Source organism: Artemia franciscana, unplaced genomic scaffold (assembly GCF_032884065.1).
Source record: "Artemia franciscana unplaced genomic scaffold, ASM3288406v1 Scaffold_1097, whole genome shotgun sequence".
In the NCBI taxonomy this organism is placed as follows: domain Eukaryota; kingdom Metazoa; phylum Arthropoda; class Branchiopoda; order Anostraca; family Artemiidae; genus Artemia; species Artemia franciscana.
Window position 1 is genome coordinate 55813 of NW_027062740.1, and position 106209 is coordinate 162021.

General features: G+C 35.8%; 1 protein-coding gene across 2 annotated transcripts; it reads right to left on the minus strand.

Annotated features, from left to right (window-relative positions):
- Nucleotides 1-13229: 13229 nt before the first annotated feature.
- On the minus strand, nucleotides 13230-96443 carry LOC136042324 (transmembrane 9 superfamily member 2-like). 2 transcript variants are annotated; one of them, XM_065727276.1, is made up of 10 exons: nucleotides 96347-96443; nucleotides 85319-85465; nucleotides 71785-71936; nucleotides 63674-63880; nucleotides 59920-60055; nucleotides 56067-56188; nucleotides 27033-27205; nucleotides 22780-22934; nucleotides 20700-20855; nucleotides 13230-16567 (listed from the first exon to the last, which is right to left on the minus strand). In XM_065727276.1, the coding sequence occupies exons 4-7, from the start codon at nucleotides 63734-63736 to the stop codon at nucleotides 27170-27172; spliced, it is 357 nt and encodes a 118-aa protein (XP_065583348.1). In that variant the 5' UTR covers nucleotides 63737-63880; nucleotides 71785-71936; nucleotides 85319-85465; nucleotides 96347-96443; the 3' UTR covers nucleotides 13230-16567; nucleotides 20700-20855; nucleotides 22780-22934; nucleotides 27033-27169. The 2 variants fall into 2 exon arrangements, 1 of the variants encoding a protein (XP_065583348.1); XR_010621257.1 differs by lacking the exons at nucleotides 13230-16567; nucleotides 20700-20855; nucleotides 22780-22934; nucleotides 27033-27205 and having other exon boundaries at nucleotides 52239-56188; nucleotides 85102-85465.
- Between the last annotated feature and the right edge of the window lie 9766 nt (nucleotides 96444-106209).

Consider the following 106209-nt stretch of genomic DNA (forward strand, 5'->3'; position numbering starts at 1 on the left):
TAAAAAAACTATTATAAAAAACAGTTGAATGCTAAACTTGAGAGTTTAAAATTTGACAATGTGGAAGATGGATGGAATAATTTCAGAAAAACGATTCGTGAAGTTGCTGATGGTGTCTTAGGGAAGAGTGCTAAGACGGCAACTAGAAATATTAGTGCAAAGGCTTTAAGTTTAATAAAGACTAGAAGGGGTTCGTATAAGAATTATCTGAGTGATAGGTTGTATGAAAACAAAAGGAATGCAAAGAAAGTGTAGAAAGCATAGAAATATGAACTAAGGAGACGTGAAGTGGAGGCCATGGATAAAATTGTTGAGGGTCTGGAAGATACGGCTACACGGCATAATAGTAGAATATTATACTGGCATGTTAATAAATTGAAAAGGAGTAGCCAATCCAGACTAGTCACAGTTAAAGATAGAAATGGGACCACAATTAGTGATACGGAAAAAGTTAAAGAAAGATGGGTGGAACATTTTGAGAATGTGCTAAACCGAGGTACAGTTGCAGGAAAAGATATAGATGAAAATGAAAAAGTTTGTGATACCTTGGATGTGAAGGAAAATTTGTGTAGTGAGGAAGAATTAGCGACAGTACTAAAAGGATTAAAAAATAATAAGGCTCCAGGTGCTGATAGTATGATTAATGAGTTTCTTAAATATTGTGGCTCTGAGGTTAGGAATAAGCTACTGAAGATTGTGAACATGATTTTTGAAAAAGGGGAAGTACCAAATGATTTTAGGAAAACCTTAATTAAACCACTGTATAAGAAAGGTGACAAGAGTGAGTGTCGTAATCATTGAGGCATTAGTCTGGTCTCTGTAGGTAGCAAATTGCTGAGTAATATGATACTTTTTAGACTGAGAGATGCTGTGGAAAAAGTTTTAAGGGAAGAACAATACGGTTTTAGAAAATTTAGGGGATGTGTCGACCAAATTTTCACTCTAAGGTTAATAATTGACAAGTCCCTTCGTTGTCCAAACACCCTCGTTCCTCAGTTTTATCGATTATGAGCAAGCTTTCGATTCTGTTGATAGAAGAGCGTTAACAAAGGTCTTATCATTATATGGTATAACAGAAAAATACGCCAAAGTGATTTGCGCTATGTACGAGAATAATACTGCTGCGGTTAATCTAGGAAATGAGGTTAGCAACTGGTTTTGTATTAAATCAGGAGTTAAGTAGGGTCGTGTTCTATCCCCCTTTATATAAATAATTTGGATGGACTTCGTCTTAAGGAGCACAGGAAAGACAATTGGAGACCACGGAATCAAATGGGGAGGAAAAACGCTCCTGGACTTCGATTATGCTAGCAAAATGAATGAATTTTTAGAGGTTTTGCGACTTCAGGGTGCTAAAACAGGCTTGAAAATTAATGTTAAGAAGACTAAGTCACTAAGGCTAGGAATAAGTGAAGATGAACAGGTGACATGAGGTAACAAAAAGATTGATCAGGTTGGGAGCTTCAATTACCTTTGTAGTATTATTAGTAAAGATGGTGGGAGGAGTGAAGATGTTAAAAGTAGAATAGCTAAGGCTCAGGGTTTTTTTTTTCTACAGTAAAAAAAGTTTGGAAGAATAGAAAGATAAGTCTACAAACCAACATTAGAATATTGGAAGCTACAGTGATGACAATGGTCAAATATGGCTCTGAAGCATGGGCGCTCTAAAAAGCAGACGAAAATTTACTAGATGTTTTCCAGAGAAATTGCCAACGGATTGTTCTGGATACCCGGCCGAATGACCGTATTTCAAACAGAAGGTTGTATCAAAAATGTGGTCCAATCCCGCTTTCTAGGGCTATAATGAAAGAAAGGTTGAGATGGTTAGGCCACGTTCTACGGATGACAGATTACCGAAAATTCTACTTTTTGGCCAACCGTCTGGGGCTACATGGAGAGCAGGTCGTTCTTGTCTGGGTTGGTAGGATGTCATGAATAAAGATTTGAAGGAAATGGGAACTTCATGGGAGGGTGCAAAGAGGGAGGCTTTAAATAGATTAGGTTGGAGGAGCAGCGTGCGTAGCTGTGTTGGCCACAGACGGCTTGGTGCTGCAGTGAGTTATTAGTAGTAGTATTATAAAAGAGTAAAGATAACAAGCAGTGCCGATCTTAGAGGTCTATAACAATTTCCTCTGTTCTTTGGAAGTTGCTAGAGCTACTAGCTATTAGGGACACGAATTAGGCTTGTTTTACCATGGACAACCCGTTTAGTTTTAAGAAAGGTTATAGTTTGGTTTCAAGAGAGGTTAAACTATCTGCTTGCTAGTGTCCTGATTGCTACAGAGAGTAATGTTTCCAGTGGTGAGTTCCTCTCCCTGCAGCTCACGATATTTTTTGTCCTTCCAAATTTGATATCTGTTCCCATTTGATGTACAGTGCACAGCACTGAAATCTTGATCACCCAGTTATGTGAATGGTTAAAAACATATAGGCTAGGTTAAGGGTTTTGTGAAAATACCTACCTGGGGTGATAAAATTATTTATAGAGCTGTAATACAAGTTCGGAAAGGAATCAGCCAGGCTAAGGTCACCTCGCCCTCCTTGTATAATATTGGTGTGATTGAACCCCAAAAAGATAAAAATCAGTTTATTTTTAAAAGGTTGGACCTCTCCATGCTCGATTACACCAATGATATTTTAAATTTGTGTAGAATAGTACCGTATATTGAGGAAAATGTTTATGTGCTTAGTAGGGAGCGTACCGAAATTGTTCTGAAGTTTAATGCATTGAAGATCAACGTTCTTGCTTTAGAGCAAATTATTAGCTAATGTTGAATAAGTACAACCAGGAAATAACGATATTCGAGTATCTTCTTGCACAAGATATCTTGGCCTTCCAATTGGAGAAATTGTGAAATTGACAACGGTATTCCTTATCACACATCTAAGCGAGGAACTAAGATTAAGCGTCCATTATTAATTCTGTTACAGCATGCTTATACTTGTCAGTAGATTATTTCTATGTGATGTTATTTTCAAAAGCATGGTCTTTCTGTGCACGTATTTTTCCTCTTTTTGATTCCATTTTGATCCCTTGTGCTTTCTTTTGGGTTACAAATACAATGATTAATTGATGTAATTTATTCTTTCTATTTTCAGTATTAAAAACCATTCCTTTTGGATACCTGTTGCCAATTAAAATATCCTTTATGAAAATTAGTTGAGCCGTCATATATCTTGGTCTTTTTAACTTGGATAGAATGATTTGACATTAAACGCTATTATTTATGGGCATGCACTAATGTAATAGATTTTTTTTTTTGGGTGGGGGGCAGCAATGCTACGCTTTTTTAAGGTAATTATCGTTTGTTTTAGATTACAATCCTCCCAATCCTCGTTACAATCCTAGTTACACCCTCCCAATTTCTTCCTTACAACCTCCTCTCAACTGATTTGGAGAAAACCTGCTTTTTGTTGGTCTTAGATGGTTAACCAAAAAGGACAATTTTTCGCAATCTGTCATTCGTCATTTCCAGAATAAGGTTCATCTATTTCAACCTTTCTGTCATTATAGCCCAAAAAAGCAGGTAAGAGCCAGATTTATTGTACAGCTTACTGTTTGAAACATGGTCAGTCAGACAGGTAACCAATCAATCCATAGACAATTCTTCGGGAAAACTTCTAATAAATCCTCCTCTATTTTTTTTAGTGCCCACGTCTCAGAGCCATACTTGACCACTATCGTCAATGTAACTCCCAATATCCTGATTTTGGTTTGAAAACTTACTGCATTTACTACCTTTACTAATGACGCCGCCTATGCCAGTGAAGCTATCTACTTGATTGATCGTCTTGATACTCAACATCACTTCTTTACCTTCACTTATTCCCAGTCTAAAACAATTTTCCTTTGTGACGCCAATTTTCAAGCCTATTTTTGTGCCACGATCCTTCAACACTTCCAAAAAATCATTCATTTTTCTAATATTTTCATACGACTCCCTCCTCCCCTTGGTCAGGTTCCTGTCGACTTCCATTCTTATCCCCCTGCATTTTCAGATCAACAATTATTAAACCCTTCCCGATTACATACTCCCCCCTTTTACCCCTTGTTATCTCCTCCCCCTCTCCGTATACAGAAGTAATATTTCCTTCCCCCTCACAGTATACTGCCCCATACCCTCCCTACTCTGCCGCAAACCAGCGATTTCTTGACAGACATGAATAACTTTTCCCACCCAGCCCCCCTTTCCCAGCACCTTACGAAACCCCACCCCCAGCCCATTCTTTTATCCCTCGTGCCTACCCTGTAAACGTGACTCAGGTCTGTGACTTTTTGCATTCAATAATTGTCATATAATAAGTCCTCGTGCTTCGTCCATATCCTTGCCAGTCCCATCACATCCAAATCCCCAAAGCAAATCCTTCTCTTACCCTTCTTCTCAAAAGTATATACCCTACCCAGGAAATTCTCAAACCTATCAAGTCTCCCTGTTGCGATTCCCTAATCGGTTTGTTTTCCTAAACTTTTAGTTACTAATGCTGAAAGTCTTAATTTTGAAAAGCTTACTGAACTCGAGGTGGTTTCAGAATCAAATTTGATAGATATTATAGCTGTTACTGAAGTTCAATCCCATGACCCATGGTTCCTACGCCTGACAAATTATTCAGAGTTTATTAAACTCCGTCCTTCAGACCACCCACTCGGGAAAAAAGGTGGCGGAGTTTTGTTTTTTACTAAGAGTCACTTTTACCAAGAGGTTATTCAAGTCCCTAACTTATCCGAGTATGCAGAAATCCTCTGGCTAAGTGTTAGACCAAAGTACTCCCTCGTCCATTTAGTATTTTTGCAATAGCTCGTTACAGGTCTGCGCTTGATTTACGAGTCTTTTAAAATATCGGAATACAGGGAATTGCTCAGAATATGTCTTAGATGCCAAAAGTATCCATCATTCGTTAGCTCACTGCCCATGTGCCCCGAATGAGATGAAGTGCTCTAAATGTTCTGGATGCCATTCCAATACTAAAGACCAGAGGCTCTGAAATGTGCCAATTGCGGCGAAGCTCATGTTTCCTATAGTATGAATTGCCCAGTGATCAAACGGGCTCTAAACTCCGCTCCAAAATGAATCAAGCCACTATTTTAAGTTTTGCTTCTCTCAATATTAACGGCACAAAAGACAAGGACTTGTTAATTAATGAATTATTAGTCCATGACATAGTGTTTTTGCAAGAACATCTTTTGACCAAATCTGTCCACCATTTTTTTTCACAAGAGGCCAAGAAAACTAGAGGCCGCCCTTCCGGTGGCCTAGCATTTTTTTCCGTTCCCCATTAAAGCCCTCTGTGATTCATTGTGATGATAACATCTTAGCGATTCTACCGCGTTTATAAACGTTTACTTACCTTGCGATCGACATTCTATAGCATCGTTCACATCTGTCGCTAAATGTTGCTCCAGTTTAAAGTCTCTGCTCGAAAGTCTACGTTTGAAAGACCTAAATTGGGTTTTAGCTGGTGACCTTAACTGTGACATTCTTACCTCCGATAGATCAATCCTCTTGCTAGAATCACTGCCTAGCATATATCACGTCGCAGTTAAGAGCCTCCCATTCACGTATATTCATAACAGAGGCTGTTCAAAATCGAACCTAGATCACGTGATCTCTTTCAGTTCCAGCTTAATATCATCGATGGTCAGGGTGGACGAAGAGAATATTGATGACTATCACCTTATTCTTACCTGTAATTTTCCTGTGAGCTATCTGGCAAAACACTTTTGGCTCAGCCGAAGTGGCATACGAAGTTGAACTGGGATCGTGCTAATGTCCCACTTTACCTTGCTACGCTAACTGCTTTACTCTCGACCATAAAAGTGCCATATCACCTGCTGCAAACGTCAGTTTCCTCGCCTTCAAGTAGAGTTGACCTAAATTCCTATTATTATCAAATTGTTCATTGCCTTAAATCAGCTTCCAAAGCTGCAGTGCCTGTGGATAAAGTTAGGATTGGTACAAGAAAGTCTAATTGGAACGTTGATCCTGAAGTAAAAGGTGCTAAGCAAAAAGCCAAATTTTGGCTACGTATGTGGATATCATGTGACCGACCATCGTCCGGAGCTGTTTTCTCTGTTAAACAAAAGTGTAAACTTGAATATAAGGCCAGTTTGAAGAGAGCACGCTTGAATGCATGGCCAGGCCCCACCGATAAGGCCTCCTGGAATAAAGTTATTAATAGTGAGAAATGTTCCCCATCAACCCTATCTAGTCTCCAGCTAGCTAATTTTGTTGATCATTATAAGCGTGTGTTCCGTGTATTTAATAGATTCTTCAGTCTTTTTATTATAAGTTGCTTAAACCGCTTTTACCATACCGTCTCCTGCAGGCTTATGTCCATCCTGTAGCAATATCTGAATTTCGCCGGGCTTTAAGAAAAATTAAGCGTTCAAATAGCCTTGATGGTGACGGCCTTTCTTACCGATTTTTGCTTATGATTGTCCTGCTCTACTTAACCATCTACAATTATTTTTCCAGTCTTGCTTAGATCAGTCGGTTGTTCCTGATAGTTTCCTTTGTAGCCGTGTAACGTCTATTCAAAAGCGAGGCAAGGACCCCACGCCATGTGTGAATTATCGTCCCATTACAGTATCGTGTTTCTTAAACAAGTTGCTTGAACATTTGTTACTACCAGATATTGAGTTGAATGGTGATTTTACGCCTTTTCAATTGGGTTTTCGGAAAAGTTTCGGCTGCTCCCATGCACATCATGTTTTAAGCCGACTCATGAATGATGCCGTAAAAACTAAAATGTCTTTATACTGTCTTACTGTTGACTTTCTGGAGCTTTCGACAATATTGTGCACTCTCAGGCTCTATTTTCCCTTGCCTCTTCAGGTGTTAATCCTTCCGTACTAAGTTTATTGTCGTCTTGGTATTCAAAGTCTAAAATTAAAGTTACCTGGAATGGCCAAATATCTGACCCGGTAAAAATTAATAAGGGAGTTCAGCAAGGTGCCGTATTGTCTCCTAGTATATTTAAATGCATGCTTGCCTCGCACCTGCGTCCCCTTAGAAGTTCTGTTTTTTTACGGTAATATTGGTTTGTCTTCTATTGTATATGCAGATGACGATCTTCTTGTTGCCCGGACTCGCCGTGAATTGCTTTCTAATTTTACTATATTAACCAATGAACTATCTAAGATTGGACTGTCAGTTATTGCGTCTAAATGCGAGTTTATTTGTTTTAATAGCCATTATGCGGTCGCTCCATTTGTTGCTAGGACTGCAGTTCTACCATGTTCTTCTTTAGTTAGTTGGCTTGGTCTGTGTTTCGGCCCAACACTTTCCACTACCTGTTCATCCCTAGTGAATCAAGCCGTAAAAAACCTACGCGTCGCTTACGGTAAAATATCCCCAAATAAAAGTCGTTACAACCGGAACGGTTTGTGCATGATTTATAACGCTTATTGTGCCCCTGTGCTTTTGTTTTTATCAGGCATGGCTCATCTGTTTCGTAAGAAAGATCGACATACTCTACGTACGGCTTATTTCAGATATTGCAAATCCCTCCTCTGGCTTCCTAGATGGCACCGAAACAAAAAAAAATAATAGCTCGATTTGGTTTAATTGATGTACCTTCTCGGATTCGGTCTTCCAGTGATGATTTATGGAAAAAGACCATCAACTTTATTCACGTTTATGACCCTCTGCAGCCTTTTTTCCATATTGATACTGGTTAATTAGTCCATGTTGTCTTTTGTTAGTTTGAATTTTGATTTCCTTCGCTGTTTATCGTATTTGCTTTTGTTTATTTATAATACTCCGTACTTTTTGTTTTTTATACTTTACGGGTAATAAGTTCATTCATTCATTACCACCCTCTTCAAAATTCTGGTCTTCTTTCTTTCGGTATGTGGCTGAGTTCTGAAGATTGGTTCGGCATTTATAGTTTACAAAACCTTGATGAGAAAACAGCCACGTTTCATAAAAAGCTAATTGATAAATTTTTCTTTTTTTCTTTTTTTTTTCTTTCATCCCTAAGTGTAAAGTTCGAGACGAATACAAGAAACATTATTGTTAAGGTACTGGGCAGCAATGCTCTTAGTTTCAATTTCAATTTGCTTTTGGTTGCCACAGCTTAATTCTTTTCCTTTTTTTTCTTTCTTTCTTCTTTTTTTCTTTCATCCCTAAGTGTAAAGTTAGAGACGAATACAAGAAACATTATTGTTAAGGTACTGGGCAGCAACGCTCTTAGTTTCAAGTTCATTTTACTCCTGGTTCCCTCAACTTAATTCTTTTCCTTGTTTCTTTCTTTCTTTCTTTCTTTTTTTCATCCTTTTCATATATCTTTTTACGAATAATCCATTTAATCCCAAGCCCTTTAAAACTTGATGAAAACACAGAATTTTCAGTTTCAATACTTAAATTGGTGGAGACTTTACTAATAGATACCAAGGTACTGATATGTATTAACGATACTTTACCAAAAGGCCTTAAGTTCTGAAAATAGATTCTATCCAGTATACTACTATGCTCGGAAGAATTTACGAATAATTCAACAGAATATTACGACCGTTTTAAAGCATAGAGTACTATTGCATTCTGGAACTCTTTAGCCTTTAACTTGGTATATAGGCATAAGAGTGTAGCCTATCTAAAGGCATGTAAGTGTGGTACCGTATTTAGGCGAAATCGGGTTTTCTTTTTATTTGTTGTTTATGTGCCACAATAATTTGTAGTTTATCTATATTATTACATATTAATTTTACTCTAGAGCACATAGTCAAGTTAAGCTAATTTAACTGAGAATAATTTAATATTATCGTCCATAAATGCTTAATCTGTCTTCACAGGCTTCAGACCATGTAAAGACTTTTCCTGTAAATATCATCTAATCTCCGCTCCCCCCAGGGACTGGAAAGAGGATACAGATATTACTCATGAAAAAGTCAAAACTCATACCCTGTAGAAGGTCAGTTCTAAGCAAGTGTAACTTGAAGTTACTTGGTTGAATAGTGACAAGTACTGTGTTTTAGGAAAGGAAAAAGGTTAAATGAAAATAAATGAAAAAGGTTGTAAATTTTATTTCCCGGGTGGCATTAGTCGATACCTCAGGCCTGATAACCTTTTGACTAGAATGGTGTTTGAACTGTTAAAAAGAGTATCGTTCAAACCAAAACACAATAAGTTTCGTTTCAAGTTGACACATCAATATCTTACACAAGGGCCTTCAATTTAAAATAATGGCAGAAAAATAGGGTAAGGTCGGTTAGTTGATCCTACATTAAATGTTGAAGTTTATCCCTTAAGTAAAGCTGTTACTTTTATTTTTATTTCACTAGTTAATTATTTGTTGTCCATAAATAGGTCAAATTTTTTTTAGCTTGTCTCTAGCTCGTACATCTACCTTTTTTTTCGGGTTTCAATAAAAAGTTTCAATAAAAGGAAATTAAGGATGCAGTACCTGATTGTTATCAAGTGAACCGAATCGTACCTAGCTCCTTCAAAATTGCTTTATTTGGCTAATGATCGTCTAATTGTGGAATTTTTGTTCGCTTTTTATTACTCCTAAATGTAGCGTGGATTCATTTTTGTTTTCGGCATCGCTTCAGTCTTGATTAAAAAGCTTTCATTACATAAAATCTTCTTCTTTTTGCTATGTCTAGAATAAGTGTAATTTTATGAAATTAAGCTAAGTTCTGACAATAGTCAAATTTTCGTCATTCAGTGAAAAGAGTATCTTCATCTGGGCTAACTTTTGGTTTGCTTCAGTCGAATTTCGCGTCCCTCGTCTGATGCAGAGAGTATCTTCATATGGGCGAATATTCGGTTTGCTTGAGTGGAGTTTCACATCGTTCATCCGATGCAACGTGTATTCATTTGAGTAAAGTTTAGGGTTGTTTCAGTCGAATTTCACGTCGTTCTTACTATGAAAATTGTCTTCGTATGGGTAAATGTTCGCTTCGCTTCCGTTTCTGGTCAAGTCCAAAAAAATTTTTTTCTGGCTGGTAAGATTACGTTTTAAGATAGTTGAAAGCTTCATTTATAAGCAGTTGTTGTTAAAATTCACGATTGAAGAGGTATTCAAAGTAACTTTTTTCTCGTGAAACATTGCATGGGGAATTTTCAAAATTTCGGATTTAATCAGTTACAAGAAATTTGCAGTGATACGTCTCCTGCTGTTTTCACTTAACAGAATTTGCTACCTTCTGTCAGAACTTGGCTTTGCTGCGTTTCTACTGGTTTTAGGAGTAACTTGAAACACTGCTCTACAATCAACGTGAGGTTTTTCTTATATATTATTCGCCATATCTTCTATAAGCTAAACTATTACTATATTTTGTGGATGTTACTCTACAACGAGTTTTAACACGGTAGACTTGATTAGGGAGTTTTGTATATTTTCTGTGTAATTTTTGAGTTTGGTGGAGTCATGTTGTTGTTTTTTAAGTTTGCATTATTAATAAAAAATGGTATTCGAGTATCTTAAATAATTTTGTTTTTTTCGGAGAAGATATGTGTTCTATGCAAGTTAACATTGTGAGGCTCCAAAGGCATGTGATTAGAATTTTTTGTTAAAAAAGAGCACAAGGGTTGTCTAAAAGAACCACTCGTCTCAAGAAATAACACTAGAAGGGTTATAAGAAATTATAATAAGATAAATTGCAAGCCTGTTGGGAAATTCAGAGCTGCACACAGGGACATTCCACTCCCATTAAATACCTCTGTAGGATCGAACTCTCGGAAAAAGTGTCACTTGAAAATGTGGATTTTGTGTTTTAAATGTTCTCTCCAGGACAAATGCTTTTTCGGCTACCGCCTTAGGTGAGATCTAAATAGATTTGCGGTACTGGTGGTTTTTAGTAGCTGACAATCTTTCATTGTGCGTTCAGAGGTTTTCTATTTACATAGGAATTTGTTACACGATACAGTTCGTATCGTTGTATCGTTTGTCTACGATACAAAAATTTGTATTGGAGTGTTATCGGAATTGTAAAGGAGTGTGAAGACCCTTGCGTCGTGAAGACCGAATTGTCTTGATGAAAGTACGAATCTGTAATAAGCATAAGCTATTTGTTTTTTCTGTAAATGGTAATCTGTGCAGTTTTAAGAATTTTACGCGAAAATGGAGCTTGTGCTTCTATCAGAAGTTAGCGAGATTTGAACCTTGTAAATGGGTTTAACAAGCCTGTATTTCACTCTGCATCTCAGATGCTGATTATGCTCTTACCTGGAACATTTCTAAAAAAAAAATAATCCGACAGAGTGTGTTTCATACTTTTTGCAACAATCCAAATATTTAGGGATTTAAAGAGTTGATCATTTGAAGTTCCGCTTTCACCGCTTAGTTCAAGATAAACAGGGCTGTATATACCAATACATGCTTATGGATATCTGCTTTTTGATAAAAATTAGATATGTTGACAATTTTGAAATCGGAGAACTGGCAACATTTTTAAAGTCAAATTTGCGCTACCAGTAGTAGTGATGACATGTCACTAGTCTTACTAACCACCTTTTTTACTGAGTAAACACCAGTAGCAATGATCACTAGTTTTACCAACTACCTTTATTTTTTATTGCATCAACCGTATGGGAATTTCCTTAACCTTTAGGAATTCATCAGTAGTATTTTAGGCCGTAATAATTCCACAGTATACGCCAGTAGTAATGATCACTAGTTTTTCCAATTAGTAATTTACCTTTACTACTTTTACCATTAGTAGTATTTTAGGCCGTAATAATGCCATAGTAAACGCCAGTAGTAATGATCACCAGGCTTACTAACGAACTTGTTTTTTACTGCCTGAACCGTGTGGAACGCCCCTTAAGGAATTTACTAATGATATTTTGGGCGTCACTTCTACCAGGAGTTCGTTTCAGGAGGCAATTGGCCACAGGATAAGGTTTCTATTAATAATTCTGCCGTACAAACCTCCTGAATAAGGCGATTGGTATGAAGGATTGACGAACTTCTCTGGACGCCTAGACTCTGGCAGTGATCATGATGCAAATTTTTCCAGAGTGAAGCGTATGCTTGTGGAATAGTGAGGTAGCTGCCACGTGAAAACCTTTTAAGAGCAATTTCGAGTAGTCTGTCTCAAAGGTCTTGCAAGGAGTTAAGGTCTTTACCCAAAAGGTAAATTTTATAAACAAGCAGTAATGATCCATGTTGAGTCTAGTTGCTTCTTTTAGTAAGAAACGAGAGACATAGAATGTCTTCAGAGCTACTAGGGTCCCCACTCTTATTTAATAACCCCAATTATATTCCTAAAATTATCGAAAAATTATAAAAAGCTGACCCGACTCGGCATTTTCTTGTGGACTTGTGTGAATTGACTACTAAAAAGCCTTTTTGACAGCCTTCGCATTGGTAAATATCAGCTCCGGAGATTTTCGCTTTCTGTGCAAAGTTTTTCATTTATTTCCCCCTTACCCGAAAATGCACATGAGTATCAAAATTACATGAAAAATACTGAAATACTTGTTTCTGGAAGTTCTGTTTAACGATTTTCCGACGAAATTTCTTTTTTATAAATTTAATTAGTAGATATTGAAGTTCTCAGAATAAAATAAATGTCAGTTTGAGCCAGTTTTCTCCTTTCATTTTATTTATTGAATTTTCTTTGACGCTCCAATAACAAATCGGGAAAAATTTAAAATTAAGATACAAATGCCCAAATGTTATCTTCCTTTGCCAAGTTTTCATTTACTCCACCCCACCTATCTTCTCACAAAAAGCAGAGAGGTGTAAAAATTACTGAAAAACTGCTAATGTTGAAATCACTTGACTATTCTGAAAGCCATCTTTAATGGATTTTAAACAAAGTCTTCTCGGATATTTTTTTTTCAATGAAATTAATTGATAGTATAACTTCACGGAAATTAACTTTCTATGTTTCTTTTATTTTTTATCCTTACCGTTCCCCATCTACCTTTAACCTTAACTGTTGACAGGCTTTGGCTCAACTCGAATCTCGATTCAGATTTTTCTGGATATTGTTCTGGTTATTCTGCCTCACGATTTTAGCCCCTGGACCCTGGCCTTGATTACCGTAAACCAAGCGCATGGGCGGAGTCAATGGGTGGTTTTAGGGGATCTTGTCTCAAACAAAAGTTGTACTGATTACAGGGGTGGAGGGGCAAAAATACCAATTGGGATCCAAATTTTTATCAGTCCCCCCAAACATTATTTCTGAACCCTCCTGTGCCCTAGGATGTTCCTAAATCCTACCCTATCAAAGTACACTGAAAGGAAATCATTAAAATCCAAGCATATATTAATTTAAAATTGAACGCAGGTTACGTTGCATATAAATATATTTTAAGTTTATATAAAAAAGCAGTCCACGTCGTTTAAATATATAAATTGAGATAGCAAAACACTTTATAGTACTGAGTAGAAATATATCAAATATAGTTTCAATACACTAAAAATTTAAAATAGGTAAAAAGTACATTGATGACTGACATAAAAGTCAGCTAGAGAGAATTATTTATGTACGCTTATGGGTGGGTGGGGATGGGAGGAGGGGTTGTATGCAATATTTCACATACTAGTAGTTTCTGCTTACTCCGAATCGCTTTTATTTCAAGAGTTGGGGAGTAGATGACATATTAGTGTTGCTATTCTTCAAAATCCTGAGTAAGAATTTGTTAATATTTGTTTTAGAATTAAAAAATAAGTATAACTAAATCCCTTAGAAAAGGGGTTAATGTAATATCTGCACACGGCAAACTACAACTGCGATATAGATCTACTTACTGGCTGGTACAACTCTGTAATTCTAGGGGGAGGGGGTCTTGTTTAATCAGCTTTTCATTCGGGTACAGGATTTCGAAGACTTTCTAGCTAACATTATTGTACAATCCCTCACTATCGATTGTAAGATTTCCTGAAAGTTGTTTTTAAGGATTCTGGACATTTGCAATTCTAAAAACAGGTTTTTTTTAGAGAATTTAATTGGGAAAACGAGGATTTTTTTATGGTAAGAGGGTACAAAAAAAAACTTTAAAAAACACCAAAACTATGTTTAGATGCAATTTTGTTACGTTTACGAATTTTTGTTTACGAGTAGGGCAAACATTTCGGGGGGAGGGGTTAAACCCCCCTACGTAGATACAACTTTGTATATTCATGAATAAATATAGTTTTAAAAATACTTGGTAACAAAATATTAAAGCAGTAATTAATGCATTAAAAATCAGCTTATTGGTATGCTCAAATATTACCAGTGACAGGTATTTGAAATGTTGCTGATCATTCATGTCAGTCAAGGAGTTTAAAAACACGACACAAGCTAGCGTTAATCACCCATAAACTCTAACACTATCTTTGGTCTTTAGAAATTCTGCACTTACTTGGGACACGCACAATTTAGAAACCTGGAATGTATTGAGTAAGTAGAGCGCTCTCACAAACAAAGCACGTAATTGAAATGAATTCAGATTACTAATCTAAAGGTGATATTTTCTATGTATTATCTACATCTTATCCAAAGCCCCCCAAGTCCAGACAAAAAAATTGTTTCATTGGCTCTCTTTTCGAGAGAATAGTCCAAATAAGAACATAATTTTTAGCAAAAATTTGAACACGTATTTCTTTGTTTGATCGACTCAATTGGAATAATATGGGTGCCTAGTTTCCCCTCTGCTACAGAAAACAGTTCGTAAAAGAATGGATGACCCTTCTGGAGCTTCGGTAACCCCATTTCAGCGGTGATCAAATTCAATCCGGGTCCCCTTAATTTAAAAAAAAGGAATAAGATAACAACTCATCATTACACACGGCTACCTGAGGCACTGCCGCGCAAGTGTGCAGTAGCGTCAATCGAGGCAGGGGGGCATTTTACACCCGAATAGTAAAAGTAATTCAATTCAATTAATTTGTTTCGCTAGTAGTATCCAGTTATTCCGTTAGCTATTGATTGATACATGATAATTCCTTTACGTAAGTTATCATTTTAGCATATCTAATGTATATTTCATTCAAATCTACTAATTAACCTATAAAAGGTTATCTTGTATTTGTATTTCACTCTTTCTTATCGATTGTGACCCCGTGTCTATGGGATCACAACCCTGAGGTTGGGAAGCGATGGCTCAGACATCCAGCAACATTTGTAGAGTTGACTCGAATTTTGTATATTCTCTACCATTCAATTATTCGCGGATCATTCCTGTCATTCTATGGTAAGGCCCATTCATAATGAGATTTTACAAATGCCAAATAGCTCGTGATGTTATGAGCCAGTTAGAATTTTTCAGCTAATAAGATAGTTTCATGAAAAATCTGACAACAGCTACATATCGGTATTGATAAAATTTCAATGCGAATCAGCATTTAAGAAACTTTTTGAACAACAAAAAATTCCCCATCACCCCCCCCCACTGATTCCTTGTTTGCAGCGTCAGTGATTCTAAAATTTACATAATAATGCATATTTTTGCAAAAATTATTGGACTTTTTGAACTTCATTGGACTACAAATATTATTGACTACACGAGCCATTGGACAATTTCATTGGACTACAGGAGCAAAAAGGCATAATGCTGTCATAGAAGGCAAACTCAATTCCAAAACATAGTTTAGTATCTTACAACAACAAATAATGTTGGATGCATCTTCACGTTTTATCAGACGAATATAACGTCTACATCCTACAGCACAGATTAGATATACAATACAGTAATAGAAACTCGATTTATTTTTGGGACACAGTGCGTGGTAGCGATACTAGTGGCTGGAGACAGGAAACTGGCAGTCTGAATCTAAAAGATCGGAGCAATTGGACAAACAAAACAAAATTGCGTTCCCGCCTATGGTGTTGTAGTACGATCTAGGAGGCGCCAAGTTCAGAGCTCTGTACCAAAAGCTTCTCATGGGCAAGATAGGAGTTTTCGTAACTGTATTGTATATCTAAGCTGTGTCCTACAGGTACAAAAAACTGTATTTAAATATTTAATTTTCAATACAATGACATATTTGAAATCATTTTTTTAATGGCGACTTTTACTTCGTTAAATATTCTCAAGGAGCTTGAATAGAATTACAAAACTGTTGTTTGATAATGAAGTCAATTAGAAAAACTAGGAACATTCAAGACCGAGGTTCCCAAACTCTTTTTGTATCAGCACCTTTTAACGTAGCTCAGATAGCCTTGCAGTAGGAGGGTTGGGTATTTTTTTTCTCATGTGAAAAATTGGAACAATGGACTTGAGACCATATTATCTAACCTTAGAGATAGTAGGTATACACAGAGCCTATGTTCGACTTCACATCTTGGCAATCAATAAAAGAAGAATAGATAAAACTGATCGCATAAGTTCCGTAAAAAATTCCTGCTAAAGATTTGCGTCGCTTTCTTCAAATGTCTAAGATTGAAATGGTGAAAGTTTACGAAAAATTAGAAATAGAATTTTCACTCTAAACAATTGCTTAGGCACTATCAAAATTAATAGGAAGATGATTTAAACACAGAAATGCCTCACGTTCCCATTCACATACTTTCAAATTATCTTTCTGGAAGGCGCTCTAGTTGCGGCATTGTTCGACGACGCTCACGACAAAACTTTTTATGAATTGGCCAATCATGTTGCTGACACTCTATATCACAATATCGAGCTCCCTATAAATAAAAAGCAGAATGACAATACATGAAAAACCAAATTAGTAGAGGTCCAGATTAAAAAATAATAAAATAGCAGAAAGAAAGCAAGTAGAAAAATAAAAGTTGAACGACAAAATAAAACACAAAGTAGAATGAAAGACAAAGTAGAACGCTAAAGTAAAAAAAAGTAAAATGCTAATACACAAAAAATCCAAATTACTATAGGTATTAAATTTAAAGAAGATAAAAATTAGAAAAGCAGAGATATAAAGTAGAAAGATAAAAAGTAGAATGACAAAATAAAACACAAAGTAGAATGAAAGACAAAGCAAAATGACAATACACGAAAAATCCAAATTGATAGAGGTTTTGAACTGGAACAAGAGCAAGGTCAACGACTGTATTTTATCTTTCACCAAAGCCCGTCCCTGTAGACCATTGACCACGAGCCCTAGGCCGTAGAACTTAAGCTGAACTATTACGAGGTTCATGAGTAGGACAGATTGTCTTATCTAGGGTCTAAACAATAAGTGCTTCATGATCTGAAAACACTGCTATTTCTTAAGTTAGTTTTCAGTAAAAAGACTTCACAGTATCTATATACGTAAACTAGCAAACTAAAATAATATAAATGTCAGATTTTCAATCACTAAAGAAATTTCCGAGTTTCGAGAATTTTTCAATACAGAGATCAAATTCTTGAGGACTCTGGTGCATAAGAGAAATACGGAATGTCATTTCAAATATTGTTTTTTAAAGACGTTTTCTCACTTTTAGTTATTATGGGCCAACGGTCGTTCTTTATTAGGCTGCGGCTACCGCTTCAACCTTGATAACTAAGTTTTGCATTGACAAATTTAATGCATAAAATAGTAAAATTTGGCAAATGTACTTCTTTAAGCCAATTGAAAAAATATTACACAAGTTGGAGAAAGTGTGCTGTCTTCTTAATCTTATTTTTTTGCTGAATTTACTCGAAAATTTCGATAGGCCCTTTTTAGTCTTCCAGGGTCCTTTTTTAAGTGAACCCCTTCGCACCAAATAAATCCCTCGCCTTTCACAACGTAAAAAGGTCATTAATCAGGTATTTACGCTGGGAGATATGAAAGATTCGAGCTCGTGATCACCGCTGAAATCTCAAGATGTTTTCTATAGTTCATCATGTTATCCAAAAAAAATTCATAAAAACTCTAGCCAAACTTTAGTATTAAATACCTTAGTAAGCACTCAATTTATTATAAAATCAGAGAAATAGACAAAGCACATGGGTCATTTTTTGTTGGCTGGAGGTGAGGGACTCAGAGCAAGTTTTATGGGGAAAAAGTAGTACTTGCCCCGGGCGCAGAAATTCCAGAGGCGCAAAATTTCAAATAAATAATTCAACGGTTGTAATCATTTTATTATTTTTGATTTTTTTTATATATAAAGCAGAGGTCGCAGTTAAAAAATCAATTAATAAATTATTCATTAATTAATAAAATAAATTAAGATTAAAACAATTTAATAATAATCATTCAAATAATTAAATTAAAATAATGAACAATAATATAATTGCGTAATTTAAATAATAGCATATATTTGACAGAAATTTGGCCTGTGGTTTTGGTGACCAAATACAATTTGAGGATGCCTTTTTAATAGAGACGAAGGGGTTGGTAAAAACAAGATGAGGAAATTAGAGACAGTTGAAGAGAAAAACATGAAAGAGTAAAGCAAGGATTGTTAGTTTTCTTAGTTGCTACGTGATGCTTTTGTTCCAAGCTCATTCTTATTGAGATATAAAGATGGATTATATTTCGAAGGATTCATGTTACTTTCAGAATAGGTCGCCCAAACAAGAGAAAAATAAAGTTTCTAGTTGCTCAGTGAGTTGTGAATTCTGAACCATTTTCCAATATGTGTCGAAAATAGTCTAAACATTCTGATAGATAGAAAGGCGCATAAAAATGAATGATTGAAAGGAGGCGGGGAGGGAAATGGGGGTAAAGTTTGTCTTATATGGGAATAAGTGCATGGATGTTCACAAATGGGGGTAGAGTTATTTATAAGAATAACGCAGATAATTCTGCGAACAAAGATTAGAATATTTGAAGCTTCAGTGATGACAGCGTCAAGTATGGTTCTAACGCATGGGTGCTCAGAAAAGCGGAGGATGATTTGTTAAATGTTTTCCAGAAAAATTGCCTACGAGCTGTTTTGAGTACCCAACTAGCTGACCGTATCTCAAACAGAAAAGTACACCTGTACGAAAAGTATGGTTCAATCCTGCTTGCTAGGGCTATAATGAGAGAAAGGTTGAGATGGCTAGGACAATTTCTACGGATGAAGAATGACAGATTGGAAAAGATTGTGTTTTTTTTCCTCCAACCGCCTATGGCTAAACTGATAGCAGGTCTTCCATGGTCGGAGTGGGAGGATGTGGTAAGCAAACATTAAAGGGAAATGAGCACTTCCTAGGTGTGTGTCTTTGAGTATATTGGGATGAAGGAGGAGCGTACGTAGCTTTGTTGGCCTCTGGCGGCTTGGTACTGCAGTGAGTTGTTAGTAAGAGTGGTAGTAGCCGGTTAATAAGGCATTTTAAGATATCTGAAATCAACTAGTCTAAGGAGAATAAAACATTTTGAGACCGTGCTTACTACTGGAGAGGGAGTTCAATCCCCACAGGGCCATCGAGAGCGAAGGCAGGGCCCAAGGAACAGGCTTATCCTCGCCTCCTCTTTAACACCGATTTTTTTACAATACATGAATGTGAGAAGTCACAACAGGGGCTCCGTGTATTCAAAATGAGAAGCTGCATGCAACATTCCCCTTACGCTCTCTTGCAATTATATTTTGGGCTGTTTAAATAGACAAATTAGTTCATTCAAAGCCAAAGGGCCATAACACAGTTACAAAATCAAAAAAAAAAAACAATAAATACACTAGACATTCAAGTATTCAAGTGCTAAATAGTTTTTTTTCTCTTAATTAAGGTTTTACTGGGCAAATGTTCCTATTTGTTCAATTACATGGAAATTTGTCGAATTCAGGATATCTGACAATTTTCTTAAAGTTTCAACGGCACAGATTCCTTTGAATTTTTGCTTTCTGTTCAGTAGAATAAAAAAGTCATTAAAGAACATTTTCATTTTTTAGACTCGGAATTGAAATAAACTTTTGAAAATGGAACTTTGCCTCTTAGTCACAAATCTATCAAGTCAGGAAAAATAGGACGATAAGCCTACGGATCAAAATTAGACTATTGGAAGCTACGTCAAGCACGACTCTTAAATGTACTCTTATATAAGAGTCAAAAACGACTCTTATATACCTGTTTGGGTTACCCGCTGTACAAAATTTTTTTTTTGACTCCACTTTCTAGAACTTAAAAAAAAAAGAAAAAAGATTTCTATGTCATGTTTTTTTAGATGAAGCAAAGATGCCATAAGGAGCAACTCAAAGGAAACTGGAACTTTATGGAAGGGGGTAAACAGCGGTGTTGATGCACGAAAATGGGGAAGGGATAATTTCAACATTTAGGGGATGAAAGATTATTATTCTTCAGTTTTTCCATAAAAAAGGAGATAAAAAAGGCACTTTTCAATAAAAATTCCCAAAAAAGGACATTTTTTAAAAATCTTGGAGGGGGATCCTCCCTTCTCTAATTGACAAAATTACGAGTAAAGAGGGAAGATTGAGAGATGAAGAAGCTCGGCTGTGTTGGCCTGAAGTGACTAGTTGCTACATTGAGTTGTTAGTAGTTGCAGTAGCATAAACGAATTATAAAGATGAAACCCCGTACCCTTAAACATTTCAGGAGGATGTCTTTTGATGAGTAAAAGGTGTTTTTGAATAGCCTACTTATAGATAAAAAGAGTTCTTGCACATAAAAAATATTTTAATACACTTCCTTCTTTATTCCATCACCTTTAGAAAATTCAATTGTAGCCGTAGATAAATTAAAGACATAGCCCTTGCGATACATTCAAATAAAAGGCTTAGTAGGGTATTCAATTAAAATTTTTCCAGCCTGAGTTGCCTTATGCAAAAGCCCCCTCCCCCCCACTCAGATAAAATCCCTGCTTACTTATATTATTTTAAAAGTTTTAGATTTTTAATGGGGTCCAAGATAATAATAATAATAATAATAATAAAAAAAACGACCACTTACTTGGCATCTCCCACAAATAGCAAATTCTCTTGGTTCTTGTTCTATTAAAGAGCATAGAGGGTAACGACACTCGTAGTAGCGAAAATAATCCGTTTCTTCTTGGAGTCGCTCCCCATTAAAAGTGTAAAAATGTAAGGTGGATTTGAAGTCTCCATTCTAAAAGAAAAGAAGAAAATGAATCTCTGTTGTCAATAAATGATTTAACTTTCTTTATCGATATAACCTTATTTTTTAGCTTTTTGAAATTACGATTGCAAGGTGTAGGATCTGAGAATCTTTACACGAGCGTTGAAAAAATAATAATTTCGAATTTTGTTGCGTTTGAAGCGTTCTTTGTCGTGTGATATTTTATAAGTTTTGTATTATCCTAGTGTACCTACTTTTTTTTATTGTATTTCTGTATGAGCTTCTATTTTCCACTTTCTAATTAGGAGGACTTGGCTGTTTAATAGTAAAGCCATGGAGTTAAATTTATTCCTTTCAGCAAAATGATTTGACTAATTTCTTAAATCACAAGAAGATGGCAAACAGTTTATAACTATTACTGTAAAATTAATTATTTGATTCAGTCATGCACCATAAGAAAATAATCAACATAATTCTCTGATATGTTGAATCTCATGTGTGATTTTCACTAAAATCGCTTGAAAATTTGAGAGAAATCAGGCAAATTTTTGCAGGCTTGTAGCTTTCGATGGGTAATATTAAACTTAATAAACTTTATATATTTGAAATCAGCATAAAAGCAAATTCTTTTATTTTTATTTATTTAAGAATTAACGACGCTTCTTGACTACTATGGTCCCTGCGTCGGCCCTGCAGTGCATTCCTTCAGCGTGATTCGATCTCTGGGTCCCGTATTACCAAGCTAAGGTCAAATCCACTGCGCCACCACAGGACAACAAATTCTTTTATCGTATCAATTGTTATCAAAATTCTGTTTTTAGAGTTTTGGTCACTATTGAGGCAAGTCGCTCTCGACTTAGTTTATTACCAACTGCTTTGTATTTCTTCTTATAAGTAACGATTTTTGAATTACCAAGCTTGACCTTTAGCCTAAACTCAGAAACTGTGTGAGAAAGATCCAACTAAAAATATATAAAAATTATGATAAATAAGTGGTGATCCAGCAAAAAGCCTTATCATTAAAAGGAGAAATTAATATTTATTAATATTCAGAGAAGTCCAACAGTAGAAAAGAAGAGGCAACAAAATTAACAGTATCAGAAAGCTTCAGAAATCAGAAAGTAGTCTGCTATGACTACTAATAAACAGGAATTGATTTATTTTCTATGGTTTGTTCATATTCACCTATTGCCAAATGGATTAACTGAACCTAGAGCTGTTTGCTTATTTCGTATTTCCATTTTCTCAGTATCTAAACATACTTCGTAATTGTCTTTAAAACACTGTATTATATATATATAATATATATATATATATATATATATATATATATATATAATAGAGAGAGAGAGAGAGAGAGAGAGAGAGAGAGAAAGAGAGAGAGAGAGAGATTACGGGTAACTTGTTTAGAGTCCAGAACCAGGTATTTTTTCTCAATTGACCCTTATTTTTACGCCCATGATATTTCACAATAGATATTTCACATTCTTGCAAATCTAGCCATATTAATTTTGATTATCTTAACACCTTAATGGCAAACCTGTTTTTTTTTTGTTTTTTTTTTTGTATCCATATTGATTTTCTTTGTTTTAGGGTAAGTGTTTATCTGTCATACGTTATTCAGATTCATGTCCCTACTTTTTAGCTCTTCTCTGCGAAGTGTGCCAAAATCAAAACGTCTTAAAAAACTAAAAAAGTCAGTTGTTTTAACTACGAATACATTTAAAATAACAAACAAGATAAACATTTTATTCTCACAAATATGCCCTAGAACCAGATAAGGGATATATTTTTGAAACGGAAAAATGATCTTTAAGGAGGGGGGATTCGGCTCAACAGGAAAAGTGGAAAAATTATAACATATGAAGTGCTTAAATATTATATAAGTTTATTGAACCATTTTAGAAAAGCACGATAACGAAAACGAAGGGGGATACAAAATCTACCATCCTACCGTATGTGTCTTAGCTTATGCCTCCTCAGCACTCTCTAGAGGTATTTGTTGTGTAGCAGTCCAATATAAGCTTGTCTCTTCTGGCGTCTCTGAATCTTTTTCGCGTATTTGGTGCGCTAGTGGGTCATTCGCCACCATATCTTTGTGACTCTCCACTGAAAATAAAAAATGGGCCAGATTAAAATAAGTGTTACAGCAGCAAGGCTGGTAAAGGTTAATGAAATAAATGAGTGACGCGTGCCCTCCCTCCCTCTTTAGATTGTGAAAATATTTTTTTTGGTGTTTTCAGCGAAATTTTTTTTGGGTGTTTCAATTTAAAAATTGAAAAAAATTGCCACACTAAATTTTGAAAAAATAGGTTTGCCTCCTTCTTAACTTTCGTGAATTAACACCACAAGAAACGAAGCAGTAAAGCCATGGGCGATAATAAGCTGAATTCTAGGGGGGGGGGGCTTACCTGGTTTAATAAGCACTTCCAATGCTGTACAATAGAAATCTCAAAACAAAGATATAAGGCAGCATCATTCAGTCAGAGAGGATGGTGTCCCCCCTCTGCTCCCCCTTATAGGCTCCCGTGCACAAAGCATGCTTTATTAACGAAGAAAATAACATCTTTTCTTATTAAATTTGACCATGTAACAGTATTGTAATAATAGGACAGCCATGGAAAAATGCGAATACTGTCTCTTCTTCTCACTTTGGTGTTATTAATTTCAATCCGAAAGACGTGGCTGAGAGTGGTCTACTTTCAAAATCGTGTGAATAATATACCACGTGCCACACATGGGAAAAGTGACACGGAGTATACCATCAGTGGTAGAACAAGTGGAACTCTAAGGTTCGAAATGTTCGCAATTCTCAGTGATGTAAATAAAGAAGTCAAAGGCGAAGCTAAATAGATACGGAATACATGGAAACACGCGATACACGGAAAATAAAATCTACTAAAGCATCATGATAGAAATTGAAGAAGTAGCTGCTTCGGACTAGGGATATTATTTTACCGATTTTAACAGATATACCATGAATACAGGGAGGAGGTTGGGAGTCAACGACCCCCAAAAAGCTAAAGATGTGTAAAATATATGTGTAGAGAACTGAAACACTTCCAAACTTTTACGTCAACAGGTTTTTCTCTGCAGTCTTTTTCCCTCAAGAAGCAGGCCGATTAATCTCCCTCTATCCCTTGTCTCACTTACCTTGAAGAATCCGGAAGTGCCCAACCCTCCAATTTAAAACTATATGTTACCCAATTTCAAAAGCGAGTGCACCAGTTGAGGTATTCCACGCATAGCTAAAGTATGCCAAATGTGACACAAAGGGTACCAGAGTGGCACGAAGGACGCCCTGTGTGGCATGAAGGGATGAATGTATGGCACAAAGGCTACCAAATTGGACACAAGGGGTACCATACATGATACGAAGAGATACAGTGCGGCGGAAGTTTGAAACACCTGATTTCTCGAAATATTCACCAGGGGACAGAGTGAATAGCCCCTCCTTTTAAAATATTCTGGTAACCCAGTGACAATTTGAATCATACTCACTTAATTAGTAATAGTGATTTCATTATGGATTTGAAAAACATGACTTCAATTGTCAACTTTATACCCAAAGGAAATTTTCTTGTTAAGCTTATGAGAACAAAAAAGAAAAAGAAAATAATAATAAGGTAGTTTGAAGACCATTCAACTCGTAAGAAAATGTAAGGACATTTAATTTTTTAACAACATTCATAAGTTGTTACGTCATTGTAATTTCGAAATCATAGTCTTGTATTTATTTCAAATAACTAACAAGTTCTAAGGAATTCAAAACTGGCAATTGAATATCTGCAGATAGATTGTATAATGATTTTATTTGTTTTTTGAACACCCATCATTCGCATGGTATGATAAGACGGAGTAAAGGGAAAAGAAAAAAGAAAAAAATAGCACATGAATAGGAAACCAATTAATGCACTAACTATAGTCATTACAATGACATGCAACGAAAAAAATTAAACATAAATAGGAAACAAATTTAAATAATAATCCATTAAATATGGTCATGACAAAGATATACATAAATACTTAACATTGCTGAATTAAAACATTGTATCAATTAGTCTGTGAAGAACTGTATTTTCGCTTATGTTTGGTCATTAGTTTAAAAACTTCAAGATTACGGTCTTCGAGTTTAAATTTACTAATCGACGGAGAATTCTAATGCCGAGGTGGCAACCGAAGCAAATATTTAGCGAACCAAAAGAAAACAAAGAGCAATATACAAGAACTGAGAAAGGGCTACGACACTGGTAGCTAATAGTAAGTGGTTGAATCGAAATTTCGCAACAACGATCACTGCATAAAAAGCGGGTATACCTCGTGGGAGATGATCTAAGAGCAGGGATCGGACGTGGCGTAGTAAGGAACCAGGGGCAAATAGTCGGCACTTTTGTTGGGGAAGGGGGGCGAGAAGGGTCCATATTCGGATAGTCAAGGGGCATGGGATACATAATAATTTTTCTCCACATTATTGGGGGCAACTGACTCCCTCCCTCCAACGACACCCTGCTAGGAACCGATGAGATGACCCAGATAAACGATGTGGTCAAAGGTTCAAACAGTGGTATTACCAAATGCTATATAGTACGGTGGCTCACTTTTCAAGAACTATTTCATTCTTATTAGAAATTAAAGGAAATGCAAATTTAAGGTTCCCCATTTGAATTATGACGAAATTAGTACTCATCGTTTGAAGGATATGGCTGAGATTTGAAACGTCACCTTCACGAAAATACTAGAGACAAACTCAATGATGATAGAATCAGAAACGTGGAACACTGGTTTTGAGCATTCAGCACACAGCTGGTGGCCGGTGTTCCCCCCCCCCCCTATGAAAATATTCTCCTGCGGAAAATATCTTCCGCTGAAAATCTTCTCTCAGAAAATACTCCCCCATCCATGGCTCGTTGTTCTCCAGTCACTTTCGGCATATAAAAAATAGAGTGACTCTCAATTTCTGGTCTAATGAGCACCCTCCAAAGTTTCAGCAGTCATGAGGTGGAGGTGTGGATGAGGAAGGGGCAGTCCCCCTTCTATGCAGAATAAGTTATGCTCATTTTGGGGTTTAATGTCGCTCTTTACTTTCACAGTAGCAGCGTAGACCAGGAATATTCCCAGAAATCATAAGGGAGTAGGCCTAGATATCGATTTTACCCTTTTATACGTTTTTTAAAAGTTTCGTTTGTACCCATAATCCCCGAAACCCCCTCAACAAAAAACTAGATTACGGCCCTGGAAATCATAGATCAGTTTTTACCTCCACCCTGTCCTCGTCTCTCCCTTAGTACTAATTTTATATTTATCAGAAGTGTCAATGGCGGTTGTTTATTGCATTAAAATGCACCCTCTAGGGTATCTCCCTCCCTCCCAAACTACAAAACAATCGGAGAATCCATTGTAGAAGTTTAAGTACATTTTTAAGTTTTGTAATTTGTCCATTGCTTAGATAGTATTTTTTACTGTGAAACATGCGTACATTTTTCGTGGGGGAACTTAATGCAGGTGGAGGGATTGTTTACGATAACTTGGTAGGGAGTAAATTTTGGGAATAAATTCCTTTCAGCGAGGATGAATTTTCCAGGGGTATTCACCACGGGAGGGGGGTAAACGTCTAGAACCACACAGCTATTGAAGAGATTAGAAGAAGAAACTGTTCCTTGGCTTGCACCTTTTGGAACAGGAATGAATTTCCTATGTTGAACCAGGGGCAAAAGCAGCTTTAGGCATTATATTCTTGGGGGGAGGGGGCAGGTGTGCCAAATTAGAGTGAAAAAATAAAAGGAATTCAATTACAGAAAAACTGGGGGTAGATGCCCCCTGCACAGGCACAGAACCGTGACTGACACGGGGAATTTTTTTTTCATCTGGATTTAGTTTCAGACGAAAACATAGTCAAGATTACATTTCTCAGAGAGAATGAATGACTGAGAAATTCAGTCCTCGCTTGACCAGATTGTCATTCAGTACAGCTTGTTTTAAACCTACCCCCATGCCTTCTAAGAACGTTAACTAAAGGCAATTAAAATCGCGATATTCCCCTTATAATGTCTTATATTTTGCTTATTATTTGTCTTTTCTGAAATTTCACCCTCACTCCCAAAAAACATCCCAGAATACATGCCAGCACACGAAACTATTTCTTAGTCAGGCTGAATGCAATATTTGATTGTTAGCAAAAAAAAAAAAAAAACAGTAGAACGGAATTACCTCCGCATACACTTTGAATTGCATAACCTTCCCGAAGCCTCCTCTTGAGGTTTGAATGTGAGGCTCCACCAGAATCTGGGCATAATATCAAATTGGACAGTCTACAATCTACGGTAATGCCGTTCTTCTGGATGACTTTAAAGCCGCTGGCAATGCCACCATAGTGCTTCTCTCTAAAAATAAAATAATCACTTTGAATCAACCGAATTGCTTTAGTACGAAAAAAATGGGCTTACCCCATAGAAGGAAGAAAATGAAATCTTAATTTGAGCGCTGATGGAAAAGGAAAATTTCAACAGGAATTTGAACAAATTTTATTTATATAATTACGGACGAGGATTCTTAGAATTTGTAATAAAAAATGGAAAAGGTAAATACACAAGCGAAGTTTAGTTAATGCTGATGAAATAAAACAAAATATGATGGAAATATAATATTTTATTAACAAAATTGTGAAAACCACAACAAAGAATTATGGCAGGGGGGCCACCCAGAGCGCATTGTATTAAATACGTAACCTAATCTAACCAAACTACCAACTAAATGTTTACTTAAAATGTAGCTACTGTATTTTCCCAGTGAGCTAAAGCTAATTGTCTCGTAATAACACCATGAAAAACGGTCTCATGTTCGCGAGTAAATAAAACAAAAAAAGTTTTTTTTAACTGAAAGTAAGGAGCTAGATTTAAAGTTAAAACGAACAGAAATTACTCCGTATATGAAAAGGGCTATTTCCACCTCAACGCCCCGTTCTTTACGCTAAAGTTTGACTCTTTCTCTCAACTCTACTTTGTAAAACATCAAAAAACTAAAATTAAAAGTAGTTATAATAAAGTAGTAGTTAATATATAAAAAAAAAATAAAAGTAGTAGTTAAAAGTACTTAAAAAAACATTAAAAGTAGAGTTTTGCTTTAACTTTAAACTTAAATTTTTGCTTTAGCTTGTCTTTAGTCGTTATGAAAGACATATCGCCAAACCTTTTTTTTTTTTAATTGTTCAGTGGTGGGACAAAAACTTCTGTTTCTTCCAACGACTTATCTAGTCCCAATTTTCGATTTTCAAAGATATGGTAGGCATTAATGACCTGATCCATGTCAAAATCCAAAACCCAACCATCTTCACTATCTTTTTTAATTTTGACACGTTTTGATTCTCACTGTCAAGGTTGATTTTCATTGAATCGCTCACATGCTCGGTGTCGCATGTCTTATAACCGCGTGAGTCTTGGACTCTTTATTTTCGTTTTTGACACGCCACCGATGTTCTTCTAACCACGTGTGTATTCACTCTTTAATTTTCATTTTTGAGTCACTCATATGTTTTGTGTCACATGTCTTCTAACCGCGATTGTCTCTGCTCTTATCTGGTGGTAACAATTTTACGATTTAGTGGTGTTTACTAATCGTCACGCTTATCGTATCTGACATTTCTTGGAATTGTTTAAGTGTTAAACGCGATCCTTTGGGGTGACAGCGATGTTATGTGTTCGCGAATGTTTTCAAATATATTTTAGAATTTTGTTTCTTTAATTGGCTTCTGAAAAATAATTAGTACTGAACGGCATTTTTTTTTTTTGTGTGTGTGTGTGAACCTAGAAATAAACATAAAATATGCCTGGACGTTTAGAGAAAGAGGGAGGGGGCTACCTGCCAGAATTTTTATATAACTCCTAAATAGGTCGTAAAAATGCATTTGGAAAGACTAGTTCTCCCAGTAGAGTAAAAAACATATTTATCAGACTCGTAAATTGGTCATTTTAACCTCAAAAGTGTACAATTTTCCTCACGTGACCAACGAATTGTGTCAATAAGTATTTTGAATACAATTTATATAAAGAAAACTGATAACCTTTGCACATACCACACTGCCATAGTTTCGTCATTAAATGAACCCGCTAAAACTCTGTCACATGCTCCAAAATATATTAACACTAAAGCACATTGGACTATGTTCAAAGTGTGCCTAAAGATGAATTTAACTTTTACCCTGGGATCATATATTTCACTTGTAAGAGCTGAAACACATGCTTAAGTTTTGGTAAAAGACAACTAGGATAACATCTCTAAGAAAAAGATTTGCCGTCTGCTACATATTTAAATATATTACAAGCAGAGGCTATTTCAAGAGGGCTAATAAATGCTAAAAATAATTACTGGAATAATTTTGCAAATAGTCTTTCCGGAGAAACGTGTAAGCCAACTATGCATAAGCTCATAAGGCACATTGGAGGGAAAAGAATATCCCCCAACTTACTCCAGTATGGGCTATTATATGATAACACCCATTATTATAATGACAATGAAAAGGTAAACTTATTTGCCACTCTTTTCTCAAATAAGCTAACATCAAGTAATAACATTTAACTCTTCTCAAATAAGCTAACATCAAGTAATAACAGCTCACCACCCCCAAATCTCAATAAATCCTATATACCAGCCTCGCCCAGACTCAAAATATATAACCTGCTCATTCTCAATTCATGAACTAGATAATTCGATACAACAAATTAAAGCTAAGGCTACAAATAGCTACAATAGCATACATGCTACATGGATAAAGAATCTCGCCCAATCTTATAAACAGGAACTCCTAAATTGCCATAATAATGCATGCCCTACATTCACTTTCCTTAGTGTTTGGAATAAAAACGACATGAAAACTGGCTATAATCAAAACAAGCATGAATCAATTCCCATTTCCAACATATTTTAGACAGAATCATAAGACAAAAAACATAAGTAAGATAAATAGATCTTTTTTTTTAACCACTTAGTAAAAATGTGTATACTGCTGTGTCTTTCAATCCAAAACTCATTCCCTGCAAAAATAGGTTTTGAGCAAAACATTTATATGGAAGTCAGACCCTCTGTGCTGTTATTTTTTTTCTTTTTAGTTTTTTTTGTAGTTTTTACCTTTTTTAGTTTTTTCTTCTTTTGTATTAGTGTGAAATAATTCAGACGTCATATGCGGACAAACACGACGTCACTCGACAGACAGACATAACCCACAAACAACTTATTTATATATATATATATATATATATATATATATATATATATATATATATATATATATATATATATATATATATATTCAGTTTTTTCCTTTTTTTAGTTTTGTCTTTTTTAGTTTTTAGTTTTTTTTTTTGCATTTTTTGCCTTTTTTTAGTTTTTTCAGTTTTTTTTTGTAGTTTTTACCTTTTTTAGTTTTTTTCTTCTTTTGTATTAGTGTGAAATAATTTAGACGTCATATGCGGACAAACACGACGTCACTCGACAGACAGACATAACCCACAAACAACTTATATATATATATATATATATATATATATATATATATATATATATATATATATATATATATATATATATATATATATATATATATATATATATATATATATATATATATATATATATATATATATGTTTTTAACTACGTAAAACTTGCGAATATACAACATTCTTTGCTGTCCCATTGTCTGTGCATATAAATAGATTGTCAGGTTTACCGACTCTTGAACATACAACATATAATGGTCCATGGGAAAACAATCCGTATTCAGATCTATACCTCATAATTCTAATGATTGCCCTTGAGCTTTGTTGATGGTGATTGCTAATCGACGATTCCCTGTGTCACCGTCGTCATTTATATATCCCCCTGTGCCCCCCGGCGTCCCCGTTGTAGTTGTGTCCCTGTGTCCCGGTCGTCATTTATATTCCATGTGTCCCGGTCGTCATTTGTGTCCCGGTGTCCCAGTCTGTGATTTCTCTATGAGTGTCCCGTGCGTCATTTATATTCCTTGTGTCCCGGTGTCCCGGTCGTCATTTGTGTCCCGGTGTCCCGGTCTGTATATACATTCGTTTTTGAATTGTTTTTTTTTTTTTTTAGTTTTTAGTTTTTTACCTTTTTTTAGTTTTTTTAGTTATACCTTATGATTCTAATGATTGCCCTTGAGCTTTGTTGATGGTGATTGCTAATCAAACATTCCCTGTGTCCCCGTCGTCATTTATATATCCCCCTTTGCCCCCCGGCGTCCCCGTTGTAGTTGTGTCCCGGTCGTCATTTATATTCCCTGTGTCCCGGTCGTCATTTGTATCCCAGTGTCCCGGTCTGTATATACATTCGTTTTTGAAATGGTATATGATGAAATAAATTTTTGTATTTTTCCCCTTTTTGTCGTTTTAGTTTTTTTTTTGGTTTTTACTTTTTTCTTTTTTTTCTTTTTATTTTTTTTTAGTTTTGTTTTCCTCCTTTATTTTTCATTTTTTTCCTTTTTTTTCCTTTTTATTTTTTTTTAGTTTTTTAGCTTTTTTAGTTTTTTTTATAAGTTTTTAGTTTTTTTTTCTTTTTAGTTTTTTTGTAGTTTTTACCTTTTTTTTAGCTTTTTTAGTTTTTTTTTTACTTATGTCCTGGTCGTCATTTATACTCCCTGTGTCCCGGTCGTCATTTGTGTCCCGGTGCTTTGTTGATGGTGATTGCTAATCGAACATTCCTTGTGTCCCGGTCGCTTTCTCTTTGAGTGTCCCGGTCGTCATTTATATTCCCTATGTGGCGGTGTCCCGGTCGTCATTTGTGTCCCGATGTCCCGGTTTGTAATTTCATGACGTCAGCCGACACAGAAACATGACGTCACCTGATCCACAGACAGACAGACAACTTATTTTTATATATATAGACTAGCTGTTGGGGTGGCGCTTCGCCCCAACCCAACACCTAGTTGGTGGGGCGCTTCGCGCCCCCCAAGCCCCCCCGCGCGCGTAAGTCGTTACGCGCCATATTAGTTACGCGCCATTGTAGTTGTGTCCCTGTGTCCCACCTGTGAATATAGATAGATTTATATATGTGTTTCAAATTACGTAAAAATTGCGAATATACAACATTCTCGGCTTTCCCATTGTCTGTCCATATACAAAGCCGTATGTACTAATAATTACGTCATATGCAAACGATCTTTTTACAAACAAACAAACATGCATACACACAACTCGTTTTTATATAGATAGATAGATAGATAGATACAATACAAATTAACTACGTAAAACTTGTGAATATACAACAGTCTTCGCTGTCCCATTGTCTGTGCGTATAAATAGATTGTCAGGTTTACCGACCCTCAAAGATGCAACATACAATTGTACATTGGTAAAGCAATCTGTATTAAGATCTATACCGCATTTTTCTAGTGATTGCCCTTGAGCTTTGTTGATGGTGGTTGCAAATGCTAATCGAATTGGGAATTGCAATCTTTTAAACTGAAAAAGCAGATCCGTTGGAGTCATGGGAATGCGAGGAATAAGAACAGCCTCACCCTCATAAGGCCCTGTCAAGATTGTGGCCTCTATTAGGTTTTCCATTGTTTTTTTTTACGGCATGTCGCGTGCCATTGCAAAGCTTTGGTGGGTTGATATTTCTTAAAAGTATTATTGGTACGCCTATTTTTAGTTGTAGCACGTGTGGTGGAAACCCTGAAGGATCTATGGAATTTAAAAATTCAGATGGATAATTAACCGCTTCATTTGGTTCCAAAACTGTGTCGACTGACTTGTAAAGGACTGCCTGGTCTCGAATCTTGGTCAAAACAATATTGTTGATTTCGTGGACGTCTATATTTTTGGGTGCGAGAATCGCTCTTTCACTTAGCCATTTATTATTTTTATAATTTTTTAGAATATTCGGAAATACTTTTTCAATCAATTCATTTTTGGACGTCACTAAATTACAGAAATCAGCAGGTAGTTGTATACGTCCTGAAATTGAGTCTACTGGGAGCTTTCCGTTTCCCATTGCCAGCAATTGATCTGAAAATGTTTGACCAGAGTCATCGTTTTGCAATGGGACACGCATATTTGTAGTTAATTTTAATGTTTTTACGTGTGCCCATAAATTAGAATTTTTCAGGCAAGCATTCATTTCGTCTGCAGGAGTTGATCTAGGTATTATAGGTAATGTTTGCCTAAAATCTCCCGCAAGCAATATTAAGGTGCTGCCAAAGGGTTTCGACTTCCCTCGCAAATCTTTCAAGCATTGATCCAGAGCCTCGAGCGATTTTTTGTGTGCCATTGTGCACTCATCCCAAATAATAAGCTTGCATTGCTGCAATACTTTACCCATCCCAGATGATTTGGAAATATTGCACGTGGGAGTTTCTGTAGAATGCAAGTTCAGGGGCAATTTCAAAGCGGAATGAGCAGTTCTTCCACCAGGCAGCAATGTTGCGGCTATTTCGGACGACGCAATTGCCAACGCTATATCATTTTTTGATCGAATTGATGCCAGAATCAGTTTTATCACAAACGTTTTACCAGTACCTCCTGGCGCATCCAAAAAGAAAATTTCTCCAACGTTGTTATCGACACAATGCATTATCGTATCATAAATGTCTTTTTGTTCCGACGTTAACTTGGAAATGTTATTTTGTACATACGACAATAGATCACTCGTACTGTAACTTTGTTCACGATCCAATTCTACACATGTCCAAACAGCAGCGATACGGTTAGGTGAAGGCATTCCCAAATCCTGAAGAGGTTTGTTTGCCATACTTACGCACAAATCTTCTATAACAACTAAAGTGTAGTTATAAATTTCTGATGTAAAATCAAAAGCCATATCTGACGTCTCTAACTGTTTTCGATGGAGTATATCTTCGGACATTTTTGACTTATATTTTTCCCATAACTCTGTAGGAGCTGATGGAGAGCAAGTTGTTAAAATGATGCCAAACAATGCACGAATTTGACTTGGGGTTGATGTTTCGCACGCGTCATTGATGCAGTTATCCCAGCGTTGGTCATTCTCCAATAAATTCAGAGCTTGGCATGCACTACGGTAAGTGTCATGTATAGTACCATTTAGAGTCCTCAAATACTCAAAGGATGTCGGACCGGGTACATTCACCAAAAGCAGGTGTAGAAAGAAGCATTCATGTTGATTGGGGTGAACGGTGTAGAGTCTTCCTATCGTGGTATCTTTGAAGATGGTAGGTTGGCCGTCGACTGACTTACCCTGTTTTCGACGTTCAAATACTTTATTTTTAGTATTCCACGTGTAATACGAAGGCACTTCAGTAAACAGCAGTTTTTTGCCAAAGAATCATTTTTGCAAAGCGAAAAAAAAGCTGTTAATGTTGTATCCGGTGGATTCAGGACTCTTTGTTGCACGTTGGTTTCCGTGAAATAAACACGTTGACCATTCTGTAAATGTACCGCTAAGTGAACAACAGCTGGACTACGTTCATGTATCGGAAATGAAAGAATTCGCCAAACAGCTTCATTACTGCTTATGTATCTTCCAGCCTGATATTGTACGATTTCATCGAAATCTTTGATTTCGGGCTGCAAGCCAAAAACTGCCATGTCACTGCCTTTGTTGACGTATTTACATATGTATTTGATTGCCTTTACGGAGTTACAGTATTCAACGTTTATGTGTGCATTAAATGTTTTTGGTAATAATGGGGAATATGGAACAACCCACTGGTTATCTACTTCGATGGTGGTACCGTTACGCTTCTTTATTATTGCTGTTTTACCGCCATCTTCAGTAGATCTTCTTCTATATTGTGGGTAACCATCATTGCCAGTAATTGTGTTTGATACTAAAAGTCGAGGATATTGCTTTGTGCACCTTCCTTTGGCCATGCATGGTGAATTTTTGTTCAGTGCACCGCAAGGTCCATGTATCATATTTTTTACAATAATATCATGTAACCCCTTATCGACATTTTTATCAGGTATTTCAGCGGAAATCACATCATCAATTTCGTTCGAAGTAATTTTTTTATGTAGCCAGATTAGTATATGTGCGTGTGGCAAACCTCGTTTTTGCCATTCCACTGAGTACATCCAGCATCGCACTGACCCAAACACTTCATGTTTTACAATGTAGTTTATCAGTGATTTCAACTTTTGCCGGAAGACACGTGCCGTAATGTCATGCCTATGAACCGCCGATTGTCCTTGAAGTAAAAGCTGCAGTATCTCGTCCCAAGATTGATTACATGTAAATGTAATAAATAAATCTGGACGACCATAGAGACGAACATACGCAATAGCATCTTGAGCATATGACGGGGACTGCCAGCATATGACGAAGGTAAAATTGTTAATCTTCCAACGTTTGTGGTATTACCGTCATTTATAACTGCATCTCGCAAATGAATGTATTGTTCAGAGCGGAGCTTGGTCTGATTCAGGCGGATATATAGCAAACGTTCTGATTCAATTTTAGCATACATATCCACGACGAATTGGTGAAACAATTCACGGCATTTTAAAATATAATTTTCTTCATCCTGCCGAATCATTAGTCTATAGGAATAATAATGCATTGAACTGCATTTCTTATCTTTGTTAGTGGCTGGATTCATCAATTTAATATTAAAGTGATAGCCGTCGGCTCCATCCCAAAAAATGATAGGATATTGTAGGGCATCGTAGCATCGATGAAATTCAGCAATTCTTAACAACTGAGCGTTCCGCTTATGAAGAATAATATCTCGAGGTAAAAACTGATCACCGACCATAACGATTGCCACTTCGTCGATAGTTGGAGCATTGTATCTACGCACATGTTGGCCAGGAGGCGTTTTGTCAGCGGAAATAACAATTTTATGCGTATCAGTAGGCAACATATCGATGGCTGTTTTGAACAGACGCACTAAATTATTATTTTCGTGGAAAAGATGTTGCATTGGGAAACGATTGTCCTTTCAACGTTGGGAGAAATTTCGCAACGTGCATTCAATTCAGAATTTCTATCACTGATGAAGTACAATTGTAAAAATTTATGATTCTCGCCTGAGAATGGTAGAAGGGACCCTGCTTTATGATAAATTTGCCCAAAAGATTTCGTATTGTTCAGAGCGGAGCTTGGTCTGATTCAGGCGGATATATAGCAAACGTTCTGATTCAATTTTAGCATACATATCAACGACAAATTGGTGAAACAATTCACGGCATTTTAAAATATAATTTTCTTCATCCTGCCGAATCATTAGTCTATAGGAATAATAATGCATTGCACTGCATTTCTTATTCATTTCTTTATTAGTGGCTGGATTCATCAATTTAATATTAAAGTGATAACCGTCGGCTCCATCCCAAAAAATGATAGGATATTGTAGGGCATCGTAGCATCGATGAGTTTCAGCAATTCTTAACAACTGAGCGTTTCGCTTATGAAGAATAATATCTCGAGGTAAAAACTGATCACCGACCATAACGATTGCCACTTCGCCGATAGTTTAAGCATTGTATCTACGCACATGTTGGCCAGGAGGCGTTTTGTCAGCGGAAATAACAATTTTATGCGTATCAGTAGGCATCAAATCGACAGCTGTTTTGAACAGACGCATTAAATTATTATTTTCGTGGAAAAGATGTTGCAATTGGGAAACGATTGTCCTTTCAACGTTGGGAGAAATTTAGCAACGTGCATTCAATTCAGAATTTCTATCACTGATGAAGTACAATTGTAAAAATTTGATTCTCGCCTGAGAATGGTAGAAGGGACCCTGATCTATGATAAATCTGCGCTTTTACTTTGAAAGTAGACATAAATTGATCTGGATTTTCTGTGATTCCTCGGCACGCTTTCCTTTCTTACTTTCTCTATCAGCAGCAAGCCTGATTTCTTGCTGTTCTTGTGATTCCTCGGCACGCTTTCTTTTCTTACTTTCTCTATCAGCAGCAAGCCTGATTTCTTGCTGTTCTTGTGATTCCTCGGCACGCCTTCTTTTTTCACTTTCTCTTTTAGCAGCAAGTCTGCTTTCGCGTTGCTCTGGTAGTTCCTCGGCACGCTTGTTGTTCTTTCTTTCTCTATCAGCCTCAAGTTTTCCTTGCTTTTCTTTTGATTCCTCGGCACGCTTTCTTTTCTGACTATCAGCAGCAAGTTTTTTTGGCATAGACTCTTTGAGCATCTTCATCGGCTTTTGCCATTGTAAGTTCATCAGTCATTTTAAACTTAAACATTAATAGATTTCTACGTGAACATATATGTCTTAAATATCTTTAATGACGTCACCGTCATAGCAAAAATGACGACAACTAACTTCATGATTAAATATCTTTAATGACGTCACCGTCATAGCAAAAATGACGACAACTAACTTCATGACGTCAGTCGACACAGAAACATGACGCCACCTGACAAACAGACACACAGACAGACAACTTATTTATATATATATATAGATATATATATATATTTATATATACATATATTTATATATATATCTGTTCAAAGGTGGGACACAGGGACACAACTACAATGGCGCGTAGCTAATATGGCACGTAACGACTTACACGCGTGGAGGGGGGGGTTGAGGGGCGCGAAGCGCCCCACCAACTAGGTGTTGGGTTAATTTACAAACGGATAATTATCTTAGTGAAATTTGATATTTAGACGGATATCATGTCTCAGAGCTATTATTTTAAATACCGACCGTTTCCAATGACATTTGGGGCGAGGTCAAGGGGGAAGAGCTAAGACCTCTTCCCCTATGGCGGCATGCTATCTTTAATTTTCTGTTGTAGTTTCCATAATTTTGTAATTAAAGGATTACATTTTCATAATATTTTTGTATATTTAGTTAGATCAACCTAACTTCACTTTTCGAGTCTGTTCACAATTACGTTAAGTTGTATTTACGTTAAGTTATTTTACCTTAACGTTAAGTTATTTGACATGGGGTAAAATTTTTGAAGGATGTCAAGATGGTATTATAAGGGCCTCTTTATTCAGAATTTGGATATGAGACTCTTTATTCAATGTAATTCAGACATGTTTTTACGCTGGTCGCAAACATCATTGTTTGACACACTTGAGCAGGTTTTGACCCTTGGAACTCTTATTAATTGACCTCAAGGCATAAAGAAAATAACAAAATTACTTCAGTAATTACTAAAATAAAGTAATTACCTCGCCCCCATTTAGTCGGCTTTTCCCCCATTTAGTTGGATTTTTTTACCCAACTCTTCCAGAGCTCTTTGAACAATTGAATCCTCATGAAAGTCAGAATAATTGTCCTTTTCAAAATTAAGACTGGTCAAACGGTGGATGCACCCCAAAGTGTCCTTTTCAAGATTAAGATTGATTGATCGGTGTATACAACCCAAACATGAATTTTGGATTTTTTTTTACCCATGTCTTCCAGAGCTCTTTGAACAATTGAATCCTCATGAAAGGCAAAATAAATGTCCTTTTCAAGTTTAATTGTGATCAAACGGTGGATACACCTCAAACAAGAATTTTCAAAAAAAAATTTCCCAACTCTTCCAGAACTCTTGAAAAATTGAATCCTTATCAAAGACAAAATAAGTGTCCTTTTCAAGATTAAGTGCGATTAAACGGTGGATACACCCCAAACATGAATTCTCAATTTTTTTACAAGTCTTTCATAGCTCTTTGAACAATTGAATCCTCATGAAAGGCAAAATAAATGTCCTTTTCAAGTTTAATTGTGATCAAACGGTGGATACACCTCAAACATGAATTTTCAAAAAAAAATTTCCCAACTCTTCCAGAACTCTTGAACAATTGAATCCTTATCAAAGACAAAATAAGTGTCCTTTTCAAGATTAAGTGCGATTAAACGGTGGATACACCCCAAACATGAATTCTCAATTTTTTTACAAGTCTTTCATAGCTCTTTGAACAATTGAATCCTCATGAAAGGCAAAATAAATGTCCTTTTCAAGTTTAATTGTGATCAAACGGTGGATACACCTCAAACATGAATTTTCAAAAAAAAATTTCCCAACTCTTCCAGAACTCTTGAACAATTGAATCCTTATCAAAGACAAAATAAGTGTCCTTTTCAAGATTAAGTGCGATTAAACGGTGGATACACCCCAAACATGAATTCTCAATTTTTTTACAAGTCTTTCATAGCTCTTTGAACAATTGAATCCTCATGAAAGGCAAAATAAATGTCCTTTTCAAGTTTAATTGTGATCAAACGGTGGATACACCTCAAACATGAATTTTCAAAAAAAAATTTCCCAACTCTTCCAGAACTCTTGAACAATTGAATCCTTATCAAAGACAAAATAAGTGTCCTTTTCAAGATTAAGTGCGATTAAACGGTGGATACACCCCAAACATGAATTCTCAATTTTTTTACAAGTCTTTCATAGCTCTTTGAACAATTGAATCCTCATGAAAGGCAAAATAAATGTCCTTTTCAAGTTTAATTGTGATCAAACGGTGGATACACCTCAAACAAGAATTTTCAAAAAAAAATTTCCCAACTCTTCCAGAACTCTTGAAAAATTGAATCCTTATCAAAGACAAAATAAGTGTCCTTTTCAAGATTAAGTGCGATTAAACGGTGGATACACCCCAAACATGAATTCTCAATTTTTTTACAAGTCTTTCATAGCTCTTTGAACAATTGAATCCTCATGAAAGGCAAAATAAATGTCCTTTTCAAGTTTAATTGTGATCAAACGGTGGATACACCTCAAACATGAATTTTCAAAAAAAAATTTCCCAACTCTTCCAGAACTCTTGAACAATTGAATCCTTATCAAAGACAAAATAAGTGTCCTTTTCAAGATTAAGTGCGATTAAACGGTGGATACACCCCAAACATGAATTCTCAATTTTTTTACAAGTCTTTCATAGCTCTTTGAACAATTGAATCCTCATGAAAGGCAAAATAAATGTCCTTTTCAAGTTTAATTGTGATCAAACGGTGGATACACCTCAAACATGAATTTTCAAAAAAAAATTTCCCAACTCTTCCAGAACTCTTGAACAATTGAATCCTTATCAAAGACAAAATAAGTGTCCTTTTCAAGATTAAGTGCGATTAAACGGTGGATACACCCCAAACATGAATTCTCAATTTTTTTACAAGTCTTTCATAGCTCTTTGAACAATTGAATCCTCATGAAAGGCAAAATAAATGTCCTTTTCAAGTTTAATTGTGATCAAACGGTGGATACACCTCAAACATGAATTTTCAAAAAAAAATTTCCCAACTCTTCCAGAACTCTTGAAAAATTGAATCCTTATCAAAGACAAAATAAGTGTCCTTTTCAAGATTAAGTGCGATTAAACGGTGGATACACCCCAAACATGAATTCTCAATTTTTTTACAAGTCTTTCATAGCTCTTTGAACAATTGAATCCTCATGAAAGGCAAAATAAATGTCCTTTTCAAGTTTAATTGTGATCAAACGGTGGATACACCTCAAACATGAATTTTCAAAAAAAAATTTCCCAACTCTTCCAGAACTCTTGAACAATTGAATCCTTATCAAAGACAAAATAAGTGTCCTTTTCAAGATTAAGTGCGATTAAACGGTGGATACACCCCAAACATGAATTTTCATTTTTTTTCCAACTCTTCCATAGCTATTTGAACAATTGAATCCTCATGAAAGGCAGAATAAACCTCATGGTGATATTTATTTACCATCCATTTTCTGTTTCCCTTTACACTTCATATAGATTTCCTATCATCACTGCGCTATTCTTGTCTGGTTGAACATAGGCCACTTGCAAATATCCCATGCTAATGATCCACGGAAAATAATATACATAGAATCAAACTCAATCAGGTCTCCTTTTTTTTAGAAAGCTTTACCATTTGGAGTACTTGTGCAGCCAGAATGAGTCGATTATAGTATGCTGGTGTATATCTTCGCCATGGATGCTCCCCAGATATTATTTTTTACGTAATTAATTCAGGTCTAAACAAGACAACACTACGAATATGCTCACTAACACAGAAATATCGATAAATGTGTTTGAATAGTTTGTTTTGTATTTACGCATAAGAGTAATAAGCCAAAAGCAAGCTGCGGGAAATGTTACGAAATATAGAAAATATTAGATTTTCGTTGACAATATCATAAACAATTAAGGAAAATGCTATACTTCCATAGACTAATACGTTCAATTTTCTGTTAAAAATTAGTACTTGAGAACTAATAGGCTGACCATTTCTTATCAAGTGGCAGAATAACTCGCTTTCTGAGTACCTTGAAGCATTGAAATGATCAAGGTCAAGAGAAGTCAAGATCGCCATCAAGGGATTATTTAATTCCAATGTATTAAACGATCGTAAATTTGGATTTTTGACATCCAGCTTTTTCTTAGCTCTTGTAACAATTTGATCCTCATGAAAGGCAGGAAAAACATCATCCAAAGAATTATTTATCCTCCATCTTCTGTTCCCCCTCACTTCTTGTACATTTCCTATCATTACTGTGTCATTCTTGCTTGAGTTAACATAAACCACTTGCATGTTTCCAATATAAATGACCCACTCAGAATAATTCAAGTAGTGGTCAAACTCAATCAGGTCTCCTTTTCTTAGAAAAACTTCACCGTGTTCAGTGATTATACAGTCAGCTTTAGTCGAGTCTGCTATTTTCATATGCCTGTGCCATAGTTGCTTATTATTCTTGTACGACGTAATAATGTCATCAAAATAATTATAGCATAATATATCATAGTATGGAGTATGAAAGCATGTCGTATCGATCAAAAGAATATCTCGGCAATTAGAATCCGATATTTTTTCATCATTATCAAGCTGTTTGCCATCAAAAACTAGAAGTATATCATCCTTGGGTATTCCCAACTGAAGTTCTATTTTCAATTTGACATTGTTAATACTGGCATTAGACTCTACTTCAACTATTATGGTTTTTTCAATACAATTTATGAACACTTCTTGTTTGTCACTGTCAACATTTGCAGATGACAGTCTTACGTCACGACAGTCCTCAGCTTCAATGGTTTCTTCTTCCGCAGGAATTATGCTTCCACAGATCTTGCTAAATGTGTCATTATCTTCGTTTTTGTCTGTCACAATGCAAACATCAACTTCAATTTCTTTTTTAATTTCAACATGCTTCTTTGAGGTTGGAGCATCAGCATTCTGAGCCTCATTGAGCGGATTGATTTCACTATTCTTCCTAGGATGATAGGTGAGCCCTTTTATATATTCTATCGACTTCACCCCACGCAAACTTATACCCTTTTCATATTCTCTGTGACTTTCAATCCTCCACTTCACGAGCATTCCAATGAATGCAGTGGTGGTCCCAATGACCCCGAAGGAAATTATTTTAAACCAACTCATTTTATAGTTCCTTGTGAATAACTAATAGAAATCTATAAAAATCACCATATATATATTGTGAAAATGACGTCAAGCCTATCGTACTACTATGATATTTAGACCAAGAGTGACGTTATACTCTTTGTAGTGATATGATACATAAACAACTTAAAATGGATTCATGGCTAAAAATAAGACTTAAAATGACGTCATCCTAATTCATGAGTGCCAAAAGAGAAATTAGACTCGTGATTCTAAGATATATGTGTGAAAAATTTCATCATTTTTCTAGTCATTCTTTTTTCAGAAAAGTTATTTATAACATAACAAAGCCATAGGAAGACGGAATATCTCTTTAAATTTTGATGCAATATTTAAGTTATAAAGCCAAACATCTGCGTTCAGTTGCGTTCAGCTGTACCAATAGTTTGGTCAATGCTTTTCAATGCTTAACAGTTTTCAATGCTTAACGCAAGCTACTCTTCATCTAGAGAGAACCAGAAACTTTTCCAGCATTGACACAATATTATTTTCACCATCCTATTACCCTAAAGTTTGACTCTTTGTCACAACTCTAATGAAGACACAATCTTTTGTCACAACAAAAATAAAAAGAACTTTAGCGTAAAGAGCGAAGCGTTGAAGAGCGGACAGCCCCTTTCATGTATGGAATAATTTCTGTTCGTTTTAAGTTTTAATGTCACTCCTTGCTAGCAGTTAAAAAAACTTGATTTTTTAATTTAATTTCTGAAGGTTTTTGAATTAATGCATGTTTTGATCATGGCTCTCTGCACATGAATAATTAAAACAAAATTTGTACGTTATTTTTTTTTTCCTAAATGGCTTTCTCATAGTTTTGATCGGACGATTTTGATAAGAGAAGGGGTGGGGGAGGAGGCCTAGTTACCCTACAATTTTTGGTTGCTTAAAAAAAGCAACTAGGCTTTTTGTTGTTAGAGCGTTTTTGTTAGTAATAAACATAAGTACCATACGAATTAACTTGCGTAACGAACTTCTATATTAGTGTATTTTTTTACATCTATGAAGGGGTTCGCCTCTTCGTCAATACCTCTCTCTTTACAATAAAGCTTGAATTTTGTCCCAAATCTTTAAGAATAACCACTGAGTCACAAAGGCCGTAGCATGAATAGTTGAAATTAATAAAAATACTTTAGCGTAAAGAGTAAGTTATTGTGGAGGAGAAAACCTCCACATTAATTTTGATCAATGAGAATCCATGAAATTGCGACGATGCAGTAACTATAAAGTGTGACTAAAGCTTGTATGCCGGAAATGGATTGGTCATTTTTGGACATAGTAATTAGCAAGTTGCCCTTAGTGCCAAAGATCAAGTCTAAAGGACAAGACGAGTACAAGAAAGATTATTGTTAAGATACTGGGCAGCAATATTCTTAGTTTCAGCTTCAATTTGCTTTTGGTTCCCACAACTTAATTATTTTCCCTTTTTTCTTCCTTTCTTTTTTTTCTTTCATCCTTAAGCGTAAAGTTCGAGACGAATACAAGAAACATTATTGTTAAGATACTGGGCAGGAATACTCTTAGTTTCAATTTCAATTTGCTATTGGTTCCCACAACTTAATTCTTTTCCTTTTTTTCTTTCTTTTTTTTTCTTTCATCCCTAAGTGTAAAGTTCGAGACGAATACAAGAAACATTATTGTTAAGGTACTGGGCAGCAATGCTCTTAGTTTCAATTTCAATTTGCTTTTGGTTCCCACAGCTTAATTCTTTTCCGTTTTTTTCTTTTTTTCTTTTTTTTCTCTTTCATCCCTAAGTGTAAAGTTCGAGACGAATACAAGAAACATTACTGTTAAGGTACTTGGCAGCAATGCTCTTAGTTTCAATTTCAATTTGCTTTTGGTTCCCACAGCTTAATTCTTTTCTTTTTTTTTCTTTTTTTCTTTCATCCCTAAGTGTAAAGTTCGAGACGAATACAAGAAACATTATTGTTAAGGTACTGGGAAGCAATGCTCTTAGTTTCAATTTCAATTTGCTTTTGGTTCCCACAGCTTAATTCTTTTCCTTTTTTTTCTTTTTTTCTTTTTTTTCTCTTTCATCCCTAAGTGTAAAGTTCGAGACGAATACAAGAAACATTATTGTTAAGGTACTGGGAAGCAATGCTCTTAGTTTCAATTTCAATTTGCTTTTGGTTCCCAAAGCTTAATTCTTTTCCTTGTTTTTCTTTCTTTCTTCTTTTTCTCTTTCATCCCTAAGTGTAAAGTTCGAGACGAATACATTACTGTTAAGGTACTTGGCAGCAATGCTCTTAGTTTCAATTTCAATTTGCTTTTGGTTCCCACAGCTTAATTCTTTTCTTTTTTTTTTCTTTTTTTCTTTCATCCCTAAGTGTAAAGTTCGAGACGAATACAAGAAACATTATTGTTAAGGTACTGGGCAGCAATGCTCTTAGTTTCAATTTCAATTTGCTTTTGGTTCCCACAGCTTAATTCTTTTCCTTTTTTTTCTTTTTTTTCTCTTTCATCCCTAAGTGTAAAGTTCGAGACGAATACAAGAAACATTATTGTTAAGGTACTGGGAAGCAATGCTCTTAGTTTCAATTTCAATTTGCTTTTGGTTCCCAAAGCTTAATTCTTTTCCTTGTTTTTCTTTCTTTCTTCTTTTTATCTTTCATCCCTAAGTGTAAAGTTCGAAAGAATACAAGAAACATTATTGTTAAGGTACTGGGCAGCAATGCTCTTAGTTTCAAGTTCATTTTGCTCCTGGTTCCCTCAACTTAATTCTTTTCCTTGTTTCTTTCTTTCTTTCTTTTTTTCATCCTTTTATATATCTTTTTACGAATAATCCATTTAATCCCAAGCCCTTTAAAACTTGATGAAAACACAGAATTTTCAGTTTCAATACTTAAATTGGTGGAGACTTTACTAATAGATACCAAGGTACTGATATGTATTAATGATACTTTACCAAAAGGCCTTAAGTTCTGAAAATAGATTCTATCCAGTATACTACTATGCCCGGAAGAATTTACGAATAATTCAACAGACTATTACGACCGTTTTAAAGCATAGAGTACTATTGCATTCAGGAGCTCTTTAGCCTTTAACTTGGTATATAGGCATAAGAGTGTAGCCTATCTAAAGGCCTGTAAGTGTGGTACCGTATTTAGGCGAAATCGGGTTTTCTTTTTATTTGTTGTTTATGTGCCACAATAATTTGTAGTCTATCTATATTATTACATATTAATTTTACTCTAGAGCACATAGTCAAGTTGAGCTAATTTAACTGAGAATAATTTAATATTATCGTCCATAAATGCTTAATCTGTCTTCACAGGCTTCAGACCATGTAAAAAATTTTCCTGTAAATATCCTCTAATCTCCGCTCCCCCCAAGGACTGGAAAGAGGATACAGATATTATTCATGAAAAAGTCAAAACTCATACCCTGTAGAAGGTCAGTTCTAAGCAAGTGTAACTTGAAGTTACTTGGTTGCATAGTGACAAGTACTGTGTTTCAGGAAAGGATAAATGAAAAAGGTTGTAAATTTTATTTCCCGGGTGGCATTAGTCGATACCTCAGGCCTGATAACCTTTTGACTAGAATGGTGTTTGAATGGTTAAAAAGAGTACCGTTCAAACCAAAACACAATAAGTTTCGTTTCATGTTGACACATCCATATCTTACACAAGGGCCTTCAATTTAAAATAATGGCAGAAAAATATGGTAAGGTCGGTTAGTTGATCCTACATTAAATGTTGAAGCTTCTCCCTTAAATAAAGCTGTTACTTTTTTTTTTATTTCACTAGTTAATTATTTGTTGTTCTTAAATAGGTCAATTTTTTTTTAGCTTGTCTCTAGCTCGTACATCTACCTTTTTTTTTCGGCTGAGATTCAATAAAAGGAAATTAAGGATGCAGTACCTGATTGTTATCAAGTGAACCGAATCGTACCTAGCTCCTTCAAAATTGTTTTGTTTGGCTAATGATCGTCTTATTGTGGAGTTTTTGTTCGCTTTTTATTACTCCTAAATGTAGCGTGGATTCATTTTTGTTTTCGGCATCGCTTCAGTCTTGATTAAAAGCTTTCATTACATAAAATCATCTTCTTTTTGCTATGTCTAGAATAAGTGTAATTTTATGAAATTAAGCTAAGTTCTGACAATAGTCAAATTTTCGTCATTCAGTGAAAAGAGTATCTTCATATGGGCTAACTTTTGGTTTGCTTCAGTCGAATTTTGCGTCGCTCGTCTGATTCAAAGAGTATCTTCATGTGGGCGAATATTCGGTTTGCTTCAGTCGAATTTCGCGTCGCTCGTCTGATGCAGAGAGTATCTTCATGTGGGCGAATATTCGGTTTGCTTGAGTAGAGTTTCACATCGTTCATCCGATGCAACGTGTATTCATGTGAGTAAAATTTAGGGTTGCTTCAGTCGAATTTCACGTCGTTCTTACTATGCAAATTGTTTTCGTATGGGTAAATGTTCGGTTCGCTTCCGTTTCTGGTCAAGTCCAAATTATTTTTTTCTGGCTGGTAAGATTTCGTTTTAAGATAGGTGAAAGCTTCAATTATAAGCAGTTGTTGTTAAAATTCATGATTGAAGAGGTATTCAAAGTAACTTTTTTCTTGTGAAACATTGCATGGGGAATTTTCAAAAATTTCGGATTTAATCAGTTACAAGAAATTTGCAGTGATACGTCTCCTGCTGTTTTAACTTAACAGAATTTGCTACCTTCTGCGTATCAGGGACCGGACCAGATTAAATTAGAAATAGAAATCATTTTCCCGGTTTGACCATCTGGGGGGGGGAGTGGGGGCCCGGTTAATTCGAAAAAAATAGAAAAAATGAAGTATTTTTAACTTATCAGCGAGTGATTGGATCTTTATGAAATTTGATGTTTGGAATGATATTGTGTCTCAGAGATCTTATTTTAAATCCCGACCGGATCTGATGACATTGGGGGGAGTTGGAGGGGGAAAACCTAAAGTCCCGGTTTTGTTACTTTAGGCACTTCCAGGTAAGCTAGGACGATGAAATTTGGCAAGCGTATCAGGGACCGGACCAGATTAAATTAGAAATAGTCGTTTTCCCGATTTGACCATCTGGGGCGGGAGTGGGGGCCGGTTAATTCGGAAAAAATAGAAAAAATGAAGTATTTTTAACTTATGAGCGGGTGATTGGATCTTAATGAAATTTGATGTTTGGAATGATATTGTGTCTCAGAGCTCTTATTTTAAATCCCGACTGGGTCTGATGACATTGGGGGGAGTTGGAGGGGGGAAACCTAAAATCTCGGAAAACACTTAGAGCGGAGGGATCGGGATGAAACTTGATGGGAAAAATAAGCGCAAGTCCCAGATACATGATTGACATAATCGGAACTGATTTGCTCTCTTTGGGGTAGTTGGGGGGGAGTAATTCTTAAAAATTAGAAAAAATAGGTATTTTCAACTTACGAACGGGTGATCGGATCTCAATGAAATTTGATGTTTAGAAGGATATTGTGTCTTAGAGCTCTTATTTTAAATCCCGACCGGATCTGGTGATGGAGGCGGTGAGTTGGGAGGGGGAAACCTAAAACTTGGAAAACACTTAGAGTGGAGGGATCGGGATGAAACATGGTGGGAAAAATAAACACAAGTCCTAGATAGATGATTGACATAAACGGGACGGATCCGCTCTCTTTTGGGTAGTTGGGGGGGGGGTATTTCTGATATCGTGGCTCAGAGCTCTTATTTTAAACCCGAACGGATCTGGTGACATTGGGGGGGGGGGAGTTGGGAGGGAGAAACCTAAAAATTGGAAAACACTTGGAGTGGAGGGATCGGGATGAAACTTGGTGGGAAAAAACACGAGTCCTAGATGCATGATTGACATAACCAGAACGGATCCGCTCTCTTTGGGGTAGTTGGGGGGGGGGTTAATTCTGAAAAATTAGAAAAAATGAGGTATTTGTAACTTACGAACGGGTGATTGGATCTCCATGAACTTTGATTTTTAGAAGGATATCGTGCCTCCAAGCTCTTATTTTAAATCCTGACCGGATCTGGTGACATTGGGGGAAGTTTGGGGTGAGGAAACCTAAAATGATGGGAAACGCTTATATTGGAGGGATTGGGATGAAACTTGGTTGGAAAAATAAGCAGAAGTCTTGCATACGTGATTTACATAATTGGAACGGATCCGCTCAATTGCGAGGGGGGGGGATAAGTCTGAAAAATGACGTATTTTTAACTTACGAAGGAGTGATCGGATCTTCATGAAACTTCATATTTAGAAGGACCTCGTAACTCCGATATCTTATTTTAAATCTCAACCGGATCAAACGTAATTGGGGGGGGGGCAGTTGGGGGGACCGGAAATCTTAGAAAATACTTAAAGCGGTGAGATCAGGATGAAACTGGATGGGAAGAATAGAAACCTGTCTAAGATACGTGACTGACATAACTGGACCGGATCTGCTCTCTTTGGTGGAATTGGGGGGGGGGGGGTAATATTGAAAATTGAGGTATTTGTAACTTACGAAAGGGTGACCAGATCATAATGAAATTTGATATTTAGAAGAATCTTGGGCTTTAAAGTTCTAATTTCAAATTCCGACCAGATCCTGTGACATTCGGGGGAGTTGGAGGGGGGGAACCGGAATTCTTGGAAAACATGAAAATTGGAGTATTTATATCTTACGAATAGATGATCGGATCGTAATGAAATTCGATTTTTAGAAGGAATTCATGTCTCAGAGCTCTTATTTCAAATCCCGACCAGATCTTTTGACATTGTTGGGATTTGGAGGGGGAAATCTTGGAAAAACATTTGGAGTGTAGGAATCGGGATGAAGCTTGGTGGATACAATAAACAAATGTCCTTGATACGTGATTGACAAAATCGTACTAGATTCGCTCTCTTTGGGGGAGTTGGGGGGAGGGGCTCAGTGATTTGGCGAGTTCGGTGCTTCTGGACGTGCTAGGGCGATGAAAATTGGTAGGCGTGTCAGGGAGCTGCACAACTTGACTTGATAAAGTTATTTTCCCAGATTCGACCATCTGGGGGGCAAAAGGGAGAGGAAAAATTAGAAAAAACTAGGTATTTATAACTTACGAGTGGGTGTCGGATCTTAATGAATTTTGATATTTAGAGGGACTTTGCGACTCAGAGCTCTTATTTTAAATCTTGACCGGCATTAAGCCTCTTATTTTCCTTTTTAAATCAATCTATTGATTCATAGAATTTTGTTAGAGCTCATACCATATGATCTCTTGTTTTATATATTATTCGCCATATCTTCTATAAGCTAAACTATTACTATATTTTGTGGAAGTTACTCTACAACGAGTTTTAACACGGTAGACTTGATTAGGGAGTTTTGTATATTTTCTGTGTAATTTTTGAGTTTGGTGGAGTCATGTTGTTGTTTTTTAAGTTTGCATTATTAATAAAAAATGGTATTCGAGTATCTTAAATAATTTTGTTTTTTTCGGAGAAGATATGTGTTCTATGCAAGTTAACATTTTGAGGCTGAAAAGGCATGTGATTAGAATATTTTTTTAAAAAAGAGCACAAAGGTTGTCTAAAAGAACCACTCGTCTCAAGAAATAACACTAGAAGGGTTATAAGAAATTATAACAAGATAAATTGCAAGCCTGTTGGGAAATTCAAAGCTGCACACAGGGACATTCCACTCCCATTAAATACCTCTGTAGGATCGAACTCTCGGAAAAAGTGTCACTTGAAAATGTGGATTTTGTGTTTTAAATGTTCTCTCCAGGACAAATGCTTTTCCGGCTACCGCCTTAGGTGAGATCGAAATAGATTTGTGGTACTAATGGTTTTTAGTAGCTGACAATCTTTCATTGTGCGTTCAGAGGTTTTCTAATTACATAGGAATTTGTTACACGATACAATTCGCAATTCGTATCGTTGTATCGTTTGTCTACGATACAAAAATCGTAGAAAGGTTCAAATTGTAAAGGAGTGTGAAGACCCTTGCGTCGTGAAGACCGAATTGTCTTGATGAAAGTACGAATCTGTAATGAGCATAAGCTATTTATTTTTTCTGTAAATGGTAATCTGTGCAGTTTTAAGAATTTTACGCGAAAATGGAGCTTGTGCATCTATCAGAAGTTAGCAACATTTGAACCTTGTAAATGGGTTTAACAAGCCTCTATTTCACTCTGCATCTCAGATGCTGATTATGCTCTTACCTGGAACATTTCTAAAAAAAAAAAATTATCCGACAGAGTGTGTTTCATACTTTTTGCGACAATCCAAATAATCAGGGATTTAAAGAGTTGATCATTTGAAGTTCCGCTTAGTTCACCGCTTAGTTCAAGATAAACAGGGCTGTACATACCAATAAATGCTTATGGATATCTGCTTTTTGATAAAAATTAGATATGTTGACAATTTGAAATCGGAGAACTGGCAACATTTTTAAAGTCAAATTTTCGCTACCAGTAGTAGTGATGACATCTCACTAGTCTTACTAACCACCTTTTTTACTGAGTAAACACCAGTAGTAATGATCACTAGTTTTACCAACTACCTTTATTTTCTATTGCATCAACCGTATGGGAATTTCCTTAACCCTTAGGAATTCATTAGTAGTATTTTAGGCCGTAATAATTCCACAGTATACGCAAGTGGTAATGATCACTAGTTTTACCAATTAGTAATTTACCTTTACTACTTTTACCATTAGTAGTATTTTAGGCCGTAATAATGCCATAGTAAACGCCAGTAGTAATGATCACCAGGCTTACAAACGAGCATGTTTTTTACTGCCTGAACCGTGTGTAACGCCCCTTAAGGAATTTACTAATCATATTTTGGGCGTTACTTCTACCGGGAGTTCGTTTCAGGAGGGTTTGTGCCGTACAAACCCCTGAATAAGGTGATTGGTATGAAGGATTGACGAACTTCTCTGGACGCCTAGACTCTGGCAGTGATCATGATGCAAATTTTTCCAGAGTGAAGCGTATGCTTGTAGAATAGTGAGGTAGCTGCCACGTAAAAACTTTTTTAGAGCAATTTCGAGTAGTCTGTCTCAAAAGTCTTGCAAGGAGTTAAGGTCTTTACCCAAAAGCTAAATTTTATAAACAAGCAGTAATGATCCATGTTAATAACATTTAAAACTTATTTTGTTAAAACTTATTATGTTAAAAACTTATTTAATAACCACAATTATATTCCTAAAATTATCGAAAAATTATAAAAGCCGACCCGACTCGGCATTTTCTTGTGGACTTGTGTGAATTGGCTACTAAAAAGCCTTTTTGACAGTCTTAGCATTGGTAAATATCAGCTCCAAAGATTCTCGCTTTCTGTGCAAAGTTTTTCATTTATTCCCCCCTTCCCCCGAAAATGCACACGAGTATCAAAATTACATGAAAAATGCTGAAATACTTGTTTCTGGAAGTTTGTTTAACGATTTTCCGACGAATTCTTTTTTATAAATTTAATTAGTAGACATTAAAGTTCTCAGAATAAAAAAATGCCAGTTTTCTCCTTTCATTTTATTTATTGAATTTTATTTGACGCTCCAATAACAACTCGGAAAAAATTTAAAATTAAGATACAAATGCCCAAATGTTCTCTTCCTTTGCCAAGTTTTCATTTACTCCACCCCACCTCCCTTCCACAAAAAACAGAAAAGTGTAAAAATTACTGAAAAACTGCTAAGGTTGAAATCACTTGACTATTCTGAAAGCCATCTTTAATGGATTTCAAACAAAGTCTTCTCGGATATTTTTTTTTCAATGAAATTAATTGATATTATAATTTCACGGAAATTAACTTTCTATGTTTCTTTTATTTTTTATCCTTACCGTTCCCCATCTACCTTTAACCTTAACTGTTGACAGGCTTTGGTTCAACTCGAATCTCGATTCAGATTTTTCTGGATATTGTTCTGGTTATTCTGCCTCACGACTTTAGCCCCTATACCCTGGCCTGGCAGCGCATGGGCAGATTCAATGGGTGGTTTTAGGGGATCTTGTCTCACCAAAAGTTGTACTAATTACAGGGGTGGAGGGGCAAAAATACCAATTGGGCTCCAAATTTTTATTAGTCCCCCCCCCAAACATTATTTCTGGACCCTCCTGTGCCCTAGGATGTTCCTAAATCCTACCCTATCAAAGTACACTGAAAGGAAGTCATTAAAATCCAAGCGTATATTATTTTAAATTTAAAATTGAACGGAGGTTACCTTGCATATAAATATATTTTAAGTTTATATAAAGAATCAGTCCACGTCATTTAAATATATAAATCGAGATAGCAAAACACTTTATAGCACTGAGTAGAAATATATCAAATATAGTTTCAATACACTAAAAATTCAAAATAGGTAAAAAGTACATTGATAACTGACATAAAAGTCTGCTAAACAGAATTATTTATGTAAGCTGATGGGTTTGGGAGGGGTTGTCTGCAACATTTCACATACTAGTAGTTTGTGCTTGCTTCGAATCGCTTTTATTTCAAGAGTTGGGGAGTGGCTGACATATTAGAGTAGCTATTCTTCATAATCCTTAGTGAAAAATTGTTAATATTTGTTTTAGACTTAAAAAAAATAAGAATAACTAAATCCCTTAGAAAAGGGGTTAATGTAATATCTGCACATAGCAAACTGCAGCTGCGATATAGATCTACTTACTGGCTGGTACAACTCTGTAATTCTAGGGGGAGGGGGTCTTGTTTAATCAACTTCTCAAACGGGTACAAGATTTTCGAAGACTTTCTAGCTAACATTATCGTACAATCCCTCGCTATCGATTGCAAGATTTCCTGAAAGTTGTTTTCAGGATTCTGGACATTTGTTATTCTAAAAACAGGTTTTTTTTTAGAGAATTTAATTGGGAAAAGTTGATTCACTGGGCCATATCGAGGATTTTTTAGATGGGGAGAGGGTACAAAAAAAACTTTGTTTAGATGCAATTTTGTTACGTTTACGAGTTTTTATTTACGAGCTGGGCAAACATTTCGGGGGGGGGGGAGGGGATTAAACCCCCCTACGTAGATACAACTTTGTATATTCATGAATAAATATAGTTTTTAAAATACTTGGTAACAAAATATCATAGCAGTAATTAATGCATTAAAAATCAACTTATTGGTATGCTCAAATATTACCAGTGACAGGTATTTGAAATGTTACTGATCATTCATGTCAGTCAAGGAGTTTAAAAACACGACACAAGCTAGCGTTAATCACCCCTAAACTCTAACACTATCTTTGGTCTTTAGAAATTCTGCACTTACGTGGGACACGCACAATTTAGAAACCTGGAATGTATTGAGTGAGTAGAGCGCTCTCAAACAAAGCACATAATTGAATTGAATTCATATTGCTAATCTAAATGTGATATTTTCTATATTATCTATATCTTATCCAAAGCCGCCCAAGTCCAGACAAATAAATTGTTTCATTGGTTCTCGTTTCGGGAGAATAGTCCAAATAAGAACATAATTTTTAGAAAAAATTCGAACACGTATTTCTTTGTTTGATTGACTCAATTGGAATAATATGGGTGCCTAGTTTCCCCTCTGCTGCAGAAAACAGTTTGTAAAAGAATGGATGACCATTCTGGAGCTTCGGTAACCCCATTTTAACGTTGATCAAATTCAATCCGGGCCCCCTTAATAAAAAAAAAAAATGAATAAGATAACAACTCATCGTGACACACGGCTACCTGAGGCACTGCCGTGCAAGTGTGCAGTGGCGTCAATCGGGGTGGGGGGCATGTGCCTCCTTAGATTTTTTGCCTCTCCCTTCAATTTTCAAAATATCCTTCCTTATAAGATTTAAAAAAAAAAAAAAGCAAAATCGTCTCCCATAGATTTTGAAAACATACATTCCCCCTCCTCTCTTAATTTTCGTGAATTGACACCACTGAAGTTACGTCAGTTTTTTGTCTGTTCCTACATCGAGGGAAGCAAAGACAGGTTTGAATTTCAGTTCTTAGATTTTCCAAGGATTTGTTTCTGTCAAAATGCCTGCTCATTCCCTTATTAGCACCGACACAGAGAAGTATCACGTATTGGTAGCCCCCCCCCCCCTTTATTTTTACTGAACTTCTGATATTTATACACACGAATTGTACGTCTGATTGATAGTTTTAAAATGATTGTAGTTTCATTGATATTTTGTAGTTTTGGCAAAAACCTAGTTCGGCATTTTTTTTTCCTGGGATAGTAACTTTCAAATGCAAATTTTATATTATCTTATAAATTAACACTACATAAATTTTACAAAAGAGCGGAAAAACTTCAATATTGTGTACCAAAAATAAAATGCCGCCTGATATTCTCATGCTGTTTTGTGGCGTTTTCTCCTCCCCCCCATGGTTTTCTAAACGTTTTTAAACGAATAAGTCCGTTACTAGAATATGATTCCAGTTTCCCAGGTAAGTGATGAAGTCCTTTAGATCATCCTTTCTCAAAATTTCTTAGGTTGCTACATTCCAAACAGATCTAATATAAACTCAGTAATCTCACAACACCCGAATAATAAAAGTAATTCGAGTCTTATCCTTTGTTTCGCTAGTAGTAATCAGTTATTTCGTTAGCTATTGATTGATACATGATAGTTCCTTTACGTAAGTTATCATTTTATATTTAATGTATATTTCATTGAAATATAATAAGTTTCCTTCTTAATTTAAATTCTCAAAGGTGTTTTCTATAAGGTGTGTTTTGTGAGGTGTTGCAATCAGGCCAAATGGGCTATTTATTAGTTAATTATTAGTTAACATGCTAGGTTTTGGTAGAGGACAATAGAGCTTTTTTTGTGTTTTCTTTATTTTAGGTTATAAATTAAAAGGAAAGTTTTACTTTCCACTTATATTTTTCAGTTTTTTCCTTTTTTTTAGTTTTTTTTTACTTTTTTAGTTCTTTTAGTTTTTACCTTTTTTAGTTTTTTTTAGTTTTTTACCTTTTTTTTTCTTTTTAGTTTTTTATTGGTTTTTACCTTTTTTTTAGCTTTTTATCTTTTTTATTTTTTTTTATTTTTATTTTTGATTTTATTAGTATTCTTTTTCTCTTCTATTTTTCATTTTTCCTTTTTTTTTAGTTTTTAGTTTTTTACGTTTTTTCCTTTTTTTAGTTTCTTTAGTTTTTCGGCTTTTTTATTTTTTATTAGTTTTTAGTTTTTTTGTAGTTTTTGCCTTTTTTTAGTTTTTTCAGTTTTTTTTTTAGTTTTTAGTTTTTTACCTTTTTTAGCCTAACCAGGATTTGAACCTGGGACCTTCATTCTCCGTTCTGACACCCTCTCTCACCGAGTGACTACTCCAGCATGTTCATTTTGGTGTTTTAAATGGTATATTATTAACCAAATTAATGTGTTTTACAATATACTAAGCATCGTCATAACAAAAATGACGGCAACTAATTTCATGACGTCAGCCGAAACATGACGTCACCTGATCCACAGATCCACAGACAGACAGACAACTTATTTTTATATATATATAGATGTATTAATATTCTATTATTGACTTCCAAAAAATGACAGCAGAAAAAGGAAACCGTTTTCATCGCATACCAAGCACCGTAATCTGACAACTTCAGTGGCGTAAATTAGGGGGGGGGGTCACTCCCCCCTGACAAAGGAATACTTCTTTGTAATGAGCTCGAAAGATTTGGTCTCTGCATACAATGGGAAAAATTTAACTGCTCTTCAACAAGATAATCATCATTAACAATACACTTAAAAAAATATAGTACACGCATGACAACAATCGTTACCAACAGTATTATCAAACATAACAATAACCACTGCATAACTTATTATAATTATTAATAAATAATTAATTATTTAGATATAATAATTAAGATATTATAATAAATAATTATATAATAATTGTGACAGCAATTGGATTGTTAAAAAACATAATTGTAGTACATGGGTAATAACAATCGTTAAAAACAGGAATCAGCAATAAAACAACATAAAGAACACCACCAACTACTTACTGACAAGTAACACCCTTCTGATTTCCTCCCTTTAGGGTCAATATAACAGCCAATTGGAAAGCCCCTGTTGCAGTATTGTCTATTTGACTCTATGTTATAACACCATGTGACAGGCATATTGTCTATAAAAGAAAAAAGCAACGACTTATTAAGTCCACAGGAAAAAATAAAACCAGTTCAAACCTGAAAGGAACTACGAAGGAGGAATAAATTAATTCTAAAAAGGATAAAGAAAAGAGGGGAAATTCCGAAATGACAACAGTTCAAGCTTTGATTCAGACGTGGATAAAGGAGCAAAGACTTGAACCCAGGTTTTTTTGGATTGGGGATAGGTTGCAGAGGATTTTTTCGAGAGCAGGAGGGTACAGAAAAACTTTAAGAACGCATCAAAAATGCGTTTATATTCATTTTTGCTGTTTTTACGAGTCGAGAAAACATTCCGGGGAAGGGAGTCAAAACGTAACCCCCCCCCCCCTCAAGAAACGGCCTTGAATGGGTCTATAACTCTTCCCCTCCCCTGATATCTCGAGACTCCTAAAAAATTTAAACCGTTATTTTTGTCTTTTCCATATAATTCATTTATTTTGGGTCATTTCCGGAATTTCAGCCCAGTCCCCATGAAGAAAAACACTAGGTACGTGACTGTCTCATGGTTTGAAAATCCAGAAGTGAATCTTTCGACAATTCCATATTTCTTCCTATTAATTTAGATTTCATTCAATTGGCTTACGTAAAAAGACTGCATCAATGATAGTTTGAAATCTTTGGAAAGAAATATGTAGATCATAGAGCCAAGAGAGAAAACTTACAGGGGTAAAGGGTTATAATAAGAATCAAATTCATCTTTTCATTACATCGCCATATTTGAGATGCAAATTCAGAAATCACTACAAACGGATGATCTTCAGTAGCACACTTTAATATACCGCCCACCTCGCTAATGGATACTCTCCGGAAACAGCCCATCAACAATCCAAAATATATATATATATAAAAATGAATATGTGTTAGCTACACTTCAAATATTGTATCCTGTCTGAATCATCCTAAACTCATAAAACGCGCGAAAGTCACGTCTACTACAAACAACCTGGTTATGTACCAAGCTACAGCTTCAATGTTTATGAATATAACTGTTCATTATTATGTTGATTCCAAATATATAAAATTCATTAAGTTTAGTATTATGGATCAAAACTTACAAGCCTGAGAAAAATTGCACGATTTCCGATAATGATGGGAAAGAAAAAGTCAAGGAATCTTAATGAACATCAAAACATCAGATTCAGAATATCCGAGAACCCTAATATAGAAGTTTCAACCTTCCATCTGCAAAAATGTGTAATTCTATATTTTTTCCAGAAGAAAGATTACAGATGCGTGTTATATTTGTTGTTGTTTTTTTTCAAGGGTGATCCCATCAAACCAATAGTGCTAGGAGATCAAAAAAGGCTCAGTCAAATAGAAATTATAAGTTCTAGTGCCCTTTTTAAGTGACCAAAAAGATTTGCGCGATAAAAGATGAAATATGGTATGACTTCCCTACGTTTCCATGTTCATTCTTATAACAAATTCTTGAAAGAATCAAGTTTTATTTTTTAATTTTTATTTCTCTCTCTCTCTCTCTTACAAGCTAGTAGGAGTTGCTATCGAGCTTTAGATTTTCTCAAATTTTGGCCAGGTGAATAACCAGAGATAGCAAATACGGAAAAAGCCAATCCTGGCTTTTCCCATTTAGCGAAGAAATATGCGATATTTAGGAGGATGGACCCTCAGTCGAGGTTCGTCACAGAAATATAGACTATGAAGCCTATTGTTATTTTCATTGTAGCCATAGGTAAAATTCCCACCTTTATAGAATAAAATACACCTAAAAAGAATCTGTTCTTTTATGAACTTGTAAGTGTACAATTTGGTCGAGCTCGCGTGCAAAACCCCCTTCCCCGCAGAGTATTTTTAAGGACTTTTTGTCATTCTAACCCGAATCCTTACCTTAGAACTTGGATCCGCCTGTGCCGCCAGAGGCACTCAGGGCATCCATGAGACTTCGCCAATCTTTTCAGAATTGGGCAGCTGCGTATATGTCTTCCCGATCGGGTTGAACGGAAGCATAGATACTGCACAGATCAGACTTACATGTTCAACGCAAAGTGTTCCGAGGTCTTCCCCGTCTTCGACTTCCGTTTGGGTTCCAATGTAAAGTGGCTTATGGGATCTGAATGTCCTGCATGGAAAACATGGCCCAAGTATCTCCACCTCGGAGCCCTAATGATATCTGTCCCTCGAGGCTGGTTGGTAAGTTTGCGGACTTTTTCATTTGTAATTCTGTCTGACCAATGGATATTTAAAATTTTTCAAAGACAATTATTCTCGAATGCAAGGATTCTCTTTTCCTGTTGCTGGTTCAAAATCCAGGTTTCGGCTGCGTAAAGGAGGAGCGGGATGACGTTGCTGTTGAGCAGGCGTTAAACAGGTAATAACTAAGTCATTTGAGAGTGCAAAATCGATTAGAAACTCACCATTTTCGTTTCGATTACCGAGGCAATGGCAAACCATAGACTGGGGGCAATATTCTTGGTCGTCACCAATTTTTGTATTGAAATCACCAACAAAACAAGCTATGCCATGTCTAGGTATATCACTGGCAACTGATCGCAGGGTTCTGTAAAATTCTTCCTTTACATCATCGCTTGCTTCATTTGTGGGTGCATAACAGACCACCACAGACAATTTTGCGTGCTGGCTGGCAAACCTAGCGGTAAGAGCTTGGGACAAAACTGGCTGCCACTTTAAAAGGGATAGACTAGTTTTTCTTGTCATCATAAGGGCAACTCCGTGTTCTCTCCTTGACTCTGTTCCACTGAATATGATACTGTGTCCACTTGGCAACTTTTCGAGGCCTGAACCAGCCCATCATACCTCAGTCAGAGCGAGAATGTCTAGATCATGCTGGCTTATTTCTTTAAAAAATTGTTCTGTCTTGGACACCTGGGACATTGTTCGAACGTTCCAGAATCCAAATTTGAATGAATCTTTCGCAGTCAAAAATCCTGTCGGGGGCGTGCGGTCGTCATAAAAAAACAATCAGATCCGAGGCTATTCTCAATAGATGTACCTGTTTCATAGGGTTTTACAGGGCTGGATGGCAAGCCCACAACCCAGCCCTCCCTCTTTATCCAGACTTGGGACAGGCTACATACGCAGGCAAGACCCTTAGTAATGGTCAAATTTCGGTTTGATGTAAGCAAAAATATGGCGTTAAAGCCTCCTTTACGGCATCAGAAAGCTTTTTTTGCTACCAGATAAATTGAAATTCATTAAGCCCAAAATAGAAGTGTTGGTGGCAATGAAACAGAAGTTATCCTGGAATCGTTACGAAATACAGTATGACTTCCCTACATTTCCATTTTCATTCTTACACAAATTCTTGAAAGAATTAATTTTTTTTTAATTTATTAGTACATTTGGAGATAAAAAAACGCAACCGATTTGGGAATGAAAAACACACACCACACCAACTTCTTTTTCAAACAGGTATTAGATTTAAAAAAAAAAAAAAAAATTGTAATGAAGATAAATAAAAGTATAAAAAAGGCATTAAATCTTATAAATCGGGATTGACTCTTTCTATAATTTTGGAGAGCGTGACGCGGCCACGATGGAACGGGGTATTTTGCTATGCAGCGTGACAAAAAGGCGGTGCGGGAGAAGTGAGAGAAGGCGGTGCTTGAGAAGTGCACACCAGGTGATGAAGAGTGAAAAGTCTATTTTAAATCAAAAACTAGATCCGCCACACTACTGAATGGGTGCGCTACAGAAAATGATTACACATTGAAAACTATTCAGGGCTTACCAATAATCCAATGATGTTGATAGTTCTTTTTAATGCCTTCAAGCAGAAAATCCAATTTGCGTTTGGTGTCCTTGTCGTTGACATTGTACTCTTTAGTGCAGACTTGAGAGCAGCTTCCATCTTCCAGAAATTTCAACTAAAAGGTATAAAGTTCAATTAATCAATTTTCATTGCTATAACGATATAATCAAAATGCTTCATTTGACGAGAGTGCTGTTATATTGGCTACTTGGCAAGATTGCATTTACTCCGACGTAATTTCATAATTTTAAAGAAATAAAATTATTCGTAATTTCTTGACCATAAATTTCCACACATTGAAAATTAATACAAACTTAAAAAGGAGAACTATCTCATACAATAAAATGCTACAATATATAAGAGTACTATATTGCAGGAACAACACTTCGCTTTTAAATTTTCTTTAAGTGGGTTTATGGGCTTATTTTTGTACCTCCAATCATAGAGCAAAATACAAAGAGATTCAATCATCAGAATTTGACACGCCCGGAAATACCAAAGGGTCAGATTTGGGCCCACTTAAAAGACCACAGAGGTGACGGGTGAACGGACGGTTTACCGTGGCATACTAGGCAGAAATCTGGGATTCAGCATTTTTTATAGATTTCCCCAGGATTGAAAGCATTGCTTGGAAGTGACACACTTTTGAAATGCTGAGACTATGCGGCCATTGCAGCTTAACTCCATATAACTCGACTCAATTCAATTCAAACCTCGTACATCACACCCTCCATTCAAGTCAAACCCAAGCAAATCAACTCCAGTTAATTCAATCTTGTTTAACTCAACACCATTCAGCCCACACCAATGCGCTTCAACCGCCATTCATCTAACTAAACGCCTCCTGCCCAATGAGGGTTAAAATGAACGGGACTGAATTGCATGGAATTCAATTGAATGGGGGTTGAGTTAAACCGGGGTTAAACTTAATCGGGGAGGGCTTAGTTGAATCTACGTCTAAACAAATTCTGTAGAAGGGGTTGAGGGGTATGGCTGTCTTCATAAGCCCCAATTACTAAACGGGCTGGTGGGATTTTGTTATAAAAAACCTGATCAACAACTAAAGTTATAGCCACAGAAATTTGATGGACTTAGTACATGGTTAGTAGCCAGGATTTTGTTGAGTCTTTAGAGGGCTGTAGCCCAATCAGAAGGAAATCTTTTCTTACATTGCTTCATATCTGTGACTCAGGAGTTGTTATTACCTAACGGTTCATGAGGACTTTGCACCAGAAGTTTAGTTGTAGATCAGCCCTGGAATGTTAGTCCCTTGCCTTTGCAAATTTGTATACCGAAAGCCCATATTCAACTTCAATGCACCCTCCGACTCCTAGATTATTCACTTCCAAATAAATTGATACAACCAGACATTTTTTGACATTGGACATTTAAAGAGAAAATATTTTTTCTATTTACCTTTGAATTCAAAGAAACCACAATTGCCGAACTCGGGTTTGTAACCATATGCTACTTTAAAGGCAGTCACACCTGTTTTGGTGCATTAATAATAAAACCATCTATTAGATTCTACAGCAGAGCCCTCTGCGTATTATGAGGAGTTTAAATATAAAAAGTTCACTAATCTTTTCTTTGCCCATCAAAAATTGTGTTAAGTCGGGCAAACCGAACCTTACCGCAATCAATTTGATAGGAAATTAGCCTTAAGATAAAGACATAACCAGAAGAATGGGGGTAGGGGGTTTCCGGAGCTACTTTTAAGTGGGCTTAAGGTCTATTGCAAAAAGTTCGTGATTTCCCTTCTCTTTAGTCTTAAGAGCTAATGACAGTAAATGTGTAATGTTCTAAGAGTGTTATTTTTTATTACAAAAAAAGAAATATGCACATTAAAAAAATAAAAATAAGATCGTTGTATTCGCTCCACTGATTTACTTATGCTCTCCTTTATTTTCTTCCATTTCTCTTTATCTGTTTTCTATTATGTCTTATTTTATTCTCTGTAAACGAATAAAGAATAATCTCTATTTTATTATGCTTATTCTTATTTCATTCACTTCACTGGTTTTCTCATACTCCCCTTTATTTTCGTCCATTTCTCTTCATCCTTTTTTATTCCATGTCTCTTTATCTTTTTTCTATTAAGTTTTATTTTGGTTCATTCAGTTTCTTTTTTCTTGGTTTTTCGTCCTCTAGTCTCTTCTCTCCTTGTCTCTCCCCTCCTCTTCTCTCTTTCTCCCGCATACCCTCTCATGTTCTCTCTCTCTCTCATTATCTTTCTTAAATTCTGTAAATGGAAAGGCAGTGGGGTTTAGGACATTATTTGGCATACGAAATATATAGAGTCAACTCAGAAGGACCCTTAAAGAGGTATTTTTGTTAAAAGTCCAGGTGACTTTTTGAAAAATTTTTAGACCCCACTACCTTCCCATTTACAGAATTTAATAAATGGAAACATAAAGAAGAACTGGCATAATATTTAAACAAAGTAGAGGAAAAAAAATGAAAAAAAACTTTAAATACTAAAAATACAAATATTTTGATTCCATGTCCGGGAGCATTTATCAACTGGGAAAAAATGAGTAAAGCTAAATTAAACACAACATGTAAAGAAAAAAAAAAGAAAAACAAATATACTCACATCTTGATAATTTCCAAATATCACTGCAAATAGCCTTAATAAGCAATACAAATATGGCAAACAGATTGTCGTCATTTTTCTTTATTTATTGTATTTAATTTAGCTTTACTCATTTTTTTCCGATGATAAAGACTCTCAGATGTGGAGTGAAAATATTCTGATTTTTATTATTTAAGGTTTGTGGTTTTTTCTAATTGATTCCACTTCTTTGTTTAAATACTTCGTTTATATACTCATTTTTCCCTCTATATTTTCATTCATTAAATTATGTATGCATTTTTCCCAATCAGCAGACTACCGGTTAAGAAAGAAAACGGGCGATAGAAATTTCTAAACACTTCGAACTTCTTTTGTATCAGTACTAATTCAATAAGGCTCTACGAAGAAGCAAGGTCATTAATAATACCTGTAACGATGGTAGTTGTTTATATCAAACAACATTTTCAAAAAAAAAATAAAATAAAAGTACCGAAAGAATTTTTTCGTGGATCTAAAACTAATAAAATTATATCTTAAGCTGTTTAGTCTCCATTATTAAAAACGACATCATACCTGAAAACGAGCAGCAAAACCCCTTTATAAGAGAAGGTTTGCATATCTGCTCAAATCCTTCCCTTTTAATGCTTAAATGTAATCTGCTTTTGCTGAAAAAAAACTGGTAGGCAGACTTGTTCCCAATCTTAAATTCCAGAATTGCTTTCCCAGTCCATAATTACTTCGAAACGTTAGTATGATTGCATAATAAAATATGAAAAAAAATTATAAAACAACTCTTTTTAATCTGGTTCGTTTTTTATTATTAGACAACTGGCAGAAACAACTTGCCTTTGCAAAAAAAAAAAAAAAAAAAAAAAAAAAAAAAAAAAAAAAAAAAAAAAAAAAAAAAAAAAAAAAAAAAAAAAAAAAAAACTGTTAGGGAAAAGTTGTTTCAAGCCTAAAATACAAAATTGAAATTGCTTTGAGCCTTAAATAATGCATGCAACCTTTGATTACGAAACTTTTATACTTGGCAAAACAACTTACGGAAAATATAATCCCAGAATTTTTTTTCTAACCTACATCATCATCCTATTAAAAAAAACTATTAACTCAGGTTAGCTTATTTTTATTATTAGAAAACGACAGAAAACAACTTGCCTTTGAAAAAATGATCACCCATTTCGACCCTCTCCCATATAAAATCTCCGTACTGACCCTCATCTAATGAATCTGCTTCAATTTTAACCCTTTCACAAGTAGGACCAATTTCATCGTTCCAATTTTCAATCTTATAATCAGTTCCATGATATATATCATAGTCTTGTTTGAATTCCTTATTACAGGACAGAAAAATCGTCTCCAGACCTAGAATAATGAAACATTTAATAAACTTTCAACAGTGAAAGTATCAAAAATTGATGATTGCTTAAACTCTATTTACAAAAACGGTGTAATTTAAAACATTATTTATACTGAAGTTACGTTAAAAAAAGGTCCATTCAAAGCGACCATTATTTACTTCTTTTATCAAGATGTTTTTGGACAAAAATAACATCGAGGTATTGAAATATGGCTACCTAAGAGTAGGCCTACAACAAACCCTCACTCAAAGACGCTAGGTCAAACACAAGCCCCCATGAATGCTAACTTTCATTGTCTTATTGAATTTTGTGATAATGCAGCATAAATTCACAAGAATTGACATGAAAGAGGAAGCAACAGCAGGCAAATCACAAAAGAAAGCGCAATTTTAAGTCGTTATGTTTTAAGTTTCCATAGAGAGGCCTCTTGAACTAATCTTAAAGTACCAAGGATATCAAAATAAAAATTCTTTTGCTCCCCCCTGGTCCCATCTTAGGACTCTTCATAACTGAAAACCAAAGTTTATGATTTTCCCCATGGTTGAGTCAAAATTGCGACTATTCTACTGCAATCTGTTGATCAATGAAATACAACTACAACTTTAAAAGAAAGCTACATCTTAGCTTGTTTAGACTTCTAGCACATATTTCTAGCTAATTTTTCAACCATGTTTCATCTTTTTAACGTCTTCTTAAGATATTAATAATCATATGTTTTAAGCTCACTTTCACACATTTTTTCCCGCTTTTTTTTTAAGCGCACCAACCACGACTACCAAAACAGCATAACTGGAAGTTATAGTTTTTGGATCAAAAACTGAATTCCCCATTTTTCAAAATTTTAACAATATATGCATTTCTACTTATCCAATTTAAACAACTAAATCTTCATTTCACTTTCCTTGTCACTTGAAAAACAAAGATTCCGCCTCTGTTTCAGGTACAAAAGTATACACTATATGGTGTGAAACAAAAAAGTTAGGATAGTACGGCTACGCCAAACCCCAGCAAATACTCAACCGAAGAGATAAAAGGACTCTAATTCCCCATTAAATTAATTTTTTTATGGTCTTACTTTACCATGCGACAAAGCACCATAGTTACACAGGCAAGATACAAAAAAGGGCCTTTTTACAGAAAGAAGGAAATTGAAGGAAAAAAGAAGGAAATTGGAAGGCGGACATCGTAACTACAAGCAAGAATGAGAAGAAGTGACGGAGGTCCCCTTTAAATAAATTAAATAGAGAAATTCCCAATGCTAATTGCTGAAAAGCGCGATAAAATCGTAATTTTAGAAACAATAGTAGCACATACTATCAGCGAGCGGTAATTGTGCATACATGTATTTAATTATTTTTTCTCGAAAACGGCTAGATATATTTTTGGGAAAATTGGTGTCGTAGTATTTTCAAACAGTTCGTGGTAACGAACTGTAGTAAGGAGCGACCCTATTTTTTAAAAAGGGTGAAACCCCTTAAAAGTAATAGAATCTTAATGAAAATCACACCATCAGATTCAGCGTATCAGATAACCCTACTCTAGAGGTTTCAAGGTCCTATCTACAAAAAGGTGAAATTTTTTTGGCCGGAAGAAACATCAAGGATGTGTGTTTTTTTTCCCCAGGGGTGATCGTATCGACCCAGTTGTCCTAGACTGTCGCAAAAAGGCTCATTCTAACGGAAATTAAAAGTTCTAGTATCCTTTTTAAGTGACCCAAAAAATGCAGGGCAACTAGGCCCCCTCCTCCGCTCATTTTCCCCAAAGTTACCGGATCAAAATGTTCAGATAACCGTTTTGTTCAGGATAGTTGAAAAATCAAATAATTATGACTTTGAAGACGACTTAATCCCCAACAGCCCCCGGAGGAAGGGCTCCAAGTTATGAACTTTGCCCATTGTTTATATATAGTATTGGCAATTAGGAAGGATATTAGGATGGAAAAAAAATTTCCATGAAAGGGGCGCTGGATTTTAAAGCATTATAAAAAAAAACAATGAGAAACTAAATAAAAAACTAAATTTTTCAACTGTTAGTAAGGTGCAACTTTAAAACTTAAAATGAATAGAACTTATTACGTATATGAGGTTGTTCTTCCCCTCCTCAATACCTTGCTTTTTACGCTGAAGTATTTTTAGTAATTTCAAAAGAGCCATCTATTCTAATTAAACGGCCTTTGTGATTCAGGGATTATTCTTAAAGAATTGGAACAAAATTCAAACTTTAGCGCAAAGAGCGAGGTATTGACAAGGGGGCAAAATCCCTTATTTACGTACCAAAAATATACGAATATACATGTTCGTTACTTAAGTTAATAACTAATTTTAAAGTAACCTCTGTATAAAAACTTGCCGCCTGTTCCGCTAACCGGGAACTCACTTCCGTGTTTACATCGTCGTCATCAACGTTTGCTACTGAAGTATAGCTTGAGGTGGAGAAACATATGGTAATCACTAGGCCCAAGATCAGGACTGTATTATGGGTGATCTAAAACTTCCCAGCCAAAACTGTCCAACAAAATACGGGTCTCACCAGCAGTTTGAGGTCCTGCATTGTCACGAAGAAGGACGATTTCCTTTGTCAGCATGTCGATTTTTTTTTTTCTTAATCGCTCTGCAGAGCTTTTTGAGGGTTGGCGGTATGCTTCTACAGTGATAGGACTTTCTCAGTTGCATGAAGTAGACCTAAATATACCATGCGTATTCCCAAACATCGACACTGTGATTTTGCACTGGGAGAGAGGATGTTCAGCCTTTTAATCTGTCTCTAGTTCAACCGGTTGCCATCTCAGGTGGGACGTAAGTGACGACGACGTGAAAATTCAGTGAACTCTTGGTTATTGGAGCCGGCGGCAGGTTCTTTCAAAGATTTCACTTTAAATAAGTTGGGAGGCGTGATGAGTATTTCAAAAACTGGTAACGATATTGAAAAACAGTTCGGATTTCGATCGAAACATACTACGGAGCAAGCATGCACTACACTCATCAGTTTTCTTCATACCGCTTTAGATTCTGGAAAAATACCAGCCGCTATTTTCCTTGATGAGCGGAAAGCTTTTGATAGTCTTACTCATAAGATCCTTCTTGAAAAACTGTCTCATATAGGAATACGAGGTTCAGCCGTATCATGGTTTCGTTCTTATTTACACGATAGAACGATTTCCATGGATCCTGTCTCACTAAAGTCCATTGGTGTAAACTATGGAGTACCACAAGGATCGATTCTTGGTCCAACTCTGTTTTTAATGTATATCAACGATTTATTTACAGCGGTAAAGAACGCTATTCCCTCTGCGTGTTGCACTCTATGTCACGAAAAGGAAAATATTCTATGTGCTGAAGCCACGGAACTAGCTTTAGAGGTTAAACTTCACATGCTTATGGAGTGGTCTTACCACTGGTTTGATACTAACCGACTTGCTTTAAATATCGCTAAATCACACTTTCTCATATTTTCTAGAACTGGTGAGGTATGCCCTTCCTTATCAACTATATCTACCTCGAAAGGACCTTTGTCTCGACCTAACGTAAGATACGAGCGTTTCCTAGGAATTTTGTTGGATAAGAATCTTTTTTTAGAAACCACATCAAAATAGTCCACGCAAAAATATCACGTAATCTTGGGGTTATTCGGAAACTCAAACACATCTTTCCTGGATCTATTCTTTGGACCCTGTATTTTTCACTCATTAAGCCGTATTAACCTTACTGCAACTCGATTTGGATGTCTACTTTCCAGTCTCTGCTCCATCTGATTAAAGTAATTCATCAAAAGGCTCGCCGGTTAGGTAACGAATTTAATAAAGGTCATCGAAAAGTGCTTTTGAATACTTATGCACTCTGTGTTGTCTCTTGCTCTTAAATGATTTTCAAGTATGTTCATGGTGAACTGCTTCGCTGTTTCAATTCTATCTTTCCCGATTTAGTTATTTCAAGGAGCTCTTATAATCTACGCAATAAAAACCACCAACTATCACCTCAAACTAAGACTGTCAGATCAGATTTTAGTCCCCGAATAGCATGTAGTAAAGTTTGGAACAGTCTCCCTAATAATGTCCGCAGCATTCATTCGTTTGATGCCTTTAAAACCCAACTAAAAATATTTTTGGTTGATAAATATAATGGGGAATAAATTTGAGAGTAAATTTATTTTTGAATTGGTTTGATTTAATATTGTTATTTGTTTAATATTATGATGAATAATGAGGGCAGGGCGACATCCCTAGTGGCTAGGCTTGAACATGTTGATTTATTTAATTTTAATTGTTGTGATTTTGTGTTGGTGGGAGTTAGTGTGGACTTGGATTTGAATTTCGAGGACGTAGTGGTAAGTAAAAATAACACAAAGTTATTTAATTGGATTCCTTGTTTTTTAAGAAGAGACTCTTTATTTGGTATTTTTGTTTTAACCCCTATGTAACGGGCCATGGAGCCTTGTAGGGGTAGAGAGTTATTGTTGTCCATTTATTTTGATGTTACTAAACTGAACTGAACTGAAAGAGCTAAGAGCTCATATGGAACTTGAGACGAGATCGGAAGAGCCAAGAGCTCAGATGGTATGAGCTATAGCAAAATTCTAAGAATCGATAGATTGTTTTATAAGAAAAATCAGAGGCTTAATGCCGGCCGGGATTTAAAATAAGAGCTCTGAGTCACGAGGTCATCACCGGTCACCGATCACATCAAGATCCGATCACCCACTCCAAGTTAAAAATACCTAAATTTTTCTAATTTTTCCTCTCCCTTCAGCTCCCAGATGGTCGAATCAGGGAGAACAACTTTATAAAGTCAATTTGTCCAGCATCCTGACACGCCTACCAATTTTCATCGTCCTAGCACGTCCAGAAGCACCAAACTCGCCAAAGCACTGAACCCAACCACCTAACTCACCCAAAGAGAGCGGAACCATTCCGGTTAGGTCAATCACGTACCTACACATTTATAAGCGTTTTCCAAGATTTACGTTTCCCTCTCCAACTCTCCCCAATGTCAATAGATCTGGTCGTGATTCGAAATAAGAAATCTGAGACATGAGTTCCATCTAAATATCAAATTTCACTAAGATCCAGTCACCCGTTCTTAAGTTAAAAATACCTCAATTTTTCTTATTTTTCCAAATTAACAACTCCCAGCTCCCCCAAAGAGAATGGATTCGTACCAATTATGCTGAATCTGATGGTGTGTCAATGGCTTTCAGGAAGTGTTTCCCCTTTTTTTGGAAATATATTTGAACTAATATTTATGAAACTTTAAATTTAAAATTAGTTACAATTGAGCCGGCTCACTCCTTACAATAGTTCATTATCACTAACTGTTTGATTCCGTGTAAGAAAAGGGGCTGTTCACTCCTCATCGTCCCGCTTTTTACGATAAAGATTTCTTATTGTTTTCAAAAGTACAGTTGTGAAAAAAAGTCAAACTTTAGCGTAATGAGAAGGGCATTAAGGAGAGACCAGCCACTTTCATACAAGTAATAATTTCAGTTCGTTTTAAGTCTTAATGTCGCTCCTTACTTTCAGTTGAAAAAACTAGTTTTTCATTTAATTTCTGAACGTTTTTGGACTAATGCATGTTTTGATTTTGGCTCACCGCACATGAATAATTGAAACGAAATTTGCATATTTTTTTTTGGCTAAATAGATTTCTCACCATTTTGATCAGACTATTTTGATTAAAAAAAAGGGATGGGGTAGGAGGGATTAGCTTCCAATTTTTGGTTACTTAAAAAGCCAACTTTTTTTTTTACAAACGTTTTTATAAGTAATGAATATACGTAACTTACGAATTAGCTTACGTAAAGAACTTCTATATTTGTATATTTTTATCACGTATATGAGGAAGTTCACTCCCTTATCAATACCTCGATCTTTACACTAAAGCTTGAATTTTGTCCCAATTTTTAAGATTGACCCCTGAATCACAAAATCCGTAGAATAAATAGTTGAAATTACTAAAACACTTTAGCGTAAGGAGCTAGGTATTAAAGAGAAGACGAACCCCCCTATATACGTAATAATTTCTGTTCATTTTAAGTTTAAATGTTGCTCCTTACTTCCAATTGAAAATCTTTTTTTATTTATCTATTTTCTCATTGCTTTTTCTAATAATGCTAGAAAATGCTGCATCCCCTTCATGAAAATTCTCTTCCCTCATGATAAGTTTCTCAATGGAAAGATCCTCCCACATAGCCCCATTTACCCGACCCCCCCCCCTCCCAACGCAAAAAAACTGAAAATATCTGTACACTTCCCGATAACCATTACTACATACAAACAATGGTCAAAGTTTGTAACTTGCAGCCCCTCCCCCGGGGACTGTGGGGGATCAGGTCGTTCTCAAAGGCATAGTTGTTAGGGTTTCCCACTATTATGAACAAAATGGCTTTCTCAAAATTTTGATCCGGTGACTCTGGGAAAAAAATCAGCGTGGGAGAGAGCCTAGGTACCCTTCATTTTGTTGGTCACTTAAAATGGGCACTAGAACTTTAACTTCCGTTAGAGTGAGCCATCTCGCGACATTCTAGGACCACTGAGTCGATACGATCACCCCTGGAAAAAAACAACAACAAACAAACACGCATCCGTGATCTTTCTTTTGGTAAAAATGCAAAATTCCATATTTTTGTAGATGGGAGCTTGAAACTTCTACAGTAGAGTTCTTTGATAAACTGAATCTGATGGTGCGATTTTCTTTACGATTCTATGACTTTTAGGGGGTGCTCCCCCTATTTTCTAAAATAATACAATTTTTCTCATGTTCATAACTTTTGATGGGTAAGATTTAAAATCAGCATAAAAATACAATTCTTTTGATGTAACTATTGGTATCAAAATTCCGTTTTTTAGAGTTTCGGTTAATGTTGAGCCGGGTCACTCCTTACGACAATTGTTACCACGAACTGTTTGAAAACGTTTTATATATAATTTAATTTGATTGTGGAAACAGAACAGTTTATCAGCATAAATGTGCAAAAGTTTTCCGAATAAAATAAAACATAGTTAAGGTTATTGATTTTTTTTTTCATCGATTGAGGGTCGAGCCTCTTCCATTACTAATTAAAACTGGAGGAATAATTCTTTGTGATTATCTTGGTTCTTTCTTAACCCTCCCCGCACAAAATTTTACCAACTTATAAAAGAAGTAATAAAATGCATATAAGCAAATTTTGATGTGTTTTGTAAAGTTTTATTGTCCACTCTCCTCTGGTACTAATAGTTAAAACTGGAGTAATATTCTAAGGGATCATCTCGGTTCTTTCTAATTGAATTTATCAACATAGTCCAGTTGAAGATCAACACTTACCAAAGAAACAAAAGACAGAATTTTCCATTATTGACAAAATCATAGTATATTATTTGTATAACCTATAACTATGATTCCACCTATTATAATATTTAACGCTGTTGTAGTATGTTCTTTTTCTTTTTTCTTTCTTTTTGTTATTTTTGCATTTCTTTACCTTTGTTTTATGGCCGACACATCGAGCCCTATTCCCCGTTGTCCAGTTAAGAAAATTATTTATATGTGGTTTGGTCACTAAAATATCTTGTCTTGTCTTGTGTATGTCCTATTATTTACACACCGAGCTTTACGAGCTGTTGTCTCTGTTGTGGGTTAATTTTTTTATTTTATTTTTAAGTATATTAAATACAGTATCCATTCATCTAAAGTATCTAAAACTGTTGCTTATTTGTTATACTATCATACGATTTACCATGAAATTACAAAATTATTAATAATATTTCCCATAACTGACAACATTATGGCAGATTAAAGGCAGACATTTTGGCAGCATTAAAGGCACAGGCAAGGATCTTGATTGGTTCCTTAATGATGATAAACAGAGAACGCGATGAGTACAAAGACTTTTTTTCAGTCAGGACATATTTTTAATAATTATCTGCGTTCTTACCATTATATTTCTCGCAAATAGAGCCATCATTAGATTCAATTTCTCAGCAAGGACAAGCTGAGTTAGAATCAGGAAAACTGAAAGACGATGGGCTTTCCTCATTTGCTCCACCATCATCTGCTTCGTTTCTTTGAATGGATTTCGGATTCTTCCTGAAATAGAAATGCTTTGTATTAAATAGAATTTATATATCTTCTATATAAATAAAAATAAGTTGTCTGGGGATGTGTCTGTCTGTCGGGTGACGTCATGTTTGTGTGTTGACTGACGTCATGTTTTCAACTGACGAAATTACAGACCGGGATATATATATATGTAAATTACAGACCGGGATATATATATATATATATATATATATATATATATATATATATATATATATATATATATATATATATATATATATATATATATATATATATATATATATATATATATATATATATATATATATATCTATATATATAAAAATAAGTTGTCTGTCCGTTACGCCAGATTATATCTTCTATATATATAAAAATAAGTTGTCTGTGGATCTGTGGATCTGTGGATCAGGTGACGATCCACAAAAAAGGTAAAAAACTAAAAACTAAAAAAAAAACTGAAAAAACTAAAAAAAGGCAAAAACTACAAAAAAAACTAAAAACTAATAAAAAAAATAAAAAAGCTAAAAAACTAAAAAAACTAAAAAAACTAAAAAACTAAAAAAACTAAAAACTAAAAAAAAACTTAAAAAAAGGAAAAAACTGAAAAATAGAAGAGAAAAAGAAAACTAATAAAATTAAGAATAAAATAAAAAAAAATAAAAAAGATAAAAACTAAAAAAAAAGTAAAAAGAAAAAACGAAAAAAACTAAAAAAGCTAAAAAAAAGGTAAAAACCAATAAAAAACTAAAAAGAAAAAAAGGAAAAAAAAAACTAAAAAAACTAAAAACTAAAAAAAAACTTAACAAAAAGGAAAAAACTGAAAAATAGAAGAGAAAAAGAAAACTAATAAAATTAAGAATAAAAATAAAAAAAAATAAAAAAGATAAAAACTAAAAAAAAAGTAAAAAGAAAAAACGAAAAAAACTAAAAAAGCTAAAAAAAAGGTAAAAACCAATAAAAAACTAAAAAGAAAAAAAGGAAAAAAACTAAAAAAAAATTTCATCTAAAAAACTAAAAAAAACTAAAAAAGGTAAAAACTAAAAGAACTAAAAAAGAAAAAAAACTAAAAAAAGGAAAAAAACTGAAAAATAAAGGAGAAACAATCTAAATAAATGACGACACTCAAAGAGAAAGCGACCGGGACAAAAGGAATGTTCGATTAGCAATCACCAAAGCACCGGGACACAGGGAGTATAAATGACGACGACCGGGACACAGGGACATAACTACAAAGGGGACGCCGGGGTGCACAGGGGGATATATAAATGAATAAAATTAAGAATAAAATAAAAAAAAAATAAAAAAGATAAAAACTAAAAAAAAAGTAAAAAGAAAAAACGAAAAAAACTAAAAAAGCTAAAAAAAAGGTAAAAACCAATAAAAAACTAAAAAGAAAAAAAGGAAAAAAAACTAAAAAAACTAAAAACTAAAAAAAAAACTTAAAAAAAAGGAAAAAACTGAAAAATAGAAGAGAAAAAGAAAACTAATAAAATTAAGAATAAAAATAAAAAAAAATAAAAAAGATAAAAACTAAAAAAAAAGTAAAAAGAAAAAACGAAAAAAACTAAAAAAGCTAAAAAAAAGGTAAAAACCAATAAAAAACTAAAAAGAAAAAAAGGAAAAAAACTAAAAAAAATTTTCATCTAAAAAACTAAAAAAAAACTAAAAAAGGTAAAAACTAAAAGAACTAAAAAAGAAAAAAAACTAAAAAAAGGGAAAAAACTGAAAAATAAAGGAGAAACAATCTAAATAAATGACGACACTCAAAGAGAAAGCGACCGGGACAAAAGGAATGTTCGATTAGCAATCAACAAAGCACCGGGACACAGGGAGTATAAATGACGACGACCGGGACACAGGGACATAACTACAAAGGGGACGCCGGGGTGCACAGGGGGATATATAAATGACGATGGCGACTCAGGGAATGGTCGATTCACAGGTGGGACATAGGGACATAACTACAATGGCGCGTAACTAATATGGCGCGTAACGACTTACGCGCGCGGGGGGGCTTGGGGGGGGCGCGAAGCGCCCCCACCAACTAGGTGTTGGGGTGGCGCGAAGCGCCACCCCAACAGCTAGTATATATATATATATATATATATATATATATATATATATATATATATATATATATATATATATATATATACATATAAAAATAAGTTGTCTGTCTGTCAGGTGACGTCATGTTTCTGTGTCGACTGACGTCATGAAGTTAGTTGTCGTCATTTTCGCTATGACGGTGACGTCATTAACGGTATTTAAGACATTTGTTCACGGAAAAATGTTTAATTGTAAAATGACTGAAGAACCTACAATGGCAACAGCCGAGGAAGCTGCTCAAAGAGTTTATGCCAAAAAACTTGCTGCTGATAGAGAAAGTAAGAAAAGAAAGCGTTCCGAGGAATCACAAGAACAGCAAGAAAACAGGCTTGCAGCTGATAGAGAAAGTAAGAAAAGAAAGCGTGCCGGGGAATCACAAGAACAGCAAGAAAACAGGCTTGCGGCTAAAGAACGCAAAACCGCGCAGTTAGATGAAAATCCACCTAGACAGCGAGAGTCAAAATATATCAAAACTGAAAATGATTGCGATGATGATTGGGTTTGGGATTTTGACTTGGATAAGGTCATCAATGCCTACCAGATTTAAGTTAAAAAAACAAAGGTTCGTCGATATGTACTTCATAGTGACGCTGAAAAATAAAGAAGAAAAAGAAAACTGAAAAAAGAAAAAAGGTAAAAAACTAAAAAAAAAACTAAAAAGAAAAAACACTCAAAGAGAAATTACAGACCGGGACACAAATGACGACCGAGACAGAGGGAATATAAGTGACGACCGGGAACCTCAAAGAGAAATTACAGACTGGGACACCCGGACACAAATCACGACCGGGACACAGGGAATATAAATGACGACCGGGACGCAGGGACACAACTACAACGGGGACGCCGGGGGCACAGGCGGGATATATAAATGACGACCGGGACACAGGGATTGTTCGAATAGAAATTACAGACCGGGACACCGGGACACAGGGAATATAAATGACGACCGGGACACTCAAAGAGAAATTACAAACTGGGACACCGGGACACAAATGACGACCGGGACACAGGGAATATAAATGACGACCGAGACACAGGGACACATCATTAGAATAATGAGGTATAGATCTGAAAACGGATTGTTTTTCCCATGGACAATTAGATGTTGCATGTTCAAGAGTCAGTAAACCTGACAATCTATTTATATGCACAGACAATGGGACAGCGAAGAATGTTGTATATTCGCATGTTTTACGTAGTTAAAAACACACACACACACACATATATATATATATATATATATATATATATATATATATATATATATATATATATATATATATATATATATATATATATATACACAGGCCGTTGTCCATAAATCTGGATCTTACGCCCTGCCGCAGTTGTCCTCCTATAGAGGATCCTCCCACGATGGTGTTCTGCTTCACCATGGCATTTTAAAATTTCAGAAAAACAATTTGTGAAGTTGCTGATGGTGTCCTAGGGAAGAGTGCTAAGACAGCAACTAGGAATATAAGTGAAAAAGCTTTAGGTTTAATAGAGAGTAGAAAGGGTTTGTATAAGAATTAGCTGAGCGATAGGTCGTATGAAAACAAAAGGAATGTAAAGAAAGTGGAGAAAGCATTAAAATATGAACTAAGGAGATGTGAAATGGAGGCGATGGATAAAATTGCTGAGGATCTGGAAGATGCGGCTAGACGGCATAATAGTAAAATATTATACTGGCATGTTAATAAATTGAAAGGGAGTAGCCGATCCGGACTAGTCCCAGTTAAAGATAGAAATGGGGTCACAATTAGTGATAAGGAAAAAGTTAAAGGAAGATGGGTGGAACATTTTGAGAATGTGCTAAACCGAGATACAGTTGCAAGAAAAGATATAGATGAAAATGAAAAAGTTTGTGATACCTTGGATGTGAAGGAAGATTTGTTTAGTGAGGAAGAATTAGCGACAGAACTAGAAGGATTAAAAAATAATAAGGCCCCAGGTGCTGATAGTATGATTAATGAGTTCCTTAAATATGGTGGCTCTGAGGTTAGGAATAAGCTACTGAAGATTATGAACATGATTTTTGAAAAAGGGGAAGTACCCAATGATTTTAGGAAAACCTTAATTAAACCACTGTATAAGAAAGGTGACAAGAGTGAATGTCGGAATTATCGAGGCATTAGTCTGGTCTCTGTAGGTAGCAAATTACTGAGTAATATGATACTTTTTAGACTGAGACATGCTGTAGACAAAGTTTTAAGGGAAGAACAATGCGGTTTTAGAAAAGGTAGAGGATGTGTCGACCATGTTTTCACTCTTAGGTTAATAATTGAGAAGTCCCTTCGTTGTCAAACACCTTTGGTCCTTAGTTTTATCGATTATGAGCAAGCTTTCGATTCTGTTGATAGAACAGCGTTAACAAAGGTCTTATCGTTATATGGTATACCAGAAAAATACATTAAAGTGATTTGCGCTATGTACGAGAATAATACTGCTGCGGTTAAGGTAGGAAATGAGGTTAGCAACTGGTTTTGTATTAAATCAGGAGTTAAGCAGGGTTGTGTTCTATCCCCCTTTATATGGATCATTTTGATGGACTTCGTCTTAAGGAGCACAGGAAAGGCAATTGGAGACCATGGAATCAAATGGGGAGGAAGAACGCTCCTGGACTTAGATTATGCTGATGATTTAAGCATATTAGATGAAAGTGTGAGCAAAATGAATGAATTTTTAGAGGTTTTACGAGTTCAGGGTGCTAAAATAGGCTTGAAAATTAATGTTAAGAAGACTAAGTCACTAAGGTTAGGAATAAGTGAAGATGAGCAGGTGACCTTAGGTAACGAAAAGATTGATCAGGTTGGGAGCTTCAGTTACCTTGGTAGTATTATTAGTAAAGATGGTGGGAGCAGTGAAGATGTTAAAAGTAGAATAGCTAAAGCTCAGGGTGTTTTTTCACAGTTAAAAAAAGTTTGGAAGAATAGAAAGATAAGCCTACAAACCAAGATTAGAATATTGGAAGCTACAGTGATGACAGTGGTCAAATATGGCTCTGAAGCATGGACACTCCGAAAAGCAGATGAAAATTTACTAGATGTTTTCCAGAGAAATTGCCTACGGATTGTTCTGGGTACCCGGCTGACTGACCGTATTTCAAACAGTAGGTTGTACGAAAAGTGTGGTTCAATCCCGCTTTCTGGGGCTATAATGAAAGAAAGGTTGAGATGGCTAGGCCACGTTCTACGGATGAAGGATGACAGATTACCGAAGATTGTCCTTTTTGGCCAACCGTCTGGGGCTACACGGAAAGCAGGTCGTCCTTGTCTGGGCTGGGAGGATGTCATAAATAAGGATTTAAAGGAAATGGGAACTTCCTGGGAGGGTGTAAAGAGGGAGGCTTTAAATAGATTAGGTTGGAGGAGGAGCGTGCGTAGCTGTGTTGGCCTCAGGCGGCTTGGTGCTGCAGTGAGTTATTAGTAGTAGTAGTAGTAGTATATATATACATATATACTAGCTGTTGGGGTGGCGCTTCGCGCCACCCCAACACCTAGTTGGTGGGGGCGCTTCGCGCCCCCCCCAAGCCCCCCCGCGCGCGTAAGTCGTTATACATATATATATATATATATGGCGCGTAACGACTTACGCGCGCGGGGAGGCTTGGGGGGGCGCGAAGCGCCCCACCAACTAGGTGTTGGGGTGGCGCGAATGACGACCGGGACACAGGGAATATAAATGACGACCGGGAACCTCAAAGAGAAATTACAGACTGGGACACCCGGAAAAAAGAAAAAAGGTAAAAAACTAAAAAAAAAACTAAAAAGAAAAAACACTCAAAGAGAAATTACAGACCGGGACACAAATGACGACCGGGACACCGGGAATATAAATGACGACCGGGACACTCAAAGAGAAATTACAAACTGGGACACCGGGACACAAATGACGACCGGGACACAGGGAATATAAATGACGACCGGGACATAGGGACACATTATTAGAATAATGAGGTATAGATCTGAATACGGATTGTTTTTCCCATGGACAATTATATGTTGCATGTTCAAGAGTCAGTAAACCTGACAATCTATTTATATGCACAGACAATGGGACAGCGAAGAATGTTGTATATTCGCATGTTTTACGTAGTTAAAAACACACACACACACATATATATATATATATATATATATATATATATATACTAGCTGTTGGGGTGGCGCTTCGCGCCACCCCAACACCTAGTTGGTGGGGGCGCTTTGCGCCCCCCCCAAGCCCCCCCGCGCGCGTAAGTCGTTACGCGCCATATTAGTTACGCGCCATTGTAGTTGTGTCCCTGTGTCCCACCTGTGAATATAGATAGATTTATATATGTGTTTCAAACTACGTAAAAATTGCGAATATACAACATTCTTGGCTTTCCCATTGTCTGTCCATATACAAAGCCGTATGTACTAATAATGACGTCATATGCAAACGCTCTTTTTACAAACAAACAAACATGCATACACACAACTCGTTTTTATATAGATAGATAGACAGATAGATACAATACAAATTAACTACGTAAAACTTGTGAATATACAACATTCTTCGCTGTCCAATTCTCGCTGCATATAAATAGATTGTCAGTTTTACCGACCCTCGAACATGCAACGTACAATTGTCCATGGGAAAAACAATCAGTATTAAGATCAATACCAAATTTTTCTAATGATTGACCTTGAGCTTTGTTAATGGTGATTGCAAATGCTAATCGAATTGGGAATTGCAATCTTTTAAATTGAAAAGGCAGATCTGTTGGAATCATGGGAATGCGAGGAATAAGAACAGCCTCACCATCAAAAGGCCCTGTCAGGATTGTGGCCTCTATTAGGTTTTCCATTGTTTTTTTTACGGCAAGTCGAGTGCCATTGCAAAGCTTTGGTGGGTTTATGTTACGTAACAATATTATTGGTACGCCTATTTTTAGTTGTAGCACGTGTGGTGGAAACCCTGAAAGATCTATGGAATTTAAAAATTCAGATGGATAATTAACCGCTTCATTTGGTTCCAAAACTGTGTCGACTGACTTGTAAAGGACTGCCTGGTCTTGAATCTTGGTCAAAACGATATTGTTGATTTCGTGGACGTCTATATTTTTGGGTGCGAGAATCGCTCTTTCACTTAGCCATTTATTATTTTTATAATTTTTTAGAATATTCGGAAATACTTTTTCAATCAATTCATTTTTGGACGTCACTAAATTACAGAAATCAGCAGGTAGTTGTATACGTCCTGAAATTGAGTCTACTGGGAGCTTTCCGTTTCCCATTGCCAGCAATTGATCTGAAAATGTTTGACCAGAGTCATCGTTTTGCAATCGGACACGCATATTTGTAGTTAATTTTAATGTTTTTACGTGTGCCCATAAATTAGAATTTTTCAGGCAAGCATTCATTTCGTCTGCAGGAGTTGATCTAGGTATTATAGGTAATGTTTGCCTGAAATCTCCCGCAAGCAATATTAAGGTGCTGCCAAAGGGTTTCGACTTCCCTCGCAAATCTTTCAAGCATTGATCCAGAGCCTCGAGCGATTTTTTGTGTGCCATTGTGCACTCATCCCAAATAATAAGTTTGCATTGCTGCAATACTTTACCCATCCCAGATGATTTGGAAATATTGCACGTGGGAGTTTCTGTAGAATGCAAGTTCAGAGGCAATTTCAAAGCGGAATGAGCAGTTCTTCCACCAGGCAGCAATGTTGCGGCTATTCCGGACGACGCAATTGCCAACGCTATATCATTTTTAGATCGAATTGATGCCAGAATCAGTTTTATCACAAACGTTTTACCAGTACCTCCTGGCGCATCCAAAAAGAAAATTTCTCAAACGTTGTTATCGACACAATGCATTATCGTATCATAAATGTCTTTTTGTTCCAACGTTAACTTGGAAATGTTATTTTGTACATACGACAATAGATCACTCGTACTGTAACTTTGTTCACGATCCAATTCTACACATGTCGAAACAGCAGCGATACGGTTAGGTGAAGGCATTCCCAAACCCTGAAGAGGTTTGTTTGCCATACTTATGCAAAAATCTTCTATAACAACTAAAGTGTAGTTATAAATTTCTGGTGTAAAATCAAAAGTCATGTCTGACGTCTCTAACTGTTTTCGATGAAGTATATCTTCGGACATTTTTGACTTATATTTTTCCCATAAATCTGTAGGAGCTGATGGAGAGCAAGTTGTTAAAATGATGCCAAACAATGCACGAATTTGACTTGGGGTTGACGTTTCGCACGCGTCATTGATGCAGTTATCCCAGTGTTGGTCATTCTCCAATAAATTCAGAGCTTGGCATGCACTACGGTAAGCGTCATGTATAGTACCATTTACAGTCCTCAAATACTCAAAGGATGTCGGACCGGGTACATTCACCAAAAGCAGGCGTAGAAAGAAGCATTCATGTTGATTGGGGTGAACGGTGTAGAGTCTTCCTATCGTGGTATCTTTGAAGATGGTAGGTTGGCCGTCGACTGACTTACCCTGTTTTCGACGTTCAAATACTTTATTTTTAGTATTCCACGTGTAATACGAAGGCACTTCAGTATACAGCAGTTTTTTCGCAAAAGAATCATTTTTGCAAAGCGAAAAAAAGCTGTTAATGTTGTATCCGGTGGATTCAGGACTCTTTGTTGCACGTTGGTTTCCGTGAAATAAACACGTTGACCATTCTGTAAATGTACCGCTAAGTGAACAACAGCTGGACTACGTTCATGTATCGGAAATGAAAGAATTCGCCAAACAGCTTCATTACTGCTTATGTATCTTCCAGCCTGATATTCTACGATTTCATCGAAATCTTTGATTTCGGACTGCAAGCCAAAAACTGCCATGTCACTGCCTTTGTTGACGTATTTACATATGTATTTGATTGCCTTTACGGAGTTACAGTATTCAACGTTTATGTGTGCATTAAATGTTTTTGATAATAAAGGGGAATATGGAACAACCCACTGGTTATCTACTTCGATGGTGGTACCGTTACGCTTCTTTATTATTGCTGTTTTACCGCCATCTTCAGTAGATCTTCTTCTATATTGTGGGTAACCATCATTGCCAGTAATTGTTTTGGGTACTAAAAGTCGAGGATATTGCTTTGTGCACCATCCTTTGGCCATGCATGGTGAATTTTCGTTCAGTGCACCGCAAGGTCCATGCATCATATTTTTTACAATAATATCATGTAACCCCTTATCGACATTTCTATCAGGTATTTCAGCGGAAATCACATCATCAATTTCGTTTGAAGTAATTTTTTTATGTAGCCAGATTAGTATATGTGCGTGTGGCAAACCTCGTTTTTGCCATTCCACTGAGTACATCCAGCATCGCACTGACCCAAACACTTCATGTTTTACAAGGTAGTTTATCAGTGATTTCAAATTTTGCCGGAAGACACGTGCCGTAATGTCATGCCTATGAACCGCCGTGAATTTCAAGGCCTTGCAATAGGGACAAATTTTAGACATTGTCCCGATTTGAACACATCTACTCAAGCTATAATCATCGACTGGGTTGTACCTGAATGCCAGGCGATAACTTTCAGATTGCTCTGATTCCTCGGCACGCTTTCTTTTCTTACTTTCTCTATCAGCAGCAAGCCTGTTTCCCTGCTGGTCTTTTGATTCCTCGGCACGCCTTCTTTTTTCACTTTCTCTTTTAGCAGCAAGTCTGCTTCTGCGTTGCTCTAGTAGTTCCTCGGCACGCCTTCTTTTTTCAGTTTCTCTTTTAGCAGCAAGTCTGCTTCTGCGTTGCTCTGGTAGTTCCTCGGCATGCTTTCTGTTCTTTCTTTCTCTATCAGCCTCAAGCCTGTTTCCCTGCTGGTCTTTTGATTCCTCGGCACGCCTTCTTTTTTCACTTTCTCTTTTAGCAGCAAGTCTGCTTCTGCGTTGCTCTAGTAGTTCCTCGGCACGCCTTCTTTTTTCACTTTCTCTTTTAGCAGCAAGTCTGCTTTCGCGTTGCTCTGGTAGTTCCTCGGCACGCTTTCTTTTCTGACTTTCTCTATCAGCAGCAAGTTTTTTGGCATAGACTCTTTGAGCATCTTCATCAGTCATTATAAACTTAAGCATTAATAGAATTCTACGCGAACATACGTCTTATATAGCTTGAATGACGTCACGCCTTCAAAGCAAAAATGATGGCAACTAATTTCATGACGTCAGCCGAAACATGACGGCGAACATATGTCTTATATAACTTGAATGACGTCACCTTCAAAGCAAAAATGATGGCAACTAATTTCATGACGTCAGCCGAAACATGACGTCACCTGATCCATCCACAGATCCACACACAGACAACTTATTTATATATATATAGATATATATATATATATATATATATATATATATATATATATATATATATATATATATATATATATATATATATATCATAGGTGGGACACAGGGACACAACTACAATGGCGCGTAACGACTTACGCGCGCGGGGGGCTTGGGGGGGGGCGAAGCGCCCCACAAACTAGGTGTTGGGGTGGCGCGAAGTGCCACCCCAACAGCTAGTATAGAATATATATTTACATAATATCAACATATGTCCTCATATGTGGCCCCATTGATATATTGTTTTGTTATTCCCTTTTTAGTGTAACTTACTCCCAATCTATCCTTAAAAATATTGAAATCAAGCAACTTAGGATCTATGCCTGAATCGCTATTTGGAAGACCCAATCTCAAATTATATGACAAAAATCGTCAAAAGTCACTCAAAAAACGACCTCTATCTTGTCTCTATCAATTAACCATAGAAGAGATGAAATTTTTGTCCATGTTTAGGAGCAAAAACATGGAATTTCTCACTATAAAATACCAATTCCTGAAAAAGATATCACGCATCGTTTAAGATACGAAAATAGTATTAGATCAGAATGGAGCAGATTCCTCTTAAGAAAGAAACTATGTACCCGATTTTAAAGCCGGGCCCCGACACTCAGCATATGGTAGGCTTGTATATATTGATTCTCGTTGCAAGCAACAACCTCGAAATGAGTCAGCTTCGTGTACTACCCTTTTCTTGGGAAAAAAAAAAATTTCTGTTTATCATTATTTAGGCATTTTTTCAACACCCTTTACCTTAGCTACTCGGATTGTCTTGTCACGCTTGATGGTCAAGGCATTGTGCAACTACTTAAATCGTCTTTTGTAAATAGACTAATTACACTTTGTTCCTTTTATAATGTTACGCGTGCCATAGATATAAACAGATACGTTCAATCCTAAGGGAGGGGGGCGGAAATGATTTAATTTATTCTCTTGAAATGTGCTAATAAATATGCCACAAATAATTTGTTTCTTTTGTATATGTACCAGCATCATAGACAATGAAAACGATAAAACCAACACCGAGACATATATGACGTATGTATGCTTTTCGCATCATAGACAATGAAAACGACAAACCAACACCGAGACATATGTGACGTATGTATGCTTTTCGCATCATAGACAATGAAAACGATAAAACCAACACCGAGACATATATGACGTATGTATGCTTTTCGCATCATAGACAATGAAAACGATACAACCACTACTGAGATATATATGACGTATGTATGCTTTTCACATGTATTCATAAATACGACGTCACATGAATTTTCTTTTCCAAAATTAGGACTTTTAATTAACTTTCTAAAACTTCTGGCCTATACAGATCGCGTTTTTAGCCCACATATTCCCAGGATACCAATTTTCCTGAAAAAATACGGATCCACTTTCGAGAAACAAAAATACATAAATACGCAGTTATTGCTCTTTTAAAGAGATAGTCTAAACACTATATCTTAGTACAGGCATACAATGTATGATACACTGGATACAGGGGTGAAGCTAAGGTTTTAAGCTTTTAAGAGGGATTTAAAAAATGCGTCAACAAAATCATCCAGTATGTCGACAAATGCGGACACATTGAGGCCACATTTCTCAAGATGTCAGCACTTGGCACCGACAACTAGGAACTTCCTCTTCTCCATATTTCGACGACCCCCTCCCCCCTGGCTGCACCCCTGACTGGATAATAAGGTTTTAGTCGATTAAATCTTTGATCTTTCACCCATGCATGTGAACAAACATTAAATAGAAATGTATGGTTTATTTTTTTTTCTTTTTAGTTGTTTTGGAAGAAGTTGTACATTCTTGAACTTACTATACGTTTCGAACATTGGTCCATAAGGTGTATATTGATAAGTATTGACAAAAAATATACTTTGACTTCATTTTACTAACCTCTGCTGCTCTCCACCATGGTCAGACTTAGCTGAACACTCAGCTTCGAATAACTGGACAACCAAAAATTACCTAAGGAAATATGGCGCTATCTTCTGGATGAGTTGAGAATAAAAAAAAAAAATAATAAATCGGCCAAAATCGGATATATTTTTTCGATATAAAATAATAACACTGACCCCCATCACGGCCCGATAGTATCGGCCGGGCAATATAACGGTTGGGCCATAGTCAACCAAGTAACCAAGAAGATTTAATACGTTCAGAACTCTTTATTTACAATAAGCATGTAAATCATTTTCTTTAACATTTATCTTACTAAGCTGTGACCCAAAACACCAACCCCCCCCCCCAAAAAAAAAACCCACCAAAATAAGAATTAAAGAATACAAGCATTGGAATACCATTGGAATACAAATCCTGGAAAATTTGGTGTTCCAGGATAAATAAAATCATTATCTCATATAATACAACCCTCTTAAGAGGGTTTAAAATTTAATATAGTTATAAACTTAATTGTAGTATTCTTTGTCCTAACACGAAGTGTTAACCCGATAGTATTGGCCGGGCAATATAACGGTTGGGCCATAGTCATAACCAAGAAGATTTAATACGTTCAGAACTCTTTATTTACAATAAGCAAGTAAATCATTTTCTTTAACATTTATCTTACTAAGCTGTGACCCGAAACATCAGCCCCCCCCCCCAAAAAAAAGAGACAAACACTAAAATAAGAATTAAGAAATACAAACGTACTGTATCAAATACAGAGTTAAAGAAATAGACACTGTTGGACATTCTACACCCTATTTTCTACCTGTATTTCCTGTCTACTAAGAAATATAATCCCCACAGATGACATGTGCAGCCACAGATCTTAAATTGTAGCAGATGCCCATTGTTTACAAAAAAGTTACGCAGTAATTTGGAGGAACTTGCTTGATCTCTTTACTCAGCTTGTAACTTGCATAAATCATTTCTTCATCCAACGGGTAATCACCATTTTGTTGGGAGGGTTCGAGGAATTTTTGTACCTGGTCAGTCTGGAACTTGTATCCCTGAGTTCCCGGGTCAAGTAGACTGTTCCTCTTGAAGTAGAAGCGCCAGTTAAAGACGATGAACATTCCACGATTGACGCTTGGCCATGCACTTGTTTCCCGTGGCGGGATCTAGATTTATTCCTGCAATAGAAACTGTATTTAATATTTCAAAAAATCATGAGTAACAAAAATTCCAAGCTGACAAAAAAAAGAAAAAAAATTGGCGACATAAATTGAATCAAGTTGTTTGTGATTTTGTTGGGTCTTTCTTTAACCCTTAGTTGGTTGACATCTATTTTATACAATAAAGAGAACATTTCTTTGTCTGTTCCAGAAGTTTACCCCCCCCCCCAGCGGAAAGTACACCCCCTCGGAAAACACATGCTCGCTGAAAGGAAACCACCCCTAAAAATTTACTCCCCACAGAAAATTACCCAACAGCCCCCGTCGGAAAATACCCCGCGAAAAAATCCCTATGTTTCCCAATAACAAATACTATCTGTCAGCAGTGGACAAATTACAAAACATAAAAAAGCACTTAAACTTCTACAACGGGGTTTCTGATTATTTTGCAGTTTGGGAGGGAGGGAGATACCTCAAAGCACACATTTTAATGCCAAAAAATCCCAGCTCTCATTGAACCATCAGAGAAATACAAAATTAATTCTAAGAGAAAGACAAGGGGAGGGTGGAGGTAAAACTTGATGAATAATCCCCAGGGTGTAGCTAGGGTTTTTTTTTTGGGGGGGGGGGCAAAAGAAACTTTTGAAAAAAGCATTAGAAAAAATGTTAAATTGATATCTACTCCCTCATGATTTCTGGGAATATTTCTGGTCTACGGTGTTATTATGAAAGTAAAGACTAACATTAAACCTTAAAATGAGGAGAATTTATTCCGTATAGAAGGGGGATTGTCCCTTCCTCATCCACACCTCATGCTCGCTAAAACTTCGGAGAGTGCTCATTAGATGAAAAATTTATAGTTCAAGTCCCTTTTATTATTAATTGAACGTTAATTCAGACCAGCCAGCCGAGGGGAGGGTAGCCACTGGCCAACATCTTGGTCAGTGTTTAGGTTCAAACCATAACATAGCATGGGAAGTTCAACCTCCCAATTCTCTTCAGATTATTTGGTGGCTCAAAGACATTTTACGAGTCTCGGCATCAGTTGACTTTCTCAATTATGTTTAGGGGAATATATTAACTATTATTTCCAAATCGAATAACTTCAAATAACTTAATTCAAACAAATTCGAATTTAGTAAATTTAGTTTTTTTTTTCCGAAATGTTAAAAGAAAATGTATACAAAGTTAAGATATTTTTTTATTATCAGAAAAAAACATCTAGCTCAAAATCACTCGAATTTTGGTGGTTAATCGTAACTTTCTTGCGTAACAGGAAAAACAGTATAGGTTAAGAACTACCTTAGTCACTTTTAACAAAGACAAATGAAAAAAAATATCTTCCGACAAATGCGGACACATTGAGGCCAAATTTCTCAAGATGTCAGGACTTGGCACCGAAAACTAGGAAATTCCTCTTCTCCATATTTCGACGACCCCCTGCCCCCTGGCTACACCCCTGACTGAATAATAAGGTTTTAGTCGATTAAATCTTTGATCGATATAAAATAATAACACTGACCCCCATCACGGCCCGATAGTACCGGCCGGGCAATATAACGGTTGGGCCATAGTCATAACCAAGCAGATTTAATACGTTCAAAACGCTTTATTTACAATAAGCATGTAAATCATTTTCTTTAACATTTATCTTACTAAGCTGTGACCCGAAACATCAGCCCCCCCCCCCAAAAAAAAGAGACAAGCACTAAAATAAGAATTAAGAAATACAAACGTACTGTATCAAATACAGAGTTAAAGAAATAGACACTGTTGGACATTCTACACCCTATTTTCTACCTGTATTTCCTGTCTACTAAGAAATATAATCCCCGCAGATGACATGACATGTGCAGCCACAGATCTTCGTATATGAAAGAGGCTGCTTCCTCATCAACGCCCCGCTCTTTGCGCTAAAGTTTGACTCTTTCTCTCAACTCTTCTTTTTAAAACAGTAAAAAACTTTAGCGTAAAGAGCGGGGCATTGATGAGGAAGCAGCCCCTTTCATATAGGAAGTAATTTCTGTTAATTTTAAGTTTTAATGTCACTCCTTACTTTCAGTTGAAAAAACTTGTTTTTTTATTTAATTTCTGAACGTTTTTGAATCAATGCATGTTTTGATTTTGGCTCTCCGCAGAGGAATAGTTTTTAATTGTTTTAAAAAGTAGAATTGTGACAAAGAATCAAAATTTAGCGTAAAGAGCAAGGGATTGCGGAGGGGACAACCTATTTCATATACTGAGTTACTTCTGTCAGTTTTAAGTTCTAATATTGCTCCTTACTTTCAGTTTAATAAACTTTTTTTTTATTTAATTTCTGAACGTTTTTGAATTAATGCATTTTTGATTTTGGCTTAGGCACATTAATTAGTAAAATGGAATTTGCATATTAATTTTTTTTGGCTAAACGACTTTCTCTTAGTTTAGATCTGACGATTTTGAGAAATAAGGGGTGGGGAAGGAGGACTAGTTGCCCTCCAATTTATTGGTTACTTAAAAAGGCAACTAGAACTTTTAATTTTTAACGAAAGTTTTTATTAGTAAAAAATATACGTAACTTAAGAATTAACTTACATAACAAACTTTTATATTATTTAATTTTTATTATGTATATGAGGGGGTTTGTCCCCTCGTTAATACCTCGCTCTGTACACTAAATCTTAAGTTTTGTCAAAATTCTTAAAGAATGACCCCTGAATCAGAAAGGCTGTGGAATAAATAGTTGAAATTACTAAAAACACTTAGCTTAAAGAGCAAGGTATTTATCTCCTCCTAAATACCTCGCTCTTTATGCTAAAGTATTTTTAGAACCCCTCATATGCGTAATAATCTCTGTTAGTTTTAAGTTTTAATGCTACTCTTTACTTTCAGTTGAAAAACTTTTTCGTGTTTACATTTTTATTGTTTTTTTATAGTAATGCTAGAAAATCCCGCACCCTTTTCATTGAATTTCTCCTCCCCCATGACATGTTCCTCCAAGAGAAGATCCTCCCACATAGTTTCCTCCCCTCAACCCCACCCCAAACCAAAGAAATCCCCTTGAAAACGTCTGTACACTTCCCAATGACCATTACTGTATGTAAACACTGGACAAAGCTTGTAACTTGCAGCCCCTCCCCCAGGGACTGTGGGGGAGTGAGTCATTCCAAAGACATAGGTAATATGGTTTTCGACTATGCGGAACAAAATGGCCATCTCAAAATTTGGATCCGTTGACTTTGGGAAAAAAATGAGCGTGGGAGGGGGCCTAGGTGCCCTCCAATTTTTTGGGTCACTTAAAAAGGGCACTATAACTTTTCATTTCCGTTAGAATGAGCCCTATTGCGAGATTCTAGGACCACTTGGTTGATACGATGACCCCTGGGAAAAAAAAACAAACAAATAAACACGCACCCGTGATCTGTCTTGTGGCAAAAAATACGAAATTCCACATTTTTGTAGATAGAAGCTTGAAATTTTTGCCATAGGGTTCTCTTACACGCTGAACACGATGGTGTGATTTTCGTTAAGACTCTATGACTTTTAGGGGGTGTTTCCCCCTATTTTCCAAAATAAGGCAAATTTTCTCAGGCTCGTAACTTTTTATGACAAAGATTAAATTTGATGAAACTTATATATCTAGAATCAGCAAAAAAACGGTCATGTGCCCTGATTCGGTAGAATTTGAGACTACTTGTACAGTTATCGGGAAATAAGTGAAATTGCAAACAGACATTCTCTCAGTGCCTCCAACTTCAGTACCAAATGAGAGAGCACAAAAGGAGTGGTCACAAATAATTGCAAATGTCTTAAGTTTTATTGTAATTTTTTTAACCGTGTTTTCGCCAAACTCAAACAGTGTACAACCCCTAATCCAGAGATGACCAACTAATATTCTCCATTCCAGAAGATACAATTAAATATAATAAGCAAGTAATAACCTGCTCTTTTAGTGGAATGAGCATCAATTCATTACTCATTTGCAAAGCAGATTTGATGAAAAGGGTGTATTCAGCCTGTTTCTCCACGAAACAGCAAAGAGTAAAGACAAACGAGGGGGCAAGTGTCCGCTATTTCAAATAGTTAGCACTGTGATGAATTGGTAGTATTTGTGGTAATAAAAAAATATAATTTGTAAAATATACCCTAGACACCAGCTGCAGGACACTGTTCAGACAATAGTTAATTTTTAAGTACCAAAGACAATGAAAATGAAATCTCACTGTTTGGGTTCGTTATATGAAAACTAATACACCCAGCGGATGGGGTGGGAAGAAGTCGAAAGGAAATATTAAAGGGAAATTGAAACTTTCTGGGAGGGTATAAAGAGGGGGCTTGGAATAGATCGGGATGAAGGAGGAGCGTACATAGCTGTTTTAGTCTGATGCAGCTTGGTGCTAAATGAAGTTGTAGTGGTAGTAGTATACAGCCATATGTATTTTTCGAAACTATGATAAATTAGGAATTGGAACAAAACAAAAGTTCTCTAAATGCTGGCACACAATTTTCAGTAGTAGCAGGCATCAAATATAAAACAATCAGCGTAGGGGAGGGGGGGGGGTGAGATTTTAGTAATAAAAATATGGCACCAAGCAGCCTTAATAGATGTAAATTTCTTTTGAAAGTTAAGTTGTCTTTATGAATCAATAGGCTGTCATTTAATTCATTTTTTTTTTGACAAAAATAAATTTTACTAACTATTTTCGTAACTTACTCTTACGATTCAACATGGCAACACTGATGAAATATGGTGTTTTCCCAAAACTTAGAAAAAAAATTAGAAGTTAGAAAAATTAGAAGAAAAAAAAAAACAGAGAAAAATCTGAAAAAAAATTACAGACCAATAAATTTTTATCTTTTATTGTCCTTGGTACTTTGAGCAAGAAAATAATAACTGAGAAAAGCCAATTTCAATGATAAAGTAGCCTTTAAACCCATTTTCTCTACAGAAACATCTTCTCTACAGGAGGGGGGGGGTATTATTTTTTGAAGAATAGTCATACAAATAAAAAACAACGCAAAAGCCCATCATAAATTAGTTTCCACGCACTTATGTTTGTTTTTGCAAAGGTGAAAAACCCGTATGGGTGGCTTAAGACCTAGTACCCCCCCCCTGAAGGATATGGCCCTCTTTTAAGAGCACAAAATAACAAGAGCCAAGAGCTCATGTGGCACTTGTGACGAGGCAAGAAGAGCTAAGAGCCAGATCTCATATGGTATGACCTCTAACAAAATTCTAAGGATCAATAGATTGATTTAAAAGGAAAATCAGAAGCTTAATGCTTATTTAATGATTTAAATAAGAGCCCTGAGTCCCGATGTCCTCCTAAATATCAAAATTCATTAAGATCCGATCACCCACTTGTAAGTTATAAATACCTAATTTTTCCTCTTTCTTTAGCCTCTCTGATGGTCAAATCTGGGAAAACGACTTTATCAAGTCAATTTATGCAGCTCCCTGGAACGCCCACCAATTTTTATTGTCCTAGCACGTCCAGAAGTACCAAACTCGCCAAATCACTAAGCCCCTCCCCCAACTCTCCCAAAGAGAGCGAATCCAGTACGGTTACGTCAATCACGCACCAAGGACATTTGTTTATTCTATCCACCAAGCTTCATCCTGATTCCTTCACCCAAAGTGTTTTCCAAGATTTCCCCCTCCAACTCCCCCAATGTCAAAATATCTTGTCGGGATTTAAAATAAGAGCTCTGAGACCTGAATTCCTTCTAAATATCAAATTTCATTAAGATCCGATCAGCTATTCGTAAGGTAAAAATACCCCAATTTTCAAGTTTTCCAAGAATTTCGATTTCCTCCTCCAACTCCCCCAATGTAACAGGATCTGGTCGGAATTTAAAACTAGAGATTTAAAGCACAAGATCCTTCTAATATCACATTTCATTAATATCTGGTCATCCTTTCGTAAGTTACAAATAGGCCTACCTTATTTTTCCAAATTACCCCCCCCCCCCAATTCCACCAAAGACAGCAGATCCGGTTATGACACTCACGTATCTTAGACAGGTTTCGATTATTCCCATCCAATTTCATTCTTATCTCACCACTTCAAGTATTTTCTAAGATTTCCAGCCCCTCCCCCCCAACTGCCTTCCCCAATGACGCTGGATCCTGTTGAGATTTAAAATAAGAGATCTGAGTTACAAGGTCCTTCTAAATATGAAGTTTCATGAAGATCTGATCACTTCTTTGTAAGTTAAAAATACGTCATTTTTTCTAATTTTCAGAATTAAGCACCCCCCCCCCCAATAGATTGGATCCGTGTCAATTGTGTAAATCATGTATCTAGGACTTATGCTTATTTTTCCCACCATGTTTCATCCCAATCCCTCCGATCTAGGCGTTTTCCATGATTTTAGGTTCCCCCGATCTTCCCCCCCAATGTCACCAGATCTGGTCGGGACTTAAAATAAGAGCTTTCAGACATGATATCCTTCTAAATATCAAATTTCATTGAGATCCGATCACCCATTTGCATGTTAAAAATACCTCATTTTTTCTAATTTTTCAGAATTAACCCCCACCCCAACTACCCCAGGGAGAGTGGATCCGTTCTGGTTATGTCAATCATGTATCTAGGACTTGTACTTATTTTTCTCATCAAGTTTCATCCCAATACTGCCACTCTAAGTGTTTTCCAAGATTTTAGGTTTCCCCCTCCCAACTCCCCCCCCCCCCAATGTCACCAGATCTGGTCAGGATTTAAAGTAACAGCTGTGAGACACAATATCCTTCCAAACATCAAATTTTATTAAGATCTGATCCACTATTCATAAGTCAAAAATACTTCATTTTTTCAATTGTTTCCAAATTAACAATTCCACCAATCCTCTGCAGATGGTCAAATTAGGAAAAAGACTATTTATAATTTAATTTGGTCCAGGTCCTGATACAAATTGTCCTAACTTACCTGGAAGTGCCTAAAATAGCAAAACCAGGACCGACAGACTGACAGAAATTGCAATTGCTATATGTCACTTGGTTGATACAAAAAACTCAGAAAAAAGGCCTATGGATGGCTTCCCATCATTTGAGACTGATCCATTAGTAAATATCTTTTTCCAATTATAAAATTAAACCATTTTAGCTAATGTAAGTTGATGAAGGATTAGACTATTCATTTTATTCTTAGGACAATCCATGTCAGGGATATTTATATCTATAACATTATCAATGTTATTAGGAGGGTTGGGAGATATCTGGGTCTGGCAAGAAAAGATTATGTTTTCAGGAACACCTATGCCATTAAGCAAGGAGACCAACTTGATAATGGCTGGACTACTATATGTCTTCTGATTTTCACAGAAACAAGTGTGTTTTATGAGACACTCCTTGAGAACATGGAGGTTCTAGATGAAAGTTTCAAGAAACTTTCTTCCAAAGAAGGGATCAGAATATAATCATTGAACAGAGCTGCAATAGGAGTACTTTTTAGTGCATCTGTGATTAGTCTCAGGCCATGGTGTACTATTTATTCAATTTTAGAAATTAGTTTTTTTTGAAGCTGAGTAATAGACAGGGAGACAATATTCAATCTTTCCATATATTATAGACATGAATAGTTTTTAAGACCATCTTGGCTAGCACCCCACTTTTGCCCAGCAAAAGCATGCATAAAATTTAGTTGTTTTTCAAGAGCATCACAAAGTACACATCGGACCATTTCAATTTAACTTATTATCAAGCCAAATACCAAGAAACTTCACATTCCTGGCAAAATAATTTTGTTGTTTATATAGAGTCAGATTAATTCAGGGACAATCTTGCCTAGGGTCAATTTTCCCATAAAAAACAATGCCAGTGATTTTTGGGATAGAAAAAAAAAACAGATTTTTTGTATTAAGCCATAATGACAGTTTATCAATTGCTCCCTGAAGCTTGGGTTGACAAGCTTCAGGACAGGTGCCATCAGTCCAAAGGGCTAAGTCATCAGCATATAAGGCAAACTTTATTGAGGGCATATCAGGCAAAATAATATCATTAATCAGTATGTTGAAAAGAAGAGGACTCAAAACTCCTCCTTGAGGAACACCCAATGAGACTGTTTTAGCAGAGGAGCATATGGATCCAACTCTGTTTTTAATAGTCCTATTAAAAAGCACTGCCCTGCAACACTTCCAAAAATTATTTCTTACATCAAATTTATGAGCCTGTCTAAGGAATGCAAAGGGGTCCTATGTGTCATAAGCTTTCTTAATGTCAAAGAAAACTGCAGATACAACTTGCTTTCTTGTAAAAGCTTTATTAATGTCACGATCAAGTTGAATTAGGTTATCAAGGGTTGATCTACCTTTCCAAAAACCTGCTTGTTCAGCAATAAGAAAATTATCAATAAGGGGTCCAAATCTCAGCTTATTCATTTTCTCATAGAGTTTAGCAATGCATGAGATTAAGGCAATTGGACAGTATGAGGCTGGGTCAGAACAATCCCCTTTATTTTTATATATTGGGACTAGAATTGAAGACTTCCAAGCAGTTGGGACAGAGCCACTTTCCCAACATCTATTAAACAAGTAAAGAAGAGGGACCAAGAAAGTTGGTGGAAGAGCTCTAAGCATCTTATTGTGTACCAAATCTTCACCCATTGCTGAGTCATTTAGAGACTGTATTGTAGAAGTTAGCTCATCCATATCAAAATCTTTGTAAAGATTTGTGACAGACCCTGGGGGAAACTGAGCTTCCAAAAACAGAGAGTTATTATTTGTACTACTATTTGAAGATTGACCTGCAAAACAACCATTCCAAGACTCTGACACTTCATATGGCTTATAGATAAATAAACCATTATTGGACTTAATCTCTTGAATAGACTGTTCACTATGCTGATAACCTGCAAATTTTCTGAAAATTTTCCAGTGTTTTAGAAGGAGTTGACTGATTAAACTGATTTTCACAAATATCTTCCCAAGCTGCCTTTCTTTCAGCTAGGACATGTTTCTTAAAAATAGCTTCAGCCTTTCTCATTTCATATTTTTTTGTAAAGGTTGCGTTTATCCGAAAGCCAGATTTTTTGAGCATTACACTTATTTTGTTTTAGTGATTCTAAATTATTATACCAAAAGTGTACATTTTTTTTTCTATTTTTTACAAGTTGTGTTTGGAGTTTTAAAAAAATATTTGAAGCATCAATGATGCTTTTAGTGACATTATCATTTAAATCATCAATACCATTAAATAGATCTGGTATCATACTCCCCAATTTAAATGCCCATGGTTTCCAATTATCCTTATTGAAGAATATCAAGAATATAATTCATCAAGGAGCAATGTTAAATTTAGAGGGAACTGGTCTTTTTGACAGTTCTGTAAAAAGTGGGTAATACTAACTGCCAAGATTGTCATGGAACCTGGCAACCTTACTATAAACAGATAGTCTACTACCAACAAAACAGATGCACATAAGTTCCTAAATTCTTAGGTGATTAGTGTTTGGGAATTCTGACAGATAGAGATTGAATCCAAGAGCAACAATGATTGAGGGTCTCTAGGGTGGGTTGAGTCCCACAGGGGATGGTGAAGATTAAAATCCCCAAGTATTAGTTGGTTTGGGGAGAGATCTAATAAATTCTTGAAAGTTGCATTATTGGAAGAAAAGGGTTTATTTGCATAAATATTAACTACTGACAAGAGGGAGAAGATCATCAATCTCAACCTTTATAACTAGTATTTCCATTGATGACTGGACATCAATATTGACAACAGAGCTAATCAAATCCTTTCTCATGAGTGTCAATAGGCCTTCACCTTTTTGAGAAGAGGAATTTAGGAACCTATCTTTTCTATGTGATGTATAATTTTTAACACTAAAATTTCTTCCAAGGGACAAATGAAATTCCTAAATGCAAACAATTTCTGGAGATTCAATATCCAAAGACCTTTTTAACTCAACCAAACAATCAATGGGTAGACCTGTAGTGTTAAAATTGAACTATTCTCATTCTAAACTGTTAGCTGTCTTTGATACTAAGGATTGTTTCCATTTGTTTTTAGTTGCTTTCTGTTTTGAGATAGGTGAGAGAGCACATGCATTTCTTTTAAGGAATTGATTTTTTGTTGAAGAAGGTTTTTTTGAGATATCTGATGTTGGTTTTAAAGGTGAGTTGGTTTTACAGGAAATAGAATGATTTGAGGTGAGATCTGTAAATGTTCAATCAGATGATGCATGTGAGGAACTAAAATCTTGAAACATGTTTTCCAAACAGCCTGAGATAGAATCTTCAATTTGTTTAAATTTTGAGGACAGAAATGAATTGATCATTTCTGGAATTCCAACTGTTGAGGTATCACTGATTATCTTCTTAATTATGGGTTCCAAGACTCTTTGTTGAGTTGACATGATTGGGCTTAGAGTGGGGTTTTCAGGGGATGGAATTCTTCATTAGAAAGAGCTGGAGTCTTGTTATTCAGTTGCATGTTGGATTTAAAGATATCTGTATCCTTTTTTGCAGCACCAAAATACCAGCCCCTCAGGCCATTTGAGGATCCTACCAAAATTGTGTCTTTTTGGCATTCAGTAAATTGGTTTCTCAACAGCATAATTCATTTCATGATTACACCCAGCAGAGGATTAAAGAGACCAGGCTCCCCTGTTTTATTCAGGCCATTTGAGGATCCTACCAAAATTGTGTCTTTTTGGCATTCAGTAAATTGGTTTCTCAACAGCATAATTCATTTCATGATTACACCCAGCAAAGGATTAAAGAGACCAGGCTCCCCTGTTTTATTCAAACATACTCTAATGATACTGTCCTCACCCATGAGAAAAGCAGATGAAACAGATCCCCCTGAATCATGGGAGTCAGGCATAATGAATGCCTTTCCAAGCACTACAGAAACATCAGGAGGAAGAAATTCCACAAAACCAGTCACGGGGTGAAAAGAAGGAAAAATATCTTAAATACCTTAATTTTAACTGTTAAAACAGTAATCAAAGAAGCTCAAAAATTAGGCTACCAGAATGCTTTATTAATTTAGTCTTTTCTTCAATCTCATTTCTCCTGGTTATCCGTAGCTTTTCATGTGACACGTGGCCGGATAAGTATTTATTGATATCTTGGGATATGTGGAGAAGTAATCGCACAAGTAAAAGAACACGGAGTTAACCTAAGTTCTTGAATTCAAATAGATAGTAGGCTAGTAATCTTTACTCTTGGAACTCTTGTCATTCCCTTTTTGTACTAGAAACTTTAGGACTCACTTGAGAATAAGGTAAGCAATATTATAAGATATTGAACTGTTTTCCATTATTATGCTGTGAAGAATATTTGATTTTAGTTGCAAAATAGCCATGCCGGAATAGACCAAGTTCAAGCAATGTGGATTGAAATGTTAAGTCATCCTCTTTCTAATGGTTTCACACAGGCTGGTCTAGTTTTTCTACTAATCAAAAGATTATTGAAGCCTGAAGTATTGGTAGCCTATTTTAAGAAAAGGTAGCTTCCTTGTCCCCAGAAAATCCCTCAAACTGTTTGTGGGCCTAGCCTATATTTTCTTAAATTGAAGGGTAGGACTAGGCTAGGTCAATTTAGCCAAATCTTTGCAAAGCTTAGGAAATAACACAGACTAAAACAGCCTAGACCAATGCACAAACCCAAGGCTAGTTAACTGCCATGTGGACTGAACTTGGAAATGATTCCTCTAAATTCAAATAGCCTTGCCCTAAACCAAGGCTCTTAAAGCTAAGATAATATGCTTACCTAGACTGTTATTAATGCCTAGAATATAGCCTTTAAAGTGTGAGCATATTTCTGCTCCCCACAAAACTGCTTTAGCTTATGGCACATTTTGCTTTAAGCTATCCAAAGGAATTCTAGACAGATCTGATTTTCTTTCAGGAATGAAGGTTGCAGTGATAATTAAGCATGATAAGGTTTTTTTTATGGTAACAGGGGATATTAGAGGCTCCAAATAGGGCAACAGAATAAAAGTAGGCCTAGTTATAGTAGATTGAATGTCAAAAAGTGAAGAGTGAACAAAATGACCAAGTACCAGTTGTTTTACCCTATAGGCTAGGTACTTTTGACCTAGACTAGACCTGCCCCATATTTTTCTGATGAAAGTTAGGATAGTTACCTAGCCTACTTATTCATTCATTCCTGTTCAAAATAGCTTTACATGTCTATCTGAACTACTTTCTTGGTTATGGGGAAAGGGTTATCTTGGCAACAAATTCTTTTTCTGACTGGCTGCAAATACAACAGAAGAGTAATAACATTTGATTATCCCTTGTATGCTTTACAAGTAGCCTATATTGCTTTACATATTATGTGTAGCATTATAATGCATATTTTGCTTTGGGTAAAGCAAGCAATTATGATCCTCTAATAATTATAGGCTTAACTAGAACAATAGGAGATGTTATTTCCCCCTCAAAAGTAAACATGAGCAAGATAATAAAATTCTTTCATCATTAAAATTTAATATATAGACTATTTTAGATTTTTAGGGTTGCTACCAGTTTAACTTAACTAGGCCTACATGCAAGCCTCAGCCCCCTTATGCTTGGCTAATGCCCTGGCCTTGAACTATTTACCAAAGCTTGATGAACTGTTGGTACTTATATGATATAGCCCCTACCTAATATGTTTCTGTGAGGGTCAATCCTAAGGAAATATACCTATATATGATCAAAATATAATACTTTAAAAACAAATTTAAGCTATATATTTGCACATTAAGGGGTGGGGTGGGGTGAAGTATTGTGGGTCTGCATGCCTAATGGGTTAGGTACAGTTATTCTGAATATTATAAGGTATGAATTGTTATCTAACTTCACACTGTCCAAGTACTTTACCAAGCCCCCCTATTGTGCAAATATGTAGCCCAAATTATATATTTTCCATTGATTCTGTCACTTCTCTTTTTCTTGTCTTATGCTAAGCTCAAAGAAACAAACCAAAAAAAAACTGGCTCTATAAAATGTCAATGATTGTACAACTTTTTTAGTATTGGCTATATCATACAAGTATTAAACTCTTTTAAATTGGTATTAGCCTATAAACCACCTCATCTTGACTTTAAAAAAATAATTTAAGCCTATGCTCCACTACTTAAATAGAGTGTAAAAAGACTTGAATTGCATTTTTGTTTGTTAGCAGCTACAAGGCAAGGATATTAAGATGCAGTTTTGCATTTAACATTAGTCTTTTAAGTAAAATCAAGGTATGTGCTTCTTTTGCTCTCTTAATCTAAGTCAAAATATTAGCAACTGCAATTAGCTTGGCAGTGTAAGAAAAGAGCCACTATAATGTCATCACACTGAAAAGGCCATACATTATTGACATTACTTATAAAGAGCCACACTGCCAATGCTCAAGTATCAGACAATTTGAGGTGGTGTAACCCAGGGTCTTTGAAGACAAGAGTTAGTCTCCTTGAATCCTGCAAGTAATCTATGGGCTCTTGAAGCTTACCCCAAGAAAGGAATATTTAAGGCAGATGGTGTAATTTAGGCTCTAAATTTATTCAGTCAAGTTTCATGCACTGCTCAGTTGCTGACAAGGAATTTGACAGACTATTATGTGTAGCATCTTTGCTTTAGTGCAAAAATACAATTTGATGCAATCTTTGGAAGCTGCATGTGACATACTAGGAAAAGAGAAGATAAATGTGGTTTACCATGGATTTTCATTTTTGTAAGACAACATACATATAAACAATTAAAAATTGTTGATGCAGAATTTCTAAAGAAATCTAAAAAATTCAAATGCAACCACTCAAAACTTTGTTTTTGCAGGGAACATTGTTTTATTCTATACTTGTGAATTATTTGATGTTTTACTACTGATTGAATTACTAATTGTTTGTTTTTTTACTAAGGTCTTGAGGACACAACTATAAAATCAATTGTTAGGTCTTCTAGAAACAAAGGATTAGAAATTTTCCTAAGAGTATTTCATTGCATTTCCTGTTCTGACCTATCTTTTAAATCATTGTTGATTGTGAAAGGATTATAAGATATCTTGTAGCTAGGCATTTTTGAACTAATGATGATCTTCCATTAAGTGGCAAGAGTTTACATAGAAACCTCCACATTTTCAAAAAAAAAATGTGCATGTACAAGGGTAGGATATAATTTGCAAATGGTCAAATTTGCAAAACCTTACTGTCCCATTGATATATTTATTTATTTATTTATTTATTTATTAATACCAAATACGGTAAGCTTTCAAGCTTGTTGCAATAAACATAATAAATAGAAGTTATGACAATGCTGACAACATAATACACACATACAAATCAAAGAAAATAACCACTACAACAAACACTGACAAATAATACTATAAATTATTTAAAAATGATTTACTTTGAAAATTCGTTTCTGCTAGTCTTGTTTTGAATCTGTTTATGTCATCTGTTCGAAATGTTTTAGGTGGAAGGTCATTCCATGGCTTCTACACCCTGCTGTAAAATGAATGTTGGCCTATTTTCCTTTTTGAAAGTGAGGGGTACAATTTATGTGGGTGATAACGGGTCCTGTTAGTGTCATTAAATGTGAAGAACTGTGATGTACTTATATTATCAATGCCTTTGATTATACAGAATGTGTTAATAATGTCTGCCCTATCCCTTTGGAATTGAAAACTTGACAATCCTAGCCTGTGCAGTCTATTTTCATATGGCAAATGTTTCAAATAAGGTACAAGCTTAGTTGCTCTTTGCTGTATTTTTTCAACCCTTGCTCTGTCATTTTTATTCAATGGATACCATACTGATGAATTGTATTCGAGTATAGGTCGAACTGTTAATTTATAAATGGCAATGAATGAATGGAGATTAAGCTTACGGAAATTCCGTCTAAGACATAATAGCTGATAGTTTGCCTTACGAGTTACTTCAGAAACATGCTTGTCAAACCTAAGACTAGAATCAAAATGAACACCAAGGTCACGGACATTTTCAACAGGTAAGATTGAATGTCCAGCAAGATGGTATTGGTAACTTTGTTCTACTTTGCCGAAGTAATGGACAACCCTACACTTATTTTCGTTGACAAACATGGAGTTTTCATTACACCAATTGTGCACTGCATCTAAGTCTTTTTGAAGCAATGAAGCTTCATCTGAATTTGTCAAGGGGCGGTAGAGCTTTACATCATCTGTGAACATTTTAATTGTGGAATGGTGGACAACAAGAGGGAAGTCATTGATGAAAGGCAGAAAAGTACTGGACCAAGGCAACTACCTTGTGGAACGCTACTTAAAACTATCTCAGCAGAGGACAAAGCATCACCTACAATCACTTCCTGCGTCCTGCCTATTAGATAATCACCAATCCAATTCAATGTTCTGGCACCAAGGTGATATACCTCACACTTTTGAAGTAAAAGCAGAATGGAAATTTTATCAAACGCCTCAGAAAAATCTATATAGATGCAATCAAACCTGAGACCTTCATCTGCCATCCTATGGAAGTCAGTAATTACTTCCAAAAGCTGTGTATTACATGAACGTTTTTTATGCAATCCGTGTTGAGATGGATGCCAAAGAAGATTTGATTCGAAATAATTTTTTATTCTCTTGACAATTAGTTTTTCCATAACTCTGGAAAAAATTGAAGTGTTTGATATTGGTCTATAGTTTTTAAATTACTTTTTTGTGCCACTTTTATACAGGTGTTTAATTATTGCTTTTTTCCATACCAAAGGGCAAGTGTCAGACGTCAGACACAGATTATACAAATGTGTCAGTGGCTCAGTGAGTACTGTTGCAAGCTCTCGGATCATATGGTTTGAAAATTCATGAATATCTGGTGATTTATTTGTGTCAAGATGCTTGAAGACCTCAAAAACTTGTTGATCATCAAAGTCAGAATCATCAAAATCTATTGTGAAATTGGTAGAAAAATTAGGATCAATAGGAGTTTCACTGTGAGGTCATGTAAAAACAGATTAGAAAAGTTTATTAAAATGTTCAGCTTTTTCACTATCATCGTCTATATTTGTCTGTGTTTCAGTGTCAGTGAATGAAGTTGAGGATGGGGACTGTGAAGTCTGGTTTTTTCTTAGATATTTCCAAAGCCTTTTTGGGCAACTTTGAGCTGATGCAATGATAGAAGATTCAAGTGCCTCATGATTTGACCAAAGAAGCCTAGTTGCTCTATTTCTTGCTCTTTTATATCTTATCCATGACTCAGTGCTTCTTATTTTAATATACTCACGCCACCGATAATTTTTTTCGCTAATAGCTTGTAGAATTTCTCAAGGAAGAGTTTGCCTATTTTTATAAAGTTGACTATAAGCTATTGTCGGAATAAATTTGTTTTGACCCACCACCAAAGCCTCATGAATCAGCTCAAATACCTCATTAACCTTGTATTTATTTTCCCTCGACTGTTCTGTGATACATAGTAATAAAATGAAATTTTGGAAAGACTCATAATCGCCTTTGGTGTAATTGTATTTAAGAGTCTGTTTTTGAGGAGTAGGATTATCACCTGAAGATTTTAATGACAATTTAAGAACGGTGTGATCACTTTTTCCTAATGGAGGTAGAATTTCAATATTTCTAACATCATCAGGAGATTTTGTTATTACCAAGTCAAGGACAGAAGGATTCGAATCATCCCTAAATCGTGTAGGCTCCTGAACGTGTTGACATAGGTACGTGTCCTGCAATTTTTGAAGGAAATAATGAGAAAGGATTGATTAGAAAGCGAGGTTATTTGATTTTTCCAATCAATGGAAGGTAGGTTAAAATCACCCACCACTAATACCCTTGAACTAACGGTTGAAACATTGTGAAGATACTGTAATAAATTTGCATAATTATTTGGAGATAGCTCATTAACACTAGGACTTCTATACACTGCAACAATTCTAATACTATTTGTAGACCTAGGAAATTTTACATCAACCACCAAACATTCACTAATACTCAGTGCTAAAGGATCATTTAGTTCTGTGTACTTAAGCAACGAATAAACATAAACAAAAATTCCACGTTTATAGTTAAAGTATACTAATATACCACGTTTACTAATAAAGTATAACCTTCAACCTGTTGAAAATATGTTTCTGGATGTGCACAATTCTTAGGCAAAGATTCAGTAATGACAACGACATGAGGCTTATGCACTGACATCAATGACTGTAATTCTTCAACTTTATTTGATAAAGTATCTGCGTTGGTGTGGAGCACAAGGAAACTATTGTTCCATAACTGCTTCTCTAGGGATTTGCGAGCTAAGAAAGAAGCAGCATCACGTTCTATGGGGCTATGGAAAAACAGTTTGATCGGACAACATTTTCCATTATTTAGTCTTCCCAAACGAACTGTAAATGAACATTTGACTGGGCAATTCTGCAAAATTCCTTGATTCAGGAGCTTTAAATCAACCTCATTTTGACTCTTCTTAGTACTACAGTTTGGATCCTCTTGAAGTCCAAATACAACTAAATTTTTTTGCTTCATGACTAAATCTTCTACAATATCATTGGCTGTTTCTTTGCTTTTTATTTCAATTTTTCACTAAGGTTATCAAATTCGACTTTGAGTGATTTAGTGGCGTGCTTCTTTACATCCTCAACAGAACATTTGGCAGATACCTCTTTTTCTATCTGTGTTAATCATTCACTTATTGGTTTCAGTAGTTTTTCAAATTTATCTTGAAGCTTAGTTTCGATTGTTGAAAATGAACACCTAATTTCACTCTTTATTATGTCTTTGATCTCACTGGGTGTTATTCATTGAGTTCCAGAGCCCTTTTGCTTGCAAATAGGACAATGCCAGAGTGACCCAAGACGACGTGTCATTTTGTTAAACAAATCATACTCTGACTTACTCATTTCAATGTACAACCATGCATCACACATATCACATGAAAGGGCACAACTATCATCCTTTAGCCTAATATCACATGCTTTGCAGCAATCACAAACCATATATGCCATGGTTTTATTTGGTCCACTACTGTTTTCAATATAATTATGTTAATTAAATTTGTTTTCACTCACAGTATCAAAATCTCTTTTAACATCAACATGCTAAATCACTGGTTTCCAACCTATGGGGTACCCCTCTTCCCCCTGGAGGGTGCAAGACTGTTGCAAATGGGTATGCAGCTGTTTTCAAAATATCGTTTTTGTTTACAAACCAAAAAAGTCAAATAGGTATAAAATAAAAAAAAATTATCAGCAGTATATATAATCCACATGATTTGGCTACAAGTAAAGGATGATTTTACCTATTTTGACAGACAAAGCTTTAGAACAAACACCTTAAACAAGAAAAACAATAGGGAATTTCTCAAGACTATGGAAAACAAATTAGAATGAATATTTCAACCCTATGTCCAAGGGCCATCCTCAGAAATTACAGAACAAAATGAAAATTCTGAATTTTTTTTGTAATTGTTCAGAAAAAAGATTGCTGGCTTTTTAGGCCTATTTTCTGATTATTTGCTATATTATTCTCTATTCTCTCTTTTGCATTGATATATCCTTGGCATAACAGCATAGGATAGAAAATGTGGCTTAACCTAAAAACAAAAAATAGTTTTTGGGTCCTATTTTTGGGAGGGCCATGTTCCTAAATGACTTTATTTGTCCATTAGGGTCTCTTGGCTTATTGACTTACAGCTGGTAGCTTAAACTAATGAGCAACAAAGTTTTTGGCCTATTTTTGAACCTCCTAAAAACACTCCATCCCAACAAAAATAATGTTCCAGCTTGTTCTGTCCCTACCATTCCAGGCCACTTTACTTTTGGAATAGGCCATTATAATACAAAATTATTCATTTTTCAATTGATTTAAAATAAGATACTATTAAAATGGCTGTTTTATCTGAAGTACTAATAACCTTGTGTTAGCATGCAAGACACATGCAGCAGTATAGTGTGTGCCAAATTCCTACTAAGCCCTGCTTATTAGATTTCAACCAATACCTTACATGCTCTAAAGGAGACATTTTTCCTTTCTTAATGATTTGATGTTGCCTATCAAGGTTGTTTTGTGGTCTTGGAATGCAGATTTTACCTCCCTATATGTTTCCATCCTTACAGATAAGACTAGGGTAAACACTCCTGATACTTCTTACCAAATACTCGTATATTTGTTGCTGAAATTTAATGTTTCTTTGAAAATATCATCAGCCTAGCATAAGTCATTCGTTTTTGCTTACCTTTGTCCTAGTTTACCATGTATTTCTGAGAAATTCTGTTTTTTTTTACTTTTTTTGCCTTTGGTAAAATTTGTGTTAGAAGGTTAAGATGTGTCTAGAGTAAGTTGAACCCCTCTTTCGAAAACAATTCCTAAATGCACCATGGGTTTTCTTATTTGACAAAAGCATTAACCTCCTTTTTGGAAATCCTTTAAAAAGTTTCAGTAATCCCTATGGAATTGCTTGTTTGTTTGTTGCTGCAAAAACATACTTTATCTATAATGTATTTTTTGATCTTGCACTATTGCTTTTGAAAATATTAAAACTTTCTTTTTGAATTTCTTCTAAATCTAAAAGAACAATTTTTCAGGAAACTGCACAATAAATGTACCTTTTTTTTAATCACATATTTTGTATTTGGTGCTGTCTGTTGTTGTTGTTTGTTTTCCTTTTTTTTCTCTTTTTTGCTCAGTCTTTTTCAAAACATTGCCTACAGGCTATGTTTTCACTTGTATGTCTTCAAAAGTACTGTTAGCTTTAACTTGAATGACCTTAGCTTCTGAATGGTTTTAGTTTATGAAAATGTTCAGATATACTAGCTTCAATGGGTAATTGCAATTGCTTTGAATATGCTTGTTGTTTCCCTAATGGTGTCTTAGATGTTACCATTATAAATGTGCTACAATTGGGATATCTAGTAAAATATTTTTTGTTAATTCAGCTGTTGAAAAATACCAAGATGAACCTAAAGTCCTTAACCCAAGAAGAACCTAGTCCTTAAGCTGTCTAGTGAAATGTAAAATTTGACCCAATAAATAGCATTGAAAGTTATGAAGGTTGATTATTCCTACCCACCTTGGCCATGCAAAATCAAAGCACCTTCACAACAAAATACAGGTACTGCACCCCAAATTTTAGCAGTTGCATGATAAGTGACGGCAAATAGTAGGGGAGACCGGGGCGCCTTCGGTCACTTTTTCGATTACCAGCCACCAAGAATTTTACGTTCGTTATTTTGAAAAATCTTGCTGAACGCAGGGAAGAGCAACATTTGATCTACCAAATCTATTTTGTAGTTTTCTTAGAACTCAACCGGATTGTAAGAAAAAAGTGGTCCCGCTGAAGCCCCATTTTGACCGGAGGTGCCCCCAACCCGGGGCACCTTCGGTCGGGCTTGGGGCACCTTTGGTCAGCCTTGCAATTATACGAATTACCTCCGTTATCCTGTCTTTAGATGGCTAAATATACAAAGCTTACTTATGTCTTGGTTTATTGTTTGTAAAAATAAGCCAAAGTAACAAAATCACATCATTTATTACTGTCGGAAGGAAATTTTCGACATCACTTTTGATACAGAGGCAGAGATGGTTGAGTTCAGCGACTTCACTTTTCAGCGGAGACTTGGAAAAAGTGAAAAATCGACGTCGCTGAACTCAATCATCTCTGCGACACGTGCCGTACCCCCACTTCTGCTAGGAATGGGCAATTTCATCTTAACATCTGCCAAATTGACATAGCTTTCATCCACTACTAGTGGGAAAAAAAACTTGCTAGAATCACTGTCCTTTCTGCGAAGGAAACTTACAAAAACTTCACTGTTATCTTTTTCTTTGACGAATCCAACGTAGTGCAGTGAACTGTTCTTGCCTTCGAACTCCACCAACAC

Excerpts from the sequence above, each read along its gene's own strand:
- LOC136042324 (XM_065727276.1), bottom strand. The coding sequence starts at position 63,736 with ATGAGGGTCAGTACGGAGATTTTATATGGGAGAGGGTCGAAATGGGTG. Across the intron at positions 60,056-63,673 it reads GGGTGATCATTTTTTCAAAG|TTGAAATTTCTGGAAGATGG; the intron begins GCAAGTTGTTTT and ends TATACCTTTTAG. Across the intron at positions 27,206-56,066 it reads CAGAAGGGTGTTACTTGTCA|AGAGAAGCACTATGGTGGCA; the intron begins GTAAGTAGTTGG and ends TTTTATTTTTAG.